General features: G+C 40.4%; 2 protein-coding genes, 1 long non-coding RNA gene and 1 pseudogene across 5 annotated transcripts; 2 read left to right on the top strand and 2 right to left on the bottom strand.

Moving 5' to 3' along the window:
• The first annotated feature begins 25,751 nt into the window (after positions 1-25,751).
• SMNDC1 (survival motor neuron domain containing 1) lies at positions 25,752-36,171 on the top strand. 2 transcript variants are annotated; one of them, XM_037063963.1, is made up of 6 exons: positions 25,752-25,941; positions 27,129-27,248; positions 31,748-31,890; positions 32,499-32,660; positions 34,905-35,058; positions 35,740-36,171. In XM_037063963.1, exons 2-6 carry the CDS (start codon positions 27,129-27,131, stop codon positions 35,875-35,877), a joined length of 717 nt encoding a protein of 238 aa, XP_036919858.1. In that variant the 5' UTR covers positions 25,752-25,941; the 3' UTR covers positions 35,878-36,171. The 2 variants fall into 2 exon arrangements, with proteins under 2 accessions (XP_036919858.1, XP_036919859.1); XM_037063964.1 differs by lacking the exon at positions 25,752-25,941 and adding an exon at positions 29,818-30,007 and having other exon boundaries at positions 27,162-27,248.
• A 233-nt stretch (positions 36,172-36,404) lies between these two features.
• Positions 36,405-36,681, bottom strand: LOC118999429 (uncharacterized). Its single transcript, XR_005069104.1, has 2 exons — positions 36,602-36,681; positions 36,405-36,521 (listed from the first exon to the last, which is right to left on the bottom strand). It is a non-coding gene; the product is annotated as an uncharacterized LOC118999429 (long non-coding RNA).
• Positions 36,682-43,354: 6,673 nt separating this feature from the next.
• Positions 43,355-119,701, bottom strand: MXI1 (MAX interactor 1, dimerization protein). 2 transcript variants are annotated; one of them, XM_037063965.1, is made up of 6 exons: positions 119,205-119,701; positions 100,249-100,381; positions 83,856-83,885; positions 51,326-51,440; positions 50,015-50,186; positions 43,355-45,913 (listed from the first exon to the last, which is right to left on the bottom strand). In XM_037063965.1, exons 1-6 carry the CDS (start codon positions 119,464-119,466, stop codon positions 45,750-45,752), a joined length of 876 nt encoding a protein of 291 aa, XP_036919860.1. In that variant the 5' UTR covers positions 119,467-119,701; the 3' UTR covers positions 43,355-45,749. The 2 variants fall into 2 exon arrangements, with proteins under 2 accessions (XP_036919860.1, XP_036919862.1); XM_037063967.1 differs by lacking the exon at positions 119,205-119,701 and adding an exon at positions 101,588-101,890 and having other exon boundaries at positions 45,730-45,913.
• LOC118999373 (X-ray repair cross-complementing protein 6-like) lies at positions 68,624-70,423 on the top strand (annotated as a pseudogene).
• Positions 119,702-121,896: the final 2,195 nt, after the last annotated feature.

Genomic DNA, 121,896 nt, shown 5'->3' on the forward strand with positions numbered 1-121,896 from the left:
CCAGGGCTGGTCTCCATCCCCAGCCCACACTGTGACCTCATGGCTGGTATCTTCTTAGTCATCTCTTCCCTCACGGGGACTCACAGTCCACTTGGCTCCCTTTCAAGTGAAAAACTAACCCTTTGATATCCAGAGAGAATCATGGGATGGGGCACATTTCACCAAGAAAGTGTGTGGGGGTGGGGGAGGGCAGTGGCAACAAACTGACCATCAAGGCCTCAGCTCACAGGCTCCTATCCAGTTCCCCGGGTAATGGATATAAGACCCTCAACTCAAAGGAAAGCTCTTCAAGGCCTGGCATTTTCTCAGGCCCCTTTCCACCTCTCTCACGCTTGGCACTACGAAGCTCTTCACCACAACAATGTAATAGCCAACACTGGGCACCTGCTCCATGCCTGGCCCACTGCTGCAGCTTCACACCCGGCAACAGGGTGCCACGTGATTAGGCCCTGGGGCCCTGGGCCTTCTCAGCCCATACCCCTCCTTCTTTGTGTTGTAGCCACACCAGCCTTTTCTTCTGTTTCCTGAGCCCACTCAGCATATACCTCCCTCAGGGCCTTCGTTCTTGCCATTCCTTCTACCTTCGGCACGGTCAACTCGGTCCAATGCTGCTGAAAGGCCAGCCAAGTTCAGAACAGAGCAGGAGTCACTGGACTGGGACAATGCAGACATCGATCTTCCGGACGAGGGTGGTCTCAGTGGCTTAGGAACAACAGAAGCCCAACTGCAGAGCATAAAGGAAATGACGTGAATAAGCAGACGGTAATTACAAAACCTTTTCCATGAAGGGAAGCAGAAAAATGAGGTGATGGCAAGAGAGAGATGTGGGATCAAGGGGGGATTTCGTTTGTTTGCTTGTTTCCTTTAAAGGCAAGAGATAAGGGCATGTGTGTCTATATGGATGGAAATGACATGGGCCTCTCTGGCTTGGGGCCCAAATACAGGGGGGGAGAGGATAATTTCTGGGAATAGACGTTTCAGAGAGGAGCAGAGTGAAAAGAGGATTTAATAGAAAATTTGTACATTGCCAGGTAATACTGAATTTTCTCAATAAATCTAATGCTCACAAAGTCCTATGAGGTAGATGTTGTTATTCTTTTTATTTTACAGGTGAGAACTCTAAGGGCCAAAGATAAAAAGTAACTTCACCCATCACTCTACAGGACAGTGGAGGAGAGTTGGGGTTTGAAGCCGAAGTTCTGACTCTTGCTTAATTACAAGATCCAATTGAAAGGTTTTGAAGGGTAAAAAGATAGCCCCTTAAGTCAGAAAAAAGCCAGAGAGTGTGAGAGAAACACCTAAAACCCAAGGCTCACAATGCAGATGCTAGAAAGTCTGAATAGCTCCAATGACTTAAAAATAGGGAAAATTTTCAAGATTTTGTTTAGTTGTGAAAAAATGCGCTTGTTGGCAATGTTCTGTTTCTCCCCTGGCAGGTGGACACTGGTGCTGCCTCGTGCCGTTCTGTTGGTGCGTTTCACAACACAGGCACAGAAGCGACTGAACTGCCTCTTTGATGGCAGATGGTGTGTGGTCATTTCCCCTCAAAACTCGGCCCAGCTTTTTAATTCCCGATCCTGACCAGTCATCAGAACCACGGGGGGAACTTCTAAAATGAAGAGTCCCACCCAAAACCAGGGACTCAGAACTCCCTGGCACAGGGCCCTGAACGTGTATCACCAGAAAGCTCCCTATGATTCTAATGCTTAGCCCAAATTGGGAACTGCAGGCCTCAAGCACACCAATCCCGTTCAAGATCAATGTTTCCTGCAATGTTGTTTGCTATGGCCTCTGGAGATGCTCAAGACATGACTCATGCCAGAGAGAAGACTGGTTAATTCATCAGTGTCTTACGTTCTGCCCTTCATCCTGAACTTGACCCTATTCCTTACCTTCTGATTGTTTTACTGCTGTGAACCATGGAAATAAGAAAATATATGCAAGTACAATATGTTATAAGAAAAATCCTTCAGCTTGAACATCAAATGATCATAAAAATGACTGCATTTCTTTCTTCTCTTTAGTATTCCTCCCTCTTGACACCTCCTGGGGAAAGACCCCCACCACCCTGAGAAGAGAGCATGGCTGGGAGGTCAGGGCCACAGGTGGAGGCACTTGCACTTCCGTGGGGGTTGACTGGCCTGCCAGCTGAAGTGAACACAGCAGCAGTTAGATGCTGCACCTGCTGAGGAGACCAGAGCAGTGTGCTGGTCGGGGAAGGAGGACCTCTTCACACTCATCTTTAATCTAGAGCCGTCTGAGAAACCACTGTGACTGGGGCCACCCCTGGAAGACAAGGGCAGATAGGTGGGAGCCAAGGCAGCAAGAACCAGCCTGTGTTCATGATCACGACTCCCAGAAGCCCTACAGAAGCCAGTCCTGAGAGTATCTCTCTCCCTCATTCTCTAGCCTGGAAAGAATACAACCACAACACAGTCCCATTTGCCACCCTTTCCACAAAGGAGGAGAAAAGCAGCGTGAGTTCAGGACTTGCTTTGCAATTTGAATCTCAGGAATGCATAAGAAACAACAGTACCTTCTGAGCAAAGAGGCTCTATTGAAACTTGACTCATCCTTGGCAGTTTATTGTGTTTCCCCCGCTCTCCTTCCTTGTGACACAGAGGAGTGAGGTGAGTAATGCTCTGTGCAGGCAGAGAAAAATAGATCCCCAAATGCCTTCCATTATGCTAAAAGCCTGTGTCACCAGCTGTGGCGGCAGGGGGTGTGGTCACCATCTATTACAGGGGAAGAGTCAGAACTTCTGACTCCCTCTCCAGGGCTATTTGTAGTTCTAAAAGCACAACAAGCAGGGACTAAAAAATGGTAAGCACAGAGAAGTCTAAAAGCCCTGCCGGGGTCTGATGAATCCCATAGGCCAGTGGTCAAAAGCCCCTGCATGCAGGAGCTCCCAAGGCTACATAGAAGGAAAACAGATCCACTTTCTGTGGCCTTGAATTGCTCTCCCTCACTGGTCTAAGAACCAGCTTTTCTTCCTGGAGTAAAAACAGTTAATACTTACTGAGTGCCTATTACCAGTCAGGCACCAAGCAAAGCACTTTCTGTATATTGTGTTAACTAATTCGTGTGTGTACATATGGGCACACATGTACCCCCCGCCCCCACCAGGTGGGTACTAACAGCATCCTTCTACAGATAAGGAAACTAAGGCTCAGGGCATTTCAGTGACCGGCCCAGAGGTACCTGGCTCATGCGGGACACAGACCCAGGTCGTTCCAGAAGAGAGCGCTGAACAAACACTGGCATGTTGTATTGCCTGCTTAGCTAAACAGAGTCATCTCAACAACGAACAAGAGAAGTTCAGGGAAAAATTTCTGTTGTTTCACTGATTTGTTTCATAGACTGTCCAGGTCTTATCCTCGAGATAGGAACAAAGACCCATGACCCCAGGGGGCCTAGAAGCATTTTTGTTACCAAAGGCCCTCTAAAAGCAGGAAATGATTCAGTCATTGCCAGAACCAGAGGCTGGCTAAGAAGGCAGCAGTGGGTACCAAATCATAGGTAATTACGTGAAGCTTTTTTCTCCCTTCCAAAAACTTAAAAAAAAATTAAAAGGCACTATCTTTCCCTATACAGGTTTAAAACACACATTAAGTTCCAGTACATCAGAAACACATTTTCCGCTTCTGGAATTGACCACGCTATCCTCTTACCCAGCTGGAACCAAGCTGGGGAGAAAAATAAATGTTTGTCTCAGTGGCATTGTCTTATTCAGCTAATTGATTTTTTAAAATAACAGTAATGCTTGAACATCCAGCCGCCTAATTACTAGCCCTTTTTATTTGCACTATCATTAACTTCACAGCTGCCTTGCCAGAGACAAGTGGCACCAGAGACGTCAGCGGCAATGGTTAGTTTTTGAAAGGTGGAAGGCGTGAAAAGGCCTGACTCGCCATCTGCCAAGGTCAGCAAAGGCTTCAGGCCGATTTCAGTAGCACAAGTGTCCAACTTCAAATGGAGGAAGCCTCATGTGAACCATGTTGGGTGGAAGGGACCTTGGAGGGCTTCTGGCTCAATTCCCTCCGTGGACAGGGGAGGGAACTTGATGTCCAGAGAGGGTAAGTAGTTTGCATGTGATCACACAGCTTCAGTGCTGGAACTGAAGTCCAGGCCTCCTGATTCCTAGATATTTTTTAAAATTTTTTAAAATTGAAGTATATATACAGATAACTGTACATATAAAAATGTGCAGCTTGAATAATTATTTTTTAAAAGATTTTATTTATTTATCTTTAGAGGGGAAGGGAAGGAGAAAGGGAGAGAAATCAATGTATGGTTGCCTCTTGTGGGTCCCCTGCTGGGAACCGGCCTGCAACCCAGGCATGTGCCCTGACTGGGAATCAAACTGCGATCGTCTAGTTCGCAGGCCCACGCTTAATCCACTGAGCTACACCAGCCATCTTTAAGTGAACACACTTATGTAACCACCATGCAGGCCAAGAAATAGAGCATTTCTAGCATCATGGAAGGCCTCCTTCCATTCACCACATAGTCTCCTGTCTTCAAAGGTAACCATGACCCTGACTTCTAACACAATAAACTACTTTGGCTTGGCTCATGTTCTTTCACTACAAAGCTGGAGTTTAGCTATTTGGACCTAAAAAATAAATCTTCTATTCTCTTGGAGTATATTAGGTAGTGTATTAAGAATGATATAATACACCTTCACCCAAAAAGCCCTACACCCATTGAAGAGTATAGGGTCCCCCTTGGGAGTTATGAAAATGTTTGGACAGCCCTGGCTGGTGTAGCTCAGTGCATTGAGCGCGGGCCTGCAAACCAGACAATCGAGGTTCGATTCCCAGTCAGGGCACATGCCTGGGTTGCAGGCCAGTTCCCGGCAGGGGACTCACGGAAGGCAACCATACATTGATATTTCTATCCCTCTCTCCTTCCCTTCCCCTCTAAAGATAAATAAATAAAATCTTTAAAAAAATGTTTGGACAGTGGTTGGACAGCATTGTGAATGTAATAAATTGTTCACTTTTAAATGGTTAATTGTATGTTATATAAATTTTACCTCAATAAAAAACTCATGACTTAAGATAAGTGCATTTCATTATATGTAAATTTAAACTAAAAAATAAACTGTAAAATATTCAACTAAAAAATAAAAAATAAAAAAAGCATCTCCAAATCAAGGCTCGATACATTCCACATGCCTGGCGTCACAGCACCTGGCCAGCAAGCCTGGCACGGGTTGCCACTTGGGGGTTTTCCTCTGGCTCTCTCCTCATTGTTCTGCCACAGGGCTTGGTCCTTATCCCTCCCCAGAAAGGTCCTTTATCAGGGTTGTCTTGCTAAAGTCAATGGTAGGCTCTCTGTCCTCACCTTCTTCAACCTCTGGGCAGCACTCACCCTAGATGATGACCCTCTTGTTCTTGAGGCACTTCGTCTAGGCTTCCATGACATCATGTGTGTCTGGTTTTCTTCTTACCTCACTGGCCCTTCCTCACTCTCCTTGGCTCCTTCTCACCGTCTCTGAGTGGTGCAGAGCCCAGGACTCTGGTTTTGACCATCCCTCTTTAGCTAGATGACCTCATCCAGTCCGTCCCTATGTCTGTGACTTGCAAATGAGTATCTACAGCCTAAACGTCCCCCTGAGCTCCAGGTGTGGCTGTCTGCCCACTTGACATCTCTACTGGGATGTCTCACACAGCTGAGACAGAAATATACATTCTTTCATACCCCATTTGCTCCTCAACTCGGCTTGTTCAAGTTTGTAAATGGCACCATCAGCCGTCTAGCTGCTCAAGCTAAAATTTTGTCATCAGTGCATCCTATTGGCTCTGCCTCCAAAATGCATCCTAAATCCAACCACCTTCCTCCATTTCCATCTCTACTGCCTCAGCGGTGGTCGAGTCCCTCCATCATTTCTTGTCTGGACTATTTCATTATTTCCTAACAGGTCTTTCTTTCTTCCCCCTCATCTTCTTTAGTCCAACCTTCACTCAACAATGGGAATACTGTTTTTATTCATAAAAGGTAAGTCAGGACCTGATAACACTCCAGTGAGTACCCACTGCATTAAGAATAAAGCTCACACTCTCACGAGGCCAAGGGGTCTGCCCCAGCTTGCCTGTCCAGTGTCCTTTCTCTCCACTGCCCCCTAAATCAGCACACTCCAGCCATACTCACCTTATTGCTGTCTCCCAAACAGGCTAGTCTTGTTCCTGTGTCAGGGCCCTTACGTTTGCTCTCCTTTTTGCTGAAAGCCTTCTTCCCCAGTCTTTCAATAGCTGCCTTTCCTTACCATTATGACCTCAACTCAAATATTTATCACCTCCTCCTTTGAGAGACCATTCCCTGGCTACCCTCACTAAAAACAGCATCTCCTCCCCGTGATCCTATTTAATCTTCTTGATATCTCTTGTCTATAGCTAAACTTACATATTTACTATTGACTTAATGGCTATCTCATCCTTCTAGAATGCAAGTTCTTTGAAAGCAAGGACCCTATTTAATTCATGGCTATATCCCCAGTGCTTATAGCTACAGTTGGCAATAGATAACACTACATATATATAAGCTGACTGGCTGGATTTCATCAATGCATCTGAGAAGATGGGAAAGCAAAGTTATTTATCATAATATGATCTCCATTATTTATCATTTCCAGATGCCAAGCTGCAAGTATTAGAAACCTAATCCAGGTTGTACTTAGCAATGGTAACCAAAGACCAGGAGTGGGCCTGTCTTCAGTCACAGCTGGTATGAGAGACTCAAATTATATCACCTAATTGTCTTTCAGTTTCTACTTTTCTCTCTCTGCTTTGCTTCCCGCTGGATTGGCTCCACTTGCTGGCAAGCCCTCTCCATGCAGTGGCTTTGCCAGCTCTGTGCTCACATTCTAGATTGTACAGTTCAGCAATGCCAGCAGAAAATGTGTTGCTTCTTCCTAGTGTTTCCAGCAAAATCTCAGAATTGATTTTTATTGGACCAACCTGGATCATATGCCCATCTCTGAATCAACCACTGTGTCTAGAACGATGGGATATGCTCATTGGTCAAGCACAGTCACCCGTTCCTAGATGGGAGAGTGTGATTGGGAGGGAGTTGGCATCACCTGAGTCATATGGTTTGGGAACAGAAGGGAGTCTTCCAAAGAAAACTGCAACACTATCACCAGGGAAAGAGATGAAGGTCGCTGGGGGGAAAATGATGTCTGCCATGACTGTCTTTTTGTTTCAGGGAACTGAAGTTTTTGTCAGTTCCAGAAGAACCTGTAATTTTGGAGCTTAAGAATGAAGAGCTGATTGCTGCCATCTTGCAGGGCAGCATGAGGAGCTTACTGAACATTTACACACACTGGCCATGTACTTTGTCTCAGCAGCCTCTGTGAAAACCGCTGCCCTTGATGGTGCTGTGCCCATCAGTCTCTGGTCTCTCAGCTGGTGCTGAGTGTGATTACTAAGGCCTGACCTCAGCACCTCACAGTCAATGTCCTTGACCCCTGTTTCTCTGGTGTCAGGCTTCAAAGGTCCTGATCCCTGCTCCTCGAGGCCCCATCTCTCTAGGTCTAGAGGGTTTACTTTGTTTTGCATCATAGTTAATCTTCCTGATTTTTCTCCTCACTTCATCTTGCTGGACTGCTCCTTCCTACCTCACCTGCTGAATTTGCTTTCTGACCACCCAGGCGGAATTACTAGGCCTATTACTACCCAAATCTGCCATTTCCCTCACCAGGTGATTCCTTCCTTAGTCTTCAGTGATGGGTCTACTCACTCTTACTAGTGTTCTCTTCCCCAGGAAAGTGATGAGACCATCCATCACGTGTACAAAGAATACATTTAAGGCAGTCTTAAATGCGAGTCTATATCCTACACTAAAATATCTCTAAGAAAGGCCATCTTCCAGTTTAAGTTGGCACTGGGCAATGTTTAAAGAAATACTTTCACACAGAGGGAAGACCTGGAGATGAGCGGATCGCGACCTCTCGTGATTCCCTTTCACCTAGTCACAGATTGACATTCAGTATGTCGTGGGTTTTCACTTCTCCAAATTCCATTCATTTATTAAAACCAAGTTTTCCTAACTCTTTCAGACCCTTACTTCCCATTTGGTCCTCTGTAATTACCTGTCTTAGGCTCTGGGGCTGAGAAATGGTAACAAGAGCCCTGTAGTATTCCCTCTGAGTCATAAACTTGGAGACAAGTACTCTTCATGATCTCACTTGTTGTTTCCTTTTCCTTTAACTGCAGAAAGTCACTCTGATGATCAGGTGAATTTCTAAGCAGTGGTCCTTCAGAACTGGTGTTCCCATTCTACCTACTTATGTCGGTTGAACACACTCCCTTTCTGCAAAAGGAGAAACATAAAGCTTATTTCTCTAGAGAAGCTGCTAAACTGACCCACAAGTGCAGTGTCATGCAGTGTTATTCTCACCAGAATATAAAACTCAAGATGATGAGGACTTTGTTTAGTTACTTGGCATATATAGGACTCAATGACTACAAGGTCGTTCCTTCATTCATTCATTCAACTAATGCTTATACTAAACATTCTAGTAAAACATTTTACGAAATGCCAGGTGATACTTGGGATTGAAGAAATAAAAACAAATGTATCTGGGAGGATATTTCAGCCACAAGTGACAGAACTGTCTTAAACAATTAGGCATTATTAGTATTCATAAGAGGAAGTCCAGCTTTAAGTTAACTCAGGTTTGCTTGATCCACCATTAAGGACCCAGATTTTTTCCCCCCACACGTTCTTCCTAAGACTTGTTCCCCCTAAGGAAGGCAGAGAGGGGAGGGGAAAGATCACTGGTGGCTGACAGTAACAACTAGGGTAACAGCTAGAGAGAGAGTAAAACTTCCTATAAGAGGAAGTCCCTCCCCAAAAGTCTTTAGCACTCTTCTGGCTTCTCAAAGGCTAGTTTCAATCCTGAACCGTGGATTTAACCTCAGACCACTCAGTCCCTCACCTCATCCTCGGGGTGGGTGAGCTGCCCCTGAAGCAAAGGAACTGTGCTGAGGAAGGGTGGCCCTCTGAACACACGGAGGTTCTGTTAGAAAGAAAGGGAGCAGGAGTAGGGGGTTAAGGGTGGGTTTAGGGGGCAGCATCAGCATTCATTACAAACCATAACTAACATTTATAATTAAAGTCTATAGTTTTAAAAAGTGGCTGTCTCTATATCAGCTCATGTAATCCTTACCATAGTGGTAAAGTTGTGGTTCTCAACCTGGGTTAAGTCAGATCTACCCAAGCAGTGATTCTGATTCAGAAGGTCTGTTCTGGGGTCTGGGGTGATAGGGGTGATTCTGACGCCTCGCTTGCACTGCACACCAGTGTTGTAAGCGAAGTACCACCACCCCATAGGTGTGCCGATAAGATTTCAGCTTGGTCCCTACCCTGGAAAGCTTACACTAAATGTCAGTGAAGACATTTAACATATGTGCCAGGGGAGGAAAAGCTCCCTCTAAGCCAGTGAGTTGGGAATGGTTACTGGGAGAAAGTGGGACCTCCCAAGACAAACAGACTTGAATAGGGAACTCTAGGGCGCAATGCAGTACAGCGTGAGCCTGTTAGAATAAGATGGAACACTTGTCAAATTCATGTCATGATTGCCAGAGGACAAACTGATCTCTGGTTGGTTGCCATATTAGTGTGTGAGCATGGGAAATTTTCTCATCTTCAGAGTTTTCTCATCTTGAACCACTGATGGGAGAAACTGAGGTTTGTTTTCAGGACTCAGTGAATCAGGGTGTCTGATATTCCCGACACTTTGCTGGAACTATTCGCCAAGCTTCCTCCTTGAGCACAAAGGGGATTTTAACAGACAATGATTGGGGCTTTCACATATTTGTTTTAAAAATTAGCATCATTGGATGGAAAAACCCTATGAGATCACCCCTCTGCTCTACCCAACCTGTGTGAAGTGATCTTTGAGAAGGAGGCATTTAATTCCTTCTCAAAGGAAACTAAGATAAACCTGATCAAATCTAGCTAGGCTGCAAAAGTGATTAGGAGAAGGTTAGAAACAACCAGGAGAATGTGGAGGAAGTTTGTAAATTGGCTGGTAGCTGGATTACATTTAAAGATTCAATTAGTGATAGATTCAGGAGAGAGTTTCCTTCAGTGAGTTTGTTCGCTCCCAGGCGAGAGTCGGGCAGTTTGTTGACAGCACAGAAAGTGAGTCATGCAGCACTGGCTCAGCCAGGCTGGGACAAATGTCACCCACTCACTTTGATGGCTGCACCCCATGCATAGAAATACGTGGACATTGATTTTTTTAAAAAACTCTACCATTTCTCATTGTTCTTGACAACTTATTTTCTTTCTTTGGTATACCTTCTTTGTTACTACTTCTGCTGCATCTAAATTGTGAACTCTTCAGGGTCTCCCTCACGCTAAAGGAGTGTCTCAGAGATGGAAAGAGAACTGGCAGCAGGCTTGCCGTGTGTAGTCTTGGCTGGACACTCTGGAGGAGTATTGCCTCTCCCAAGTTTCAAGAGCTCTCCCTATGTTACGTATTAAGTGGGCTCAGGGTGAGAACTCTGGATAGATCAAGAGGTATCTATAGAAAGTACAAATGTAGTGGTTAGGTTCAGCAGTAAAAAATTATGGGCATACTTTTAAAGTAGGGGTCAGACTATAAACTTTGGAAGAGACTGGTTATTGCCTGGGAGCCCCTGGAAAGAAAACACCAGGCCAGAAGAGGACTGGCATAAGGCGGTGAGGGCAGAGGTAAGGGCTGGCTCACGTGGTCCCTAGCCCTGTACCCAGCCATCTTTGGAGGACGGAAGATGGCGCAGAGCCAAGAGCAGTCCTGTGCTAGAGGGCAGCCGATGCTATGGCAGAGGCCTCCCTACAGAGTTAAAGGGGACTCTCACCGGTTCAGCTGGGAGAGCCAAACCTTTCTGTGGTACCAACTTTCTTGACCTGAGCTGGTCTCTAAGTCGGAGAGAATCATTTCCCTAGTGTCAACTCTGCAGTCTTCTCTTCATAGTGGATTAGACAAGCTGACAAGGTGAAAATGATTAAAGAAACAAAAGACAGTATTTTGAAAAAATTTGGACCTTGATTTAGTGAGTTGCTTAAATTTGTTCTACAAAGAATCACAAAGCGGCCTACTGAGTATAGGTTAGAGGTAAAGACCCCAGGAATATGAATGATGGGCATGAGACTATTCCATAAAAGGTGGTATAAAAAGCAAATAAAGGCAGTCTATCACCTATAGCTGGGAAGAGTACAAAAAAATTTCACTGAAAAAGAGTGCTCTCCCAGTTTAAACCAGCTGGTCTACCTATGTGCCGATGACCATAGGAGGTGATCACCTAAGGAGGTGAATTATCTAGTCCTCTTGGTGGGAAAGTAAGCTCAGTACACCTCACTACTCAGGTCTCTTTGTCTAAGCATGTGTGCAAAATTCCTCTCCTTGAGCCTCAGGTTATTTTCTACTTTTCTCACCTAGATATTTATATCTTGGAAAGTTTATCAAGATCTTAGTGACTATGAAATGGATAGGATGGAATAGGTAATCAATTCAAACAGTATTTCATTCAGGCACTTACTTATTCAACAAACATCAAGCACCTACTATACGGCATATTCTGGAGACCTACAGATAAATAAGACATGACCTGAAAGGAAAACCAATGATGAGAATACAGGGGAACACGAGGTACAGTAGAGGTAAGTAAGCACAGGCTGCCATGACATCACCAAGGAGGAGCATGGGGACATCTGATTCCAGCTGGAGAAAGGGGTCAGGCAACCTTTCTAAGAACAGGCCAGCATCCAGCACATCAGACCCACTGAGTGAGCCCCCCTGTTTTGCAAGGGATGGCAATGTCCACACAGAGCAGAGGAGAGTGTGCTACACAGGACAGTGGGAGGCAGGTTAACATAAGACACCTCAGTGAGAGGCTGGGTCAGCCGTGGGATCAGTAGCCACCAGAAGTCTTGGCTCCTGGAAGGCAGCCTAGATCTGGTTAGTGAAGGTTCCAGGAGTGACGTGGCCAGCAATAGGAGTGGTTCCAGAGCAAATTTCAGTGCTGCTCGCTGGTCAGTATTCCTGGAGGGTATGACAGGCAGGGCTTTCAATGGCAACAATGGCACAGCTGCCAACAGAAGCTTCTCTGAGGTTCTCTTCAGATTCATGGTATAGATGCTGTTACTTTTCCTTTTGTAGATGTCCCGTTCCATTGGGAAGTTAAGGTTGGTGCCCCCTAAGTGGATTCCTGCTGCAAGGAATTTGAGGACACCCTCCTCCTTCATTTGCAGGGCATCAAGGGCTCTGGACATTGTGAAAGTTTCCCTGTAAGTTACATGGGAACTGAGCTCAACACCGTGTGGGCCCTTCTCTGGGTAGTGCAGAATTTTTTTTTTTTTAAGAAAAAAAAGGAGCCCTCAGGACATCTGGTGGTATGATTTTTGGCTTTCACCTTCTGGTGTAGAATTCAATTTTCTTTGATCTAATAAGTTACTATTTAAAAAAAAAGATTGGCAAAGCCACAGAGGTATGATACCAGGCTCATTCAGAAAGCTGCAAGTGATTTGGTATGACTAAGCCTACAGATTTTAGCACGACCCAGACCTTGAAGGACCTTCTAGGTCACACTAAGCTACAGAAACTACTTTCAGAGGGATGGAAAACCACTGGAAAATTGAAAACTGGAAAGTGGCTTGACAAAATAACGATTCTGGCAGCTGAGAGAGCAAGATAACAACTTAGGAGGCTTCCAGGCTACAAGTGATAAAAGATTGAACTAAGATAGCATCTGTTGGGGGGGGAAAGGGTTTGAGCCACTTAATGATGTAATGGACAAAGCGGATGCTCCACTGAGGTAGAGAAGAAAGGAAAGGATGAGCCCAGGACTCCAGGCTTCCCTCTTGCAGGAGAATGGCAGGTGGCACAATTTCCCGAAAAAGGCAACATGATGATCTCTCTGTAAGGTGCACAAATGTGAACTATGTTATCACCATGTTATATCATTACCATGTTATACACCCGAAACTAATGTATTGTATGTCAACTATACTTTAATTAAAAAGAGCTTTATATTCCAGAATGAAAAAAGAAAAAGGAGCAACTCTGGATAAAAGAATATAGATTCCATTTCGGACATGTGTATGAGTGGTAGCTCATCCAGGTAATTGTCAGTTGATCTTTAAAAATACAATGGCTGTAAGTAGTGGGACTATACTCTCCTTGTGCATTTTTGTTTTATTCCAGTGGCCAAAAATGTAACTTTCACATAGTGCTCCCTATGTATATTTTAAAAGATTGTATTTATTTATTTTTAGAGAGTGGGGAAAGGAAGGAGAAAGAGGGACAGAAATATCAATGTGTGGTTGTCTCCTGCATGCTCCCTACTGGGGACCTACCTGGCCTACAACCCGGGCCTGTGCCATGACTGGGAATCAAACTGGTAACCCTTTGGTTCGTAGGCAGCACTCAGTCCACTGAGCCACACTGGCCAAGGTTTCCTAAGTATTTTTAAGAATCTTTTGGCTCTTAGCAGTTTGAGTATGATGTGCCTAGCTTTAGTTTGTTTATTTAACTTACTTATCCTGCTTGGGGTTTACTAAGCTTCTCAAAAGTATAATTTCAAGTCTCTTATCAGATTTGGAAAAATTTTAGCCATTGTTTCCAAATATTTTTTTCTGAATTATTTTATCTTTCATCTTCTTTGGGGATTACAATTATACCCACGTTATAACTTTTGATATTGACCCAGAGGTTAAGTAGTTTCAACATTCAATTAAATGTTCATTGAACACCTACTCCAGGCCAGTGCTAGGAAGGCAGCAGCGACAAGACCTCGTCCTCACAGAGCTTGCATTCTAGTAATGGGGAGCAGAGATGGACAGACCCAGCTTCGCAGGGATAAATGGCTTGTCGGCATTTCCATCTGCACGTGTAAGAGTGTGACAGGCCTTTCAAACGCAACATGTCCCAAATGGAACACTCCTACCTCAGAGCCTTTGCACTTGCCATTCCCTCTGCACGGACAGTCTTCTCCTAGACAGCCACATGGCTCACAGCTCTCACTCTCTTCAGGGCTCAGCCCGAGTCCATCTTTTCAGGGAGGCTTTCCTGACCATGGGCTATAAAATGAGTACAACCCAGCCCCTCCTTCCGCACTACCTCTTCCCTTACCCTCCTTTTTCTCCACAGAAGTCAGCACCACGTAAGTATTACAGATCTGCTTTTTCAACTTGCTGTCAGTCTCTTTCCACTAGAACACAAGTTCGTGAGGGCGAGGCCTTGTGCCCGCTGCATCCCTAGGACTGAGGAAACGGCCTGGCATGGAGTAAGTGTTCAATAAATAATCGTTAAGCGACTGTGGAAGCTACCTGAGTAGAAGAGAGTAAAGAGAAGACATGGGTGAGGAAGGAATACTAGCATTCACAGGCTGAGTGGTAGAACAAGAGCCTATAAAGGAGACCAAGGTCCTGGCAGCCAAAGGGAGGAAACCCAAGAGAGAAAAATGTGACAGGATTCACAAGAGGAGTTTTTATAAGGATGGTGTCCAACGTTGCAAAGGTCAGGTGAGGTGAGAACTGCAGAGTGGATCCCTGGCTTTGAGAGATAGAGGGTCTTGGTGACTCTGGACGATGGACATTTCAGTGACGTGGTGGAAGAGAAAAGCAGACCACAGTGAGAAGGCGTGGCAGCAACTAGAAACATGTGGTCAGAGACTGGGCAGCAGTGGGGAAGCAAGGTGGAAGCTGCAGGAATGACGGGACAAGGATGAAGGGAGGGGGAGCTGGGCTCAGCCCTGCTGCAGCTGTCTGCCTTGGATGGAAAAATGGAGACCTCATTCTGACTCTGACTCTGACTCTGACCCTGACTCTGAGAGAGGTGAGATTGTTTTGTCTGATGTACAGAGTCAAGTGTGACACACAGTCAAATCTGCTACAGATGGTTGTGTAGGTTTTGTCCCATACTCGAGCCACTGACTGAGAGGGCGATTCTGCCCTCCAAGTCGCAAGTCCTGATGTGGGGTTGTGTCGGCACCTTTTACTAATAATGTCACTGTCCAAGCCATACCTCTGCAGTATGGGTACCTTTTCCTAAGGTGTAAAAAAGAGGCCCCATATAAAAATTACATGTTTTAATAGACATATTAAACATTACGTATTAAGAATGAAATATTACACACGTAGTGGAAAGCCTCCTGCAGACTAATCTCTGATGCCAATACCCCTCCTTCTTCTCCAAAGACAACACCACGGTGCTTGTCATTCCCTGCCTGGTCTCACGCCTTTACTCCATGTGGGTTCCCCTAAATAACGTATTATTGCATGACTTTCAGCTTTGTGTCAGTGGCCTCCTACCGCATACAGTATCCTACAAGTTGCTTTTTGGGCTGGCTATTATTGAGATCTATCTGTGTTCACGCGTGTACCTCTAGTTCATTCACTTATTAATTTCATGAATATCTATTCATCTGTGGACTTAAATGTACCACATTTTTTTCTCCATTTTTATGTTGGTGGACATTCAGGTTGATTTTTAAGTTTTTTGTTTTTAAAATCAAAGCTGTAATAAATTTAGTGTGTTTCCTTATTTCACATGCAAGAGCTCCTCTCAGAGTAGAAGTGCTGGTGCCCGCCCTCTACTTACTAGATAAGGCTAACTTGCTCTCCACTGGGTTATGCTTTCTTATTGATATATAGGATTTTAAAAAATCCTCACCTGAGGGTATTTTTTCATTGCTTTTTAGAGAGAGGGGGAGGGAGAGAGAGAAATACCGATGTGAGAGAGACATAGCGATTGGTTCCTCCCATACACACCTAGACCCGGATCACATATTGTATATGCTTGGACTGGGGATCAAACCCATAACTGAGGTATGTGCCCTGACTGGGAACCCAACCCACAACCCTTCAGTTATGGGACGATGCTCTGACCAACAGAGTCACACCAGCCAGGACTGACACATATGTTAAAAAATATCCTGGTGCCCTGGCTGGTGTAGCTCAGTGGATTGAGCACGGGCCTATGAACCACACGATCGCGGTTCGATTCCCAGTCAGGGCACATGCCTGGGTTGCAGGCCAGTTCCCAGCAGGGGACTCACGAGAGGCAACCATACATTGATATTTCTCTCCTTCTCTCCTTCCCTTCCCCTCTAAAAGATAAATAAATAAAATCTTTTAAAAAATATATCCTGGTAACTAATGCTTTATGCAAATATCTTCTCATGGTCTGTGGCTTGTTTTTAACTTTTTAATGATGCTTTGATTGTATACATGATTTAAATTTTAATATAATCTTTTCAAAGATGAATCAACACAAATAATTTTTAGTTCCATGTGCTAGAGGGGGAAATTATCAAAGGAAGTTATTGCCAAATGACCTTTCTTTTCTCTGTAAAGTAAAAGAGAAGTCAACACAAGATACAAGTATAGAGGCCCAGAGCTTCCTCCTTTAGCAAATACGTATTGAGTCTACAGATGCCTAGGTCTCAGAGCCGGCTGGAGTGGGATGGGGAGGGAGGGGATGCGATGGGATTTCATACATGGAAATCCCTTATTAGGGCTTAGCATCAAAGGACTAATATTGGCTAAAAAATGTAGCCCTGGTATACCTCAGTCAAAATCACAGGAAGGATAGATAGGGGTAGGATCAAGCAATTATCTATGTACAGTTAATTAGGGAAAAGGATACGTCAGCTTTCTTGATTTCCTATAAATTTAGGAATCATAGAGTCTCAGGGCTGCAAGGAAAGAGATTAGGAAACGTGGGTCCACTGAAGTTAAGATCTTCCTCCTGCAGGTCTCACGGCTGGTGAGAGGCAGGATCCACACTGGAACTACAGATCCCAGGTCTGGTGCGCTGCTTCAAGGGACAGTCAAACATGCTGACTCGCCCTCCCTTGATCATAAAATAGAGATCTGAGAGCAAGGCAAAGGAAAAACAGCAAGACAAAACAGAATGTCAATTACAACCAAAAAAGCCCACGACCATTTAATCTAGAGTCACGAACTGTTAGAAGCAGCTATTATATTCACATTAACTTATTTGTCTTAAGAGAATACAGGGACATATTTTCATTTTTTCTTTCAGATGGGACAGAAAAATCAACATGACTTTACCATGGTATGACTCTAACATGGGCACTTTACCGGTCATAACAAGAGAGAGTAAGTAATCACGGGCTCTGTGTTCAATACTTTTCATAAACCACAAGACAAATGGCCACACAGATCTATACATTGGGGCCACTTCCTTCTCTCATGAGTGTTACACCCCCACTGACTGTTGGGTTAATTGGTTCTACTTCACTCTGCTGTGGAGAAATCATCAAATCAGGCAGCTAATCAGTCACACTGAAAACAACCACCAGAAATACATTGATCAAATTGCTTATCATCAAGCTATTACCGTCCTGTTTCTCCTATCTACCTTCACCAGTAAACACAAACGCAAAAATCACTTTTAACTACTTACAAAGAGACACACCATTACTTAGGATCAATCAAAAGTTCTCTCCAAGCCCCGGCTGGTGCGACTCAGTGGACTGAGCACCGGCCTGAGAACCACAGGGTCACCGGGCAGACCCCCAGTCAGCGCACGCCTGCGTGGTGGGCCAAGGCACGGGTGAGGGCTATGTGGGAGGCACCCACAGGTGATGTTTCTCCCCCTCTCCCCTCCCTTCTCCTCTTTCTAAAAATAAATAAATAAAGTCAAAAATAGTAAGTTCCCTCCAAGAAAATGCTTCAAAATATTAATTCCTCGTATGAAGAAACATATCATGTGCCCACATGTCAGAGAAACGTAACGCTAATTACAAGACATCTTTAGAATATTTTCCAAAGTCAAATGCAATGTTCACTGTTATCAAAAGTTTGCTTCTTCCAAGTTTTCTACTTTACTAGTGCCAGGTACACCTTGCCAAGTGTTAAGGATGCGAAGAAGAACAAGGTATCATCACTGCCTTTTGGACAGCAGCCCCAGAGGAGCACTGCCGCCCTAGACGCCAATGGACCGGGTGCCTGACTAGACCTGGCAATACTATGGGAGAAGAGAGAAGCAAGGTGCTCTGCCTGTGAAAGCTGCTGGGCAGTCATCAACGACCCATTGGAATCAGGCCTTTAAAGATACTCTTCCAGGCAAGAAAGTGGGGAAAAGCTTGAGAGGCTAACCAGCGAGGCAACAGAGAACACGGAGGGTTTGTACATGGAGTATGTATGTGCACGTGGCCAGCGCTCAGGCCAAGAGGCAGACTGTGGGTGCCTAGCATCCATGGCCTTGTATAATCTTAACAAGTGAGATTTTAACAGGCACATGGAGGCTTGTTTAGATTAGTGTTCCCAGAAGATCAATCTGGTACCCGTGCGTGGAGGATGCGTCTCGGAGAAGGAATCCCATTCTGAGTCTACTGCACCAAGCTGGCCGAGAAATGATGACAGCCCGGTCTGCAGCACGAAGAGGGGAAATACGCCCGAAGACTGAGGCACTGGAGTTCGTCCAGTGACTGCTGCATAAGGCGGAAATGATTCCTCCAGGTGAAACTGAAAAAGGGTTAGGGAGAGCCTCAGTGTCACAGGAGACAAAAGGAGACAAAGTCAGGCAAAAATATAAATTTAAAAACTTCTTTACAAATAGTCAATGATGCATTTTTGTTCCTGCAAAGAGGCTATTTTCAGAAAATAGTATTTATTCCTTTAAAAAAATAAAATTCACCCTAAAGGCTCTTGATGTGTTGGAATAAATAATCACCAAGTGTGCCCAAAATTTCTGAGGCACTCTTCAAAAGAGAAAATGCTTAGTCTTCGTACCTAAGCTGCCCAGGCCTCGGCAAGCTGCTGCAGCAATGTAGATACATCAGAAACCAACTCAAAACAAATGCGGTGTCTGCAGGAAATACTGAGACATTTTCCCACCAGTTTTTAATGAAAGGAAACAATATTGAGAAGGTGACAGTTTCACGGTTTCTAATATGGGTAACTTCTGTAAGCAAGGCAGCATCAGAGATGCCAAAAATAGGGGATGCTGTGGTGGGCTACCCAGATTCCCCCTGGAGGACCAAGGTTCCCATCCTCCCAGACCTAGGGAGAGTACATGGCTGACAGTTTTCCACTGAATTGCTCATCATGAAGGCAGCCTGCATACGTTGGCTGATCATTTGGGGCTCGGTATAAAGCCCTGACTCCCTTAACCTAAGGCGGGGAGGGGTGCAGAGCATCTCGGAAGGGCCTTCCCAGCTCCGTAGACCCTAGAGGATTGGGCTGAGGCCTCCGTGCAGCTGCATCACAGAAACTCCTCCCTCTGCCCAGGGCTGTTCTGTCACCTCTCACAGGTGATGTCCCCAAGGGCATTCCCCAACAAACCTCTTGCACAGAAATCTCAGAGTACTTTTCCCTGGAAACACAAGCTATGCCACCTACCAGGTCCACAAACAGCCTTTGGTGAGCACTAATTACAGAGAATGAGGATGCCTTAAACACAATGAGCCACACTCCTGGCTTATTTTCTAAAACTGACCACACAGAGATGCTGTAAACAACACACAAACGATGATCTAAAGGACTCTGGATGTAAAGTTTATTTTATTAAAAGAATCATAGCCAGGGCAAATAAAAACGTGTACATTAACACCAAGAGCAGGAGTACAGATGACTGTCAGTTTTTCATTACTTGGACACTTAAAGCCACGGTTTTTTGGCTGTTTGTTTTTCCCTGTCACACTGCCCCGCAAAGCTGCTTGGCAGCGTCCCTTCACTAAGGCTTCACCACTGGGCAGAAAGCAATCGGACATCAAAAGATGCCTGTGTCCCCACTGCCATCTAATGGGTTCTTTGAGCATTAAGGTCTCCATTTTGCAATTGTCCCCCCCCCACCACCACCACATACACAACTGTTGAAACTATCAATAAAATGGCTAAATGTGACTATATCAAACTATGGGCCAACAGTCTTAATGGAGCAAATCTCTGGGTCTCATTTCAGCTTCTGCAAAGTCATATTAGTTGTCTTTTTCCTCTTTACATTTGTAAACATATATGTGTCCCCTACCACCTGTTATTGGATATAAGTATCCTTCAAAAAGAAGATTGTTCTATTATCCACTGCGCATAAAGGTGATGTGGAGTGTTCCAAGATTTTTCTGCAATAAACTTTTTCTAGATAAGTTAATTGGTAACATGCACCTGTGGTTGGGAAACACCCTGATCAATAATCAGGAGGGTGTTTTCGGGGGCTGTGCTGCAGACGAGTCCAGTTAACTCCGGTTTGAAAGACCATTTTAAGACTACCACTGGAAGCTATTACACAAGAAAGCCAGAAAAATGAAAAAAGCTGGTCACCACATCACACAGCAAGACCCACCGGAATCTCTCCTGTATGTGGGGAAGTCAAAGTAATTCTTTCTCATGCTTTCCTTCCTGGCCTTCAAAGAGATCCTGTGACTGCTTTGGCCTCCACTGCCCACATCTTCCTGCTAGGCCTTGACCCATCTAGCTTTTTACAGCCTTTTGTCCTTGACAACCACATAGGCTTTTGTAATTTCCAACATTACTTCTCAGTGGTTAAGCTACTGCAGCTCCTAGAGTTCCGCTCAACTATCTGCTGCTTTGCCCAGCCATTCTCCAAACATACAACATCCCTCAAAACTACTGTAAGCTAGCCCATGAATAATTCTATTTTGAAAAATCTGAAACACGCAGAAACATATAAAGACTAGTACAATGAACACATATGTCCTTCTATAATGACACTCAACCTTTTGCCACATTTTAATTCTTTCTCTCTCTATATATAATGTACACATACAAATACATAAATATTCATACATGCATGAATATTGTACAACCTAATTTTTTGGATGAACCATTTGAAGCTGTTACAGGTGTTATGGCACTTCATCCCTAAATACCTGAATAGGGTATTTTTCTAAGTAACCTGGGTAAGTTTCACACCTAAAATTAACAATAAAATTAACAATAATAAAATTAACAATAGTTCAATTATCATCCAAAATCCAGTCCATATTCAAATTTCCTAAAGTGTCCTCAAAGTTTCTTTTAGTTCTCTTTTTTCAAACCAAGACTCAATCAAGATTTGCCCATTGCATTTAATTGATTTGTCCTTTGTCTCAATTTAGAACAGTCTTCCACTATTTCTAATGACATTGACTTTTGAATAATTTAGGCCAGTTTTCTTTTGGAATGTCCTACATTCTGGATATGCCTGCGTTTTCCCTCAGAGTCATTTTACGTGTTCCTCTATTCCTGTATTTCCTATAAACTGGAAGGTGGGTCAAAAGGCTTGACTGGGGCTGGCTGGTGTGGCTCAGAAGATTGAGTGCTGGCCTGTGAACAGAAAAGTCACCGCTTCGATTCCCAGTTCAGGGCACATGCCTGGGTTGCGGGCTGAGACCCCAGCTGGGGTCATGTGAGAGGCAACTACTCAATACACCTTTTGCCCACTCATATTCCTCTCCCTCTCTCTAAAAATAAATAAATAAAAACTTTAAAATAAAAGGCTTTATTATATTCAGGTTAAGTATTTTTGGCAAGATCCCTTCATAGGTGATGCTGGAACATCATTGCTGTATCAAATCACAAGGCCTATGCACTCTGTTCCACCGCTAGTGGTGTTGTAATCGCTAGGTTAAGTTGGTGACGGCTGAATTTCCTCATTATAAGGTGTATCTTCCCCTCTGTAACTAAGTACTCTGTGGGGTGGTACTCTGACAGTGTGAACATCCTGCTTTTCCCTGCCTCTTCTTATAAGATGGGTTTTACCTTCTTTGGATAACCTATGCCCACACCATTGGGTACTACACATGGTAATTTTTCCATTTCTATTATTTCACCTACATGTATTGGCTGGCATTCTTCTACAAAGAAAAAAAATCCCTCTCCCACCTTTGATTCTGAGTGTCACTCTGGACTTACGGATTTAAAAAAAGACATACTCAATGCTTTGATAATAAATGACAGTCATTATTCTTTTTAAGACTCATATTGACTCATATTTGGCTAGGGAAGTCCCCTCTAGCTGGCCTGTGACCTTTTGACTTGATTCTGTTAGTCTGGGGACACTTCCTTGCTTTCTGACAAGATGTTCTAGGCTCACTTTTGTACTTTCTGGATCTGAGACCTGAAATCAACTATTGCTCCGAGACATGCTATTTCTTTTGTGGGGAGATGGCATCTAGATGGCACTCTCCACTGGAGTAACATTACATCTAAGAAATACACAGGATCTGGTAGAAGTAGGGCTTGCTTGAGTGTAGTTGGTAGGGTATGTGAATGTCATGCATGAGATGGACAGCAATTTGAACATTTCACCTAAAATGTCATATGGTGTGCTTGAGTATGGTATTGTTGTTACAGAATTACATATTTATGATTTTGTAATAAAAGATTTTTGTAATTAAAAAGGGGCGATATTTGCACTGGACCCTGTATCTATATATAAACAAGCCATCAGAGCACTCCCCCTCAAACTCTGTATTTTCTATTTTTATTTCCTCTTAAGAGTTTTAAACAACATATATTATTTACTTTATCTATACTAGAGTTTCAAAATTACATTACCAATAGTACTATTAGCAATACATCTGACGGTATTTTTTTTTGTTATTGTTCTGTTTGCCCTCAGAATATACTCCACGATGAATGGATGTAAAAGTACTATTAAACACCACTTTCAAAGAGGTCTAAAGAACTTTGAATGACTGCCATTTCTGATCTTGGTAAAGCCTCTGGCTATAATCCTTTCCAAACTGAAAGAACCCTTGCTTCCTGTTCTTAGTGGCACTTTCCTCTTCTTTAGTGGTACACATGAAACAGAACAGATGAATGTGCACATCCGAGACTAGCAAGGCAGCTCAGACTTACGTGAACAAACTCAGGCATGCTCTCACTGATGAGCTCCTGCACCAGTCAGCATCTATTTAAGGTTGTTTTTCCACAAACCTTAAGCGAGCGAGGCCTTATAAGAGTCATCCCAGGGTATGTTATCAATGCACTGTACTCCAAAATACTCAACAAGTACAAAAAGCCAGTGGCTTGCCCTGCAGCATATCTCCATGCAAACATTCAAACTACTTATTCTGACTAAAGAGGACAAAGGACATAAGCAGTTATTATGACTATGTACATATCTCTAATTCATCTCCTTAGGCATTTGTCAAGAGTAAACAATGTGGGCAAATCTGGGGCCACTCTTAGTTAGGAATACCATAAAAGCTAAATTAAAGAATGCAATCTTCCATTTGACCAACATGTATTAGTTTATTGCACCCTGCAGTGGATTGGCACATTTCCAAAGGCAGCTGCTATACTTTAATTTTCTTTAGCAGTTTGGAATTTTCTTTGAAAAAGGAAGTGAAAGTGAAATAGCTGTGTATTCTAATGATAATTTGGAGTCTTTAAATTTCATTTACTGCTGGGTTTCAATTAAATGAACACCAGGCTTAAAGAACTAGAGATTTTAAATACTGCTCTTTTTGAAGAACAAACATGACTAAATCTGAATGAGAATGTTTTAAAAATCAGACACTTTGAAAGTATATTTTGACACTTCAAAGGAGGTGGGAAGTCAGAATACCTATTTGAAGTATCGCTCTTAAGTCAGAGCTCGTATTTGCTCCAGTTTTGTCTTTAACTGCACAAAGAATCATCATGAAAATTTAATGAATATGTGTAAAAATGGTACCTGGTATACAACTGTTACCATCACAAGCTCTCTGTGAGGAACTAATATTCAATATAGCTTTTCTTCCCAAGTATAATCTATGTTGCATAGAGGGAGAGATTAAAAGCAATACTCAAAGCGAAAACTATCAAAATGATAAAAAAAACAATGCTATACTGGAGCTTATAACAAATATTTCCCTATTTTCTGATGGGGGGGGCGGGTTCATGAAGAGTTCTTATTGAAGAGACTTTTACACAATTGTAAACTTCATCTGATATTCAAGAAAGATCCTCCTGGGATTAACTTTATAAATACAATTAGAAAAGAGCAGTTGTCAAAAACAACATTATATTTTAAACAAATTTCTACTATATATTAAGGAAAAGTTCATCTTTCCGGTTTGTCTTTCTGCTTTAGCTACGCACTGCTGCCCTCTGCAGCATTCTCAATTCTTGCAAATTGTCACTCCAATCATTACAAACCCGGTTTCCATCTTGTAAATTATCTGACTCAAGAGGAGGGATATGTGTGTAAAAGGGAAGGCCCCTTCAAGGGAAAACAAAGAAACCAAGAAGGCACTAAGGCAAGATGTTGTTTCAGTCCAAAAGTTAGTCCATTTGAGAAGGGGCCTTCTTAAGAGACCTTCTGGTATTCATATAGTAGCCTGTGTCACAAGTCTGTATTCTTCTTTATAACTAGTTTCTAGTATTCACGTAGTAGCCTTTTTGGCATTCATATAGTAGCCTCTTTGTGTCACGGGTCTCTATCTTTTTTTATAACTAGTTTAATTGGGGGGGAAATGTACGTATAAAAATGGTAAATAGTATAAAGGGTAATCATTGAAAACATCTGGTTTCCACTTCAAAACTCTAGCCAGGCTTGTGAACTTACCTTTCATAAGTAATATATCATTAGAAACATAGAAACTTAGCGGACATTTCTTTTAAACACAAACGTAAGTATTTACTCTACTCTTTATCACTCAGGACTATATATAACTTCGTGATAGGTCCCTCTCAAGAGCGATCAACATATACAATGAATTTAAGCCAAACAGGTTCTAACAAAATAGGTTTGAAACAAATCACTCCAATAGGTTCTGCCACAATTTACTTTTTTGTTGCTACTACTGAGGTTATTATAAAAAGCGGTGGTTCTCAAACTTCAGCAGACACCAGGTTTACCTGTTCACCTGGCGTGCTTGTTAAAACAGGTTACAGAGCCCAGCCCCATAGTTTCTTTTTTTTTCTTAAATTAAGAATTTTTTAAAGATTTTACTTATCTTCAGAGGTGAAGGGAAGGAGAGGAGAGAAATATCAATGTATGGTTGCCTCTCGTGAGTCCCCCATTGGGAACTGGCCTGCAACCCAGGCATGTACCCTGACTGGGACTCGAACTGCGATTACGTGGTTCGCAGGCTCGCGCTCAATCCACTGCCAGCGTTTCTGATTCATGTTTGGGGTGGGTATGTTGAAAATTTACATTTGTAATATATTACCAGGCGACGCTGATGCTGCTGATAAAGGGACCACATTTTAAGAACAACTGGTACCAATGCTGCATTAAACCCCATAATTTCCATCTCCCAGCACTCCCCAAAGTGGATACACACNGGACTCGAACTGCGATTACGTGGTTCGCAGGCTCGCACTCAATCCACTGCCAGCGTTTCTGATTCATGTTTGGGGTGGGTATGTTGAAAATTTACATTTGTAATATATTACCAGGCGACGCTGATGCTGCTGATAAAGGGACCACATTTTAAGAACCAACAACTGGTACCAATGCTGCATTAAACCCCATAATTCCCATCTCCCAGCACTCCCCAAAGTGGATACACACGACCACTCTCCCGGAAACACAAGAAAAGATGGACAGCACCCCCCCAACCAAAAGAACAAACCCACGACACCCCCGCACCCCACAGCCGGAACTAGTAAAACGAACCTACACCCGGCGCCGGGCGCAGCCCAGCTACGCCATATCCTTCCGACTAGACCCCGCCCACTCTGCGTACGCAACTCGAATAAAGAAAGGCGGCCCATTGGGCGCCAAGAGTCCCGTGAATCTAGCCAAGTCTCGCGAGGGTTTTTAACGTCTCGCGAAACTTCACCCGCCTCCGTCTTCCTCCTGCCAGTGCCCGGCTTTCCTCCCCTCCCCCCCTCCGCCGGCCGAGTTCTTCCCAGACGAGTCGCCTTGTCGTCGTCGCGGGGTATTTTTCCTGCTGCTGCTGCTGCCGCCACTGTCGCCGCTGCAACCCCCGGGCTCGTTTGCCCTGACCCCTTCCCGCCGCCCCGCCCCCAGCCCCACGCAAGGTAACGAACTCGGTGAGGTAGAGAGTAAGGCCTCGCCGGGCGCGGCCTCTTCCCAGTCGTAGGAGGCCCGAGGCGGGGTTGCCGGCCGCGCTGGAAAGGCCCGGGCGCCGGCCAGAGTGTTAGGAGCCTCGGCCTCCTCTCCCACCCCTGGTTGGAGCCTCCATGCCGTGGCGGAGAACCTGGCTAACCCGGGGAAGCCGTCGGGCGGGGTTGGGACGCGGGAGGCCTCTGAAGGACAATCTCGACAGTTTCGGGCGGAACCTGTTTGGGGCTGTGGGGTCCCGGCCCCGCGGGCGTCCGATCGCTTCGTGCGTGCGTTTTCCGTGGGAGATGACGTTTGGATTTGGAGATCTGAAATAATCGGCCAAGTTGTGGCGGGCTTTGAGGTCTTGGGTGGATGGGGGGAGCAGCCCGGCTTCCTCTCGCTACCTTGGAGCCCTTCCAGATTCCAGGCTGTCGTTGGACGGGAACTGGAAGACAGGGAAGGGTCCTCTGAAACCCTGTGCGTTTGTTATTCCTCGAGAAAGGATTCACTGATATGTTCTCAAGAGGAGGAGGATTCTGATTTGGCGAAAGGCGCATTCCTTAACGATACCTAAATGGGAGAAGACTTGTACTGTTTCCTTTATTGAAGGAAATACATCTGCTCGGATAAGAGCACCTAAACACACTCATTAATCGAATAGTGCGTGTAAAGAGAGTTATTTGTGTAGTTAATCTAAAAGCCATTTATATTTGGCTTCGGAAGTATTCTTCAGTGCATATTTTTGGAGTCTCGACTCTTCCAACAGATTAGTGCTTTAGTGCTTTTTGGGGGGGTGGGGGTGAATGACAACCCTGCTACTTGAGCCTAACAGAGTGCCTTCCTTATTACGGGAGTTTTAAGAAAATTAGAAATTCTCTTTTCCCCCTTATCACTAAGTGTTTTCTGTTTCTCTTTCTGTATAGAATTTATGTGACATGGTTATGATATTCAGAATCCATTCCCTTGAAGTTGGTGGTTTGGCTTAGATAGCTTTTCTCTGAACTAACCAGTAGAGGTGATGGTGATACACGAAGCTGCAGAGAATTGTGAGTTGGGAGCAAAGTTGGTAAGGTGAATTCAGGAAGACAGGGAATTATTATCTTTATGGTACTTTTGTTGTGTTTGATTCGGTTTTCATGGCCTTACCCTTTTTTCCCTCCAGATGTCAGAGGATCTAGCAAAACAGCTGGCAAGCTACAAAGCTCAACTCCAGCAGGTTGAAGCTGCATTGTCTGGAAATGGAGAAAATGAAGATTTATTAAAATTAAAGAAAGATTTACAAGTAAGTATGAGGGGACAATAATAGTTATACTATTCAAAATGAGTAGTTCTGTGTTTTTCCAATGATTTATATTGCTTATCCTCTGGATATTCAAAGCATCCCTTGGAAGGTGGTATTTCCCCCTCCTTTTGTGTATATTCCCACAGAATGTGTGGCTTGTAGAAGTGGAGTTGCTTCCTCAGTTTGCATACGTCAAAATGAGTAGAGCATTGTCCTTTGTTATGTAAGTCCTATATTATTACAATTTTTTAAAATAGGTTTATTTTAGAAGTCTGTCAAACTTATTAGAGAAGAGATACATACAGCTTTACAGTGGGGAGTGCTTTTACATCTAAAATGTAAAAGAATTTGGTTCAAAGAGTAAAATTGAAGGAGAAAAATAAAATCTGATTAAGATTCTTTTTAATGCCACAAGATTCTTTGAAAACAGGAGTGTGTGACAAAGCTAGTGGGTAACACCTTATATTGAAAACACGTTATAAAAAATCAGAAAGATATTTGTTTTTTGTATAAACATTATATAATATTTGAACTTAAGTATAAGTTTTACAGTATAGTTGTTGACATTTGTTGAAGTTAAATTGAATCTATGTGAAAGGGATCTTAACTAGTTTGTCACAGAGGAATTCAGGAGGTGTCACAGCTACTTTTAAAAACCTGTGCTGGTTGAGGGGGTGGTTTGAGACAAATAAAGCCATAATAGTAAATGTCTGCTATTTTGCAGAATACTAAGTTGATTAATAAAAACATCACAATAAAATTTGTAAATGGTACATGGCTTTTCATCTTAACAAATTTGAGAACTTAAAATTTTGAACCTGATGTTTTGGAAAGTTTTAAAAGGTGTTTTGATTAGATGATCTTTCTTTGCTGAGTCAATGCAGAACTTTGATCATCTGTGTCTTAAGTAATCCTTTTTGTTTTTTATCATCTTTTGCCCATTAAAATTATTAATATTTTAAGGATAAGAGAAGTTCAGACAAATGAAAATTGTTTGGCATGGGGATCCAGATTCAGAATTCTGGAAGAGCTTATCTGGGCATGATTAAGATGTTGAATATTTTCAGGTTCAAATTCTAGATGTAGGATAAAGTTACATACGGTTACATGAAAGTACCTTATTTTTAAAAACACAGAAAACAGGACCCCTTTTTAGTGTATGGAAATCAGGCCAGTGGATTTCAGGGTGGTAGTCAATAAGGAGATATTTGGGGAAAACTTTTACCCACTCATAGGCCAACTTTCTTGTCTCAAGGAGAGATCTGGGCATGCCCCTGTTATCTTTTACCATTTTAAAAGCAGGGGTTTTTTTTCTTTGAAGAAAATGAAAGATTGTGTGCAGTGTGTGTATTGGGAGAAAGGGTCTGTGTGGCACTGGTCAAGCAAATTTGCAAGTGAAAGTTGAAACAGCGTTATGATTATGAGGTCTTTTTAATGCATCTAAAATAGATTGTCAGAGCCTGGGCAGAATTGCCGGATAATGACATGATCTATAGTGGAAGTACTGTAGAGAGAGAGACTGATGTGGTGGGCCTTGTAGTAAGCACATAAATGGCTTACTTAGGACTGAGTGAATAAGGCCTTGGGGGTCATTTATCTATAAAACTTTCTCTTTCTATAACCATTTAGAGTAGCATTGTACAATAGAACTTTCTGTAATGACGGAAATGTTCCGTAGCGGCTGTGTAGTGCTGTGGCCACTAGGCACATGTGGCTATTGAATATTTGAAATATGACTAAGGTAAAAAAAACATGTATTTTAAATTTTATTTAGTTTAATAACCACATATGGCTATCTTATTAGATGGCACAGGTTTATAAGCTTAAGTTCTAACACTTCAAGTACTAGTAATACAGAAAGTTTTCCTGACCAAACTTGATCACATTTTCTTTTCCTCATAGCTATCGTGAGAAAAATTTTCATTTTGATTACTAGATTTAGGTCTGTTTTGAACTGAAAACTACAAAGACAAAAGGCAACATTTAAGATTAGATGAAATGCCGAACAGTGTTTGAATATCTGCTTCTACCTAGTAATTGTCTCCTGTTACAGCTTCTATTTAAAATGAGTTTTAAATTTTTCGTTTTTTCTTCTCTGCTTCCTGGGCTATACCTCAGGTCATTGATATTTAATTCTGGCTTTTATACTTGCTAAAAGGCCTGTTCAGACTCATTGAGTTTGTGGCCTCCTTTGTTTTTTTTGTGTTCCTATTATGGAATATACTTATTCTGGTTATGAATTTGTTTGGCCTTTTATTTATGGCAAATACTCTTTCTGCACTTTTTTCATTGACTTCCATTTTGCCAGTAAGGCTTCCATTTTTACCTCTTATATACTGTTTTTCCTATAGAATAAATTTACTCAGCAGGCACCAAATTGATCTACCAAAGTTCTAATTGCCTTTCTTTTTTACTTAAAAGAATGGGTATAGTAAAATATAGGCTAGCTAGCTGACAAGCTCCCCAGGCAGTCTGTGATAATCAAAAAAATAATCTATTAAGCTGTTTTGCTGAATAAAACTGGTTCTAAAGGAGGCAGGGGTCAAGTCACTTGTCTCATATATTACAGTGGCTCTCTGCATCCCCGAAACGCCTTCCTTCAGTAAGCAGAGTGCTTGAGTGCATCCCTTTTGACCTGCTGATATGTAGATCACAACATCTGATGCTTCCTGGAATTGCCGATTACTGTAACTGCTGCCCATCTGTCAATGAAGGAGCAGTTTCAGAACTCAGACTTGGGGGAGGAAAAGTAATTAATGGTATGTACCTTTAAGAACCCCCTCATACATAAAATAGTTTCTCTGATACTTTGGTCCATATGCACATGTGAAGAAAAAAACTCAGAAGGGTCTTCAGAGTTTGTTGGGAGGGATATGTAAAACATGGCAAAGGACAACTAGGGATAAATGTAGATTTTTTAAAAAGTTATTTCAGTCCAGGGCTCTGAAAATGTTTTATAACATGTGTAACATTTCAGGAGATTGTATGGGTTCTTGAGTCAGGCTTACATTAGATTACATTCCTGGCCCTAAAAGTGATTAATTAAAAACAAGACTAGATAATTTAATCTGTTTTGTATAGTACCTGTTATATTTATTTGGAAGTTCTTTGCTTTATTTGCAAAGAAACATCAAATTAAAAGATATTTGAATGGCTACTTGGCACCTAATAAAACTTCATTAAAGATACTACTCTACTAAGTTTTTAATTCAAATCTGAGTCTTCTGTTTGTTTGTTTGTTTTTTTCCACAGAATTTTTTAATTAACAAAACTGACCTTTCTCCAAGGATTTAACATCCCTCCCTTTTTAGGCTCAAATATTAGTTTTTCAGGAATAACCAGGAAGATTGACACTCGTAGGCAAGAGGTAATGAATATTCTTGGCTACTGAACCAGAACTACTATTTATAAAACTTCAATGGGAGCTGGAAAAAACTCAGTACAGAGTTCATTTTTCTCCCCAAACATACACGGTGATGTTTTAAGATATTTTATGTGCAGTAGTGGGAAATATGTATGTAGGTTCTTAAATAAGATGATGCATAATATGGGTCTTTATTAGTGTAAAAATATAGTAGATAGGTAGCAGATATATCATTTGTACCATTTACATTTTTTTAAACTAGCCCTGCCAAATATCTTCAAATGAAGCCAATAAATGTAAGCCTGAATTACCAAAAATGTTTGCCACACAGAAAGATATCACTTGCTGTGTGTGTGAGCATTTATTTTTCCTTTTAAATGAAGCTGTGTTAATGTGCTTATTAACATTAAGGTATTGGGATACTTTAAATATAACCTGGTAACTTGCTTACCCAGATGAGGTAAGCTTTATGGTAAATGAATAGGAAGACTAATGGCTTTTTATATATGCCTACAGTATTTTAATAGAAATGTGTATGAGCAGGAACATTTTTATTAATAAGGCTGCTTCAAATGTTTTGGGACTTTGGGGGCTGTGGGGCATGTTGGCTAGGCAGTTAATAGTGGTGTGATCTATAAAACAGTAGTTACATGAAATATATGTGACAATGATGTGAATTAAAGTGATCTTGACTCTAGCTCAGTCCTTCATAACTGACTATTGCTCATCTTTACAGAGATCTATGTAGCTGAAATTGACACTTAAAAAAATGCTCGGTATAAGCTCAAGTCTATCCTATTTCTATTAGTATTTGAGGTTAATTAAGTTGAAAGGCAGCTGTCTGGGTTTAAATCCCAGATCCACCAATGTATAAAATAACTATTTCAGTTTCTACATGGTGATAATCATAATACCTACATTATAATATTGTTATGAACTGCAAATAAATGTGTAGAGTACTTAATAAGTACTCTATATGTATTATAGTATTCTATAGAGTATTTAATAAGTACTCTAGTATTATAGTACTCTATATGGTAAGAGAGCTGTCATCAAAAAATGAAAGAACTTGTTGAAAATAGGCAACAATGTGAATTATAAAAATAGTGTTACGGTTTTTGTTTTTCCTTTTTAGGAAGTTATAGAACTAACCAAAGATCTTCTGTCAACTCAACCTTCAGAAACTCTTGCAAGTTCAGACTGTTTTGCTTCTGCTCAGCCTACTCATTCATGGAAAGTAGGGGACAAGTGTATGGCAATCTGGAGTGAAGATGGACAGTAAGTGTAGAAAAAAAACTAACTATAACATGAAATAATAAAATACAATGGTAAGATATTTTATTCAGTTTAAACTACCCTATTTTAATCTTCCTATATAGCCAATATGGTTCGTAGAGCCAATTTGATTCTTGGGTGGTTATGATTAATACAGTTTTATTTTTACCATTGGATTACGTTTGGGGGCAGAAGAATGGCTAGGATTCTAGAGAAAAGAAAAGCTAAAAGCAGAGGAAAATGAATGGATATTTAAAAAAATAATCTAAATTCTTTTTTCCTCAACTTGAAAATTGAGTGAATGGTTGGCTGTCTTAGGTGTCTATGAAGTACATGCACTGAAATTATTTCTGTAAGAAATATCTTTTGTCAAAGAGATTGACTAAAGGACATTCAGTTGATGTGCAGGAAACTTCCCCATTGGTTAGGACTTCCTTTTAGGATAGCAGATGGCAAACTCCAGCCACTCCTGCATTAGCTTTGTCTAAGTACTGTTTGATTATAGAACCTTCGTTTTAGACACATGTAGTTGTTGAATCACTGCAGTATAAATCTTGTAGGCTGAGTATTAAACCTTTACTCACCTGCTTACAGCCATGATATCTTTACAGGTGTTATGAAGCGGAGATTGAGGAGATAGATGAAGAAAACGGCACCGCTGCGATCACCTTTGCTGGCTATGGCAATGCTGAAGTGACTCCACTGTTGAACCTCAAGCCTGTAGAGGAAGGAAGGAAGGCAAAGGAGGACAGTGGCAGCAAACCCATGTCAAAGTAAGTGACTTTTTAGCATTTCAAGTGTAGTCTTCCCCAGTTAGGTATTTGAGGTGGCTGCAGAATCTACTCAGGTTAGTTTAGGGTAAGAAGATTGTAATACTGTTTACCATTATTTTGAAAATTAGCAATGTAAGGTCATTCATTCTCTATATTTGTATGCTTAGATAAGGTAAGGACATTGGGGTTCCCACTTCGGCATTTAATAAATATTTCTTAAGCAGATACTATATATACTATCACTAACCCAGATGCTGGGGTTCCACCACAGTGAAGACGAACTCGGGCTTTGTTCTGACTTTGTTCATTCATTCATTTATTTAAAAGATTTTATTTATTGTTAGAAGGAAAGGGAGAAAGAGAAGGAGAAAAACATCAATGTGTGGTTGCCTCTCACATGGTCCCCACTGAGGACCTGGCCTGCAACCCAGGCATGTGCCCTGACTGGGAATCGAATCAGTGACCCTTTGGTTCACAGCCCACACTCAATACATTAATCTGTACCAGCTACAGTCTGACTGAGTTTATAGTCTAGACAACAAAATACCTAAAGAAGAACTTCAATAGTAAAGTACAGAAGTTTGGAAGAAAACACAGTGGTTACTTTAAGGAAACAAAACAGACAAGGTCCCTAAACTTCACCTAGTCATTAGAGCAGATATCTTTGAGAAAATGACATCTAAACTTCAGAGATTTGGAAAGGAGTTAGCCAGCTAAAGACCTAAAAGATAGGACTTTGAACAAGCTGTTTATTTTGTTTCCTTATCTGTACAACAGAGATAACAGTATCTACATGATGGGCTTGTGAAGATTAAATAGCATTAGTAAAGCATGCAGCATTATTCTTGATCAGTAGTACAGTAGTAAAGTCTCAGTAATGTTTACTTTTAAAAAGAAAAATAAGGTGAGAACACAGAGGTAACAGAAATCCCTATGGTGAAAACTTGGGGCTTGGGGATGGGTGGTTTGACAAGAGGGTGGTTAGAGAGGTAGCAGCCAAATGATAAAAAGCGTGAAAGCCACTGATGTGCTTTGGGTGGAGGAGATAGGATGTGATCAGATTGGCGGCAGAGAGAAGGCTGCCACTGCTCCAATTCCCCGGTGCAGATGGTGGCCTGAACCCAGGAGTGAAGATAGCGAAGTGTACAGTTTGACAGGTATTTAAGAGGCAGAATTAACATTTTGGTTAAATTCTGCATATATGCCACCATTGGCTGTCTTTTGGATTTGACAAGAGTTTTCAAAACTTAAGTTACTACATAAATATATGTGAATTTATGAAAGTTGTTGCCTATTAGAATAACATTCGATTAAGCATCCCAGTAAGAAAATCATTGTAGAACAACGTAACATCTCTATATTTAGTTTTTGATATCTGTAAAAAGTCACACTTAGCTTTATAGTGATGATTCAAAGGAATCTAGATCTTACTGCCTCTTTTTAAAACAGGATTTATTTTTAGAGAGAGGGGAAGGGGAGGAGAAAGGGAGAGAAACATCAGTGTGTGGTTGCCTCTTGCACACCCCCTACTGGGGACCTGGCCAGCAACCTAGGCATGTGCCAGACTGAGAGTCAAACTGGTGACCCGTTTGGTTTTGCAGGCCAACACTCAGCCCACTGAGCTGCACCAGCCAGGGCTTATTGCCTATTTTTACAGACCTCTTTCTTCGTCCTTTTTTGTTGAGAAGTCAATTGACTGAGCAGACTTATTGTGAGAGCTTTGGGCTCTGATCTTGTTTACTGTTTTGGGGAAACCCCAGTTTTTAAGAATTGTTAGCTGTGATTTCCTTTTGTGCTGCTGTGCTCTTCCAATCTAAGTGAAATTAGTTTTATGTTCATCTAATCTCTTCATACACTTTATCCAGATGCAGCATTATTATACTTGCTAATTGTCCATTTTTAGAAATTGGTAGAAGGTTTAGACATCTATTGACACTCATTTGTAAAACACACTGGCCAAAGCTGTGTAGACATTAGATAAAAAGTCGTAGTTGAAATATCTGCAGTGGGTAATAGATTATATTTCAGAGTTTCCAAGGATGCTGTGTATTTCAAAAAGACATTTGTTAGCACTGGGTGATTGGCACTGATGTTAGTGCTTTTTGTCATGGGGAGAAGAGTATATAAGTTTATTAGTTTTCTGAGTTTTTGTTGTTGTTGTTGTTGTTTTGTACTTCTAAATATACCCAAGGAAGTCATCTTTTAAATCTTAAGAGTTAACATTTAGTTGTTATTTCCACACAGAAAAGAAATGATTGCCCAGCAACGTGAATATAAAAAGAAGAAAGCTTTGAAAAAAGCACAGAGAATAAAAGAACTTGAGCAGGAGAGAGAGGACCAGAAAGTGAAATGGCAGCAATTTAACAACAGAGCCTATTCTAAAAACAAAAAAGGCCAGGTTAGTAAATCCTTTTATCATACTTTATAAATTTGAAAAGTGCAACTGCCATTAAAATAACTTTAAAATGAAAAAGGGGGTACATAGATTTTAAGAAATACATAACTGGATTTTTTTTAAGATTTTATTTATTTTTAGAGGGGAAGAGAAGGAGAGAAGGACAAAAATATCAATGTATGGTTGGCTCTCGTGAGTCCCCTGCTGGGAACTGGCCTGCAACCCAGGCATGTGCCCTGACTGGGAATCGAACTGCGGTACTCTGGTTCGCAGGCCCACGCTCAATCCACTGAGCTACACCAGCCAGGGCACATAACTGGATCTTAAATTCAGAATCCTCTTCAATCTTCAGTTTGGCTCATTAAAAAAAAAAAATCTTCATTAGCCACTGTCTGTAGTAGAAACACTATGAATGAGAGTTTATATCAAGAATTACAAAAGATCTAGTTTTTTTTTTAATCTGTAAACTAAAATTTGAAAAATTATTTGCTGTCTTATCACTTAGAAGGGAGTGTGCTGAACCATAACCTGCTCTGTTAACATGCCTTATGCTGGACATCACTGGTAGATTTTATTTAAAAGAGCACTCAGGTTCCCTTGATACACTTTTCCTTCTAAGTGTATTTTGCAATTTTTATTGTTTCCAAAACTAATCAAGAGTGATTTCTATTTTGTTTCCCCTAGGTAAAGAGGAGTATTTTTGCTTCACCTGAGAGCGTAACTGGCAAAGTTGGAGTAGGAACTTGTGGAATTGCTGATAAACCTATGACACAGTATCAAGATACCTCTAAATATAATGTCAGGCATTTGATGCCTCAATAATCAGAAAAACTGTTGGATTTCATCTCTGCAGGGCTTTACATTTACCTTTTTATCCTTATATTTTTCTAAAGGTAAATTATTTGTTAGATGAGTAAGGAAGATACCTTGTCATTATTTGACTTCAATAGAATGAAACTTGAAGAAATTGCATATTTGATCATTGCTATTCATTTAACTTTCTTCGTTACTACTACCACCACCACCACAGTTTCCTCAAAGTCTGTTGGGTAGAGCAACTCTTCTAGACAGATGCTGCTTAAATAAAGCACTTAAATGAATTGTTGATCTTCCTAATATCACCCCCACTTACCTGATGGCATATGCTTTTTGTAAAGTCCTAACTTGGAACTTTCAGAACCTTTGAACTTGCCACATATTCTAGCAGTTCAGTGGAACATCAAGGCAAAACACCAAACTTCTACAGATCTCATTTTTTTTCCTTATCTTAAACTTAACTATTGGCCACTTAAACCTAAAAATAGATTAATTTCTAAATGGCAAAGTTTGTTTTGAGGTTTTTTCTTGTATAACTTGTTTCCCAAGCCATCTCTAAAATTGATCCAGCTCTTTTATTCTTTTCATTGAGTTTTAGTTTTATGTAAGAAACCACATTTAGGACCAGCTGCCTTTTCTAATGTCTTTCTCTTTTCTCTCTCTCGTTCTCTCTCTCTCTCTCTCTCTCTCTCTCTCTCTCTCCCCCCCCCTCCCCCCCCCCCGTCTTCACCCCTCACCCCCTCTTTCTTTTTTATACATTTGCTCTTCTTCCTGTGTTGGTTTTTCACTTATGGTAGTGGTACCATTTTTTGGATGTGAAATGTTTATATGAGAAAACAAAAAGCTGATGTATAGCCAGCCCTGTATACAGTGTAGATACTATTTTTGTAAAAAAACAAAAAAACATAAACCAAGGCTAAATTAATGAACAAGAGTACTGAATGTTTCATCATTAAAAATTTACTGTATTTCTTGTGCATTAATCTGACCATAATTTCCCCTGTACATTATGTTCATGTTAGCTGAATTTGGAATTTTTGTTAACTAGATCAAGTTGTCAGCATTTGCTGGTGTAAGTGAACATCACAGTTATCCTGAGTTGAGTTTAAGCCAAATATATGCGTAGAAAAGGATCTTCCTATTAATGGAAGATGATGATTTTTTAGGATGTGTTAATTTCAGTTTTTGTATGTTTAACTTTTATTAAATAAAATGTTTAAAAAATCTCCAGGGTGTGTCCTCAGAAAGGTGTAAAGGCTTAGCTGCCAGCATTGATAATAATTAAGCCTCACTGTACTTGCATACATCATTTCCACAGAAGAGAATGAGTATGATAAAGATTTCAATAAATCCTTTTGTACTCCTCTTCCATTTAGACATAAGAAATTGGATTCTAAAGGTTAAATCAGTTTTATTTCAAGGACTTGAACTTTGTATAGAGTTGGCAAATTTTTGGTAAAATGGGAAGAATTTTTTATTTGATGAATTTTAATTTTTTTTTTGGTAAATTGAAACTTTCAGGAGGATAGTGGTGAGAGGTAGAATTTTTCATCACGCTCCTTCACCTTCCAACCCAGGAGATTACTTTTACTTCCTTTAACTTATGGTCACAGGGATAGAATAAAAGGTGAAGTGTGTTTTAAATACAAGGTCCAAATTACAGTAAAAAAATAGGGCACTTAGCCTGAAAAACTTATTAAATATACTAATGTTCTTGTTACTAGTTGTAATATGCTAATAATCAGTAACATCCTTGAAGGACTGCAATGGAACCCTTTTATTTAAAAACACAGGACAGACATTTGGTATAATTGAGTGACCACACCAAATGGGTTTAGGTGAGATCATTTTAGTATGATTGTCATTCACCTGGTGCTTGTGTGTTGAGACTTGTATCTTGTTTGACCTATGGACCTTTTCTGCATATTAATTTTTTTGGAGGGCTTTGCAGTAGGACAAGGAGCAAAGGTAATTGTATTCTATGACATTTTTTTTCAGGAGCCTTTGTGTCAAAGACTTAGGCATCAGGATGATAGTGTTTCTGGACTAGAAAGTTAGGATGCCTGCGGTGACAGAGTACCTCTCTTGTGTTAAAGTTGAGAAGATGCTTAATGAGAAGCATTTCATGATACCTGTAGTATCTTACAAATGAAGGTGGTTAAGCTCTCAAGTGTTCTGAAACCAACTCTGACACTTGGTCTTACGAAGTTTTGTTACAAAATTTAGAGTTAAGAAGGGAGGCTAGACAAGCTTGGTAATTGACAGATCCAATGGTTAGTCATGTATGGCCCCCAAGTAGCTATGATTGCATGCATCTTTTCAAAAGTTGACATTTCATTGTGTTATTGGAGAGTTCAAGGAAAGAACAATCCTACTACTCCCGAATAAACAATTTAAAATTATATAAATAGCCCTGGCTGGTGTAGCTCAGTGGATTGAGCGCGGGCTGTGAACCAAAGGGTCGTGGTTCAATTCCCAGTCAGGGCACATGCCTGGGTTGTGGGCTTGGTCCCCAGTGGGGGCCATATGAGAGGCAACCACACACTGATGTTTCTCTCCCTCTTCTCTTTCCCTTCCCCTCCCTGTAAAAAATATTTTTAAAAAATAAAATTGTACTAATCACAGATAACATGCTTTTAAAATTAACATGTGGAAAGGTATGTTAGCAAGGATTTGAGCCAGACTGCTGTGTTTGAATCCTGGCTCCCTTATTACCTGTGTGCTTGACTCCTTGCTGCTTCAGTTTTCTCAGCTGTAAAATGAATAATTCCTGTTTCATTAAGTTGTAAGGATGAGTGAGTTAATATGTGTAAGTGCTTAGTAGAGTACCTGGCATATGGTAAGCACTGTAGAAGTGTTGGCTGTTGTGCAGAGTGGTAATGGTGAATTTCTGATCTTTTTCCTTAATTTGAACAGCAATTTGTATTAAAATGGGTAATACAAATACCCATTGCTTACAATTTGTGGCCCCTAATTGTAAACATTACTGATATGTCCAATGACCAAACTTGTATATCCTAGTAAAGTTTAAGAATTTTATATTAGAATATCTTAGGGCATAATCCTTAATGTGAAGGGAGTACAAGTTATACTTGTTTCAAAATAGGGCTTCCTAGGTACTACCCCAGACCTGTCAAAGCTAAGGTGTAGCTGTCACTCCGCAGGTGATTCTGATGTGCATTCCTGGCTGAGATCCATGTTTTGGTGTAAATACAAGTGTGGGCAAAAGTGGGTTTACTGTGACATTCTGAGTTAATAAAGCTATTGTAATAATCATAATTTGGATGTCTTTTTCCATACACAATAAACCTACTTTTGCTCACCCCATATAAAAGCAGTTTAATTTTTGAGATTGAAGAAAAAATTACCTTAAGTGTCAGTTTTCTTAGCCCAAGTATGAAGACTAGGCATTAAGTTAAAATGCATTTTCATCTTAATGCATTTTCATTGTTTATTGTAACATTAAAAAAAAACCCTTGTTTTTCACACAAGGGTGTCCATGTTTCCTTCACAATGCAGTTTTAACTTGAGTGTGTTCACCTTTAATAAAGCAAAGGAGCCTGGCTGATGTAGCTCAGTGGATTGAGCATGGGCCTGTGAAGCAAAGGGTCGCTGGTTCAGTTCCCAGTCAGGGTACATGCCTGGTTTGCAGGCCAGGTCCCAGCAGGGGACACATGAGAGGCAACCACACTGATCTTTCTCTCCCACTTTCTCCTTTTCTCTAAAAATAAAATATTTTTTTAAAAAATAAAAACCATCAGGTAACAAAGGAAAATCATAGTTTTTTGTAAATTGTTTGTAGATTGTAATTATAAAAGGTGACAAGCATTTGCAAATTCAGCCAAAAAAAATTTTTTAAAGCTTTGATTTTACTCTGCCTTAATTTGGATATTAAATGAAAGTTAATTAAAACCAAGGTTTTACAGTTAAAATCTAAATCTAGAGTTCAATAAATACCTGATCAATTTGTGTTAAATACACTATGAAGCAACCAATTACTATAAATGGTAATTTACAAGTTAAATGTGAATATTATTTAGGATTTTTGAGTTGCAAGCTAAACTGAATTTTTACTGCAGTAGAGAAGAGCATAGCAGGCAAAATAACAGGTAATACAGTAGTTGAACAGAAACCCAAGTAATTGAATCCTTATATTTAAAAAGTGTATGTGTGTATACATATGTTCTAAGGTTCAGAAATCAATATTGACATGCTAAGAATCTGTTTTGGCCTGGCTGAAAATACATAGTAAAAGAAAACATGAGATGGAAAGTGTTAGGTTTCTGTGAAGTTCTTCAATATGCCTTCTCTGCCTTTCAGCTTACATATACAGAGGTGGTTCTTTTGTGGCCTTTGAGGGCAGCAAAGCGGATCTGAGAGTAACACTGGGCTTGTGGTAGTTGACAGCTCAACTAGCTAAAAATATCTAGTTACAGATACTTACCTTTCAGTTCCCAGGAAATAAACTGGTAATTTACTTCCACCGAACACCTCACCAGTTCATTTTTATGAAACCAGAGCAGACTTAAGTTACTGGATATATTAAAATTATAATTTGTATCCTCAGTCTTTTTTAAGAGCACAGCTGAAGCCATGGTTATACTCATTATGAGAAAAGGTTTGCCTTTTGTTTGAAGAGCTCTTCTTCAGCTTGAGGCCAAACGTGGATTGCTGGCTCATGATTTCCCTTTTTCAGTGAAACTGATACGCTTTTTATCCCCACCCCACCCCCCACCCCCGCCGGCCCATTTCAAGCCCTGTATTCATTTTAGCAAAATGCAGTGAATTTCTGACCAGAGAAACAAAGAATTTAGGCTTGGAGAAAATGCTTGACTCGTAAGTCCTAAAACTATGGGTTGAAGCCTGAGAGCTGCAGCTAGGCTGGTCGAGACGGTAACTGTCCAATTGTCATTGCTCAAAAGTATGCAGGAAGCAGGAGTATCACTTTGGTTCCTTCCGCCCAGTTTTGCCCTCCCAAAGTACTGTCAGGTTTAGTTGGCCTTGCTCTCAAAGTGTGATGAAGCCGGTAATTTAGAAGAAACCAATGACTTAAATTTGTAGTATTTATAGACACTTCATAGACATTTTATTTATGGTTTTGTTTTCACAGTGCCATTCTGGGTCCTGGTTTGAAAATCCAAAATAAATGTTTCAGGTATTGGGCTGGCCAAAAGTTTTAGTTTTTCAATACAATAGCCATGGAAGTGCTTAATTGTTCCTAACTTCGAAACAATTTGGCCAGAATGTATTGTGATAGCTGTCATATCATCATGTTTAAAAAAATCAAAATTGGCGGATTTCTGTGCAGCCATTTTAATATTGAAGATGGAAGAAAGTAACAATTTTGGCGTATTATGCTTATTTCAAGAAAGGCAAAAATGCCACTGAAATGGGGAGAAAGATTTGTGCGCTGTATGGGGAAGGTGCTGTGACTAATGGAACATGTCAAAAGTGGTTTGCAAAGTTTCTTGGTACTATTGACATTTTGGCCAAATAATTCTTTGCTATTGGGTTGTCATAGGCATTAGATGTTCAGAGCACCAATGGCTTCTACACAACTAGAAGCCAATAGCAGGAGGTAGCTAACACACAGTACCCAAATCAATAAAGTTATTGGTATAAATGAAAAAAAAATGTGTCTCTTACTTTACAGACAGTAAAAGGACTTTTTGGCTAACTCAATATTACCCTATCAATACAGACTTCAAGTGTTCTTCCATAGCTCTGAGATTGAGGAAATGAAAAAAATTGCAAAATTCTAGGAAGTTAGCTGGTTATTTTTAAAAAGATTCATTTAAAGCCATTTCCCTTGATAATATGATTCTATATAAAGGTAAAACGACCAAGAAGCTATCAGCCAGTACATACATTTTGAATTATACTGATTGATTAAAAGAATCAGATGTATTCCATCAGAAAACTGGTTTCCTGTTAGATCTGGTATATGAGACAGGAAGATCCCTCCCGCCCCCCTTGGCAAGATGAGCACTAAAGATTAACTGGAGCATTCAGTTATGCAATGGTTACTATCAGTGAGTGACATGCTCAAGCTCAGGTTAGTCCCTCCTCCCCTCTTTTAGAAAGATCAGGTAATCACTAACACCGATGATACATCAATCTTATAAAGGCTTTATTTAAAAAATCGTATACGACATCAAACTTGACTTCTTACAAAGTATAACCTGCCATGGAATTTTGTGAAAACGAACCATTTTATTTAATAGAAAGTCGTCCTCTGCAATACCTACAGTCAGAATAACTAAAATTCATGATCAAGGGTGGGGAGATTAGAAGATTGCCTTCATCAGAGGAAGTAGAGGAGTACATACCTCTTGTCATTTTGGTGCTACAAACGCCTAGATTGAAGAAGGGGTAGTAATTTACATGTATCAATTTTAATCCTTACAACCTTTTGAGATGGAGGTAGTATTTATCAACTTTTCAGGAAGAACAGTCTCCATAAAGAAATTAAGTAACTTGCCCAGGGTCCTTAACAAATACTAGAACTGGGAATTAAAGTGACCAAAACCCTTGTTCTTACCATATTACGCTGTTTTTGGTAGAGAGTATGAAATTTTTTAGGTGGAAGGTGAAAGAAAAAGGCAGCTAGTTGCTCCAAGTAGAAGAAAAACTCGGCAGAAAACCTTCCCTAAGGGGCTAGACAATTTTCTCATTCGAAATGACCCAGGAAGCTGTGTGGAGCTTGGCCTCAATAATCATCACTAAAAATGCCTTCATAATCCTAAAAGCTATCATTGTCACTGGGGGAGTTATAGCTTTTCTTTTTCTTTTTTAAAGATTTTATTTATTTATTTATCTTTAGAGGGGAAGGAGAGAGGGAGAGAAACATCAATGTATGGTTGCCTTTCGTGCGTCCCCTGCTGGGAGTTGACCTGCAGGGAACCGGCCTGCAACCCAGACATGTGCCCTGACTGGGAATCGAACCGTGATCCTCTGGTTCGCAGGCCCGCACTCAATCCACTGAGCTACACCAGCCAGGGAAGCTTTTCTAATCAGGAACTAACAATGGCATCATCTGAATCTTTGGTAACATGCGCTGAGATAGGATTTACCTGTACCATCACTCAGGTGTTTTATATACGGGATCTTACGTCAGGTCAGTTGGGACTAAACAGGAACTTCAGACTTGTTTTCAGTGTATGTGCTACCAAAGGGATCCCTTAAAAACAATATTTGGAGAACAGACAAGAGTGACAAATGGCTTTGTGTCCTACCTGAAGCTGTTAAAGATTACCACATACCATAAACCATTGCAGTTACATTAGGAAGAGTTATCAATCAAGAAAGCACCTGTGTCAGTTCTAGACCTGGCAAAGATTCAAATTGCCGTTAATTCTGGACTGCTGAAGTAGTATCAACACAGACATGTAGGTGACAGTTGCCTCTCAAAGTGTGGATGCTTGTTTATATATTTTTTCCTTCATAGAGAAGGGTGGTACAAAATGCACTCAGGGATTCTTCGTTCACAATTTTTATTTCTTGCAATTAACTTTTGTATCTTCAAAGTCGATTTGTCTTTTAAAAAATTAATACTTCTTACTCATACAATCCACCTCCCCTCCCCCAAGTAAAACAAACCCAGGGAAGGAGTAATTTAGGGGGCAGTTGAAATAGGTATTCTAGGTGTGTGACAAAGGCTTCTCAGCCCACCATCCAATACATATACAACAAAATGGCAGCACCTCAAGTTCACCTGAATGGAGTCCCAAGTTCCAGCCCGAGGCAAATGATGCAAGTGAATGCATGGGAATAACAAAATGGAAGCTTAGTCACTGGCTTCTGTTTACTTTCCATGGTGGTTAGCAGAGTCTTCAAACTGTCTTACTTGGGAAAGTCAAAGTAAGCAACTACAATATATAGAGCAATATTTTGACCCAGCCAAGAGCAATTTTAAATGAAACCAGAAATAATTTACCTGGGCCACAGAAATGAATTTATGTTTTTTCCTTAAGTCTCCAGCACCTGAAGTAGCAAGTTCTAATAATGGACTTCTAAAGGCATGCAGTTTTTCACACATCTACTTCAAAGAATTTCTTCCACTCAAACATAGCACAATCAAGGATAAATTTTCTGGAGGCACAGGAAGAGCACAAGAACAAGTAAGTATATGCTGAGGCATTGTGTATGATCAAGATGGTACACTTCATATACAGAAGCAGTGAAAGCTGTTAAAGTGCTACTTTACAAAGGATAGTCTGACATTACACACACAACTCAACTGCACTGCTAAATAAGGTTGTCTTTATTTTCTTTTTCCTTGCCCAGCCCTAGCTAAACAAAATAAAACTACAGGACTGAAATTAACAACCCATTAAAATCAGCAATAAGTTATGAAAATCATAAAGCTTTTTTTTTAAGTAATTAAGGGTAGTTAAATTATTTAAAGTATACAAAGTTCAAAGAGCCAGGGGTAAAGTCTCCAAGAAGGCTTCCTGGGGTAAGGGAGAGGGGAGAGAGCAATGGGGAAACTTGGGAATTTGAAAGACAAAGGGAATACATGACATCAAAGTGCAGGCTAGAAATTTTGCTTAAAATAACATTTACGAAAATATTAATAAGAGCAACCATAGCACCTGCACAGTGGAACTGTGAGGAAGGAGAGAGACTGCCTGTAGAAAACCGGAAGCAAATCTTTACATTAAAATGAGACAAGTGTGGAACTTAACTATGTTAACTATGATAGTGTGTCTACTATAGATATGAAATGGTTAAAAGCTGGTAAGAGATAATGATTATAAAAGAAAACAAAAACAGCACTGACCTTTTTTCTACCTAGCCCAAACCTCATTCACTTTGTGCACTATAAAGAGTGAGGTGTGAGGTGTTTTATCATTATCAAATGCTGCATCAAAATAGATGATTTTTTCCCACGTTTTTCCACTACAAAAGACATCTATGTTTTTTATGGACAAGCTTTAAAAAGATGTCATTTTGGTTTTCAACACATACAAACAGTTATCAAAATCTGAAATAAAAACGCTGCCGTGGCTCAGACCTTGGCCTGCTAATCTGCGTGCACAACTCTTCTGGCCCACGCAGACAAAGAGGCACGTGGAACTTTCCCTTCTGGCCCCTCGATCCGAATGCACAGGCCCTGTGTGGTAGAGGCTGTCATGCATGGACTGCCCCCGTGCTGCCCAAGGGCCTAAAGGGTGGCTAACTGTGGAGCTGGCGGTTGGGTTGGTGCCCTAGTGCTAACAAGGCAGGATAAGGTTAGCTTGCTTAGCATGGAATCCAACAGAAAGCTGAGCTGCGTGATGATCCCTTTCAAAAGGCCTCATGGGAGTCTCTCATTTTGCAGAGCATGAAATGAGCTTTTATTTATTTTTTTAATTAAAGAATTGATCATCCACAGGCTTCATGATAAGCTGGCCCAGGCTGAGTATTAATAGCTCTTTAGCTATGCAAGATTAATGCCTGATTATCTTGTCTTGTCATCACTAGAGATTTGATTTTGTTTTTAGGACCATAAAGCTCAGGAAGGGTTCATAATCCCATCCTTAAGTATGTCTACACAATATACTAGGAGCAAACTAGAAAAGAAAAAAAGGATGGAATTTCCAATTTCAAATCAACCAAATCAAATCAAGAAAATTTCACACAAGTTTTCTGCTGCCATTAGAAATTGTGATTTCCAAAAATAAATATTATGAATATTTGTTCTGCTGGGGAGGCTCTACCTCGCTTTTGCTAAGTATTTGCTTAAAAAGAGGTCTTTATAACCTTTTTGTTCAAGTATGATTTTGTTTAGTTTAGTTTTAAAGAGGAGACTGCATCATGAACCCAATTTAAGAGATTGTTTGGATTGACTTGGCCCAGTGAATGTTTTGCCCTGCACTGTTATATCATGCTGGGTTCTAGGAAGTGAACGAAAGTTTGACACTGGCACTGGAGTAACCCTCGTCACTCCCAATACTCTGCAGGCTGCTGTGGTCATCAATGTCACTGATGCTGGTGGTACTGATATTGTCCACTTCTCCATGGGAGAACTCTGTGCTTTCAACATCCACTTCAATCTCCTCTGCCAAAGAGGGGGGGAAAAAAAAAGAACATTAGTAATCTAGTATATAGGCACTTTAAAAAACTAACAGAGGAAAAGTGATTACTTTTTATAGTATAAAATAATTGTTGAACAAACTTCTTATCAGTGATGTCTAGAGAACAGAAGGAACCAAAGGTGAAGAGACACAGGGATAATTTTGCAAAAGGGGATGTCTGGTATACAGTGGTGGTCTCAATTTAGGCAGCAGGTTTACTGAAGCCTTTGACGCCAGTCTGTCTGGACCTCCCACCAAAAGCACTTGGCCTATTTGGGAATTAGTACTCAATATTAAAAGATCCCAACCCCAAGTGGTTTAACAACATCTGTTTTGCATTAAACTAGAAACTAATTCTTAGTGCTGTTTATTAATCAGAGTTGCCTTTAAGGGGGAGAAAAGCATAAACTTAATATAGGCAAACTAGAAAATTTATCCATCCAGGCCTTTGGTGGTATCATTCTACAGAGAGCTCTTCAGACTTCTAGGATTCATTAAAATGATCTTTGACTATTCAATAACCAAAATAAGCCAGTCACTATAAAGTGGACTCTATGGGTTTGTCTTCGATTTAATTTTCTCACAGTCAAATATAGCTTGAAATGATGACCTGATGCTTAAAACTCTGGATTATACTGAGTTCTATAGTAAAGATCATAGTAAAGGCATTTATTTCAGTGGTGGTATTTAACTTTACTTCAAAAATCAAACATGATGAAAAAAACCCTATATACATATGACCCAGCTATCAATAGGTATCTTGTTAAATAGTACATACACAGTCACCAATAATATAAATCAATATACAATTAAAAAATAAAAGGCAGCTGGAAAACCGTTTTCTCCTATAACAACTAGAATGAATCCAAGGTTCTTCAATTCTCTTAAAACAAACTCAACACTTGACGTTTCACAGTTGGCACTGACTTTCAGGGTTCACACTGATCACAATTGCTTTAGGAAAAGTGGATTCTTGCTGAGCGCAAGAAGACAGAATAGGTTAGTTTGAACAGTATAATTTTCAAAAGGGCTTGTTGTTTCAAAAAGTTTTAGAAATCTGTTTCTGAAATGCAGGCAGCTGTCCAAACAAGCTGTACAAATAATCCTATGAATTCATAACTATTTGTTTCATACCCATAATGCTTCACAGGCGATTTAGTGTTTCCCAGCATCAGAGAACACTTATCCAAACTATAATTGAGAAATAAAATGAAGACAGCCTATCTAATAGAGAATGCTGAATTCAATCAAAACAAACTAAAACGAGAGACTGCTCTAGCCAAATGGATTAGAGATGTTACTGAAAGTTACTGGGAAAGAAGGCTGCCAGATAAGAACAAGAACAGTACTAGATAAGGCACTAGCACACTGGAAATACTAAAAACAAACAAACAAGCAAACAACCAAACAAACTATAGTGAAGATAGACCCTCTTTAAAATTTGGAGGTGGGTAGGTACAAGGAGGAGATAACAGCAGGAAGAACAGTTAATGCCTGAAGACCTGACAGGATACACTGCTAGTAGCAGCAGAAAAAAGATTAGGATCAAAGACAGCCCCCTGTTTCAGGGGTATTTCTGCTACACCTCACTGTCACTCATAAATGTAGCATGTCCTAGAGGTTCTTGCTGTTGCCACTGGGAAAGTTCTATTCTTTAACACTGAGTGCCACATAAAAATATATTTTCATATAAGCAAAACAACAATAAAACCAATAAACCCAAGAACTCCCAATGTGTGTCAAAGGGATCAAAAACCAATTTGAAAGGCACCTACAGAATATAGAAAATTTGCATATTAAAAAGAAAGACTATAATGGATTTGAACACATTCAATACATGAAAATATGAGTTCATAAGATAATCACAAAGAAACTGTAGAACAAAAAGCCCTATTAACTCTGGAGGTTGCCAAGGCACCAACTTATTCAGAAAACTGATAAAGCAAAAACAAGCATTTATCCCATCTTCCCTGTATCGTCTTTATTTCAGAGTAACCAAAACCTTAAGGAAATGCTCTTCTTTTTGGAAGAAAAAGCTAAATGTAAGAATAATGGAATTAGAAAATCACTATTTTGTAATACCTAATGAAATAATGACCAGGGCGATAATCACCAATGATTGCTCAAACTACTCAGTGAAAGGCTGATGTGTTTTCATAAAAGTATCCAGATGACAACACCTGAACCTACTAAGCACCGTTCTCACTAGAGAAGGACAACTAGACATACAGCAGACACCAGGAAGGGCATAGCACCACCTATGAAGTATTCTTGCAAAAAAAACCCCAAAACACAAAAAAACAAAAAAAACCCTGAATTTAATCAAGCAACTAGATCAACCAGTTTACAAGAAATATGAGGTACTGTTAAATGATACCATGAAGATTGAACAATCCAAATCTAAAATGTGAGACATTCATTAAGAAAAATGACTGAGTTCTTCAGTTTCTACAATAAATAAATGGTACAAAAAAAAAGTGGGGAGGGAAAATTTTACAGATTAAAAAGTACTTAAAAGGCACAAATTCAATGTAGACTTTGGATTAAACTTTGGATTGGTAAAATGCCATTTTTGAGAAAATCTGTCATGACATTAAATAAGATCATTTGATTTTATTAATTTTGAGGGATATGATAATAATCTGATTACATTTTTGAAGTCTTATTTAAGATGCATACTGAAGTATTTAAGGAAAACTTATGATAATGTTATCTGGGATTTGATTTAAAACATTCCAAACACAATTGTGAGGGTGAAGGTGGTAGAAAACAGACAAAATAAAAATGACAGAATTGTTGACAACTGTTCGAACTGAATTATGGGTACATGAGAGTTCGTTATTCTATTCCACTTTTATGTATGAAATTTTCCATAATAAAAAGTCAAAATAAATTGTGCAAATTTTTTTTTGTTTTAGAATTCTCAAGAATCTCATGAACCTGATTTTCCCAAATGTAAAATTTTAAAAAGTTTATCTCTGGGATCTTTTATTGTGGTGTGAGGCCTGATGTAGAAGCTAGGATGAATAGATTAGTAAAATTCAAAAAATTTCTTTTTGGTAGGCTCTTCTCAAATTCTGCCAAAGATAAGTGTTCTATGGGCAGACGGAAAGAGAAACAGAGGGTGTGGCACTTTAAAATATAGGTAACAAAATTAATATCACCAATAATAAGACATATCAACATCATGTATCTTCCTGATACAATAAATTGAGAAGGGCACAATATCACTTCCATGATATTTCTTCCCCCAAATATATAACCTCAATGTAAAAATAAGAAAACATCAGCCCTGGCTGGTGTGGCTCAGTGGACTCAGCCAAGGCCTGTGAACTGAAAAATCACTGGTTCAGTTGCCAGTCAGAGCACATGCCTGGGTTGCAGGCCAGGTATTCAGTTAGGGGTGCACGAGAGGCAACCGACTGATGTATCTCTTGCACACTGATGTTTCTCTCCCTCTCTTATTCTCTCTCTGAAAGTAAATAAATAAAATCTTTAAAAGATTTTCTAAAACATCAGACAAACCCAAACTGAGTGACACTATATAAAATAATGAGCCAATGTTCTTCAAAAATATCATGGTCATGAAAGAAATAGTGAAGAACTGTCTAATGCAACATGAAATCCTGCCCTAGATCCTGTATCAGACCAATGATATTAATAGGAAAACTGATGAAATTTTAGTAAGATCTACAGATTAATAACAGTATTGCATGAATATTAATTTCCTGGTTGATAACTGCACTATGATTATATAAGATGTTAACATGAGGGAAACCTAGGTGAAGGGTATATGCATATGAGAACTCTAATTTTCTGCAGAAAACTTACAACTTTTCTCTAAGTCTAAAACTCTTTCAAAGTAGAAAATTAAATATATATATATATATATATATATATAATCAATAAAAAAGCTCCACAGTTCATATGAGCATTACTAGACAATGTTGTGATTGCATAAAACCTAGAATGTTTCAGTGTTGGCCAAAGAGAAAAAAGCAAATACAGTGCTTCCAAACCTACCCTCCCTAAATCCAGATACAGGGATTCTTAGTATTTCATTAGGTAAGGAGCACACTGCCTACCTCGCTCTGAATCAGAGCGATCTGAAGAAATAGTTGATCCAATGCTGTCCATTCGTATTCGTTCCATCTCCTGAGGACCCTGGAGCTGTTCCAGTCGCCGCTTTAAAAATCTCTGTTCTCTTTCCAAGTTCTCTAGCTGGTGCTGGCTCTTCCTTTCAGCTTCTTCAAGTTTCTAAAATGAGATTTAGGTTTGTGTGTAGTCCAGTACAAACAGTAAAACTGATTTTTACCTAACATCTCAAAAGATTTCTTTGGCAAACATGAATATACAAGAATGAGAAGAGACCCCAAAACCCTGGAATTTATTTATAAAAACTTGTGTATTTATTCTTACATGTTTAAACTTCAGTCACCTTTAAAGTACTCTCCATTTGATGCAATGCAGTTTTTGAACTCGTTGATTCAGATGCCTTTTAGTATTCCTACTGTGTTTTGTTTCACCTCTTCTATGTCAGCAAAATGTTTCCCTATGAGGACTTTTTTCATCCAGGGAAACAAAAAAAGTTGCTAGGGGCCAGATCAGGTGGATAGAGAGGGTGGGGCATGAGGGTCATGCCTTTTTGGGTCAAAAACTGCTAAACACTCAGCATGGTGTGGGCGGGTACACTCCCAGCATCCATCATGAAACAGGCACATTCACTGAAAGAGTCTTCCAAAAAAATTTCACTGAGGTCGAACGCAGTCTCACACAACAATGCCAGCTGGTACAGTGATATAGATGGGTTCCTAGAACACTCACCTAGTGGGGGAAGCCTGTTAATACAAAGGGTCTACCCTCCAAAAGATAACTTGTTTATTGGGGGGTACCCCCATGCATATATGTGTATGTGCATATAAAAACACACATAAATACATATTTTTAAACATCAAAAATAGTTTTTCTTCACTTTTTTTGTGTATAATGAATGCCACATTACTAGAACAGTATGGAATTCCCAAAGTCTGTACAGTTATCTCCACAAAAGAGAACCTGCTCTGCAGTGTGGTTTGATGGAAAAACACGAAGGCACACAGACAAATGAAGTCGTCTCCACCAGAGGGCACAACCGCCTTGTCTCTGGGTATCATCAGAGTAATTATTTTTCCAGTCTTCCCAGCTCTTCAAATGACCATGCTGTCAAAACAATTTAGTTTGATCAGGCTATGTTGCCCCCTCCCATCAGATTAGCTGACAAATTTTTGGATTTCTCTTGAGTCAGTTTTTAAGGAGGGCCCTGGTGAGCTGGTTGATGTATATAAACAGAAATCATTGCTTCTAATGAAACCAAGACTGAAAGAATCATGGGCAAACATGAAAGTTAAAATTCTCACCTTGATGTGTGCTTTGGCTTTGTTGAGCAAACCAAGTGTTGTGTGCCTGGTGCAGTCTGGTCCTAGTGGAATCAAAACTTTTAAGCGTTCTAAACACAGGCGCAGATGAGCTCGTCTAAGACAAAAAAGTCAAATCACAGTCTGAATAGTCCACTAGAAACATCCTAAAACCTATTTTAAGACAAATAATAATTTGCATATTGTTTAGTCTATTACCATGTTGCGTCCCCACTTCTTCCTTATCTGCAAGTGCAGGCATGCCTACTGATTTTCAGTCTGCCATTTCTGTGTGCCCTGCAACTACTGATCACTTCAGATTGTTATCACCACTGGTAATCTCTGTCACAGATGATTTAATTTGAACCCACCCCACAAACTATCTCAAATGGATGTAGGAGAGCATACTAGGGCAATTGTATTTGATTCTGAATGCCTAAAACTGCAGGCTAGAATAGCGGTTTTTTCAGCTAGGGTGCCCTGAGTACAGTTATTGAACTCAAGATTTCCATTTCCTCACCTCCATCTTTTACACACACACACATACAGCTATCCTACAGTGTTACATGTTATATACCAGCTTGAACCATATGAAATTTATGATATTCAACCATTTCTCACTTATAAAAATGACAACTTCATGACAGCCAATACAATAGAAACAGCAAAATTCTGCAACCAGCTAGGAAAATAGGATTAGGCAAAATACATGGGTCTGTGATCAATTCTAGCCACTGAAACCACAACTTATAAAACAGTCCCTTGCTTCCTAATATTTCAGTGTACCAGCTCATTGGTTTTTAATTTTTATTTCTGTCTCTCTCCCTCTCTCTTACTCTACCCACTTGCAATTTTCTATATGTGGGGAAAAGCCAGGTGAAAAATCCTTTACTAAAAGTCATCGCATTCTTTAATTTACCTATCCTGTGGGCAAGTTAGGGGAAATTTCTCCTGGAAATGCTAGCAGGCAGCCTTATGGATTTACCTTCCCCATACCCTGAAGGAACTATGATCACCATGATGAGAGTCCTGGGTACGTAATTCCACTGTAAAACAGTATTAGTCCACACCTTTGGACCTGTGTTTCATAAGGCATAACATAATTCAGCAGTTAACAATATATCTGAAAAGAATATTCATAAATGTGTTCATAGTTTGCCCCTACCTCTTAAAAAGCTATACCTGAACATTTAACAAGTGTCTCAAATGTACCAGGAACAAACATCTTCCACTTTTTCCTCAAAGAGGGCCAAAATGGTTTCATTAGCTTACTCACCAAACTATGCTCTGTCTTAATATACATAAAATAATGTCAAGTGAAATTCTCGAATGCTAGCATTGTAAAAGAGGGGTACACAAGCAAGGATGATTAAAGGTAGTAAAATCAAAGATTTGGCTAGTGAATTATTAAGATTCTCCCAGTACCCCCTAGCCTAGCTATAAAGGTCTGTTAGTATTTCCACTCCAAATCTACTGAGTTCAAAAATTCAACTCTAATAATTAGCTCCAGGCTGAAACCTGACATACCTGATGTGGATAAAAGAGTTTTTATTTTCCCTAAATCAACAGATTCCCCTTAATGTGATTTAATAATTAAAAAGTTACTTTCCTCCCCTGCTGTGCTACCTCAAATCACAGATCCATTAACAAAATATTCATTTTTAACTGGAAAACCTCTCAGGTGAGGTCTCTCATGTGATCACAGAGTGCTCTTGTTGAGCAGACTAAAAACAAAAGAAAACTCACTGTTAAAAATGTCTTTAAACTCTTCATTAGGGTCATTATAGCACATACCTCACAATTGCACTGATGCCATGACTGGAGGTCGGAGAGAGTTACTGTTGCCTTGGGAACCTCACTAATAAATTAGAGGTCCCCAAGGGCTCTGACTTAAGTCATCTTTAAAAAGTTAACAAAGCAACTGGAGAAGTTAACAAGTATGTTGCCACCATAACAACTTGCCGATTTTGTTTAAAGTGCTCTAAACAAAAAAATTCAGTGTATATATAGGAAATACTTTTTAGTTTAAGAAACTTCACAATAATATCTTTATATCACGGGAAAAATGGGTGGGTCAATTTTCTATTTTGTGAGATATAAGTTAAAGTCATTAAAATCTGGGCAGAAATTGACTAACACAATATTAAAATGTCTACATTCTATTTTTTATTTTTAAAAAGATTTTATTTATTTATCTTTAAAGGGGAAGGGAAGGAGAGAGGGAGAGAAATATCAACATGTGGTTGCCTCTCTCATGCGTCCCCTGCTGGGAACTGGCCTGCAACCCAGGCATGGGCCCTGACTGGGAATTGAACCACAATTCTTTGGTTCGCAGGTCTGTGCTCAATCCACTGAGCTACACCAGCCAGGGCTTGCTCTCTCTCTCTTTTAATCATTCAGTTGTATACTTATTAGATGACTTTTGTATACTCAGCAATGTACCAGATGCTTGCTTGTGTGGGAGATGTAAAAAAAAAAGAAAAAGCAAACTTTAAGACTGTATAATCTAGACTGGAGAACAGAATATATTGTTTTGTTTCATTTGGTTCATAATAAAATGAGTCATACAGACAGCACAGCAAGGGCAACAGAATCTGAATGAAAAAAGAAGAGATTGTAATTGGAGGAGGTAGACATAAAAGGTTGAAACTTGACTTTGGACTTCAGGGATACTGAATTTGTCTATGAAAAGCAAGGCTCTTCAAAGGTAATTAAAAGAAGAGTAAAGAATTAAAGTTCATATTTGGGACCAAGTGTAAACCTAAAATTAAAAATATCTTAGTTTTTCCATTCAAGGGAAAGCAACTGAGTTGAAATTCTATAAAAAATATATACGCCAAGTTTAGCAGTCTGGTGATCTACAACAGCACAGTTAAACCAGGAGATACACAGGTCAAGGGAGTGAGGTGTAAGAACGAACAAAGAAGGCACACTGTCCTCTAAAATATTTTTTATCACCTACTGCCAAACATTTCTTCAGTCAAGTAACTGTAAGTGTGCTCCAAGAAACAGCTTACACCAGTAAAACATATCCTGAGATATCACGTCTCACAAAGGCCAATGATGCCATTTTCTATGTTTTATAAATACAGTCCTCAAAATAGGTAACAGTATAAAGGATAAGTGGTGAATGATGTCTTCTGCCTTCCTGTGGGAAAGGTGTATCTGTGGAAGCCAAATGTCTTTTGTTACAGTTTTTGTACTTGGAACTGAATCAGGTATTTTGAGAGTAGAATGACAAAGGGTTAATGGCAGGTGAAGGATAGCAGGTAACCAAGGGGATGCCACCCACATTTTTCAAAGCTGCCATCCAAATGCTGCAGTTTTCCATATGTGTTTAATGCACGTAGGTACATACTTTCAAGAGCAATGGATACCCCGTGACTGTAAACTGTATGGCAAAATTCTTCTTCCCTCACAATAGCGCTTTGCTATTCTCCACCCTTTCTCCCATAGTCTCCCTGCTGGTAACCAGATTGCAAGCTTAACCACCAACGACCTAGAAAGGCATATCTTTTGATGCCATCTGGTCCTTTCTTTTCTTGCCTTCATTGTCACGTGACTGGTGGCTCAGGAGACTCCTGTACGTGTTTGACAAATCTTAGGCTGTGAGATACTGGTGGAAGAAAAGCAGATAGGAGACAGAGAAGAAAAATGCTCGGTTTGATTTGAAAATCCTTATGCCCTGAGGGAAAAAAATTGCTAGTATCATATATACGATGTTTTTCAAGTCTCCAAGGAGTGGAAGAGCTGACAGACAACATGGATTCTTAGGCATGACCTGCACGTTTACAAAGTAGGGTAAGAAGGCTGGGGAAAGTTCAGGCTGCTGTGCTGAGGAACACTAGGCTGGCAACCAAAAGAAAAAACCAGACATTGTAAAATCTATGGAACTAGACTTGATTGAAAATGAGAAAAAAATTTAGCTCCCTGGTTAGCATTTATTTAACTTTTCACAACACATGAATGGCACGATAAAAATGATAAAACTAAAATCTTTCCTAATTTAGTGCAAGTAACTGTAAAGTTAGGATTAGACACTGTATCAGGAAGTGCCCTCTGAGAAAACTCAGGTTCCTTGCTGAGAGACAAGGAGCAAGAGAACGGAGAGGTACCAAAGTACTTTTATTTTCAAAGATACTTTGAGGTCTATTTTAAAATGAGATTTAAAACTGAGTTTTACCCAGGGGAAAAGGCAATTCCCAGTGACTAAGCCTGTCAGAGAGAAGGTCCTATTAAAATTACCCATACCTTCAAAAAGGGCAAGCCCCTTGTGGGAAAAGGAACAATTGGAGTCTGTTTGGCTTTCATTTTGGTTGACAAGGATCATTTTCCTCTGAAGGAACCAAAGCTGCTTTTGATTTCAAACCTTGTAAACTCTACTGCCAAACTGAAATATCACAGAACATGAGGGGAAATGATTCTGCTATGAAATGGCCCCTCCTAGTAGCTGTGACATTTTAGAGCACAGGTATATCAACGACAAGGAGCACATAATGTTGAAGGAGAAGAAAGAATTCCCTTTCAGAAAAAAACTGCAAGTAGCACACGATGATGTTTTTCAAATTGTCTCTGGAAACTCTAATCCCTCCGCCCAACAATAAGAAATTTAACGCGCCTGCCCAGTCTCACAAAACATCCACTGGCTGATGCCCTTGAAGGCACAGTCCTTCATTGGAACTTGTCTTTCATTCCTTCACTAAAAGATACCAAGACTTTGCCAAGTAACTAAATCAAAATGGAAAACAAGTCAAGTGATAGGGACAGTACTTGCATTTTCCTCTTTACTGAATGTTACGCAATAGGCTTTGAGTTCTCCCTTGAGCCACATTCTTCAAAGCTGCAGTGGCTTTGGCCAGGTTTCCCAACTTGTTACACAACGCTTTTGCACATGACAGCAACTAGCTGCTTATCCTACACATTTTATATCCCAACATTTCTCTAAAATTCGATGTGTTGAGAATCTTCTGAAAATCTCCAAAATTTCTCCCCCAAATCTGCCTTCCTGCTTTTATGAAAAACGACATTAAAAATGGATCCAAATATCAAACATATTTATGCAGCTAGTGAATTTTGTTTAGAAAAACAAATATCATCACATTCTGCCATTCAGCTTATTTTGTTTGTGAAATAAGACAGCTTAAGCCCTGGCTGGTGTGGCTCAGTGGACTGAACGCCAGCCTGAGAACAACAGGGTCACTGGTTCGATTCCCAGGCAGGGCACATGCCTGGGTTGCTCACAAAGTCCCCAGTAGGGGGGCACATGAGAGGCAACCACACACATTGATGTTTCTCTCCCTTTCTTTCTCCCTCCCTTCCCCACTGCCTAAATAGAAAATAAATTTTTAAAAATTTAAAAAAGAAAGCTTAGACAAGTGGTTCCCATAAAATAGCATATGATATTATGTTTCACTCACAACTTATACATTATCTCTTTCACAAAAAATAAATAGACTATTAACTCCCAGGTAGTAACTTGGTAAAGGGCATTTCCCTAGCGTCAGACCTGATGGGGGTATAATGGGGCTTAATGACAACAACATAAAAACTCAGGAGAATAGCTAGCACCCTCTTCTCAATTTTCAAATAAAGATGCTTTCATTAATATTCCTCTTAATTCAATCGGTATTTTGTACAAAAACAAAATAGGAATATCACCAAGTGTTGTAATGAAGTTTCAAATTATAAATACAATTTATATAAATTATTCTATGGTCACATTGTTCACCTAAGCACTAAAGGGCTCATTTATATACGAATAAAAAATAAAATCAGTAAGGCTGAGATACATGTTACTCACTCTTGGAAGACTTTAAAAAATCACTTTCTCCTAATAAAATCTAAGTAGCTCTTACAGTAGGGAGCCAGAGAGTATTTAAAGCCAGAAAGTTAAATACAGTGTGCCTTCCCAAAGTCATGGTTTCTAAGATTTGGAAGAAAAACACTATCTTATAAAAAGATAAAAGCATAGGTCTTAACGATATACTTTTATGATGACAAAGACTTCAAATAAATCTCAAACTGCATCTCATCATCTCCAGGAATCTATGTTGAAACTACCAGGGCATATTACTACAGATCACTATCACAGCTTTTGGATCTCAGAACATCAGTCTGAATCATGACTGAAATTATGTCTTTCAAAGGTTTAGACAGAGAGGAAGAGTGGAGGGGTAGTGGGGAGGTGGGGAGAAAAGAGAAGCAATGTGAGTACTCAGTAAATTAATGATGAGAAAATAGTGACATACTCTTTCTAAAACTATACAGAATTCATGTTGGCTAAAATTTACTTAGTCTTTACATCTTAGAGATATGAAGAAGATGAAATGCCATTCGGGCAATAAAAATAACAGTAAACAATGAGCTCCACCCAATTATATCACTGAAGTAGATGTAAAGAATTCTTTTGAAAGATGCCAGTAGTAATTAATTGTTATTCATTTTAGTCTTCTGCATACCTTTCCAACCCCACTTCCTATTACCTCCTGAAAACCTCTTCCACAAACCAATGTGCTTTTGTATTTTACTGATTTCTCTATCTGGAATGTCCTCTCCACTGTCCAACCAGTGAGTATCTAACTCATTTGTCAGCTCACTGCCCAAGTATTCTTTCCTCCATGAGGCCTTCCTTGCCACACCCCTCCCTCACATAATTAATACTCGATTTTCACACTAATCACACTGTATTTTAATTATCTTCTAGATAAGACTGAATCCATACTTTCAGTCATTTCAGTTTGTCAAATACCAAACAAAACACGGAACCACAGTGGGGGAAAGAATGTAACATAATTCCCAGTGGGTTTATCTGGGACTCCGTAACTCACCAAAGTTGAGGTAACAATACTAGGGCCTCTAAACAGTAGAATCAGATGCTAGGCCAACATTCATTAGAGATCTGCTTATGGGTGTCAGAATTCTACACTGGTTTTTTTTGTGTGTAGCTGTGGTCACGACAAAAGATGACTACATGTAGAGTAACCAACAATCTTCAACTTAACCCTTGATTAGAGTCAGCATCTCTTTTAATAGTGAAGTATAGGGTTAAGAATTGCAGGTATTACATCGAAGTGACCTATCAAAGGATTTATAGAGATGACAACAATGTCTAATAAAATTCAAAAACAATTTTTTCAAGTCTCCAATTTTTTGGCACCAATTTTGACTTTTAGATATTATTAACAGGTTTCCTAGCAAATAGAAATCTGACTGATAGTTAAGTTTGACCTCTGTTCCAGCTGTTGTTCAAGAAATAGTGATAATAACAAGTATAATGGTATTAAGGCAGCTACTAAGGAGAAAATGGAAAAGAAACAGCTAAGAAAACCCAGGTATGAGAGGTAAAAGTCTAAAAAGAAGTACTCTACAATGCACAGGGGAAAATTAAACGAACAGTTTTTATCCCATCTGATAATATGAGAAATTTAGGTTTGCAAAATTTCACAAGATCCCAGGACTGCTGATCAGATGAAGCTTCCAATGCAAAACACACGAACAAACTGTTTTTTCCACTGTCGTGCAGTCATCTCGAAGGAAGACTTGACTTTTGACAGCCTCATTTGAAAAAAAAAACTAATTAAAATCTGGTTCCAGAGACATATATTCTTCACTGAAACTCCCACAAGGAACCCAATCTCCAAAGTGATTTAACAGAAATTGTTCACTTGATGTCCACTCTGAGCTAAATTTAGATTCATCCCCTCTATGCTTATGAGGATTTGGTTTAAAAACACAAAACAACAACAACCAAAAAACAAACTTATTCATTCACCATATTTCTTCTTTGGTCACACAAGAACTTTCTGTATTCCAAGTTTCAAAGTCTGGGAAATAGGGCTACATCACTGGAGAAAACAGTGGCAATTTGTTCTAAATACAAAATAGCTTATTTCCCTTTGGCATCTCTCCAGGGGTTTTGGTGGAGGGAAAGGATCCTCTTCTCCGGAGAGATCAGTAGAGATCAGGCTTGAACCTGGCCCACTGTCAAAACTCAGCTGTGAGTGGAAGAAAAATTTAAACAAGTATCTACCTTTCACGTATATTTGGAAACTGATGAAAGATTTTTGGCATTATTAGCAGTTTTTCTACTCTTCAGCCTTTTGTTGGTGTTCACCCTATTCTGGCAGCCCCCACTGGCTGATTTAATGGTACCAAGGGGCTGAGAAGTATTGCTGCCCAAAAGAAAAAGCATTCTCACAGGGACTGGGAAGGCAATCTGCAATCACAACAGTAGCTACTTGTTAATTTTCTATTTGAAACACAGTGATGTCAATAGTATTGTACCCTGCCAGCCACCATGGGGTAAAGTACATTTTGAAACCAAAACAAACTTCCTACGTGCTGGCAAGTCAGATCTGAGAAACAGTGATAAGGTTCTGTAAGACACTGCCCTAGTTTCATACACAAAATGCATATAACAAGCACCAGTCTACTCTGCTATAAAAGATTGTTTTTTTAAGTTTAAGCCTAACTCTCATAGTCCATTCCCATCCACAAACCAGGAGAATTATTTGTTATATCAAATTATAATTCAGAATGGCAGAGGGAAATGAAAAAAATATTGTTACTGATGTCTAATAAAATGGTGAGCCTACATAGCACAAATAGCACACTCAAAGAATGCTCTGTATTGTAAATGTTTGTTTAGAAGCATAAAATGAAAATAGCACAATGCCTTTTAAAAATGGCCCCGCTAATAAGATGATTAGTATAATAGTTCATTTTAAGGGGGTGTATCCACTTGGGAGGAAAGACATGTTTTATTAACAGGAACACTCTGGCCTAAGAACTGCTGCGTCCCTGGAAGATGAATATTCACGATGTGTACTGAATGTGAGTAACCTGAAATAGGGAGTTAAATGATTAAAAGTGGTGACCATGCTCACTACTGGCAGACAGCAAATGGTTTAGCATAGCTGGGTATCTGCCAATTCAGTCAAGTCAGCCAGGGATTATTTTTAATGTCCCATTTTAGGACAATTCCTCCCAGATCAAAATGCAGGGAGTTTTGTTTATTTCTTATTTTGTTTTTTTGGGGGGGTGTAAAAATTTGGGCAGGAAAAAGTAACCGGGAGCAACTGTTTGGCCTATCTGTAATTAAAACTCACTGGGCGTTTGGAACCTCTGGAAAAGTAAGATTCAGAGAATTTTAAGCATCATAGTGCTCATAATGACAGATAATTTATGTTTTGGTATATTGTCTTATTTCAAAGTTACTTAACTCTTCTGATCTTTCTTTTTCATTATACCGTATCACATTTTTTTTCTGACCACAAAGGGCCCAACTGAAGAACAGTTTTTGAGAGTTACTTTTGGAGGCAGCCTCACGTAACACCTGGCATCAATCCTGAGCACGCTGTTTTCTGATAAAGCAACATTTTTTTCAGTATTGTATTTGGGCACTGACGGATTAACATTTTTCAGGAAGGTAGAAAGTGAGCATACCTTAAGAACTACTTCACTTTTTAAAACCCTTCTGAACAGGAAATGGTAAGGTAGTCAATGGATTAACAACAAACACGATAGTCTCCTAAAAGACAAACTCTTACCAGTAAAAAAAAAACAAACGGGGTTCAAAATTATGACTGGGCTGCAACACTACATGTTTTGACTTATTTCTGAATTTTGTTTTGGTTCTCCTCTGGATCAGTCCAGGAAAAAATTAAATAAGAAGAGAATCAGAGATCTAGTGTTTATTTTGTGTGATTCTACCCTCAACTCAATACCACTATGGTATTCTGTCCAAGAAGGACTGCTATACAAGTACCATCACACTTTGATTCCAGGAGAATGGTCCTGAAAAAAATCTATATTGTTCTGTGGCTTTCAGAAGAAGGAAAAGCCAGGATGAAGGAACACGTTCATTTTGTTACCACCGTAAATCAAAATCCTGGCTGTTCATCAGGGCAGGCTGTGTGGTTCTCTTGTCTAAGAATATCACAACAACAAGAACATAAAAGCTATTGCTCCGACCAAAGAAGTTAGTAGATTTTGGAGGATAAATTTGCCCAACTTGGCTACATTTCCTTTCAAATATTAGATATTATAAGACAAAAGTCCTAAAACAGCTTTCAGGATTACCATCATCTCTAATCTCAGGGAACAAGTGATCCTTTAAATTGATGAAAAATAGGACCCAATATCTAGTCATTATTTTCTTTTAAACACACCAATGTTTCCTGAACATTCAAGCCAGTAAATGCAGTTCATGCTTCCTCCTCATATGACCCAATACATGCAGCAGTCGAGTGCAACTGCTTTCAAGGGAGTTCTCAGAGACCAGTACCACCAAACTGCTCTTTAGGAAAGCCTCCCCCATGACAAAAATAGCAACTCTTGAAAATTTGTTCAGCTCTATCTAAATTGTGTTATGTTTACAAATGTTTTAACTACAAAGATGGAATTTCCAATTGAAAAAGAACTTTATTTAGGAGAGACTGGATTTTTTTTATAGTTATGCCAAAGACAAGCTGTTCTATAATTTGTGAATCAGACTGGAATAAAGTGAATCAAGAGAGAAAAACATACAGACATTACAATCCTAGAGAAAAATGCTGTAATTGGTCACACCAAGGATCCAAATGCCAGAGCCTGTTTTTGTCAGTGACACCAACAGATGGCTCAGGGAAACTGTGATGGCTGTCCTTCATGACAATCCATATATGTAACGAAAACATACCTCTAACATCTTTATAATAAAGCGCAACCGTGATATTTTAAAGGACTGATGTAAATTGCTTTGTTTTTATTTTCATTTTCATTAGGGTAATTAGCCCCTATATAGTTAGCATTCACTGTGTAAAGTAGGACTATCTTCTTTTTCTTCTTTTTTAATTCAAAAATTCCTCCTTCAGCCCTGGCTGGTGTAGCTCAGTGGATTGAGCACGGGCCTGCGATCCAAAGGCTTGCGGTTCGATTCCCAGTCAGGGCACATGCCTGGGTTGCAGGCCAGTTCCCAGCGGGGGACTCACGAGAGGCAACCATACATTGATGTTTCTCTCCTTCTGTCCTTCCCTTTCCCGCTAAAGATAAATAAATAAAATCTTTTAAAAAATTCTTCCTTCAAGCTTCAAGGGAGTATACTCCCTAATTCTAATTATTATAATTTTGATTTAAAAAAAAAAACTTAGTGTACCTTTTCTTAATTTCTGGAATTCTCCCTTATTCTAATTTATCTATTGCATTTCCAGATTAGCCCATATTTTTCTCATTTAATTTTGGATTATTTTAAAGGGTCAGCTTTGCTCTAATTACTTTTGAATAAATGTATTAAAAAATAAAGCATTCTACAAAAAATAGATTTTTTTAATGGCATATAATCTTATTATCAACTTCTCATATCAGTTTTTAGGCAAACTATACTGAAATTTTTCTCTTTTTTTTGAAATATTTTATTTATTTATTTTTAGAAAGAGGAGACAGGAAGGACAAAGAGTGGGAGAGAAACATCAATGTGTGGTTGCCTCTCATGTGTCCCCTACTGGGGACCTGGCCTGCAACCCAGGCATGTGCCCTGACTGGGAATCGAACCGGGGACCCTTTGCTTCACAGGCCCGTGCTCAGTCCACTGAGCTACACCAGCCAGGGCTGAAATTTTTTAAAGTCAATAATCTGAAGTTGATTTAGTAAAGAGGCGGAAAATTTAAAGGCAAAGGATTTCCCACAGAAACATCTTGTTCAAGGTTCTCTATTAAAGGATTAACTGAGAAACACTCAGATGAAATGTAAGTTACAAGGGTAAATAAATGACCCCAAAAGTTTTTTTATCACATAGGAGTTACGAGAATAAAATGAACACCTTCAACAGTACTCCAAAACAAAATGACATCTAAGAGATTCTGGAGAGCTATGGATGTCGGGCTTTTAGTTACCCTTTTCACCTGAAGCTATAGCAGAATCATCTGTCCCCGCTGAAGCTTTTGGCTGTTTCCATAAGACACCTGGGCATTCACCAACACTGCTGCTATAAATAGGGGAGAACCATAGTAGACACTCTTTCATAGGGAAAACAGTCATTAAAAATGATACTGTATTTTAGCTGTCACTAAAGACACAGCAGAAAAGCAACCATAGATTAAGAGAATAAGAAGTTTTATCATACTCTCTAAATGCAGACAGTCCCAAGCCCATGTGTATCTTATCCAGGCTAAATAGCTAAAAGTTCACTTTCACCTCAAAATTAAGTGACAACTTATGATTAAGACAGAGCAAAAAAGTTTCAGAGGCAGCATTTCTCCTCAAAGCCCTTTCAGACATACTAAAAATATGGCAATATTAGCAAACTCTTAGAACCATGCAAGTCACAGGAATAATCACTCATAACTAAGTCATTCACACTAACCTCAGCCCACGATAATCCCCTAACATGAGTTTACATCAGTGTTAGGGGAGCACACACAACTTGACACTTAATTATATATATTTCTTATAGGAGCTTTATAATAATATCTTTTGTATTCCACCTAGTTAGACTATAAATCCTCAAGAGCAAGGCCAAGGACTACTACTTTTGTCCTATCCCCAGCACCCAGCACACAGCCAGTGACTAATAAGTGCTGGTCATTTGATTTGTAATTATCATTAGGAGTCCTTTTGTCAGTGCCAGGAACTAATAACCCACTTCAAATGAAGTCTCACTGCCACCAAAGACTTTAAATCATAAAACATCATCTTGGGGTTAATGGTATATAAAACTGTTACGAGACATTAGCATAGACAACTGACCATTATCCATTGCTTATAAGTCATCCTACACTGATTTTCAAAGGAAGCTTAAAACAAATCCTAAATTTTCGAGATCAAGGAACTTTGAAATAAATCTAAAATTTCAACATATTTCCTAGTTATCACAAATAAAAGTGAAAAAAGGTGGGAAAGGGGACTGAGTTAGAAGGGTCAAATTGCACTTTAATGAAAATAATAAAACTGCTGCTAAAACATCATTCTTAGTTATTGTTTACTCCTAATAACGGCCAGTTGCACTTGTACTCGCATCTAACCCCTCTGTACAACAGACTCAAAGCTCTATCACAAATGTTGAGAAACCTCTAACCAACCTTCACTTGCCAAGAAAGCTAAGGCCATTTTACACAATGAAGCTACCAAGTAGGAACATGTGTTTGAGCTCCAGCTTTGCTACGTCTAACTAAGAAATCCTAGACAGACACAGGATACAGCTCTTCAGAGTTTCCTAAAAGGCTTCTCCACTGAGGACAACCAACTGAAAACAATATTTTTAAATTAAAGCACTAAACCAGAAAATGACTCAAAGCTAATGTTTAAAAATCTACTCTTTTCTATTTCATTCAAATAAATATTATAAAACTAAGCATTATTGAGTACAATTTTAAAATAAAAAGATTTTTACTGTAGCAAATTCTAAGGCAAATGAAACATTTAGAAAATGACAGGCAAATGTCTATTAATTTTATCACAAGTAAATTAATCTACATATCTTAAGCTGCATGAAAATAAAAAATCTATGTTCTCAAAAATAGTGCAAAACTAATCACAAATATATTTCTTCCAAGCACAGCAGATAAAAATGTGTTCAATTGAGTTTTTAAAAATTTCTGCCCTGGCTGGTGTGGCATAGTGGATTGAGCACCAGCCTGCTAAGTAAAGGGTCACTGGTTTGATTTCCATTCAGGGCACACGCCTGGGTTGTGGGCCTGGTTGCCAGGAGTGGGCACACAAGAGGCAACCACACATTGATCTTTCTCTCCCTGTCTTTCTCTTTCCCTTCCCCTCTCTAAAATAAATAAATAAAATATTTTTTAAAATTTCTAATAAAATGTTCACCAGGGAAAGAACAAGTTTTAATATACCATATTTAAAATATACTGAAGTAGTCACAGGTCATTTCCTATATAATATATACTTCTTATCTCTATTTTAATTACTTCATAGTTATGAGCCAAACTCATAACTGCTTTTTAAACAAATGTATACATATATATTCATATATCCATATATACATACACATACATATACTTTTAAAATTCTGGCATAAGTAGCTCTATTTAGATGAATACCTATGAGATCCAATTGGCCATTTCAATACAATCTCTTTGGCTAGAAGCATTTATGGAAATTCCCAGGATTCTATGATGTTTTCCTAAAGCTATTAATTCTAAACTAAGAAAGACATTAACTTTCCAAAAAAGAATAAGTCTTCCTAAGGCTCCACCCAAGAACAACCTCAGCTGATTATGGAAACTTCCATGAAAGAATCTGTTTAAATAATTACACAGCCTTTTAATGATGTCAGATTAAACAGCTATCAAAATAAACCAAGTTACAAAAAAATTAGAAGCAAAACAGTATTAACACAACTGCAGATAAAAATCATAGAGAAGAGTCTATATCTCAAAAAGCAAGCTGAAATTTAATGAGCTCTGATATCACATAACAGAGTTCTGCAGACAAATCAGGATGATGACACATAAAGGACTAGACATATATAAAGTCCAAACATCTTGAAGAGGTGTTTACACAATAAAAAAAGATCTGTCACCGATTCTATGTTACTTATAGTAAAATTTTAAGTCACAATTGTGTTTCTTGGTCAACTGTACAAACTCAAATACAGAAAGAAATGTACTTTCATCTGTATAACCAGCACACTCAAGAGGCATTTTCCTACGGTACACAACTTTAGTAGAAATCCCATTATGAAGCACAATCACCACATATTTCCTAAGTGGGTCATATTACCTACAATAGCCTATGAGGACAAACTGTTCTTTCTGAAGCAGGAGTAGAGGACAAAACTATTTTTCTTGGAAAGGGAAGATATTTGCAGGGTAGCAAATATCTCACTATGTGCCTTCCTAAAATATTTTCTATCTCCAAGTGGTCTCATACGCACATACAACAAACTGAAACAAAGCACACACAAAAAAAACACAGCTATTTATTTGACTCCTCATTTAACTTTTTTCTCTTAATCCAACACAAGGTACACAGACCACGACAAAAATCAAACAAAAATGTTAATTACTAATTCACCAAGTACCTGTTATGTGTAAGAAACCATGTCAGGAGTAAGTTACAGTCCACTGTCACCTCACAGACTACATATGATCGAGAAAGGGAGGACATTACAGCACAAGATAGTGTGGGTTAAAATGCATATAAGTGACACAAACAGTGAACAGGTAGGAATTTAGAAAAGATACCACTCTAGATAATCAGGAAAGACTTCCTGATAAACCTACATATCAGCTGTATAAGAAGGCAGTGTGAAAAAGTTCTGCTTTGGCAATCAGAAAATCTAGGTTCTTAGCCTGTCTGTGTCATTAATCAGCTTGGTGGAACACATAACTTGGAGGGACTTAGGTTTCCTTATCCACAAAATAACAATAATTTTCTAGGATCCCTTCCAGCGTTATTATCTATGGAAACGTATGGGTAAGATTACTCATACATTATTGCCTTTTTAAAATCTTTAAGTTCACAAGTAACATAATTTTACTACAAAAACTCTAGCAATAAAATCAACACGGCAGTTTCTCCTCCACTCTCCCTTTTCCCAGAGGTTTTCACATCAATTTGACATGTATCTTCCCAGAACTTCCAATGTATTTACATATGTGGCATTTTTAACATAGATGAAATCATACTGGAAATACTATTTTGAAATTGGCTTTTTTCACTTAGTTATGTCTTAGAAATCTCTTCATGTATACAGATAGAGGTCTATATCATTCTTTTTATCTACTCCAAGTTTATGGTTGTATTATCATTTATTTAGCCATTCTCCTACTGACAGGAATTCATATTATTTCTAATTTTTGGTTATTATAAACACTTTTGTTATTCTTGCTCACGCTTCTATGTGCATTAGAAGTTCAAGAGGGGAGTGGGGAGAAAAAGAGGCAAGGAATTTGAGCCAAAAGTATAAAGGCAGAAAATATAGGGGAAGATAAAGAAGTTTGAACCAAGTCCGTATTTTCAGCAAAAGAGGAAATAGGAGTCATAACAACATACAAGGAAATACTGTTAGATCAGGAGTTGAAAGGTACAGGTTCTAGTCCTTGGTTCAAAAACTAGTTCTGAGAGTAAAAAGTAGACTTCAGTGCTTAAAATCTCAGAATGTTCTTCAGACTGGAAGAGATCTTAAAAATCATTGAATTCTACCACCTACCTTTAGAGAAACTTAAGTCCTATCCTAAAACTACAGTGTGATACGGATAATGCCTAGCTTTGTGCTTTGCCTCCCACTCTGCTAACGGCATTTTTTAAAAAGTTTGAACAGTTACTGTGATAAACACAATAGGAAAACAATATGTAGAATGGCTGATCCATAAGGAGGTTGCAGTTAAAGACGGCACAAATTTCAAGTTGATCAAGTCAGCATAGCTGATGTCCAGCAACCCTTAGCAACTTGGAGGAGGAAAAAATAAACAGTGGAGATGTCCTAAAATTAGAGATGGAATTGCAAACTATCAAAGCAATGAGGATATTATTGAAAAGCTACTTTAAAAACATTTTATTTATTTATTTTTAGAGAGTGCCGAATGGAGGGAGAGAAATATTAATCAGTTGCCTCTCACATGCCCCTAAACGAAGCCCTATCTGCAATCAAACCCGCAACCTTTCAGTTTGCAGGACAACACCCAACTCACTCAGCCACACAGCCCAGAAGGAAAGCTACTTTAATTGTCCAAATTGTAAGGAAGAAAAACTCCAAGACGCTGACCTGCAGCTTTCTCTTCAGATTGCTTATAGACCAACATTTTAAATAAGCTAAGCCGTCCTTCCTTGGAGTTTTGTGTAACATCAGTGTGCTTCTCCCTCTTGGTACGACACAACCTCATCTAGTGACCACTGGCACCTATTACAATGACTAATTCAATACAGCAGTATCACCAAACAACCACCACAGGACTGGATTTCTGAAGCCTGAGCAAATATAAACTTGTCAGAGAATAGAAAAAAAAATGTGACCAGGATTTAGCACAATGATGTTTACTTGTTACATTTCCTTAGGTCTATGCTTCTTAGGGCAAATTCTAGATTTATACAAGTATTTACTATTTATCATATAAAATAACTACTTATTGTAAAATGACCTTTTATCATCGTAGCTATAGCACCATGTGTTATCATATTTATAAATTTTACAAAGTTCCAAAGTTTTAACGAGATAAGGTTCTAAGCTCATTTTTCCAGCTACTCTCTCATTTTGCGAATTTCTGGGGGATGGGGGATATTACATATATACATATGTATGTGTGTATTTATATCAAGGAAAATGCTTTGGAGACAACAGAATAATAAAGTTTCTAATATGCTTATAATTACCGAACTTAAAACATTCAGGATCTCTTCCCTGTGCTTGAGTAAACAATAGCCAACATGTCATTGTGGGAGTCTTATGACAACAAAAACAAAGATGATGAGGAAGAACAAGAGAAGATCCTTGAAGCAGAGGGAGAATATAAATATTCAGCGAGAGAGTTTAACTTTTTTGTCTGATGATTCTAGGACAGTATTTAAATCTCAGGATGAAGATGAATTGACTCAATTTGACATGAGTATCCAGTGTATCCAGAGTGTGTACACCAGTAAGACCATAAGCAGTGATCAAGAGCTCTTGGCCATGGTGTTCTATGGTACCAAGAAAGACAAAACCTCAGTGAATTTAAAAAATACTTACATCGTACAGGAGCTGAATGATCTAGGAGTTAAACAAATGCTAGAGCTTGCTCAAGTTTAAGGAGCAGCGGAGGAAAAAACATCCCCAAGACCTGATTGGTCATGGATATGACTACACAGAGCGCTGTGGGTTCAAGATGAGCCATACAGTACCATGCTGCTCACCAACACAGATGGCAATAACAGTGCCAAAGCCAGCAGGGCCAGGGATTTCTATGACTCAGGTATCTTCCTTGACTTTATACACTTGAAGAAACATAGGAGCTTTGATGTATCCTTACTTTAAAGATATCATCAGCATAGCAGAAGATGAGGACCAAGGGGTTCACTTTTAGGAATCAAGCAAGCTAGAAGATCATTGAGGAAGGTTTGTGCCAAGGACGTCAGAAAGCGAACACTCAGCAGGTTCAAGTTTAAGCTCAACAAAGATAATGCTCACTGTTGGCATTAAAATATGCTCCAGAAAGCTCTCAAACCTCCTGCAATCAGGCTTTATGGGGATATAAACGAACCAGTGAAAACCAGGTTGCAGACATTTAATGTAAATACAGGCAGTTTGCTTCTGCCTAGAGCCACCAAGAGATCGCAGATCTATGAGTCATCAGATTGCACTAGAGAAAGAGGAACGAAACAGCTAAAACAGTTTCATGAACCAGGTTTGGTTCTCATCAGTTTCAAGTCCTTGAAAATGCCCAAGAAGCACCATTACCTGAGACCCTTCCCGTTCAGTGTGCCCGGGTTAATGGGAGCTCAACCTTGTTCAGCATTCTACTCATGACGTGTCTGGAGAAGGAGGTCATAGTGATGTGCAGATACACTCTCTGACAGAACGTCCCCTCTTATTTCGCAGCTTTGAGGCCAGAGGAAGAGGAACTGGATGGTCATAAAATTCCGGTGGCTTTCCCTATGCTTTCAGCTTGTCTTCTTACCTTATGCTGATGATAAATGGAAGGTGCCCTTTACTAAAAAAGTCATGGCAAACCCAGAGCAGGGAGGCAAGATGAAGGCTATTGTTCAGAAGCTCTGCTTTAAATATAGAAGTGACAGCTTTGAGAACCCAGTGCTGCGGCAGCACTTCAGGAACCTAGAGGCCTTGGCTTTGAATGAGACAGAGCCTGAATGAGCCGTAGATCTGACATTGCCCAAGGTTGAAGCACTAGATAAAAGACTGGGTTACCTCATGGATGAGCTTAAGGAACTTGTGTACCTACTACATTACAATCCTGGGGAGAAAGTTCTCAAGCAAAAATAAGATGATGACGGTTCTGAAGACCCAAAGTGGAAATACCTGAAGAGGAACTGAAGGCCCATGACAGCAAGGGCACGCTGGATAAGCCCACTGTGCCCATGCTGAAGGAAGCCTGCAAGGTGTATGGGCTAAAGGGCAGGATGAGGAAGCAGGAGCTGCTGGACATGCTCACCAAACACTTCCAACACTGACCAGACACTATACACCCAACCACCTTCCCACTTTGTCGCCAGGCTGCCTGGATTTGTTCTCAAGTTAAAAGTGTTTTTCCTGAGCCAGGAAGAGTCTGCCTGACAGAAGCCAGGACTTTACATTTATGAGACTTTCTGTTGTCATGGAGACAGCGTAACCCTCCCACTTTGCTGAGCTTTATTCTCCTGTCTGAATAAAAAGCCCTAATTTTGTACTATTAAAAAAACATTCACAGAACTCTAAAACTTTTCATGTATGGAAGGAATTCAGAGGTCATCTACGTCTCCTTTTACAGCCAAGGAAAGCAGCACCCCAGAATTAAGATAACTTATTTGACACCCACAGTCTACCAGTAGCAGAGATGAAAAGAAAAATTATCTTCTGATTTCTGGTACAATTCTCACATCAATGTATTACATACCCTCAAAGAAGTCATCTGTGTTGGATTCCAGGTATCTTTTTGACAATATAGCTCCTAAACCATGTAGAGTATTAAATTCTACCTTCCTCCATTTGCTTTTCCCAAAATAACAACAAAAGTCAATTTACTTATAAATTTATTAAGTTTCAACTAAACATTAAGTAAGTTTAAACATTAATTAAGTTTCTTGATTCAGAAGATATGAATATAAGCAATATGTTACACATTTGTCCCAGGGATGAATTAATTATTTTCCAAGTAAATATGCCTTTAGAAACTGGTTAGCAGGTAACCATATTTGGAAATTCTATTCTTATTACTGAATCCTCCTTTTTAGACCTGTAGTTTTTCAAATGGCAGTATCTACCAGAATACATAGGAAAATATAAGAACTTCAAAATATTATCCTCTTCTCCGAAAAGGTAAAATACATCAAAAGGATCTGAATCTCTTCATTTTTAAAAGATAAATAAATGCAAGACACTAAAGAAGTCATTCAGTTAATAAGGTTTCTGACTGATATACTTATCTCTTGGCATGCCTGAATTGACAAAATTTATTACCAAAACAGAAATTTCTTCAAATGAAGATACTACTTTAAGAAAAAGTGTTTGAACTGAATGTACTATTAAACCAATGTTTATCAGAACATTTATACTGCAGTAACTACTATATGCAGCAAAAGAATTTAATAAAATATCATACTGCCTTAAAGTCTAGCAGAATTCTGCTCCTGTGAGCACCAGTATGAAAGGTATAGTCAGTTTTATATATCAAACACAGTCCTCAAAAAAATTTTTATATATGGCATCATACAAAATGTATCAAGAAAATTAATTAAACTATTCCTTTTTTAAATTACAAATTCATCATTTGAGAGAAAGTGTTTTTTAAGCAAGTTATAGCTGCACTGAGACATACATTTTGAAATTACTTGGATAAAAAGCTACTATATCTTGCCCTGGCTGGTGTAGCTCAGTGGATTGAGCGCGGGCCTGCGAACCACATGATCGCGGTTCGATTCCCAGTCAGGGCACATGCCTGGGTTGCAGGCCAGTCCCCAGCGGGGGACTCACGAGAGGCAACCATACATTGATATTTCTCTCCTTCCCTTCCCCTCTAAAGATAAATAAATAAAATATTTTTTAAAAAGCTACTATATCTTCACTACAATATTTTGAAGTCTGACTTATTTGTTTATTCCAGACATAACTTTAGAATCTGAGTGTCGAGTTGTAATATTTCTGGGTTATTTTTAAGACTAATGATCTCATCTCTTCCCATGCATCAGCTGTAGAATTGATTTAAAATTTAGGAACTGGAGAGCTGAACTTCTGAGAGCACTTGATTTCTAGAATGCAATCCTTGTCTGAGTCAGCCTCTGTCACCTTGCAGCCTGGGTCAGGAAGTGGAAAGCTTAGCCTTAATGAGCTATTTCTGACAAAGGTCAATATAGAGACTGTGAATCTATCTAGATACACACTACTGCAATGACTTCATTGCATAGGTTGCATTTTAGATGTGTAATTTCATCCTGGCTATGCTTCTTCTATTAACCATACATTTTATCTCCAAAACCCACCCATTATTTCATCTCTATCTCATATAACATTCAATTCTAACGCTAACAGGTGCCTATTTCTGCACTCTAACAGCTATTTTTAGTTTGCCTACAGTTTTCAGAATTCCTACCCATATAAAAACAGTTAAAATATTCATTGACTTGCATACAAAAATTAATGCACCAATTACATGTCTTTCTAACAAATGATAGTACTCTGCATACTGTTTAGTAATATTAATTTCTATATTTATCTAGTTCTATAGCTCCATAAATAGTCAAATTCTATTAAATAAGTGTGCTGTACTTCCTAATGTTTAGTTACTTTTTTAGTGTTTTATAATTACACTTGAAAACTCAGTACTATAACTGGACTCATACTGTTCAAAAAGTACAAAGAATAATTTTTTCTTCTTTAAGATTTGTATGTAAATTAAAAATAAGGGTGTCAGTTTTCCATCTTTAGACTAAAAAAGAAAAATAGCCATTAATTTTTTTTTGTCAACTCAGTAGTTATTTGCCAAACCAGATAGGTAGTTATTTCCTGGTCACTGGACAGCGCTATTTCCCAATCCCTACACAATTACACTTTCAAATTTTGTTGTTCAAGATGTAACAAATACAATCAAGCTATAGTTTATCATATCTTAAGAGAAACTGGTACAATTACCACATTTGTTCAATATATGATCTTAATTTTGTTAATTTCATTATACATTAGAGGTTCTTAAAAATCTTTAACTATACCCTTTTTATACACAGAGCTCAATCTTTCCTCAATATCAAGTAAACTACATTAGGTAGCAGCACCATATTGTAAACTTATCTTTGATTAATTATGTGTACTAAGTAATTGTAAAAAGTTGAGTCATTTGTGCAGTGCCATCAGATGATGGTATCAGCACTTTTTAAGGGCCAAATTATAAAGTTAGTGGACTTTTCAGGGCCTTTCCTCCAATCAATGGTGGCTTCTATGATAAATGGATGACCACAAAGTTGGTGAGCAACACTAGTTAGCCATTTTAGTAAGTATGAAGTGATATCTTGTAGTTTTATTTGCATTTTCTTGATGACTACTGATGTTGAACATCTTTTCATGTGCTTATTGGCCTTTTGTATATTTTCTTTGGAGAAACATCTATTCAAATCCTTTGTCTGCTTTTATATTAGTGTGTCTTAGGGATCCAACTTCATTATTTTGCATGTAGACATTTAGTTGTGTCAGCACCATTTGTTGAAAATACATTGCACGTCTTAGCATCTTGCCAAAAATTAGTTGACCCTAAATATGAGGGGGTATCTCTGGATTCTATGCCATTGATTTGTGTAAGTCTATTCTTAGGCTAACATCACTCTGTCTTGATTACAAAGCTTTGTAGTAAGCTTTGAAACTGGGAAGTATGAATATTCCAACTTTGTTCTTTTCAAGACTGTTCAGGCTACTTTGGGTACCTTGCATTTTCATATAAACATTAGGATCAAATGTCAATTGTTGCTAAGACTGGAAGCTGGGGTTTTATTTTGGCTTGCATTGAATCTGTACATCAATATGGGGAGTACTGCCATCTTAACAATTTTAATGCTTTCAATCCATAAACAAAGATGTCTTCTTTAATTTCTTTAAACAGTGTTTTATAATTTTCAATACACAGATCTTTCACCTCCTTGGTTAAATTTATTCCTATGTATTTTATTCTTTTGGATGCTATTGTAAATGGAACTATATTCTTAAAATTCATTTTCAGATGGCTCATTGTTGGTATACAGAAACACAACTGTTTTTGTGTCAGTCCTGAACGCTGCAACTTTGCTAAATTTGTATATAAACTGTAATAGTTTGCTGTGAGTTCCTTAGGATTTTTTACACACAAAACTGATATCTGCAAACAGAAAGTTTTACTTACTCCCTTCAAATCTGGATGTCTTTTATTTCTTCCTCTTGCCTAACTGCCCTGGCTAAAACCTCCAGTGCAACATTGAGGAGAAATCATGAAAGGAGGCGTCCTTGTGTTGTTCCCAATCTTAGGGAAAAGCACTCAGTCTTTTACCACTGAATATGATGTTAGCTGTGGGTTTTTCATAAATGCCACCTACCAGGACAAGGAAGTTTCTATAAGGCATTTTCATACTGAGATTTGTATCTTAGTAATAAACTAAGTAAGGCTAATAAAAGCATTTGACTAAATTTTCCATAATTTCCAGATCCAATCCAACACTGCAGACTTTTCTTAAAGATTTTATTTATTCATTTTTAGAGAGAGGTGAAGAGAAAGAGAATGAGAGGGAGAGGATCATCAGTGTGTGGTTGCCTGTCATGCACCCTGTACCAGGGAACTGGCCTACAACCCAGGCATGTGCCCTGACTGGGAATCGGACTGGCAACCCCTTGGTTCGCAGCCTGCGCTCTCAATCCACTGAGCTACAGCAGCCAGGGCACACTGTAGACTTCTGATCCAGCTATAGTTATACATATCAAACCTACATTAAAGGTTTAACCTCATAACTTGTGGGTTTTTTTGTTTTTTTTTTATTTATTTATCTTTAGAGGAGAAGAAGAGAGGGAGAGAAACATCAATGTATGGTTGCCTTTCGTGCGTCCCCTGCTGGGAGTTGGCCTGCAGGGAACCGGCCTGCAACCCGGGCATGTGCCCTGACTGGGAATCGAACCGCGATCCTCTGGTTCGCAGGCCCGCGCTCAATCCACTGAGCTACACCAGCCAGGGCTTCATAACTTGTTTTTAATACAAGTTCTGCCAAACAACTCTTGCACTCTCTTTTACCCTCCTAATAAAACAAATGTACTTTTTTTCTAGAATGTGCATACTGTATATAAAAGTGTATGTTGTTTTTAAACAAATGTCATATAAGCACCCTAAACATACAGCTAACAGCAGTTAACATATGTTCCTCCTGCCAAGGAATCATAAATAGTCAGGTGACGTACTAAGAAACCACTGCCTTGCCCACGGTCACAAAGACTTACTCTTATACACTGTTACAAGATAAGGCTGACTAAAACAATCGCTTTGTCAAAATTTCCATGTCAACTGGGGACATGCAGATAATCTAGAAAAAAATATTATATTCATTATAATGTACAAACCACTGGGATAAGTATAACTAATACATTAAAAATTCTAACACCAACAAATTGAAATTATTTTGATATTCTAGTCTCCAAGTGGATATAAATCTTTACCTCATAAAATGCTTATCATTTCCAACTTATGCAGTAAGAATAAAGACTTCACAAGTGGAGCATAAACTCCATCAAGTAAACTATTCCCCTTTACAAAACCACCTGTCTTTGTACTAACTCCATAATATCCTAATGAACTGAATCAATTAGTCTCTTTAAAAAGGTTACTGACTTTTTTTTAATAAGCAGGAATAAGTTCTGCATAGTAAAAATCCTTTAAGATGTTCCTACTTACCAAGTTTTTTCATATAATTTACATTTTAAGAATTCATTAAATTCTCCATTTACTTCATATGAAATTATTTTATCATAATGTCTGTTACAATCTCAAGAGTATTTTATATATTTGTCATTTTTCACTTAGGTCATTATAATTCCATAATATATTATTGGTTATAAATAAACTCCATAGTATATAGAATCAGTTTGTCACTCAATGAATATTTATTAAATGACTGCTATATACTAAGGATAAATAAGACCAAATCCCTGCCCTCCTGAAACTTACGGTCTAGTAAAAGAAGTCCGATAATTCAAACAAATAATAATAAATGTTAAGGTGACAGAAAAGACAACGGAATAGAGAATGACTGGAGGGCAACTACTATACTCTAAAGAGATGACCTGGGAACTGAGACCTAAACAATGATGAAGAGTTATAGCAGGGACTTTCTAAGCAAAAGAAAGAGCAAGTAAAAAGCCCAAGATGAAAATGAACATGGTGTGTTTGGGGGAGGGTGGGGAAAGAAAGCAGTGTCAGCTGGACCAAAGGAGATGAGGGATAGAGTGACAGAACTTTGTAGACCACAGATTTTATCTAATTGCAATGGGAAGCCAGAGGAAGATTATAAACAAAAATGACAGGATATAATATATCCTTTGAGAAGATTACTGTTACTGCTATGTGAAGAAGAAACATGAGGATGAATAAATCGTAGTCGCTGATGGAGAACCATGTTCTTTCCTTATATGGTTTCTTAGTCCTTTCTCTTCCTTTCTGTCCCCAATTCCATCACCTGACTGCTGATTCTTATATCCTTCTACCAAATGAGCTACTTCAATAATATCCAAACTAGAATCTCTGCTTCTATAGCTAGACTGTACAAGTTCTGTCCAGAAAAAGTAAAGCCAATGTTAATATAACAATAACGGTTTGCATGACGATGTAATCTGGCAACCAAAAAGAGTGGGCTGGAACTCGTATGCGTGAACAATGATGACTTCACTATACCAGTCAGTGGGTGTGGCAGACATCACTGAGTAAGCATGTGTATTGTTTGGCCCTTCACATTCAAAGTGACTGAGCAGAGCAACAAATCTGCATTAAATGTTGCATTAAAGTTTGAACACTCCTCCAAGGAAACTATTTGAATGGTTCAGAAGGCTTTTGGGGATGATGCAATGAGTTCAACACAAATAAAAGTATGGCACAAAAACTTCAAAGATGGTCGAGATTCTGTTGAAAGTGATCGTGTTCTGTTAGGCCTGCAACAAGCAGAACACATAAGAACGCTGCTGAAAGTGTATGGGCGGTGGTCAACAAAGTTGGCAACTGACAGTGTGAGAACTAGAAGCTGATCTGGGGATTCCAAAAACTACTGTGTCCAAGATTTTGACACAGGGTCTGGGCATAAAATGTGTCATGGCAAAATTTGTTCTGCAGCTTCTGCTACCAGAACGGAAGTAACATTGTGCTGCAGTTGCTAATGACTTGATTCAAACCTCTACCAATGAACCAGATTTCCTCAAGTAGACCTAACCAAAGACAAATCGTGGGTCTACAGCTACGACCTGGAAATGAAGGCCCAGTTGTCCCAATGGATGTTGCCTGGTTCTCCAGGTCCAAAGAAGGCATGGCAAAGTTGCAGCAAGATCAAGACCATCTTAACTGTTTTTTGATTGGGAAGGGGTTGTGCATCATGGGTACACCCCTCCATGCCAAACAATTAATAAGGAGTTCTACCTCAATGTTCTTCACCAGTTGAGAAATGCAATACAATGAAAATGGTGACTGGCAGTTTCATCGTGACAATGTGCCAGCTCATGCTTCAGGTCTGGTGCAGTTTTTTTCGGTGAAACATCAAATCACTCAGCTGATCCAGTCCCCCTACAGCCCAGATTTGGTGCCCCGTGACTTCTGGCTTTTCCCAAAACTCAAATCACCTTTGAAAGGGAAAAGATTTCAGATGACGAGATTCAGGAAAATACACATATGACAGGGCAGCTGATGGCAATTCCAACAAAGGATTTTGCAGAGTCATTTGAACAGGGAAGAGATGCTGGGAGAACTGTGTGAAGAGGTCCCAAGGTGCCTACTTTGAAGGAGACTGAGGTGTCACTGTCCCATACACAGTGTTTCTTATATCTTGTATTTTCTTCAATAAATGTCTCTATTTTTCATAGTATATGGTGGGATACTTTCTAGAGAGATCTTGTACTTTTTTTTAAAATGCTTTGTCCATGCCTATCTTTTTTGCTTCTAAATCCTCAAAAACTCACTACTGCCAACAAAATAAAAATTCCTTGACATTCAATAACACTCCACACTTTATTTCTAAACCACCTTTCCAGCTTCATTTCCCACTATTAATTTGATAGACTGTTCTTCATCTCAAAATGATCTACTCACTCTTTCCTAAACATGGCTTCTGATGCCACCTTCCTGCTTCCCATGACTGCCCCCTTTCCTTATTCTTTGCTTAGATTCAAAATCTATTTCTTCTTCATGGCTCAGCATACACTCTCCTTGATTATCCAGAGCAGTGGCTTTTTGACTATGACCAAAATTTTACACTAGGTATATATAAGTTTCACAATCCTACCTTTAACTTTACTTCAAGCAATAAACTTTGACATTTTCTATTCTATTCCTTTTTCACAATGACTACACAGATCACAACTGGATTTCAACCTTCAGTTTGAAACCAATTTTAGCCACCTTTCTAGAATTCACTGGCAACTTAACTAGATCCTGGTATTGAAAAATGAAACCTATAATTACCAAACTATAATGACCTTAACCTTGAGAGAAGGATGTGGTCAGTATCCTATACTTCGTTGTATCTACCATTATGCCAATGACAATATTTATTAATAGTTACAGAAGGAAAAGACTGATAATAGACACTGCTATCATATTGATGATCCCACAGGATTTTGTGTGTTCCCACTGTCTTGTTTCAAACTGTAGCTATGCTGGTCAAAATGGCTAGTTTGTTTTTTTAATATATTTTATTGATTATACATTACAGTTGTCCCATTTCCCCCCCTTTTTACCCCTCGGCCCTGCATACCTCCTCCCACCTGCATCTCCCCCCACCCTTTAGTTCAAGTCCATGGGTCATACATGTAAGTTCTTTGGCTTCTACATTTCCTATACTATTCTTAAGCTCCTCCCATCTATTCTCTACCTACCATTTATGCTACTTATTCCCTGTACCTTTCCCCCCTCTCTCCCCTCCTATTCCCCTGCTAATAACCCTCTATGCGATCTCCATTTCTGTGATTCTTTTCCTGTTCTAGTTGTTTGCTTAGTTTGTTTTTGCTTTAGGTTCGGCTGTTAATAGCTGTGAGTTTGTTGTCATTTTACTGTTCATATTTTTTATCTTCTTTTTCTTAGCTAAGTCCCTTAAACATTTCATATAATAAGGGTTTGGTGATAACGAGCTCCTTTAACTTGACCTTATCTGGGAAGCACTTTATCTGACCTTCCACAAAATTGCTAGTTTTTAATAACACTTTGTCCTACACTTTCTGGGTTCCTATTTATATGATTACAATGTTACTGCATACTGGGGAAACAGAGTAAGTACTCCATAAATGCTTATTTCATCTATGCCTCAGAAGTATGAGAAAGACTCAGTATGGAGAGAGCAATTACTACCATTCATTGGACATGCTTTTCTTTTATGAAAAATACTCAGGCACTTCTGCTCCGCCTAGGAAGGCATTGTTAATCCACTATCAGCTACTGGGTCTTCTAGCTTTGCCAAAACTGCAATAAGGGTGAGCCTTTGGTTTCAATGGAATGGCAGCGATTAAGGTTGGATGACCTCTTCTGTCATCAGCATTAAAGTTCTTGACCATTAAAGTCCTCTTAAAATTGTTTTCTTTTAAAAACGTCACCAGTAATTTTAATTAATAAAATAAAAAACAATGAAGCAATCTAAAATCTGTACTGATTTCTACTCTAGCAAAGGATCCAACACATGAGATAAGCTAATGTAAATTCTTAATTCTTAAATCTCAAAGATTTGTTCATTTTCTTCTACCTCTTGAGTCTGTGATAGGTCTAGGGAGATAGGGTTAAGTACCCAAATAACAAATGCTCTAAACCACCTAAACTAGGCTCAGTGTAACTATCAGGATTTTAGGCAGAAACAAGCCCCCCAGGACCTATCCAAAAAAGAATCTGAATTTCTTTATCAGTCCTGAGTCTACCTAAAGCTCTCTAGTGGGCTGTAGGAATGTTAGGGTAATTGTGGGCCAAAACTAACTACCCTGGGCCTGCCACACCCCAAATCTCCACCATTAGGTTTCTCTCTAAGATCTGGGAAAATGAACCTCAATATTTGTTGCCTATTGTCTCCTCAAGGACAAACTCACGGTGGGTTTCCACATCTTGGGGTTTTGTTTAAGATAGCCATCTGGAATTACTCTTGTCATTAACTAACAGTTTAAAATCATCTACTCTAACTCTCACTGCATCGTCCCAGTAAAAAACACTAATTCAAAGCAGCTTTATATGCAAGATTTTAGAACTGAGCAAAAAAGAAAGCTACAAAAAAAACTTCTAACGTCAATATATATGTAGAGTGACAAAACTTCAAATATGAATTACTTCAGGAAAACATTTTTCAGAATGAAGACAAAACCAAATTGTCCTTTGACAGTGACTTACTTTCATCACATAGGCTCACACTCAAAAGTAAATGAAAGGTAAAACCAAAATTCCACTTATTTTAAAGGACACTAAAGCAAGGTTACCATATATTTTTTTAAGCGTCAAATAAAATGGTACCTTGGGAACAAACAACTATTAAATAGAACTACAAGGGGGCTTAAAATGTAATAACAGCACAGGCTTAAATTTTTTAAATATTTTTTATATTTAGCTTTTTGCAAGTTTAGCTGAAACCCAACCCCCCCTTAAATTATCCTGTATCTACATATATATATGTGTGTGTGTGTGTGTGTATATATATATATATATCTTTATTATATATATACATATATATATAATTTGCGAGTTTAGCCGAAACCCAACCCCCCTTAAATTATCCTGTATCTACATATATATAATTTGCTGGATCATAAACCAATAACTTTCCAGAAATGAGATACAGGTTATTAAATTGGATTCTTCTTTGGCACTCAGGCTCTGACACATTCTAAATAAATTTATTTATGTTGACAAATAGTCCTTTTAAAAACAAATTCATCTTGCAAAGGTTAATTTGATTAAGCTTCAAGAAAGACAGGGAGGGCCCTGGCTGGTATAGCTGAGCAGATTGAGTGTGGGCCTGCAAACCACACGATCGCGGTTCGATTCCCAGTCAGGGCACATGCCTGGGTTGCAGGCCGGTTCCCAACAGGGGACTCACGAGAGGCAACCATACATTGATGTTTCTCTCCTTCTCTCCTTCCCTTCCCCTCTAAAGATAAATAAAAATAAAATCTTTAAAAAAAAAAGAAACACAGGGAGGAGGAAGTGATTAAGGAAAGAAGGGAGAAGAAATAATTTGAGAAATAAAGGCTACCTAGGACTATCAGAAGAGGACAGAAGATGATGAGGGAACCATGCTTTAAGTGAGGTAGGAAATGAACCAGAAAGTCTCAGACATAAGTAAATAAAATCAGAATGAAAGCCTTCACTGGAGACACTGGAGATTGTGTACAATTCAGGCGATAAAAGCCATGCATGTTCTACCAGTGCCATAGACAGACACTAGATTAAACAATTTACAGGGTATACAAAATTGATATGCAGAAAGCATTCAACAAACTTTACTCAAGATTTAAAGAGCTCCATTCCAAACAGTTTACTGAAGTCTCTTTACTCTAGTGTTTTAAAAAAAAGCTTTCTGCCAAGTTTCTAATAAGGGTCTCCCAAGGACCACATTCAGATGGCTGAAATAATGATAAAATCCATGTTTATCAGTATTTAAAATGTGTGGCCCAAAATACACTCTAATTTAAAGTTCAATGTAAGGTTTTATTTATTTGTTGAATCCTCAGAATCATTATTTCTTGGTCTTTTTGTCATGTTTTAACTAGCCATAATATAAAGCAGAAAAGAGATTCTTTAAAATGAAAGGTTTCCTGCCAAACTGCTTTGCCACAAAGTAGGAAACCACTTCGACTAAAACACAGAACTTTGCTTCACTTTCATCCTTCACTCAGTATTGAAACCTAATACATCAAATGCTAGGAACCGAGGATGAAAAACTGAACAACACAAAACAAACAAAAAATTGAACAAAACAGAATCCCTGCCTTTGAGGAAATTGTACTCATTTGACAGAAAGAGACATATGAACAGATACTACTACCTGATTAAGTTTTAGAGCAGGAGATACGAGCAGAACATAGCACAAATGAAGTGGTGAAAGCCACTAAGTCAGCCTGGAGGACTATACCAAGCTTGTTTGAGAAAATTTGACATTTAAACTCATCTGTGGTGAGGCAGTTAGGCTAGTCAATCTGTGAGGTCCTTCCTATTTAAAAAAGGAAGGGCAGAAAGTTGAAAGTCATACAGAACTTTTTTTTTGGTCAAAAATGACTGGTGCAGAAGACAATTCCAGTTTGTTGTTAATTAATTTAATCTCTATCAAAAAAAGAATATTTATACAATCCTTCTCTTCTCTCCCAAACTTATCCTCTTCCTATATACCTTTTCTCAGTAAACAGTAATAACACCTAAAACTTAACCTTCCATAGCAAACTAATCACCAATTTCTACTGATTTTACTCCATATTATCTCTTTACTCTGTGTACTTCTATCTACAATGGCCCCCATCATCTCTTCCCACAGAGGCTTCCAATAGCCTCCAAGAGCATTCTTGTCTCTGAGATCTCTTCTCCCAATCAACCAATTCTTCACACTGCAGCCAAACTGCTTTGCAAAACACAAACCTGATCGATCATGTGACAGCCCATATTAAAATCATTCAACTGACCCCTACTGCTCTCAGAAAAAAGTCCAAACTTGCCCTGACTGGTGTGGCTCAGTTGGTTGGATGTCATCCGGGAAAGCAAAAGGTCACTGGTTTGATTCCCAGTCAGGGAACATGCCTGGGTTGTGTGTTCAGTCCCTGGTTGGGGCACATGGCTGGGTTGTAGGTGTGTCCCTGGTGGAGAGCACACAAGCAGGAGAGGCAGCTGATCGGTGTTTCTCTTTCACATCAGTGTTTCTCTCCCTTTCTTCCTCCCTCCCTTCCCCTTTCTCTCAAAATAAATAAAACATTTTTTAAAAAAGAAATTCAAACTCTTCAGCATAGCTGTCAACCTCTGGCCTGGTTTGCCTCGTGTTACAATCTGTTACGCTCACATTGAACCTCTCAGAGTTTTTCTGACGTACAGTGTCTACTCACTATCCTCTGTAGAGCCTTCCAATACTCCCTCAGAAAAGAATCAGGTAACCCTTCAAAATAATCTTGCAGCACCCTCTGCCTCTCCATTTCCACAGTCACCACACTATATAGTATTTTAATTACCTGTCTGTCTCCCCCAGGAAGTTGTAAGTTCCTTAAGGACAGAAACTATCTTATACATTCTTTTATTTCCTAGGTAAAGAATTATGTATGCCTGGCACTGACATACAGTTCATGCTTGGTAAAGATTTGTGGAGTGCATGAATAAATGAACAAACTGCAAATAAAGAGAAATTCAATGTTCTACAATTTGTCAAAATATGTATTAGCTATACTACAGACACCTAATCCTTTAGGCAAGACCGTATTTAAGCCATAAACCTATCACAACAAACCTGTTTTCAGAGACAGAAGTACAGAAGGCTAAACCATAAACTCATAATTCAAATGAAGTTAAAAATGTATTTCCAGTTTGGATAATGTAAGCTTACTATTCAAGTCATTTTTCTGAGAGAATACATATATATCAGAATCGTGACATGCTATGCATTTCTTAAAAAGTATAACTACATATGCATTATTGTGTTATTTTCACAGGTGAAATATTGAGTTTTCTTTTTAAACATAAATGAAAGCTGCACTTCATTACTGACTTACCGATTCTTTTCCAGCTCATTGTGTGTAGACCTAAAAGGGAAAAAAAGAGCATTAGCCATGTTTTATTGCTAGGGCTATAGAAAGGGCGATTAGTTTAGTTGCTGCTATACCACATTCAGTGAATTTATTTAACAATGCAATATATGACCAGATTTCTATAATATTACTCATCAAGAGTTATGTACAGTTATGTTCATTATGTACAGTTCAACAGTCCTACATTCATTAGGACTGTTTATCCAGATATAGTGCTTTCAGTCACCGTACTTTTCAGACTATAAAAGACACAATTCCCCCACCAAATTTGGGAGGAAAATGGGGGTACGTCTTATAGTCCAAATGTAGCTTACTTGGCTTGCTGTGGGTGAGGGAAAGGGAACAGGGTCACAGGTTATTAAATATTTTACCACATTTTTTTGTTTCAAAATTTGTTTTCCCATTTTCCTCCTCTAAAACCTAGGTGCATCTTATGGTCCTGGGCATCTTGTAGTCCTAAAAATATGGTAATAACTCTAAATATTCTGAAACTGGAGTTTCATGGTTCTTTCACTAAAATTAATATTAGAACATGTTCTCTTGCCTATTTCCAGTATCTCACATTTTGGTGATTTGTAGATATTATGTCAAAAATTTTAATTCAAATATAATCTCATTTTTGTTTAAAAACAGAAAAAAAATGTATGTGCTTCTATGTCCTCTTCCATCTCCACTTACTCCTAAACACAAGGAGAAAAAGTTTTAGCTAGAACAGAAGCTGAAACTGCCTTGCCTTACCACTAAGCAAAATAGAAAAATTCAAGCCTTTCTGCTTTTTGCGTAAACCATAAACGAGAGAAAGTTATAAAAGAAATGAAAACAATATAAATATAAGATTAATAAAATCAAGGAGCACATTTTTTAAAAGACTGGGAGGATATACCTCAAAACACTAACAATGACTGCTTTCTTTTCATGACTATTTTCCTTTTGCCTTGTCAATATTTGTTATAATAATACCACCTATTGAGGAAGAAAAGTGTCTGCTAAAGAATGTACCAAGCAGTTAACATACATTATCTCATTTTAACCCTCAAACAGCCCTTGTTTTATAAACAAGATTACCGAGGCTCAGAGAGGTAGGTCAAGAGAGATGCTCTTGTCCCAAGAGTATAAGTAGCAGCCAAAGCCCAAGCTCTTAAACCACCTGGTGACAAGCAATTCTGAAGAGAGGTTAAGGGCACAAATTCTAAGGCCAGACTGCCTGGGTTCAAATACTGGGTTGCCTCGTTCAAGTCCCTTCATTTCTCTGTGCTCAGTTTCCTTATCTATGAACTAGGAAAATAATATTACTTCATATTACTGTTATAGGAATAAGTAAGCCTACATTGAACAGTAAAATATAACAAACTCTAGCCCTGGCTGGTGTGGCTCAGTGGATTGAGTGCCGGCCTGCGAAGCAAAGAGTCACCAGTTTGATTCCCAGTCAGGGCATACGCCTCGGTTGTGGACCAGGGCCCCAACAAGGGGCACATGAGAAGCAACCTCACATTGATGTTTCTCTCCCTTTCTTCCTCACTTTCTCTAAAACTAAAATCAAATCTTCAAAAAAAATATAACAAACTCTTAAGTTAGGTACTATTAGAATTGTGTTATACTGGTTCTCTTGAATGAACATGTATTACTTTTTTAACAATAATTTAATAATTTTTAACATTAATTTAATATTAACATTAATTTAACATTAACAATACAGGGATTTTATAAAGAAAATTTTAAGTTCTTGGCAGCAGAACTAAAACAGTAACCATTTAATATAGTATAGTATATCCCAGTTAATGGCAAAGGCCTTTAGAATATTACATTACTGATGATTTTAATCTAATTCATAATTCCAATGGATGTTTAAAAATCAAATTTCTAAATTTCAATAGTGTTTTTAATCAATATCATAATTTTGTGAAAATTTTACCCACTGTGTTACTTCAAGAGCCAAAAGGCTTTTCTGAGTTACTATCTCCTATCCACCTTTGCTTTTTTGGCAATTTCATAAGGTCCAGGTGACACAGGATGAAAAAGACTGATGTTCATTTTCAAGAGATTATCGTAATAGAAGGACTTCTCCCTCAAAGAAGGTAAAAAAAAAATCTTATGATGCTTCTAGAGATCAGCCAAATTAAAGGCAAGTATTTGTATAATTCAGATGAAAGCAACAATGAAAACACAGAACTTTTAGTCTTACAGAGAGTGAAGAGGTCAAAACCCAATAAATAAATCTTATTACAACTAAATCTCTATTACCATATGTAATATGTTATTAAAAGTTTTCAGTTCTTTTTTTTTTACTGAAATGTCAAAGTAAATCAATAAGGTAAAAGAGGGAAACAAAAAATATCATTCAAAATTTGAATGGGTAATCAATATTTGAATGGGTAATCAATAAAATTCCCTACTCCCTCTTAGTAAATTTTGGTTTAACTGCCATTATCTGAGAAGAAAACTTAAAACAAGTAAAACAAAAGTAATGAAATACAAGAATAAGTAATAAATGGAAACAATCTATTTAGAGAGAAATAGACTACGTGCTATAAACCTATTCTAAACAGTCTGGCAATCCAGTATGTGGCTTATAAATACAAAAGATAATATACTCACAGAAAACCAACTGTTTAATTACAATATTCTATTGAGCCTATTACCAAAGAAGCACCAAAAGAACACAATCTGACTCTCTGCTATTAACAAAATTAAAACAGCAAATTCTTCCAACCTCTCTCAGACTTTATTATTTATCTTCTTTCTAAAAAATATATAATAACTAAGAATATGAACATTTTCACCAAACCAGGAAACACATGCCATTTCTAGTTATACCACTAGTTAAGTTTAACAAGATTTCCATATACCAAGAAGCAAAAATAATTATACATAAGAATCTTTATCACACTGCCATGCTCTTCAAACTTTCAGAAAAAGCACCAGTACTATTTACTTATATTTTGATGGCTGTTTTTGCCCGTAATCTTAAGTCAACAAATACCGAGTATCTTAAATGTTCAAGGCTGTCTTAGGCTGTGGGGAACAAAAAGAATCTCTAGCTGGTAAATTAAGGTATGTAGAGAAATAATAACTCAAGGCAAAATAAATATATGAAGAAAGGCACAGAGTGTGGTGGGGATTTAAAGAAGGCAGAATTTACTTCCAAATGAGGTTATCCAGGTAACCTTTAGAAAAAGGTGGCATTTAGTATAGGACTTAAGTAATGAGTACATGTGCGACTAGAGGAGACTGGACTTGGAAGAGTTTGGACATTCTAAGTAGAAAGAATAGTACAAGCAAGGCCCAGCAGGTTAGAGAGAAAAATCCTGAATTTAAATATTAACTCTCTTACACTAACTATGTAACTCTGGAGAAACTCTAACTTCTCTGATTAACAGTTTCTTCATTTGTAAAACTGGAATAAAATCACATGCCTTGGCTGGGTTACCGTGAGAATTAAGAGAAAAATATGTAAAAGCATCCAGCATGTAATAAGTACTTGGTAAATGTTAGCAAATATTCTGCAAATATTCTCATTATTTTAAATAAGTATTATTATACTACGTGGGAGAAATTGAGAGGTTCTGACTAATACCTGGAATTAGCCTGGAAATAAACAAACAACCATAATGATGGAAAATGAAACTGAAAGAGAAGATTGGTATTTTCATTATTTAGCAAGCTATGAAGGCAGTACAAGATTCAGGGTATGACAGAAAGATGCCTAACTGTATATACACAGAGAAAATAATAACCTACATAGTGCTGGCACCACGTGAGTAACTGAACTGATCACATACTAGCACACTCAGAAACAACTCTGCTCTTCTGAGCCTATGTATCCAACCAAGCCCTTCCAATAATGTGTCACTGAAATATCCAATTACGATCATTTCCCTGTAAGATTGAGATGTTCTGAATAATCCATCTAGTTAACCCACTCTTCTTCTACAAATAAAATATACCTCTGAGAGCAAACACTAATAAACTGTCTTTCTTTCAGACAGTGTCTTTCTTTTCTTACTCTGAATGCTTCAAAGGACAGTGAGAAAGACATTTCTACCATTTCATCATGGAATCACAGGTGATCTTCCTCACCAACAACATCCCTCTGAAAGAGACATGCTAGCACATTCCCTATTTGACCGGGAGTCATTAATCTCAATCAGGTCCATGACTTTTCATTGACTACAACACAGCTACAATATATAAACTTAACTCTTTCAGATGCAGTTTGGCGGCAGCCAATATAAAGAAGCATGGAGTTGAAACTGCACAAAAGAGTTAAGAGCAGTGCCACCATGAAAGGAAAATAAAAGCTCCCATTCCTGGAATTAACATTCACTTCTAGAAAAGACCTCTATTTTTGTTGAATTAATGAGCCAACTCCCAATTCATTAACATTTTTGTTTCACTTAATTCCTAATCCTAAAGTGCCTAATGGATGTAGTCCACAAAATGAAAAGCACACATTTTGTGAAGCTAAATGAGTATCTCCTAACTGTGTTCTACAGCTTTTACTTCATATATACATACTCAAAAAGCAAAAGCAGAAAACTTCACCTACATTAGAGAAAGGGTCTGTGACATATATACCTGAAGGTTAAAAATAATTAGCAGCCCTGGCTGGTGTAGCTCGGTGGATTGAGCTCGGGCCTGCGAACCATAGGATCTGGGTTCAATTCCCAGTCAGGGCACATGCCTGGGTTTCGGGCCAGTTCCCAGCGGGGGGCTCATGAGAGGCAACCATACATTGATGTGTCTCTCCTTCCCTTCTTCTCTAAAGATATATAAATAAAATCTTTAAAAAAAATTAGGAGAATAGTATAACTTCTATTTAAATTTATTACTCTTCCAAAACTTTATCATGTATTTATAAAATATTAGTACAGTAATACATGTATATAATTTAAATATATATACATATATTGGAAATACAAAATATTTTTAACTGCTAGTGGTATAATAAAGTAGTCAATAAAGTCTGAAGAACACTGTAACAAAAGAAAAATCACACTTATTGCCAGTAATTCTTTCAAAAAGGTAATTTTGTACATATTTCTATCAAAAGTACGTATTTCTAAACTGAATTTATTGGAGTGACATCAGTACACAAAACCATACAGGTTTCAGGTATACAACTCAATAAACATATATGCACATGCATTGTGAGCCCACTGCCCCAAACAAAGTCTCCTTCTGCCCCCAACGCCCTCTTCGTTCACCTCCACCTAGCTCTAACACTCTTTCCCTCTGGCTATCATCAAAAGGTATACATTTTTTAAAAATCATCAAAGACAGTAAAACCTAAATATTGCAGACTTTTAGGGAAAAAAGCATCATAAGAAATTTATTGATTCATTTTTAAAAATGTTTACTGATTTTAGAAAAAGAAGAAGGGAGATAAAGAAACATCAATGTGAGGGAGGAATACCGATTAGCTGCCTCCCACACACGCACTGACAGGGGTATCAACCCACAACCTAGGTATGTGTCCTGACTGGGAATCCAAACCTCACCTTTTGTGTATGGAACAACTCTCCAACCAAGCCTGACAGGCCAAGGTGAAATTTACTGCTTCTTCTTTAACAATGACAAAAACACATCACCATCACAATAACTAAGACCGCCCCCCAAAAACCAAGTGCCTAATAGGATGCATAACAAAAACTACAATCAATAAATTTTTCCTTAAAACTTCCATATCAAAGCTGAATATATGCATACCTTACAATTAAGCATTTCCACTTACATGCATATACCAAACTAATATATGCATATATGTTCACCAAAAGACATGCAAAAGAATGCTTACTTTTTTCACTAGCCCCAAATAAAATAACTCAATATCCAACAACAGTAGAATAAACTGTAAAATATTCATATAATGTTAATAATATAGAGCACTGAGAATGAATTATAATGCAACACCATGGATGAACCTTCATAATTTCAAAATGTTGAATGAAAGGCAGACACAAAAATACATACTGCGTAACTATATTCATATAAAGTCCAAAACTGACAAAATTAACTTATGGTATCAAAAGTCAGAATAATGGTTACCTCAGGGAGGGGGAGGCAGTGACCAAAAAGAATCAAAAGGATTTCTAAGAAGAGTCTGTAATATTTTATTTCTTCACCTTTGTGAAAACTCAGCAAGCTATACACTTAAGATTTGTGCACTTTTCCATATGCACATTTTCAATAAATAGAAAAAATGAAATTACATATAAACTGAATTCTGTAAAAAATCAATTCATTTTCAATTATAGCAAACACCCTAATTTAAGTCTCTGACAAGTACTTTGGTAAACTACATAAATATCCCTAACTTATACACTTTGTAAAGTACAATTTTCAATACATTTATAAGTACAAAAGTTATACAGAGTAAGTTTTCTAAGCACAATGGAATTAAATTAGAAATCAGTAACAATAACATAACTAGAAAAAAATCACTATTTGGCAGATGTGTCACAAATCAAAAGATGAATCACAGAGAAATTAGAAAATACCCTTAAATGAAAAATAATAAAAACATAATATCAAAATTTATTGGATGTAGCTAAATCAGTGCTTACAGAAAAATGTTTAGCTTTAAATCCTTATGTTAATGGAGGGAAAGCCCAAAACCAATTATCAGAGATTCCAACTTTAGAAGCTAGAAAAAGAAACAAACTGAACCAAAAGAAGAGGAGCCACGATTTTCAACTAAGGCCTATTTTGCGCACCAGAATACATTTGGTTATGTCTAGAGACATTTTTGGTTAGTACAACTAGGTAGATATTGCTGGTATTTTGTAAGAAGAAGCCAGCAATATTTGTAAACATCTTATGATCAAAACAAAATTATATGGCCCCAAATGTCAATACTGCTAAGGATGAAAAACTCTGAAGTAGAGAAAAGAAATAGCAACACCAAGAACAGAAGTAAACAAAACAGATAACAAGAAACAACAGAGAATACCAATAAGCCTACAAGCTGATTTTAAAAACATCAGTAAAAATGGATACACTTCTTCCAAGACTGATGAAGAAAAAAAACAAAAATTAATATGTACAAAAAAAACTAATATCAACAGCGAAAGGGCACATCACTATAGACCCTACACACATTAAAAAAGATAATTAGAGAATATCATGAACAACTTTATTCCAATAAATTTAACTTTTATGAAATGGACAAATTCTTTAAAAATACAAGTTGTTAAAACTGACTCAAGAAGAAATCAAAACCTTTAATAGACTTGCATCTATTAAAGATATTCAAAATCAAAAACCTTCCTATAAAGAAAACTCCAGACCCAGAATTCTTCATTGGTAAATTTTACCAAGCATTTAGGAATAGATAATACCAATCTTACAAAAATCTTTCAAAAAAATTAAGAGGGAACATTTCCTAGCTCATTTTGAGGCCAGTATTATTACCCTGATACCAAAAACTTGACAAAGAAATTACATTGGAAACACACACACGCACACACGGAGAATACTATCTTTCATTGAACATAGACATAAAAATTCTTAACAAAGCCCTGGCCAGGTAGCTCAGTTGGTTATAGCATTGTCTTGATACTCCAAGCTTGTGGGTTCAGTTCCCAATCAGGACACATATAAGAAACCAACAAATGCATAAATAAGTGGAACAAATCAGTGTTTCTCTTTCTCCCTTCCTCTCCCTCTCTCTAAAATCAATTTTTTAAAAAACCATAAAAATAGTAAAGATTAAAAACTTAAAAAAATGTTTCTCTCTCTCTCCCTTCCTCTCTTGCTATAAAATCAATCAATAAACTTAAAAGAAAGAGAAAGAGAGCAAGTAGGAGCCTTGTCAAGGGAAGTACATCACACAAAAAAGTGATTCTCAAAGGGAGGTGAGGTTTGCAGGATAGCTGAATTTCCTTGCTCTGGGACCTGCAGGAAAGGGGAGATGCAGTCTTTCAACTGGCTACACTCCCCACCTATTAATTTACTTCAAGTGTTAAAGGAATCATTGCTTAATATCCATTCATTACACCTTTAGTTCTTTTTAGCATTAGTCATATATTTAAGACTCTTCATTATCTTATTGCAATAAATAAAAAGTCAAGACTTTCTTTTACACGATTTTAGTGAGGTATAATTTAAAAACTATAAAATTCACCCATTTTCAGTGTACAGTTCACTGTAAATTCATACAGTTGTGTAGCCTTTACAACAATCCAGTTTTAGAACACTTCTCTCACCCCCAAAGTTCCATCACGTGCATCTGCCTCAATCTCCACTTCCACTCCCTGGCCCACCACTGGCCTGCTTTCTATCGCTACAGTTTTTGCCTCTTTTATAAATCCCATATAATGAAGCCATATAATATGTGCTCTTATGTACCCGCCTTTGTTTACATAATGTTTTTGTGGTTCATCCATTTTGTTATATGTATGAGTAGTTTGTTTCTTTTAATTGTTAGGTAGTATTCCATTGTATAAAATATACAGTACTATATTTTATTTATTCATTCATGAGTTGATGGACATTTCAATTTCAAAAGCTGTTTCCAGCTTTTGGCGATTATGAATAATGCTATGACCATTCACATTCAAGTCTTTTTGTGGGCATTCTAATTCATGTTTATCCCAAGGAGCTAGGTGGACAAACACACAAAGGTTTATCTGTACAAAGATGTTCACAGTAGCCCTGTTTGAAGTGAAAACAAATCTAAAAATAATTTAAACCGCATCAATGGATGACTGACTTAACAAATTATGGCACATACATGAAATAAAATATCATGCTATAATTTAAAATTAACAGATGTGTATGAACAGGAAAAACTGTTCATGACAAGTAAAAGCAAGATTGCAAACCGTTCAACCCTAAGATCCTTCATAGGATCCTCTATTTTCCCTGTATTAAGCTCATCATAATTTGAAATATCTTTGTTTACTTAATAACATGCATTTCCTTTATTAGATGGTAATAAAAGTGATGTATATACACACATATATGCAGAGGAAGAGGAAGAAAAATAGTATATTAATATTTTAAAATGCTGAAAGCCAAAGTGAAAAATAAAAATGATCAAAAAAAAGTGAGCTCAAATTACATCAGCATTATTGACCCAAAATGGGGTCTAGACATATTATTTTGTCAAATAATACCATTAAACCTCTTTGATTATATTAGTATCTGGAAAACTGTCTTCACTTAAGAAATGACAAAGAATCATGCTATATCCAAAAGGAGGCAATGCTATTGCATTTGTAAAGAGACATTCAGAAGAGAATGCTGTCTCCAGGTCAACAGTCTTGCCTAGTTAGAATGGAGCACATACTGCTTAAAATCCAGCTTGTAAATGGTGGCTTATATCACCTCAGCCACTACCTACAGTTATCACACTTGGGCAAATCACTTACCATCTCTAGGCCACATGTGTTTTAACCATAAAATGAGTAGTAATATCTTATATTCATAAAGTAGACAACTATACCAGATGAAATCTTGAGTTCCTTTTCTATGTCTGTGATCTTCCACATCATATATTTGATATTCTGGCAAATGGCCTCTCATCAAATAGGAACAGAAGCAGTTATCCCCTACTGACTTGCAAGGCATGATCATTTAAGTCTCCTTCAAAAGATACTCCCACAGAGAAATAGATTTTTAAGAACCCCAGCAACAGCAAACTTATGCTTCAGAGAAGCATTTAATGGAAAGTATGAGTATGTTTAAAGTGAGGTGTATATATACAATTCCTGAGAACTTTTCATTTAAGCTCAATTTTAGTGGAAGACAGAGTGTCACCGAACATATCACACAGGATGTTTTAATCACTCAACATTTGGAAAATATTGAAAACCAATAGTAACATCATTAATAGCTTAACTGCTACTAATCTTCACATTTGTCCTAAAACTGTGGGAGTTCTCTGTTGGACAAAGACCCAGAAACTATTTCTTAATATATAGAAAATTTGAAAAACATACAATAGTAGAAAGAAACTTTACAAAAATAAGTCTTTATCAAATTATTCTGTGAATAGGTACAACATGTTTAAAAATAAAAACAGAAGATACTGCAACAAATTAAATGCAGAAGCAGATATAAAATCCAACTATCTTCTATTAAGCCAGATATTAAAGGTACTTATAAAAATGCAAAAAAAAAGAGAGAGAGAGAGAGAGAGAGAGAATAAAAGCAGAGGATATAACAAATCTCAAATTACTTTCAGTGAGGGGGAAAAAATCCTCTGTAACTATCCTAGAAAAAGAATTCACTGCCATCTCCCCCCCAAATGAATAACCCATAAATAAGACAGCCAAAAAAGATATAAAACTACAAATATAATAACACATTCATTTCCTGTAAGAGTAAAACATTTCATTATTCTGTAGCTGAAGAAAAGTTAAACTAATGCTACATAAGCAAAAGGAAAGTTATTTTGCTTTGTTTTTTAGTGTCCTCAAACTTAGCGGGTAGAACTAAAATACCACCGCTATTATGTAGTATCCAAAAGATACTAACAAGAAGAAATTTTTATCAGCTTGAAATTCAAACATAAATTGGTACTATTTTCTAGATCACTTAAAAATAATGCAATTATTATGTATATTTCACAGGCACATACCATTATTTACTGACAATATTTGACAGACATATGTTCTTTGCATACACAAATTTTAATATTTTATTTTCATGACATAGGATGACAGTAAGTGTTCTTTAAAGTTAATTATAGCATTCTATAGAACTGGTGGTTTGAAGATGTTTTTTCTTCAAATATTGCATACTGTTTTCCTTTCCATATCTATTATCATTACCATCTTTTAGAATACAAAGTAATCAATGAGTTTGCAAAAGCCAGTGTTGCATATTCTTCCATCATTTCTCCTTCAAGTCTAATATGGTACTCAGCACAAAAGAGAAAGTTAATTCCACCTTAAAACAGTCTACCTGGAATTTTAAAACCTCCCATTTTTAAGAAGCATCTACTGCATACAGTGCACAATGATAGGTCCTGGGAATAAAGCTTTAAGATGAGGTTCAAATTCCTGCCTTCATGGAGTTTTTAGTCCAATAAATGAGACAAGAATTAATCAAACAATCAGATAACTGTATTTCTGCAAGCTATAAGGAAAAATAAGGGTGCCATGACATATGTAAATATCTGATTTACTTTGGCAGATAAAGAAAAGCTGTCCTGATGAAGTTATGGTTGAGCTTAAGAGTTATTAGGCAGAGATAGCTTGGCAAAAGGGAAGAAAAACGATTCCCAGCAGAGAACAGAATATACGCAAAGATATAGGAGGAAACATGGTATATTGAAATTGAAAAAAGATTAGCCAATATAATTCATTAGAATTATATTTGGGATAAGAGTGGTTACAGGGACACTAGTTAGGTTATGGTGGTTTTCCAGATGACAGATGATGGTATCATAGGTTAGAGGAGTAGTCACGAAGATAGAAGGCAGATAGATTGAAGAGATACTTAGGAGGAAATCAGTGTTACACACTGAAGACACATAGAGCAGAGTCAGTGGAGTTTTAAAGATGACAGATCTTGAGACTGTTTCCAGTTGTGAGTCAAAACAGTCAAGCAGCTGGGAATCTCAGCTTACCTGATGCTCTGAAAAAAGCCAGGTAGCATTTGTAGCCAGGTTCTCTAATGGCAATAATATCTTTGCAAGGGTGATTTTAGGAAGGGCGCCAGAGGCCATAACCAAAAATTCAGTGAAGTAGACCATGTATTTAAAAGTAATTATATGAGGTCTGTCCAGAAGGTATCCAGCCATGCAATATGAAAAATAGAGATATTTACTGAAAAATATACAAGAAACATTGTATACAGGACAACGATGCCTCAGTCCCCTTCAAAGTAGGCACCTTGGGACCTCACATGGTTCTCCCAATCACCATCAGCTGCCCCACTGTTATTTTCCTGAATCTCTTACCTTTCAAAGGTAATTTTAGTTTTGGGAAAAGCCAGAAGTTGCAGGGCACCAAATCTGGGCTGCAGGGGGGTCTGAGTCACCTGGGTGATTCAATATTTTGCCAAAAACTCTGCACCAGACATGATGCACGGGTGGGCACATTGTCATAGTGAAGCTGCCAATCACCAGCTGCCCATAGCTTCGGCCTTCTGAATCATCAGAATAGCTCCCGTGGAAGAATGTTCAAGCTTAATGCAAAATCTGATGCAGATTCATTGCTCTACTCCCCCAGGCATTTTGAAGGTGATGGGCACACAGCACACATGCTCATTCAATGGCACCTACTGCCCCCACTGACTAGTATAGTGAAGTCGTCATTGTTCACACATGCACATTCCAGCCCACTCTCCTTGGCTGCCAGGTTACATCAATATCAAGCAAACCATTCTTGTTATATCAACAATGGTTGGACTTTTTTCAGACAGACCTAGTATATTGTAATATATTCCAAACATCAGTTAGAAGGATCCCGAATGATAAAATTACTGGGATTTTCTAGATACAAGCTTATAACATCATGCCCTATCACTTATTTTCTCTCCTTTGTACTTGTGTGAAAATAATATTTCAAGACTTGGGGAAAAGGAAGAATAGGAATTTATAGTATTATCAGTCAAATAGTGACATAAATTTATAAAGTATTTTATATCAGGAATATATTATTACACCTGAGAATATTAGGAAAAAAGTCAACCAACATTATGTTTTAAAGATTCTACCATGCCAAAAAAACAAATGTTACTTTATGACATACAAGACCAATATTCAAAATGCATAACAGGAACAACAATTTACACAGAGGTAGCTTTTTAATCAGGAAAATAAGATATATGTGTTCACCTGGCTGGTGTAGCTCAGTGGATTGAGTGCGGGCCTGAGAACCAAAGGATTGTGGTTCGATTCCCAGTCAGGGCACATGCCTGGGTTGCAAGCCAGTTCCCAGCAGGGGCCAGTTCCCAGCAAGGGACACATGAGAAGCAACCATACATTGATATTTCTCTCCCTCTCTCTTTCACTTTCCTTCTAAAGATAAATAAAATCTAATAAATAAATAAATTAAATTATAAAAAAAGATATATGTGTTCATCAAGTCTATTCCTTTCCTTGTTTCAGATGACTAATAAATAAAAAAATTTTACAAGTCATCTTTCTTTCTGCTTTATGTAACCAGTACAATAAAAATCTCTATTAAATCCAGTAATAGGTTTAAAGCTAACAGAAAGTCTACAGTTTCCCCTTACAAATGGACTAACAACACTATTTTCCAAGTACCCCAGTATTGGAATTTCATCCTTGGCTCCCCCACTTCATGAAGCAGATGTTTTTTTTTTAAAATAGTAAGTAGGAATAAGTTCTAGAGTTTCACTTTAATACACCTAGTTTTCATCTATAGGCCCCAGCCTAAATCCCACACATGAGTAAATCTTGAGACAATAAATTCTAAAATCTCCCTTTCTACTTATATCCCCACAAAAATTTACCTTCCTTAGTCTTAAGTGGTCCAATGTACATGTAGTTATCTTTCCTTGGATATTGTAAGAAAATAGCATGCTTGTAGTTCTACAAATTTTCTGATACGCTATGTTAAAACATACAATAACTAGCACTGTGGTCCCACATACAATAGTAGAACCCTAACAGGAACACCAGAATGAAAGAGAAACAGCACTGAGTCAAAACCCCAAGCTGAGCAAAGTATGGGTCAAAAGATCTCAAAGACTCATTAATGACCTGTAACATAATTGACAAAAATCTAGAAATTCACATTTATTTATGTCTCTATAATCTTTGAGTTGTTAATAAAAATGTCACCTCTGCAATGATGGGGTGGTACAATGAATCACCAATATAGTAACTGATCTCTAAAACTGTCAATAAATCACTGTCATAGAACCTCAGGGAAGAAAGGACCTGGGGAAGTATGTAGTCTCTGTTCCCTCATTTTACAAATAAGAATGGTAAAGAACAGAGAGAAAATGCAATCACATACCTGATTTCTAGAAGGTAAAAAGACAATAAATACATATAGCATGACAGAACCTAGGTCTGGTGTCCTATCTGTTACTCTTCCAATGTCTCCAAATTTAAAAAAAAAACTTTTTATAAATACACACATGGCTTGAAAAAGCCATAAATTCCTGAATATACTACAGGTCTTAATTGTTCTTACCTTAACCAGAAAAAACTATAGAGCAAGAAAATTTATACTTACATTTTTTAAATGCTATGTAACGTACTATATAATTTTCATCCCAAACCTACCATACCACAACACACCCTCTAGGCCCACACATGCACATAAATATGGCATACTAAGCTTACAGCTAATTATCTTTAAAATTAAGTTAAAAAAATACATAGTCTTGAAGAATAAAAGAAACCCCATGGAGAAAACATACAGCTTTAAAGATGAATCAAAGAGAAAGGGTGAATCCTGGTTTTGCTTCAGTGCAGAATAAATGCAAAATAGAAAGATCTAGCCCTGGCTGGTGTGGCTCAGTGGAATGAGTGCCGTCCGGCGAACCAAAGGGTCACAGGTTCAACTCCGAAATCAGGGTACACACCTGAGTTTTAGCCAGGTCCCCTGAGAAGATGCGCGAGAGGCAACCACACATTGATGTTTTCCTCTTTCTCCCTCCCTTCTCCTCTGTTTAATAATAAAAATAAAATCTTTAAAAACAAAAAAAAGATCTAACCTCTGAGCTCTAAATATGATCTACAGGAGCTTCAGGTTTTCTGCATCAATTAGTAAGAGCCCCTAGTCCTACTGCCTTCCTAGGTGAGGACTGCCTCACCTAGGACTGCCTCATCTCCTGCCTACCCAACTGTCTGGAGTTCCCCAAAGCTTTCAAGCAAATTTAGTTACCCAGAGATTGTTCTAACCCCCTCCAAAATGAATGTTTATATTCACTACATAAAACATTGGGAATCAGGAAAAAAGGTCTCAATTCCTCTCAACAATGGGAAAGGCAGCATCTGTTGATTTTCTTTTAAAATGAACTTTTGAGCCCTGGCTGGTGTGGCTCAGCGGATTGAGCATGGGCCTGTGAAGCAAGGGATTGTGGGTTCGATTCCTGGTCCAGGCGCATGCCTGGGTTGTGGGCCGGGTCCCTAGTGGGGGACACATGAGAGGCAGCCACACATTGATGTTTCTCTCCCATTCTTTCTCCTTCCCTTCCCCTCTCTCTAAAAGTGAATAAATAAAACATTAAAAAAATAATAATAAAAAATGAACTTTTGAAAATTTCATGACCCCTTAGATATCATTGAAGAGACAGCTGGACACTACCAAAAATTTTTTAAAATAGAAATCAACTGTGTCTTGAGTACATCCAGATAAGCATTTTCTAGGTATCTATTCTGACTAAAATATAAACATCCTTCCTTTTTTTCTCTATTATTATTATTTTTTAAAGATTTTATTTACTTATTTTTAGAGAGTGGGGAAGGGAAGGAGAAAGAGAGGGAAAGAAACATCAGTGTGTGGCTGTCTCTCACAAATTCCCTATTGGGGACCTGGTCCACAACCCAGGCATGTGCCCTGACTGAGAATCGAACCAGCAACCCTTTGGTTCACAGACCCACACTCAATCCACTGACCTATACCAGCCAGGGCTCTTTATTTGTTTTAAAAGTTCCCTTACTACCCTGGCTCATGTAGCTCAGTGGACTGAGTATTGGCCTGTCAGTGGAAGGGTTGTGAGTTCAATTCCCAGCCCAGACACATCCCTGGGTTAGGGGCCCCCTCTCCAGTTGGGGTAGGCCAGAGCAAGCCAATTGATGTTTCTCCCAGACATCAATATTTCTCTCTTCCTCCCTTCTTTCCCCTCTTTCTAAAAAATAATACAATTTTGGGGGGAATATAAGGCTCTCTTAGCAATTCATTCTTATCATTCAAAAGGCAAAACTTTCATAGCAGTCTTCCCCTCCATGTTTAAACAACAAACAGACCATGCCCACTGACTTCCTGTTCTACCTAACAGTATCTCTGTTCCTTTAACAAAAGCCTTAATTCCGCTTTGTATACTTTCTGAGATACTTCTGAATTTTAAAAATTATTGGATCATCCAAGTTTAAAAGTGGCCCAAATTACTTTTAGCATGTAGCTGCATGCACAGAGACACACTGCAAAGTCTCTCAACTTACTGTCCCTTTAAATCACAGACCTCCCCACTTCATAATCCCAGCAAGAACTTCTTTGGTTGTCTTTCCAGATTCTATTCCTTCCCTTCCGCACAAATTTGGGTTATTCCTAGGCTTCATTATTTTAAAAGGGCCATTCCCCAGAGGTGGTGGTAAAGGAACCCATTTGGCTTTCAGCGTCGCTCCGGACTTGGTCTCAGAGGCATGCCCGCCTGAGTGTGTGCTCCCTGCCCCCACTGTCCTCCCTACACCTCCCCGGCTTGCTACCTGTTGGCAGTGCTGGTGTTGCTGCTCCCGCTGCTGTGTTTCTGGGCCCGGCTCAGCCTCCGCGGGGGCTTCGAATGCTGCAGCCGGGGGCTCGGCATGGAGGGGAACGTTGAGGCGTAGCCATGTTCACACTCTAAAGAGGCAGCAAGAACAAAAGATCCGGTAAGAGGAATATACCCAAATCCAGGGATCCACAAATCTGAAGTCCTGAGAGTAACAGGTTGTTCGAACGGAAGAAAAAGAGGTCATGGTTTCCCACTCTTTTCGGTTGGAAGATACAAGCCCCTCCAGTCCGTCCCTGGGCGGCCGTCCTGGGACGTGACCTGCAGACCCGGCCACGCCCCGAGAGGGGCACGGGTACCTCCTCTAAACCAAGTCATTTTTCCCTCTACAGAACCCTTTCCTCCGGGAATTCCTGACTGAAACACCCTAATTTCTGGGCCCAACTGCCATTCACCCCAGTTACTTCACTCACCCCAAGTCCCCCTCTTCCTCCAACTCTCTGCATTCCAGAAAGCGCCCCACGGCGCCCCACCACGGTCACGTCTTCAATCCGACCCCCCAGGCTCGGCAGGTCCCTCTCCCTCCGGACACCACCTCCCAGGGCTCCTCGTCGCCACAGCCCCCGTGTCCGCCCCTGCAGGGCCCCGAGTCCCCCCGCCTGGACGCCCGGAGGGTCGCTTCCCCGCAGGCGCCGCCCCCTCGGCCCGCAGCCCTGCCGCCCCCGCCCGCCCCTTCGGGTCCCCTCGCCCCTGTCCCCTCCGGCCCACCTGCCGTCCTCACACACGGCCCCGCCCTCCCTCCCGCACAGACACACCTGCCCGCACCTCTCTCACCAACACACGCGCGGACCCTTCCACGTGCACCCCTATCGCATGCGCACCTCCCTCGCACGCGCACGCCCCTCCTCACCTGCGCGCCCTCCCTCACACAAGCATCTCCCCTCACCTGGGCCCCCCTCCTCGCACGCGCACCTCCCCGTCACGCGCGCACACCCCTCACAGGTGCACACACCTTACAAAACCATCTCTCCTCACACACGCACGCCCCCCTTCATGCGTGCAACGCTCCCCTCACGCGCGCACACTCCTCACAGGTGCACCCTCCTCAAGCGCGCACCCCCGCTCACAGGCGCAAACACCTCTCGCACACGGGCGTCCTCACACAAGCATCTGCCCTCGCACGAGCACACCCCTCCGCTCACAAGCGCACCTCCCCTTACACGCGCACACCCCTTTCTCACACGCGCACCTCCTCGCACACGCGCACCCTTCACACGCCGCACCGCACTCCCCACGCGGAGCGGATTCGGGGTCCGGCGGCGGTGCCCAGCCGTTACCTCGCTCCCGACGCTCCAAAAACTCCGCCGCCTCCAGCAGGCGCTGCACGTTGATCATCCGCACTCGCTCCATGGGCACCGCGGCGGCTCCCAGGGCCTCTCCGCGCTCCCTCCCGCGGCCGACAGGAGGCGCCGCAGCCAGTACAGTCCAGCACCGCCCGGGACATGCGCGGCGGGCGGGCTGCCCAGCCCGGCCCTGGCTAGGCGCGCCGTCCACCGCCCCCGGGTCCCGTCGCGCCTGTCGCCCCTCTGCACTGGCCGCGCAGCCGGCGGCCCGCGCGAGGTTTGTTTACCTCTCCGCGCGAGCACGGGGGGGGGCGGGAGCGGGCGCCGCGGCCCGCCCCCTCTGCCTCCTGGGAAATGTAGTCCGGCCCCGCCTACCGCACGCCGGGAATTGTAGTGTGCGCACAGCTCTGGTACCCTGGTGCCCCGCCGAATTCCGTAAGGGCCCCTGAGACGAGGAGTCCTGCTTGGTTTGTCCACCCAGGGTGGAAACACTAAGAAGTTCTCTGAATTTTGCGTCTTTCAGGAAGGATTCCAGCTAGCTGAGTGTCTACTCCCAAAAAGCCCTTTGGTCAATGAAGTTCCGAAGTTCCAAGTCATCTATCATCTACTACTTTCTTAAATAACCTCTGTGACTCAGTTTCTCACTCTGCAAAATGTGCTGCTCGGACGGCACAAACAGAAACTCTTGAAAAGCCAAAGTCACTGTTCAGGAACGAAGGAAGGGCTCTTTATTTGTTTTAAAAGTTCCCTTACTACCCTGGCTCATGTAGCTCAGTGGACTGAGTATTGGCCTGTCAGTGGAAGGGTTGTGAGTTCAATTCCCAGCCCAGACACATCCCTGGGTTAGGGGCCCCCTCTCCAGTTGGGGTAGGCCAAAGTCACTGTTCAGGAACGAAGGAAGGTCCTATCAGAACCAGAGATGGCTTCATAAGGCCCTTCTTCCACATCAGTTTCCACGCAGAGGTTTTATTAACCTTTGTTCTCTCCCGCCCCTCACTAGTGGTTTTAAAGGCTAGAAAACCTCTCCGGTGCTTCAAGTGAAGGATATAGTTCAGTGGGTAAGTGATTTGGTGAAGTCACCCAGGGTCAGTTCAAATCCTGACTCTGCTACTTACATTAGCTGTCTGGACTTTGAGGCCTTATTTTTCTCACTTTTAAAACAGATATCCAAACTGAAGGCCTGCCATGTGCCAGGCACTGTACTAGACATAAAGTGTACTGTAATGACAGAAACAGACATGGACCCTGGTTTCAAGGGCTGTATAGTTGGTAGGGTTTATTTTGAAGATTAAATGAAAATATTTCCAACACTTAGTACATGACACTCAATAAATGGAAGATATGATGATTGTTTCCTCTCATGTTTTCCATAGACACAGAACTGAAAGCAGTGGTTAATGACTCCTGGGACCACATTAAAAGACTGTCCTCACCATCACCCTCTTTCCAAGTCCTTGATTTAACAAGGCTTCAAAGTGTAGACCAGAGTTTCTCAGCTTCAAGAAAGTCATTACTGGCATTCTTGGGTGAATAATTTCTTTGGGAGGTGGGAGAGGGCTATCTGTGTATTGTAGGTTCAGCAGCATCCCTGGCCTCTTATCAACTAGATGCCGGTAGCACACCACCACCCCCCTCACGCGTGACACCCAAAAATGTCTCTAGATATTGCCAAATGTCTTCTGAGGCACAAAATCACTCCTGTTTGAGAACTACTGATCTAACGAAAGGAAAAGGCAAGAAGGTCATAAATGTCGAATGCTCTAGGGCCCAGCTGGGAATTTTGTAAACATCCATAACTTTCCTCCACCTTGATCATTTTAACCTGCTGGTAGAAATCCAAAATAACAGGAAGCTCTTGGTGAGGGGAGAAAGTCCAGTGGCTACTGCAGAAAATACCATCTCAGGATGAAAATCTTACTCTCAAAAATGTCCCGGGCCTCATGGTGCATTTTAATACCCTCTCTCTCTTTTTTTTCAAAGTGAGCAAGATTTTTAATGAGGTAAAAAACTGTAATATTCTGCCAGCCCTTTTAAATATTACACTTGGCACCACATTTAAGAACCAAAGAGATGTTCCATCAAGTGCAGGGAGACCCAAAATGAGAAGTGTTCACAGCCACAGAGGAATTAAATTTTTTTGTAAAGACTTTAAAACAGGGACTATGCTTTTTCAGCTGTTGGCTACGTTGCTTCAGATCTGGGCTTTCCCATTGGGTGGTGGTAACAACCAACCTCTACCTCAAAAGGGACACGTTGGGTAGGGAAATACCTATTTGCTCAGAACATCTGTTAGTTGAGGATAGAAATTATTAGGTTGAGAGTTAGTTTCTGCCACTTGTAGAACCCCTTTAAGTTATAGATCCCAAATTGCTAAGAGCTACCTGCATTACTTAAAAGATGTACCATAGTTTTATGACAAATAAAAGTCTACCCAGTGGGGGGAAAACCATGTGAAATGCAATCAAGAAAAAAAATACAAGCTGAAAACTCACACAGGTTCAAGATGGGTTTGAATCTATAGATCATAAGCCCTACCAGGTTATTGAGAGAAAGTGGGATGCTTGGTGTATGTGCCTGGCCTTTCTCAATTGACTTCCAGATGAATTAACCAATGCTTTTTTGTCTTGAAAATTTTAAGATTTTATTTATTTTTTAGGGAGCAGGGAAAAGAGGGACAAAGAGAGGGAGATAAACACCGATGTGCAAGAGAAACATGGATTGGTTGCCTCTTGCATGCCCCCAACCATGGGCATGGCCTGCCACCCAAGCATGTGCCCAGACTGGGAATCAAACCTACAACCTTTGGGGTTTGCAGGCCAGCGCTCGATCCACTGAGCCACACCAGGCAGGGCTCTTTCTGAAATTTTTATCATTCATATTAGGAAAAAATAATAATCAGTTTTTTCAGTTGAAACATACCGGAAATTTCATTTAGCCTAGAAAGAATTATTATTATGGGAAATCTTATAAAGTAGATCCATAAGAATTAAGCTGGATTCAACATTTCTGTACTGATTTTTAATAATATATCCTTAAGTGAATTTATATAAAAAGTATGAAATAAGAGGAACTTGCAGATAAACTAAAAGTCATAACTCTATGTTCTTGTCTTTTAGTATATTTTTCAAAATAGGTGAGTACATATAAACCAGGTAAACTGTTGCTTTTTCTTTTTTAAAAAATTTTATTTTTATTTTTATTTAGACAAAGGGGAAGGGAGGGAGAAAGACAGGGAGAGACACAATGTGTGGTTGCCTCTCATGCACCCAAGTAGGGACTTGGCCTGCAAACCAGGCGCATGCCCAGGCTGGGAATCCAACCAGCCACCCTTTGCTTCGCAGGCCTGTGTTCAATCCACTGAGCCACATCAGCCAGGGTAAACTGTTGCTTTGAACCAGTCCCTTTTTTAGAGCCATAGCCAAGAGGGAGATTAGGAGATGGAAAGTTAGGATGAGTCACCAAAAGACTACCTGCATACAGTGAAGAGATGAGATGCTGGTGATGGTGGGAAGTGGACAGTGTTACAGACTAGTTTATATATAGAAATATCTAGCCCTTTCTAATAGCGAATGAAGGTGCCATTCCCTTCTTCCTGCTCCAGGTGACTCTGGAATTCTTGCTTGGACGTTGGCCATAAGGGCCTCCGACAAAGCACAAAGCTTGGGGCTCTACCCTCAAGAGAGTGATGCCAGCCACAAACCATCCCTCAGCATCAGTCCCAGCCTAGAAGAACCCAGAGGCAGCCATAGCCTTTCTATTGTTCACAGGAATCTGTTTGCACTGCAAATGAAGATGGGGAAACTGAGGAAAAAGCATGGCTTCCAAAGTCTACTCACAAAAAAACCTGGAATCTTCCCTACAGTCTCTGGTTCTGACCTATCCTTAACGTGGCTCTCTCAGGAAGTCTCACTAAAGACGGAAAAGTCCCCCAGAGTCCCCTAGGCCTATAACAAACATAGCGTGCTGTGAACAATCTGCCTTCTGGAGGAAGCAGGCAAAACTCTCTTGTTCTTAGGGGTCCCTTCCCTGCACAGTTTGCCCAATGCAAATTTTCAGATGACTTATTGCATATTCATGACCAATGGAGGAGGCTGGTCTATATTATCTCTTTTACGCAGATAGAAAGAGATTGAAAAAAAAGGGAAGGGACCATGAGGCGAAAGTCACTGTGTTGGTGACACCTGGGGTTTAAGAGAACTTCCCTGAAACCGCAAGGTGCTTACTGTTCAGGGCACTGTTTTGTGCAATTACCTTTAAGGAAGGGGGTTTCAAATCGTTAAGATTGGGGACAGGGAAGTGGGTGAGTCCTGAGCTCCTAAATGAGAACCGTAACAGTTATACATCTTTTCATCTCCCCACCTGGAATGACAAATGCAGTCTCCTTTTCTCCCCTCCCCTTAAAGCCCAGAAACGTGAGGAGCAGCAGAAAACCTTTCCCTCCGCCCAGTGAGTCAGCCTTGCCTAACTTCATGCGTAAGCTCTCAAGTCAGCAGCAGCTCGGAGCTGTGGGTCTGTGTGCAGCCGAGATAAATTTGGGTCTAGAAGGGATGACGTAATGCTAAACCCGAGAGGTAGCTGCTGCCTCCCAGAGCTCCAGTCTCCAGGGCTGTCGGCTGACATCCCAACCACAGGGAAAAGCACCAATCGACCCAGGTGCCTGAGGTGGGGAGAAAGGGAAAGGAAGGACGAGGGGGTTGGAGGAAACAGCAGGGGAAGGCAGTCTCAATCTGAGCTCTCTGAATCTGGAAGTTTGTTGTTTTTTAACTTCAGTTTTCTGGTGAGATCAGGCCACTGGCAGAGGCTCAATCAGCTGCACTTGACCTGCATCCTGACCTATCTCTTTCCCAGGAAAGAAAAGGGCTTCTTTTCTTTTTAAATATATCGATGAGAGAGAGAGACATTGATCCATTGCCCCACCCACCCATGCATTCACTGGTTGACTCCTGTATGTGCCCCAACTGGGGATGATAGAACCTCCAACCCTGACATAGCAGGATGCTCCAACGACCTGAGCTGCCTGACCAGGGCAAAAGGGCTTCTTACATCTTATTAAATGGCTCCTATGTAATAAGCAACCTATTTTGGTGACTTGTTATTTGTTAATCTCTCAAATGGTCCTTTCCTTCTTTTTTTTTTCAAATGGGCAAGGGGGCTTTCTGGAGTCTCTTTTATTTTTTAAAAAGATTTTATTTATTAATTTTTAGAGAGAAGGGAAGGGAAGGAAAAAGGGAAGGAGAGAAACATCGATCAATGTGCAGTTGCCTCTTATGTTCCCCCCTCCCCCCAATGGGGACCTGGTGTGCAACTCAGGCATGTGCCCCAACTGGGAGTCAAACCAGAGGCCCTTTGGTTCACAGGCCACACTCAGTCCACTGAGCCACACCAGCCAGGGCACTTTTCTTCTTTTTTTGCATTGACTTTCACCCAAGAAGAAATCTCCATTGCAGGACTCGGTTATTTATCACATCTAAGAAGCCTGCTTACTCTCCTTGGGGGTACAACTGATCAGGTCTTTGGGAGGATTTTGCTAGGTTCACGCCAAATTAATGTTCCCCCAAATAGTATTTCATGGGGGAACCCAAATAGTATTTCTATTTATTTCATAGAAGTTTATATTATTAAGCTTATTGCTCATTCCAGTCTTCATTTTTCAGATGGGAAAACTGAGGCTCAGAGAGGTACAGTAACTTACCCAAGGCCACAGAGCTATCAAACAAGGGTTAGGCCTCAGGCCTACAGACATTTGCCTCGTGTTCTCTATCCATTTCCATTCTTTTTTCTAGTTGACTTCATGTTTTTTAAATAAGTAAATAAAATGGAGTGAGTTTTCTAGTCTTTTAAATTTGTGGAGCCCCACTCCTTAAAATATCAAGAAATATTTGTAATATTTCAAGTGAAATATTGAAATGTCAAGTTACATTCCAGAGGGATCCAAGGCCTGTACTTTTGTTTTCTGTTCAGGGTTCATTCTTCCCTAAGGAAAAGATGGCCTCAGAATCAGCTCCTCTGCTGGGGGGGATGACCGCAAGCCATGGGCTCAACCTCACACTATGCACCGCTTTATTTAAAAGACCACCACAGGTTAAATCATCTTTGTCGTATGGAAGGACATAGTTTCCTTCATTACAAATGCCTCCCAAATACTTTTTTCAAACGCCATTTCATTATTTGTTGCTGTAGTCACATATTATTCTCCTTTTAATTTTTGGCTATAACCATTTATAGTGGTAGATTTTGTGACTTTCAGCCATCTCTGGCATACAGCCCGGTCAGCCATAGTATGTTATTCTTCTGAAACATTGCTCATTCCATGAGTTAATATTTCGTTTAGAATGTTTGCATCTACATTCACAAGTAAGATTATACTACACATTTTTGTGGCATTTATTGGATTTTGGATGCAATGACCTATTCAAAGTTAGATGCAACTTGATTTTAAAACCTTAAAAAAATGCATTGCCAGAGGCCTTCCCCTGCTGCTAAGAGGATGCCCCACATTCTTGCCACAGCCCTGGGTAACCCTCCGTCCCCTGCCAGGAGCCTGCCTAGAGTTGCCCTGCCCCCATCTCTTGGCATCGCCACTCCCTTCCAGGCAGCAGAAACTTGTAGAGGTCATTCTTAAGCCCAGCCGGACAGGCCCTGGACATTAAATCACACACCCAGCCCTGCTGCCTTGCGGCTGAGTTTTTGGCCTCCAGTGTACCATTTAGAATAAAAACACCAGGTCCTCGGCTGCTCAAGGACATCAGTGATCTTATCTCTTCCAACTCCACCATTCTGATGCTAGGACTCTGGGATTGTCCAGAGATCCTAGAATAATATGCCTCCATTTGCCTAGCAGTTGTCATGTAATGAGAGCCAACAATGTGCGTGGTGCTGCTCCTAGAGTCAGTTCATGTTATCCTTAGCATGTCTTTGAGATTCCTGTGTCACAGATGAGACCCAGAAAGGTTAAGTGATTTGCCCAAGGTCACATGAACGGTGAATGGATTCAAACCTGGAGTTTCTAACTGTTGGACCCTACAGCATACATCAGGGCATGTTCGATTGCACAGGGTCATACAAAAGTAATTAGGGCAGTGGGCTACACCAGGGGTAATATCATCCCCCTAGAAGGCTTTGGAAATGTGCAGGAGTGTCTTCCTTGGGTGTCACAATGACATGGGAGTTCCACTAGGATTTAGTGACTGGGAACCAAAGATGTTAAATCCTGCAGTGTTCTGGATAAATCTGCACAAGAACTCTCTCACCAATAGCCCCCTTGTTGAAAGACACTAGGTCAGAATGTTAAAGACAGGGAACTCATCATTCATTCAACAAATATTGCTTAAACATCTAATATGTGCTGGGCACTAACCTAGATGCTGAAGATAGAATAATGAACAAAATTACATATGGTCCCTGTCGTCAAGGTTCTTGTATTCCAATCTGACTTGATTATATGCAAGTAAAAGCATTGTAAGTCGTTATAAATTGGATATGGAATAAATGTGGGTGGGGGGTAGCTTTAGGTGGGTAGAAGGATTAGGGAAATAACAAGGACTGTCTATGCCAGTTTCTCAAACTTGAATGAACACACAAATCACCTGGAAACTGTGGTAAAATGCAGATTTGGATTCAGCAGGTCTGGGTTGGGACCTGGAAGTCTCATTCTGACAAGCTCCCAGGGGACACCAAGTCTCCCCATCTGCAGACAGCACTCACTCTAAACAGGAAGGTGAAGGCAACACAAAGAATTCGAATTTTATTCTAAGGGAGCCAGAAAAGAAACTATGGAAGAGCTTTAAACAAGTAAGTGACATGAACTCAGCTACATTTAAGATCACTGTGGTTTCCTAGATCTTGATGGAGGAAAGGAAGAGGTTGGACCAACACCATTTGACTGGAACCAGCTGGCCCACGCTGTCGCAGTGGCAGCCAGGGCCTCAAGCTCATCCCTGCAGCTCACACTTGCCTCTCCCCTCTGGCTTCTCTGGCAGAAGCCCTTGGCTCCAAGCACGGGCCAGACCAGTTGTCTATGATCTTGGGAGCCTTAAGGGTTCCTGACAGGGTATGGATTCACACCTCTGACACCCTATCATGCAGAGCCACAGGAGCCCTACTGGTTGGGTGAGCTCCCTAGGGGGTGCTGGGCAAGGAAGTACATATATGCAAGTAGCAATACCCTAGACCACTGCCCTCCAGAAAAAGGGCCTTGTCTGGCTGCACCCAAAGAGCTCTGGAAGATTTTGGCTGCCTTCTCTCTGCCCTACGATGAGTGAGAAATAAAGGAGGCATTCCCAGGGGGCACTCTCAGCCTAAACTTCTAACATGCTGGATTCCATGTCTTGCCTTTGGCTTCCCAAGGCTTCTCCCAGAGCCCTAGGTTCTCCTAGAAAGAAAGAAACCTGACTTTGAGTCTCAGCTCCACTCTTTGTTAGCGTTGTGGCCTTGGGAAAGTCAGTCAGCCTTGCTAAGGCTCAGGCTTTCCTCATCTATAAAATGAGGATTAATTATAGCACCCTCCTATTGGACGGTTGTGAGGATTTAATATCAAGCACTTAGCACTGTGGGCACATAGTAACTGCTCAGTAAAAGGGGGTATTGGTATCAGTATACCTTTATAAAACAGAGACTTTTCAGCAGCTCCTTGGACACAGGTTGTCGGACTCCCAGGAGACAGACAAGAATTGTTTATTGGTCTCTATCTGTCTATTACATCCATTGGAATATAGAACCGGACACCACCAAAATACTGCTTTTGGGGGCACCGAGCGCAGTGCTCAGCTCCTGGCAGGTTATAGACATTATCTGTGGATTTGAGCTAACTTTTACAGCTGGTGGAAAGAATGAAAGTTGTATGCAAGACACCCAGAGTCCTGGGAGTCATGAAATATATATGGTAGAGCCCTGGCCAGGTAGCTCAGCTGGTTAGAGCAACATTGCAATACAGCAACATTGCAGGTTCTATCCCTGGTTAGGCAGATATAAGGATCAACCAGTGAATTCATAAACTAACTGGAACAACAAATTGAGGTTTCCCCCTTCTCTCTCCCTCCCTCTCGCTCTCCAAAATCAAATTTTAAAGAAAGAAAGAAAGACGGTAAAGATGGTCAGGTGTGGTGAGGATAAAAAGGAGATAACACAGGGACACCACAGGGTAGTTCTGGGTCTCTGTAGAAATAAAAACAAAGGTCACACAAGCTCCTACTTGCCACCCATGGTCAGATACTCTGCAGCCCTGGGCATGCCCTCTATTTTAATACTGTAGTATTATCTTTATTCAAGTATCCTTGCTAACGGCAATAAAATACAGAGCAAAATATCTCAGATAGTAGGTAATCCAAGTCCCCTTTTAATGGGTTTAGTTTGACTTTCCCAATCTCCCTCACCCATAGTACATACACTGTTTATCTTTCTAATTTTGCAGTGTTTAAATTTTCCTTAGCAGACACTGGAGCTGGACATTAGAGGTACGTGGCCAAGGGCACGTTGTATGAAAGAACAGGCTTTGGTGGGAACACTGGCAGGGACAGTCCTCCAAGTACAGACTGCACCAATCTGTAAAGAACGAAGAGTGGAATGTGTTTATTTACAAGGCTGCTTACATGATACTTAGTTTCCTAAGCTCAGGCAGTTTTCGTTTTAAAGTCAGATCCATAAAAATTACAAGGATCAACACAAAGGATTTTAAACACTGAAGGGGCACATATGGGGGCAGAAATGATTCCTTTTGGAAGCCCAAGATATATTTTTGTTTCCCCTGTAATGATGGTTAGAATCAAAGACACAAAAGCCAAGTCAGATGCAATCCTACCTTGCTCAGGTTCACTTCCAGACAATTGGTACTGGAACAGAATATACACTCCATGAGGAAGAGGACTGTACACAGTGACTGACATAAGCAATATGTGTCTTTAAATACCAGTTGAATGAATGAATGAACTCACAGAGTAAATTAGGAAGAGTTCCTGGCACATAACATAATTCCACATTTTATAAAAGTATTTGCCACAAGGGCCTTTTAAGGAGAGGTTCTCTAAAATTTTCTTAAAAAGGGATCCTATTTGCATATGTTTCATGGAGATTTATTGCTCAAAGCAAGAGGCACCTGTACTTTCAAAATATTTCATAAGTGAGGGGCCCACACAGCATTCTGCCAAGATGAGGAAGTAAAGAAGGAACCTCTAGCTCAGGGGGATGGTGGCAAATGCCCCATTATTTGTGGCCAGAGAGATCCAGTCAGCTGTTGACAGCTTTAACACCTCCAGCCAGGCCACTCAGGGACAAGGATATCGTAGCAGAGATAATTACTTCCCTTTAGTTTAGCAGAAGAGCCAGGGCGAGCAGGTGTCTGTCCCTATAGAACTGAAGCCTCTCTCCAGTGTGAGCCCAGAGCTACACCCTTCACCCCCAGAAAGAGGCCCCTCTGGGACAACTCGAATTCCTTCTCCCCAGTTAAGACTTGGGTAGCCATCCTGTCACTGCCACCGCCTTCCAGGTCCCCATCCCCAACCCCAATATAAAAGAAAACGTTTTTTCTAAATGACAAATGCAAATTAGCTTCATTTTGAAAGACTACTGAGAATGTTGCAATGACCTTTGCAATAACCGGACACACCCTAGAATCTGTAAACCAGGTTTGAGAATTGCTGACACTGTGAGCACCTGACCTGTAAAACAGAAGCCCAGTTTGGTGCCCTGCCTGGAACCCACTCTCATGTCACAAAGGAGAGGTCACAGCCTACAGGGACCTGGTTCGGCCTCTGCTGTGTCTGCTTGAGCAAGCCACAGTCCCTCTCTGGGCCTCAGCCACGCCATCTGTATAGTGAGGATGATGGATGCTCTGTGACCTCTGGGGCTCCTTCTGGCCCTGGAGCTCTGTCTAACCACCTGCCTCCTTTCTAAACAAAACCCAAAATGGAGTGGAAGGAAGAATGGGGAAGGGAAGAGAATAGTTCAGAAGGCCAGACGGCAATAAACCTCCCTGCATTTCTGTCTGTTTTCTTCCTGGCTTGTTGCTTTTCTCTTTCTTTCTCTTTCTCTTTCTCTTCTTTCTTCTTTCTTTCTTTTTCGTTCTCTCTCTCCCTCCCTCCCTCTCTCTATACCCCCGTCCCTCTCTCTCTCTCTCTAAAAGCAAAAGCCACAAAACCACAACTCACCTCCCCGAAACGGGTCATTTGGAAGCCAGAGCTGTCGGGGGTTAGGTGTGTCAGGCCCAGCATACTGGTGGTATCTAGGACCAGGCCAGGGCAACCATGTGTTCCTCCTCCAGAAACCCAGTTTAAATCAATATTTATCTAACTGTATTTATAGAAAGTGGTGGTGGTAGGGCAGAGGGGGGTGGGATGGAGAGGCAGGGGGATCTAAAACAGAGCAAGCCACAAAGGCTGATGCAAATCTTTGTGGCCAATTCGTTTCTGCAGGGCCAGGCTTTTTTAAAGGCAAAAGGCCCAGCTTTTGATGAACCTGCTGTTGGCTCCAGCACCATAGCAACAGCCCCAAGTCCTCTAATATGTCCAGAGGACACACTTGGGAAAGACGGCATGGGTGGGGGGTGCCGTTTCCTAGGAGCATGAACTCGAGTTTGGGCCAGGATTGTTGTGAACAACTCTGAAAAACAAGAAAACCTCTCTGGTTGGCTATTCTGACTCCATCCTCACTTCCCAACCTTCTCTGAGCAGGGTGTGTGTGGCAAGACCTTGATACTCAACAGGGTGTTTCAAATACCAGCTCTGTTCCAGGTTGCTGGGTGACCTTGAGCAAGTCATTTCACCTCTCTGGACTTCATTCCTTGGCTGTAAACTCCATACCTGCATAAAGGGTTGTTGTAAAGATTGGAAGAGATAATGCGCATGTTTAGCCCCATACTTGGTATACAGTCAGTGCTTAACAAATGGTAGCTGGTATTGATACTATGCAATGCCATTAGTTGTTGCAGCTGTGTGCTGGCACCCTCTTCATTTCCTTCATTCTTACCCCCAGACTTCTGTTCAGCCATCTTCAGGTGAAAATCCCCATTTCTGGGTATGTCAGTGTTTTGGAGAGTGTTTTGGTCAGACGGGGAAAGTAGGTGAGCGGCGGTTGTTTTGCCTTGCTGCTGATGGAGCACCCTCTCCCCCAACATCAGGACTGTCTCAACTCAACTTCAACTTCCTCAGACCCTATTCCCTTTCCCTGGGTGCCCCCAACAGAGTACCTAGTCCCTGGGAATTCTGGGACTCGAAACGCCGCAACAATATCCTCGAAAATCTACGTCTGGCACTTAACCAGTGGGCAGAGACCATATTTAAAACTAGGGAAAAAAAAGCTGAACCCAGGGAACATAATTTAGGATGCAGAGAAAATAGGAGCCTCACTTAAGAATGTTTTTTATACAACTCCACCCAGACCAAATATCCCACTCCACCCTCAGCATAAATCAATCCAGAGTTTTCAGAAAAAAAGCAATTGCATCTAGTAGGTGCTCAATGCCTATTTGTGGAATGAATGAATCATAACACACCTGCCACATGGAAGTATGACCTGCTCGAACATTAGTTGCCATGAAGGCCCTCAAATTCAGCCTAAGTTGCCCTAGTCACCTGCTTTCTAAACCAGTACCTGATTCATTTTCAGTCACAGCTGATCTCAGTATGCGCTTTCAGCTCTCCAGGCCTTACCTACCATCTCCTTGCCGGCCCTGGTCTTTACAGTCCAAGGGCATTCTGTGTAGATTATGAGAGACATCCCCCTCCCTCGAAAGAGAGATAAGCATTTCCAACTCTTCCCCAAGTCTTCAAAAAGTCTGTCATATGTCTCCTGGCCTGCAAACCTGATTGCTGTGCCATAGCCAATAAATGACACATCCAGCCGATCAAAGAATGCATATTAATTATCCACTGTATGCCCAGTGATACACTATATGCAACAGTGACATATACTGAAAAGCTGTAGGTGATCTTTTCCCTTAAGATGCTAACACAGGAAGCCAGTCGAGAATTGCACAGTAATGATTATCAAAGCCCAGAAAGGTGACTGTTTGTTGAGCACCTATTGTATTTCAGGTACTTTAAATGTTTAAAGGGAGTGCCTCATTTAGTCGTTTAGCAATGATGTGAGGCTGGTGCTATTGTTATCCCCATTTTACAAAAGAAATGGGATTTCAGAGAAGTTAGGTAACTTGTACCTAAGATCACACAGCCAGTAAGCAGGGAAGGAGGGACTTGTTTCCCACTCTTGTGACTAAAAGTTTTCATTTTCTCAACTACCCCAACTTAAGATACAGCCAGGGGAGGCTTCCTGGGGGAGGTGGGAACTGACCTATGTCTTGAAAAGTGGATAAGATGCACCTAAACCCAAGGAAATAAGAGAGTGAGGGCACCCTAGACAGAGGAAAGAGTCTGGGTTGAGCACAGAGGTATGACTGTGAACCTGCTTGCTGGTGGACCTGCTGGACAGGAGCAGAAAAGATTAAGTCAGGAAGGCAGGGTGGGGCAGAATGATACCATGAAGCAGCAGCTTCCTCCCTGAGGAGGAAAAGGCTGCTCCTTGGCCAGTTTATGCCCCTAGGAAAATACCTCACCCTCAAACCCAGGTAGTCCATTACAAAGAGCAATCCATGCCCTCGATTCCCATTTAGTCATTTTTCTCTGTCTTAAGCGTTGTCCCAAAAGTCACCTTCCCCAGACCCTGAGAAGCCCATTTCTGCCCCGGAGACCTCTACTTGTTATGGTGGTTTCCACTTACCTACTGAACAGCTTTTATGCACCATACCCCTTTGTGAATCTTTTTTTAACTCTCAGTTTTAACCTTTCCCAAAACAGGAAGCAAATCTTTGTTTATCAGTCAATCCTAAATTGCCACCCCCCCAAACCCCAAACCAAAATAGGTGTTGGTGCTTGAGATTATTTATACATAAATTCTGAGTTTGTGAAAACAGGGTCAGTCTCCATGATTAATGCTTTTGGAGGACTTTGAGATTCTTAACGATTCACATCAGTTGGAATTTGAGAATGTACCTGCATAGATTATGGAATCTTTGCCTTGCACAGAGCAGTGAATACTAGGTGATTTAACTTGGATCCCTCCCCCCTCCCCAAGAAAACGCACCGTATCTACTGGAAATAATTCAGCACTGTGGCCACAACTCGGTGAGCACTCATAGTTCGAAAAGCTCAACTAGTCAATGAAAAGCAGTTCTGGCGACAATGGAAAATAAGGCAAGCTCCTGCCAAGTTAAGTACTTTGCAAACAACAGTAAAAACGGAACGTGTGGACTTATGACCATGATCTATCGGTGCATTTTGGGAAGGCCTTACAGAACCCGAAACGAAGAATGGAATAGAGACTCAACAGCCATCTCCAGGGAGAAGAGCGTCCCTTTAAGAAGGGATTGTACCAGCTGGCCGCACTACAGCTCCCAGAGATTTCCTGGCTTGCCCCCTGGCTCCACCTCCTGTCTCTGGGCTCAGCAACGCGTGACGTCATAGGAAGCTGCAGCTGCCGATTGGCTGAACGACGCAGCTAGGTCAAGTCCAGTCAGAGGAAAGAAGTTTGTCTCCATGTGGAAACCATGTGTCTCTAGCGGGGAGGGGGAGGAGGAGGCGGAGAAACTAAGATCAAGTGATTACAGGGGAAGTGGCTGAAATGAAGGCGGGGAGGTTGTGCACCTGAGCCGGCCAGCAATGCCCTTTGCAGTAGTGACCTAAAATAAAAAACCCAAAACTTGCCCAACAAACAAAACTTGAGCCTTCCCCTCATAAAATTAATTAAAAAGCCAGGATCCCTACTTCCTCCCTAAAAAACAGGGACCTGGGAAATGCTGGAATCCTACCGGAACGCCCAGATCCCCATCCCTCCTCCCAACAACTGAATGATGTAAGCTTTTCGGAAAGCCCGGCTCAGAAGCAAAACAAGCCCCGCGCGCGCGGAGCGACCCGCAGTGCCCGAGCCGGGAGCACGCACGACCCGCCCCCAGACTCGCGTTATTGCTGTGCACACGCGGAGCGCCGTGACGCGCGGGCATTGTGTGCAGCGAGCAGAAAACAACGGCGAGCGCCGCCAGCGCGAAGAAGCGCCCCCAATCAAATAAGACAGATGTAGGGTCCGCGGTTTTCCATACCCACACTGGGAGGGGGCTGGGGGTGGAGTGGATAAAGTGGCCACCGTGGTTCGCTCCAGTTTGCAAGGGGGATCATAGAGGCCCGGCAAAGGGTCGCCGGTAGTTTGCTGGAGGTCGCCCTCGACTGCGTGAGCTGTTGGGGAGGGGAGCGAAGGCCTGGAGTAGGATCCCCGTAGCCGAGTCGGGCACGACGCAGCGTCCCACGCTCTCGGGGAAATCTGGGGGCCGTTGACATCACGTCATGCAGAGCCAAACAGCGGCGGCGAAAAGAGGCAAGAGAGCTAAAAATACTCCCACGGGGAGCCGGTTGGAGGTGAGGGCAGCGAGGCCAAGGGACTGATTACGTACTCGAAGTTGACTTTGGAGCGTTGGGGTTCCGAGCCCCTCTCGGGGGCTAGCGAACGCCTCGGGAGAGGGACCACGAGGAAGCTTTCTCAGCCTCGGGAGCCCAGCTCCGCTGCTGCTGTCCCGCCCCGTGCGGGGCAGCCGGCCCGGCGCGCCTGGCCCTCTGCTTACGTGACTGGTGGCCACGCCGGAGCCCCGGCACCGGGTAAACAAGAAGGTGGCGGCGGCCAGGGGAGGCGGGGGGGGGGGGGGGGGGGGGGGGGGGGGAACGTCTCCGATTGTCTGCTGTGGAGAAAGGGTGGTGGGACGCGGAGGAAGCTCCAGCAACCTCCTCAGAACACTCGCTGGGGGAGGGGGTCAAACCAGGTTTGCCACACGCTTCCAAGATGCCCCGTTAGGCTGCACCCCCAACAGGAGCCGGCGCTACGGGACAGACTCTAGAGAACCCGGGACCCGGGACCCGGGACCCGGGACCCGGGACCCGGGGCGCCCCCCCCCACCCCCACTGCGCTGCGCCGCTAAAAAAATCCCCCCTCCCCCCTCCAACAAAAGCAAACACCAAACAAAACCGTGTCTTCACCCAGATCCCCACAGGCTCTGGCTTCTCATAAACTACTCTCCTGACGAATGCACAACCGGCCCGCTAATAATCACAATCTGATCCGGCTACACAGCCGGCGATGCGCCTTTCTCGAAACCGAGGCGAGCACTCCGAGAAAACGAGGGAGAAGAGAGAAGAGAAAGAAAAGAACGCACCACCGACCTCCCAACAAAAATCCCGTACGGCTTCTGCACAATTGCGCTGCCGAAACAAGCTTACTTTATCCAGGGTGAACTGGCAAGTCGGTCTGCTAAGGTGTTTTTGTGTTTGAGGGTTGTTGTTGTTGGGGGGGGGATATCACAAGATCTGACACGTTGCAATCGGACCATTTTTTTCCTCCCCTCTCTTCTCATTGATCTTCCTACTTGTCCGGACAAATTAAACAGCCTGCTTTTCTCAAGCCAGTCGTTCTAGCTGCCCGGGCCCCTTCCCCCTTCTCGCAGCTATTATTTGTGAGGACCATGCTGGAGACACCGCACACGCGTGCCCCCGTTAGGACGCAGAGTCAACCGCAGAGTCAACTGGGGAGGGCTGGGAGACCCGGCTGGCAGGGGCAAAAATGAAACAAACAAATACGAAAAAGGAGACCAGGCCGGGGTGGGGCTCCCCGCTCCCCGCTCCCCCCACCCTATCCACCGCATAACTCTCCACCTGAGTCGGGCCCCCCCCCCGTAGGGGGGTGAGGGTGGATGGAGAAATCGATCAGAAAGGCGTTTGCCTTCCTGGCGCTGAGCGCTCACTAAGAAAATAAAGAAACTGCACACAACAGCCTATACCTTCTTCCCCAACTATTGTTTCCTGCAAGATCCCAAAGTTTCCTTCTAGCTGCGTCCCCCTCGCCAAGTTTCCCCGTAGGACAGCGGGTCCCGCGCGACCTGCTGGCGCTGCTTGGCCCAGCCAGCCAGTTTGGGTGGGGGGGAGGTGGCACCCCAGGGCAACAGAGGCGCAGGGGCACTGTATCGGAGGACGCGATGGCCTGAGCCCAGCCCTGCTGCGAGGGGAGGAAAAAGCGAAGTAGACAGAAAGGATAAGCATAGTCGAGCCAGCCCGAGCCCACGCCGTGAGGGGCTATTGGTGGCTGTTGTTATTGTTGTCGTGTGTGTCTTGTGTTTTCTTTCTGAAACCGCTGAGCACTGCCTACGGTTTCCAACTTTCGGCTTCTAATCCTCCCCACCCCACCCAGGAACGAGCGACAGAAAAACAACACTTGTCTGCCCGAGAAGGCTCCGGAAAAAAAAAAAAAAGGAAGAAAGGCGACCTCGAAGAGATGAGCTCTCGGCTCAGTTGTCAGAAAACAACAACACTCCCCTGCTTCTCGGCTGGGCGATCCTCCCAGCCTCCAGGAAACGAACAGACAGACGCACGGACAGACCCCCCTTCCACCACCGCCCCCCCTCCTCTTTGTTACATCTTTAGCAGCTTTGTGCGTGCGTGTCCTTTCTCCCGTGTCATCGGCTTTACTGCCTAGTGCTGGATGTGTGTTGGGGGGAGGGGGACGCGGGCCGAGCAGGCGACAGGAGTCGCCCAAGTGGGCGAGGAAGAAAGAGCCGGGCGCCGAGGAGGAGCGGGGGACCCAAACTTACTTTTGTTTTCTTTCTCGATCTGCTCCAGGTAGCTGGCGGCCTCAAGCAGAATCTGCACATTCTGCAGAAAAGTGTTGATGTGCTTCTCCATCGAGTTCTCGCTGGTGTTGAAAATGTCCGAGAAGGGGCACCTGAGCTTGGCCCCCGAGGGCTCCTCGGGCTGGGCAGGGGGCTGAGGCGCGGCCACAGCCGGGGGCGCGGTGGGGGCCAGCCCTGCACCCTCGCAGCGCGCCTCCTTGCGCGGCCGCCCGCGTTTGCCCATGGTGGGACCGGGGTCTGCCGAGCTCGTCCTCTTCTAGGGCTGCGCGGCCCGGCGAAGCTCCGGGCCCCAACGGAGACCCGGGTGGCTGGAGCGGAGGAGGAGCCGAGGCGAGGAGGCGACCTGACTTCCCGAGCCTCACTGAGTGCAGTTGCGTGCCTGACTGTGAGTGAGTGTGTGTCGGTCTCGCAGTGGGTCTGTGTGTATGGGAGATTGAATGAACCTACAGGACAGACGGCGGCGCTCTGGCGCCTGGGTCCTAGTGCGAGCCTGTCGCCCTCGGACGGGTCAAAATAGAAGGTGGAGACAAGCGAGGCAGGGACCGCCCACTGCCCGTCCCCGCACCCTTCCCCGCGTCTCCCCAATCTCGTCACAGTGTAGAGGACTGTATTTTAACCGGAAGGGAAAAAATACTCGATGTCTCTGATTGTACCTGTATGAAAACAATGCACTAAGCTATTTTTTCTTCACATAACAATAATACCTCTAAAGAGTCCAGCACAATGCTTGTCACTTAATAGGTCCCCCATAAATGGTAGCAGTCGTGACGTTCATTTATTTCAAGTAAAAGTCCAATTTTAAAAAATCACATGTAATCTTCCCTCCCCCAACACACACACACACACACACACACACACACACACACAGAGAGGGGGAGGGGGGTGGCAAGGCCTTGTGCCTTTAAAGGGCCAAATGAAATCCCCAGGCCAACAAATCCTGGTTACAGATTTACTCATTCCTTCTTCCTCCCTTCAAATGCAAAGTTATTTTTCCAGGAAGGGGAGGAGATGTAAGCATCTCCCTCCACACATCTCTTCCCAGCCTAGGTCCAGCTGTGCAAAGCTCACACTAGGGTGCCATCACACCTGGCCCCCTTTAATTTGACAGAGGCAGAAGTGGCAGCCCAGGACCACCCCACCCCCACTGAATTCCACCTTTTGTCTCTGAAGACCCCTACCCCAGTTGTCATTGTTTTCACTGCTGCTGCTGTCAGGTTCTGCAGGAACCCTGGATGCTTTCCAGGCCCGGGAAGTGCTGTGGGAGTGGAGGATATTTGAAGGCCTCTGCGAAGTGCCCTAGACAAGGAATTAGTCCCCACCCACCTCCGCTGCATGCAGACAGTGTGAGCTTGGGCAAGTCCCCTAATCTCTCTGGCCTAAGTTTCCCCACCTGTGAAACCTCCAGTAAGAGTCTTGTCCTGATTAAATTATATCTGTTCTGAGCACACTGCCTGGCCCATAGTAAGATATTTTTCTTCCAATCCAGACCCAGACAAGAGCCTGGGTCCCTAACTTGCATCCAAGAGAAAATGTGTCAAGGAAATAAGACTCTTCTGCACTTTGTTGGAAAATGTCTCTGCAACAAGCCCGTCTAAATATCATCACCTTGCAAGGCCACTTGGAGTTTTCCTCCAGAGGAACTATTTTCATAGAAGATACATGCATGGTGCCTATTGATGTAATTGACATAAACAAGATGTAAAAAAGATATAACTCTATATCACTTAGCCAATGAAAATTTTGGTTTTGATATATGTCATTTTGCTTAAAGTCCCAGAACCTATTAACATTAACAACGTAGGTGAGGACTTGCTCTTTACTAATAACAAGCTGCTGGTATGACAGGAACCATTATAATGTAATCATAAATGTAATTGACATTTTGAAGCCAATGTATTCCCAAGAGCTGTGAGACAAAAGTTCATCTTCCAATATCACAACAGTTACCTTTTTTATATTCATGTTTAAAAGTCTACAAATGTCTAAGGGCTTTAGGAAGGTACAGTTTCAAACATGGCCTATCCAATACCATTTTGCAAAAACTGGCACTCGTGTGAAACAGCCCTGATCTCCCTGGCCCTAAATGAAAAGTGACAGGAAGACAATGAACTATCATTTTGGGGGAGCCCAGAGGAGTCCAGACCCCAAACAACTTGGTCTCTCTAATTCCCAGGTAGAAGCCTGGGCCAAGGTACATGCATGCAGTCCTGTGACCAACATGTATGTGTACACACGCATGCACACATACACACATCTGAGATCGGCACACCCCACACATGAGTGCAGGAGTGGTAGTAGGGTGTTGTGTAATTATTTATTTATCTTTATTTCATCTCTCGTAGGTCTCTGAGCTTCAGAAAGCCCAGTGGGAATCTTCAAGCTGGGCCGTGGATCTGACTAAAGCCAAAGTAAACAATGGCTTGAAGAAAATCTACAAAAAAGTGCTGATTTGCACTCTTCCCACAGTCGGCCACAGCCCCCACCATCATTCCCATGGAAAACACCACTGCTGGTGCCAAATCAAGTTTTCCCCCCATCATAGGGGCATTGTTTTTTGTTATTATGTGAGTTCTTAGCACCAGACAATGGCACCACAAAAGACACAGTGGAGGCAGGAGAAATGCCTTTTTGTTTCACAAAGTCTGTGCTATTG

Source organism: Sturnira hondurensis, unplaced genomic scaffold, assembly GCF_014824575.4.
Source record: "Sturnira hondurensis isolate 20B ecotype Veracruz unplaced genomic scaffold, ASM1482457v3 Scaffold0014854, whole genome shotgun sequence".
NCBI lineage: Eukaryota > Metazoa > Chordata > Mammalia > Chiroptera > Phyllostomidae > Sturnira > Sturnira hondurensis.

What these genes read in the sequence shown, in the direction of transcription:
- MXI1 (XM_037063965.1), bottom strand. Translation starts at nt 119,466, where the DNA reads ATGGGCAAACGCGGGCGGCCGCGCAAGGAGGCGCGCTGCGAGGGTGCA. An exon ending in AACACCAGCACTGCCAACAG is followed by an intron (nt 83,886 to 100,248) that starts GTAGCAAGCCGG and finishes TTTCCCTTTTAG; the next exon opens with GTCTACACACAATGAGCTGG. An exon ending in TCGCTCTGATTCAGAGCGAG is followed by an intron (nt 45,914 to 50,014) that starts GTAGGCAGTGTG and finishes CCTCTTTGGCAG; the next exon opens with AGGAGATTGAAGTGGATGTT.
- SMNDC1 (XM_037063963.1), top strand. Translation starts at nt 27,129, where the DNA reads ATGTCAGAGGATCTAGCAAAACAGCTGGCAAGCTACAAAGCTCAACTC. An exon ending in AATTAAAGAAAGATTTACAA is followed by an intron (nt 27,249 to 31,747) that starts GTAAGTATGAGG and finishes TTTCCTTTTTAG; the next exon opens with GAAGTTATAGAACTAACCAA. An exon ending in ATCTGGAGTGAAGATGGACA is followed by an intron (nt 31,891 to 32,498) that starts GTAAGTGTAGAA and finishes ATATCTTTACAG; the next exon opens with GTGTTATGAAGCGGAGATTG.